The sequence below is a fragment of the Halichoeres trimaculatus genome, unplaced genomic scaffold, assembly GCF_033239565.1.
Source record: "Halichoeres trimaculatus isolate MK-OKI-2021-1 unplaced genomic scaffold, fHalTri1.1 fHalTri1_scaffold_11, whole genome shotgun sequence".
In the NCBI taxonomy this organism is placed as follows: Eukaryota; Metazoa; Chordata; class Actinopteri; order Labriformes; family Labridae; genus Halichoeres; species Halichoeres trimaculatus.
In genome coordinates, this window is record NW_027437189.1 from 15599589 (window position 1) to 15743470 (window position 143882).

At 39.7% G+C, this 143882-nt stretch overlaps 7 protein-coding genes across 9 annotated transcripts; 1 reads left to right on the forward strand and 6 right to left on the reverse strand.

The window, feature by feature from the left end:
- Positions 1 to 6149: 6149 nt before the first annotated feature.
- On the reverse strand, positions 6150 to 16797 carry LOC141798770 (deoxynucleoside triphosphate triphosphohydrolase SAMHD1-like). The gene is made up of 14 exons (XM_074680600.1): positions 16726 to 16797; positions 15383 to 15543; positions 14787 to 14902; positions 13567 to 13676; positions 13073 to 13216; positions 12885 to 12985; positions 12587 to 12701; positions 12397 to 12488; positions 12119 to 12234; positions 9550 to 9689; positions 7302 to 7367; positions 7096 to 7179; positions 6885 to 6986; positions 6150 to 6191 (listed from the first exon to the last, which is right to left on the reverse strand). Exons 1-14 carry the CDS (start codon positions 16795 to 16797, stop codon positions 6150 to 6152), a joined length of 1461 nt encoding a protein of 486 aa, XP_074536701.1.
- A 2414-nt stretch (positions 16798 to 19211) lies between these two features.
- LOC141799837 (interleukin-17 receptor D) lies at positions 19212 to 36540 on the reverse strand. Of its 2 annotated transcripts, none has more exons than XM_074682218.1 (12): positions 36134 to 36540; positions 29177 to 29261; positions 26737 to 26892; positions 26180 to 26298; positions 24535 to 24658; positions 24195 to 24233; positions 23914 to 24059; positions 23700 to 23774; positions 23085 to 23151; positions 22584 to 22730; positions 22325 to 22497; positions 19212 to 20203 (listed from the first exon to the last, which is right to left on the reverse strand). In XM_074682218.1, exons 1-12 carry the CDS (start codon positions 36254 to 36256, stop codon positions 19715 to 19717), a joined length of 1743 nt encoding a protein of 580 aa, XP_074538319.1. In that variant the 5' UTR covers positions 36257 to 36540; the 3' UTR covers positions 19212 to 19714. The 2 variants fall into 2 exon arrangements, with proteins under 2 accessions (XP_074538319.1, XP_074538318.1); XM_074682217.1 differs by having other exon boundaries at positions 19212 to 20311.
- A 263-nt stretch (positions 36541 to 36803) lies between these two features.
- fam50a (family with sequence similarity 50 member A) lies at positions 36804 to 49083 on the reverse strand. The gene is made up of 13 exons (XM_074682219.1): positions 48809 to 49083; positions 46362 to 46446; positions 45903 to 46002; positions 44551 to 44675; positions 44066 to 44142; positions 43001 to 43067; positions 42836 to 42897; positions 42023 to 42099; positions 40611 to 40665; positions 40181 to 40229; positions 39998 to 40068; positions 38528 to 38638; positions 36804 to 36961 (listed from the first exon to the last, which is right to left on the reverse strand). The coding sequence occupies exons 1-13, from the start codon at positions 48917 to 48919 to the stop codon at positions 36953 to 36955; spliced, it is 999 nt and encodes a 332-aa protein (XP_074538320.1). The 5' UTR covers positions 48920 to 49083; the 3' UTR covers positions 36804 to 36952.
- A 1563-nt stretch (positions 49084 to 50646) lies between these two features.
- On the reverse strand, positions 50647 to 52804 carry LOC141798863 (caveolin-2-like). Its single transcript, XM_074680753.1, has 3 exons — positions 52562 to 52804; positions 51017 to 51204; positions 50647 to 50830 (listed from the first exon to the last, which is right to left on the reverse strand). The coding sequence occupies exons 1-3, from the start codon at positions 52802 to 52804 to the stop codon at positions 50647 to 50649; spliced, it is 615 nt and encodes a 204-aa protein (XP_074536854.1).
- A 3329-nt stretch (positions 52805 to 56133) lies between these two features.
- On the reverse strand, positions 56134 to 100910 carry LOC141799003 (SLIT-ROBO Rho GTPase-activating protein 3-like). The gene is made up of 24 exons (XM_074681021.1): positions 100734 to 100910; positions 88356 to 88715; positions 80771 to 80942; positions 80500 to 80662; positions 75949 to 76011; positions 75667 to 75840; positions 75092 to 75220; positions 74617 to 74838; positions 72995 to 73096; positions 72625 to 72810; positions 72407 to 72491; positions 72005 to 72032; positions 71081 to 71108; positions 68890 to 68950; positions 68637 to 68714; positions 67055 to 67183; positions 66299 to 66404; positions 65940 to 66167; positions 63382 to 63437; positions 62911 to 63082; positions 59838 to 59927; positions 59435 to 59542; positions 58430 to 58532; positions 56134 to 57216 (listed from the first exon to the last, which is right to left on the reverse strand). Exons 2-24 carry the CDS (start codon positions 88423 to 88425, stop codon positions 57013 to 57015), a joined length of 2757 nt encoding a protein of 918 aa, XP_074537122.1. The 5' UTR covers positions 88426 to 88715; positions 100734 to 100910; the 3' UTR covers positions 56134 to 57012.
- Positions 100911 to 102210: 1300 nt separating this feature from the next.
- Positions 102211 to 105376, reverse strand: LOC141799350 (U8 snoRNA-decapping enzyme). The gene is given in 5 exon segments (XM_074681573.1): positions 102211 to 102914; positions 103049 to 103147; positions 103149 to 103296; positions 104663 to 104703; positions 105000 to 105376. Coding segments are annotated over 5 exon segments (666 nt in total). The 5' UTR covers positions 105132 to 105376; the 3' UTR covers positions 102211 to 102668.
- Positions 105377 to 106720: 1344 nt separating this feature from the next.
- Positions 106721 to 118383, forward strand: gss (glutathione synthetase). Of its 2 annotated transcripts, none has more exons than XM_074682395.1 (13): positions 106721 to 106846; positions 107610 to 107750; positions 108381 to 108526; positions 108733 to 108808; positions 111295 to 111434; positions 112291 to 112407; positions 112584 to 112664; positions 112820 to 112897; positions 113037 to 113106; positions 114516 to 114710; positions 114902 to 114983; positions 116322 to 116511; positions 116589 to 118383. In XM_074682395.1, exons 2-13 carry the CDS (start codon positions 107619 to 107621, stop codon positions 116710 to 116712), a joined length of 1431 nt encoding a protein of 476 aa, XP_074538496.1. In that variant the 5' UTR covers positions 106721 to 106846; positions 107610 to 107618; the 3' UTR covers positions 116713 to 118383. The 2 variants fall into 2 exon arrangements, with proteins under 2 accessions (XP_074538496.1, XP_074538497.1); XM_074682396.1 differs by having other exon boundaries at positions 106728 to 106832.
- Positions 118384 to 143882: the final 25499 nt, after the last annotated feature.

Genomic DNA, 143882 nt, shown 5'->3' on the forward strand with positions numbered 1-143882 from the left:
CATAAATACTTATGCCTTCTTGGATCCAGGCAGCTCAGGCACATTCTGCTCCAAACAGCTCATGCAGAAGTTGAATGTTACAGGAAAACGGACCAACTTCCTTCTGCGGACAATGGGACAAACAAAGGTTACTCCAGCCTACTCTTTATTTGACATTGAAATATCTGGTCTTGACAGCAACGATTTCCATCTTCTTCCAGAGATTATCACACAACAGGAGATGCCAGTCACTACTGATGACATGATTACATCTGAAGACCTGGCTAAGTGGCCATACTTATCCAAGGTGCATATCCCCAGCATAAAGGCAAATGTTGACCTGTTGATTGGTACCAACGCACCCAAACTTTTAGAACCATGGGAGGTCATCAATAGCCAAGGGAATGGCCCATATGCAGTGAGGACTGTGCTTGGATGGGTGGTTAATGGACCGCTGGATAGAGGTAACGATGTGAACCAGAAACTTCACTCAGCTACAGTGAACAGAGTATCTGTGTGTAAACTGGAAGAAATGCTGGCAAATCATTACAATCAAGAGTTCAATGAAAGGAATTTTGAGGAAAAGCAAATGTCCAGAGAAGACCTCAAGTTTCTTCATATTGTGGAAAGTTCAGCAGTTCTTAAAGAGGGAAAGTACTGTTTGAAATTGCCCTTTAGGAAAGAAGAGGTTTTCCTGCCTAACAACTTTGCAGTGGCCAATCAAAGAGTCAAAGGGTTGAAGAAGAGGTTCCGTCATGACAGTCACTTTCATCAGGAATATACAAGGTATATGAATGAGCTCATTAGGGAAGGTTATGCAGAGCAAGTTCCTCAGCAACAACTGTGTCGTGACAGTGGGAAAGTGTGGTATATTCCTCACCATGGTGTTCGTCATCCAAGAAAAGGATCTCTGCGTGTGGTGTTTGACTGTGGAGCCACATTTCAAGGTGCTTCATTGAACAACGAGCTCCTGCAGGGTCCCAACCTTACTAGCTCGCTGCTTGGTGTTCTTGTTCGCTTCAGGAAGGAGCCAGTAGCATTCATGGGGGATATTCGAGCCATGTTTCACCAGGTGAAGGTTCAGGAAGAGGACAGAGACTTTCTTCGTTTTCTTTGGTGGCAAAATGGAGATATCACAAAGGACATCATGGAGTTTCGAATGACTGTGCACCTATTTGGAGCCGTGTCATCTCCCAGTTGTGCAAGTTATGCACTGAGGAAGGTTGCAGAGGATAATCAGTCTGCTTTTTCAGCTGAAGTGCTTCAGGCACTGAAGCAAAACTTCTACGTGGACGACTGTCTGAGGAGTTCAGCCACGGAAACGGAAGCAATTCAGACAATAAAGGATCTCATCACTCTGTGTGGAAGAGGAGGTTTCATTCTTGAAAAATGGATCAGCAATAGTCGAGTTGTGCTACAAGCCATCACTGAGGATCAGAGAGCCAAGGACCTGAAAGACTTGGATTTGGATCGAGACAAACTTCTAATGGAACGAGCTCTGGGTTTACAGTGGTGTGTGGACACTGACTGTTTTGGGTTTAAAATGGAGATTAAACATCAACCCCTTACTCGACGTGGGATGTTGTCAGTCAACAGTTCCATCTATGATCCTCTGGGCTTCCTGGCACCAGTCACCTTGCATGCAAAAATCATGCAACAGGAACTCTGTAGAAGAGGTTGTGGTTGGGATGATGCATTACCACAGGACATCCTGCTCCGATGGAAAAGGTGGATTGAGGACCTGGATCTGCTGACTGCATTCACTGTGGATAGATGTGTCAAGCCAGCGAACTTTGGATTGATCAGGCAAGCCCAACTACACCACTTTGCAGATGCCAGCGAAGCTGGATATGGAGTAGCAAGCTATGTGAGGATGCTGAATCAAGAAAATCAAATCCATGTCACTTTTCTGCTTGGTAAGGCCAGAGTAACACCTCTGAAGGCTGTAACCATTCCCCGACTCGAGTTGACAGCAGCCGTCCTCGCTGTCAGAGTGGACTCGATGGTGAAGGCAGAGTTGGACATACTGCTGGACAATTCAGTATTTTGGACCGATAGCACTTCGGTGTTGAAGTATCTGAACAATGAGGACAGACGATTTCACACATTCGTGGCCAACAGAATCTCAACCATCAGGGAACTGTCTGAACCATCACAATGGAGACATGTCAGTACTAAAGACAATCCAGCTGACAGTGCGTCAAGAGGAATGAAGGTGTCTGACTTCTTGAAAAACAACAGGTGGCTGAGAGGTCCATCATTCCTTTGGAAGGATGAAGAGGATTGGCCTAAGACTGTGTTGGATGTCACACTGGATGCTACAGACAAGGAGGTCAGAAAGGAGGCAACAGCCAATATCATCAAGGGGTGTGACGTGTCGAGTCCCACGAACCAGCTCATTTCTTACTTTTCTGACTGGAGGAGACTGAAAAGAGCCGTTGCTTGGATCCTTAGATTAAAGTCTAAATTATTGGAACGCAGTCTTCTGAGGAAACAGTCCGAAGCTTCTGTGGTGGAGCATTCTAAGGTCTCCAGTCGGGACAATTTTGCAGGAGGAGAAAGAAAGCGGGTCACATCTCAGCCCCTGAGCAACATCCTGACACTGGACGAGCTGTTGAATGCAGAAGTTTCTATCATTCGCTTTTGCCAGCAACAGAGGTTCAGCGAAGAGATTGCCGCTCTATCATCTAAAAGAGCTACTGTGAATCGACAGAGTTCCATAAACAGATTGGATCCTGTACTGAAGGAGGGACTTCTGAGAGTTGGAGGAAGATTGAGCAGAAGTTCAATGCCGGAGGAAGCGAAACATCCCCTCATTCTTTCCAAAGAGCAGCATGTTTCCCAACTCATCCTCAAAGATGTACATCAGAAGCTGGGCCACGGAGGGCGAAGTCACACTCTGTCTACTGTGAGGAGAAGGTTTTGGATCACCAATGCCAATTCAGCTGTTAGGAAGATCATTTCTGAGTGCAGCTTTTGTAGACGTTACCATGGAAGAGCAGTCGAACAAAAAATGGCAGATCTTCCTGAAACAAGAATCCTTCCTGATCTACCACCATTTTCTAACACGGGAGTAGATTACTTTGGTCCAGTGGAAGTAAAGAGAGGAAGATCAACCTGCAAACGGTACGGTGTTTTATTTACCTGTATGGCGAGCAGGGCTGTTCATCTAGAGGTGGCACCTTCACTGGAAACGGATGCATGCATAAATGCTCTGCGGCGTTTTATCAGTAGAAGAGGACAAGTGGAACATCTGAGATCAGACAATGGCACCAACTTTATTGGTGCAGAAAGAGAACTGAAGGAGGCTCTTGCTAACTTGAACCAAGACAGAATCCAAGGAGTTCTGTCACAGGCTGGAATACGCTGGAGTTTTAACCCACCAGCAGGCTTGCACCATGGTGGTGTATGGGAGCGGATGATTCGCTTGGTGAGAAGGGTTCTCAGCTCAGTCCTGCGACAGCAAAGGTTGGACGATGATGGAATGCACACTTTGTTTTGTGAAGTGGAGGCCATCTTAAATGATCGACCAATTACCAAGCAATCAGAGGATCCTAATGATCTGGAACCACTAACGCCAAATCATCTTCTTCTTCTGAAAGGCAAACCATCCTTACCACCTGGAATATTTGGACCTGATGATCAGTACATGAGGAGACGATGGCGGCAAGTACAGTACCTTGCAGATCTGTTCTGGAAGAGATGGGTACGGGAGTACCTACCCTTGCTTCAAGAGAGGCAAAAATTGGAGCCAGAAGAAGAGGAGTTTGATCGCTGGAGATATTGTTGTGATAATGGATTCTTCAGCTCCTCGTGGTTCCTGGCTACTTGGCAGGGTTCTAGAGGTGTTTCCAGACAGACATGGTCTTGTTCGTTCTGTGAGGTTACAGACAAAGTCAAGCGTTGTTGAACGACCAGTGACAAAACTTTGTTTGGTGTATGGAGTATAAAAAAAAAAAGGGTTGTTGAAATGTGTTTACTGTGACATTTGCCTCCTTTGGTATATTTTGCATGAATTGTCATGTCTGGTGGCCATTACAATTAGGGGCCGGTGTGTAGGAGCCAAATAGGCATCAGGAGGTCTATGCAGTTCATTGTCTCTACACTTGGGGTCACTATATGCCTGAGGCACAGGTACAAATATAGGCAGGTCTTTGTGGAGGTAAAGGGTCACGAACCCCGGAGGGCAAGAAAGGTTTTGACAGCGGCACGCTGTATGCTGTGGGCTGATTCGATTGTAGGTACACTTGAATGGCAATGAATAAATGTGATTGTTTGCACCATAAAGCCTTTTGTGGATCCTTGGACATGCAGCTCAGTCAAGCAGGTGAAGCGCGTCAATAAAGCAACGCCGGGGAAGACGCCTCAGTAGTTAGCATTGGGCTAGCTCCTACAATGTTCTAATTTTAGACTTTCACCTTAATTGTTCTGAAATACAGTCTTTCTATGAACTAATAAAAAAATGTACATATTACATCAGGATAATGTGTCTTTATTAGTCAACCTTAGACATTCCTCCTCTTTGATGCCATTAAAATTTAAGCTGAGGAGATTGAAATGTTGCTGTTATGTCAATTTGTATTGCAGAAGACTCAATGATACAGAACATTGTGCATACTTAAATATTGGTAAACGAAAGGAGGCATAATTTGTCCTGGAAAGGATGAGTAAATTATTTTCCATGTGAATACCCACAGCTCTATCCTCCAGATAACCCCCAGCTCTGATGAAAACTTCAAGAGAAATCCCAGCTGATGGCTAACATTACCTGACGCAAATTATGTTTTAAGATTTCCAAGTTGACTTTTTAAGGTTAACAACATCATTTTATAAGAATCTCTAAGCTGCACTACACAAGATATATCTAATTAATTAATTATGGAAAAACAAAATGCTTTCAACTTCCTGACCCCCAAACATAAAAAATTAAAACATCTCATCTTGTCTGTACCCCCCCCACACACACACAGACACACAAAAAAAAAAGAAAAGGCACACACACACACACACACACACACACACACACACACACACACACACACACACACACACACACACACACACACACAAAATAAATAAATAAAATAAAAAATAAAGGAAAAGAAAAGAAGAAGAGCAAGTTCTTGTGGGGTACATTTATTGAGTTTTTTGAAGCAACAATAGCAACAATATAATGTGGTCTTAGGTCAATAGTGTTATGATGATGAACTTTGGCTGTAATAATGGAAAATGGCAGTTATTACTGAGACAGTTATGACACCTCTCATCTAAGAAGCTCCTTGAATGAAAGGTGAAATAGAATGATAACATCAAGGTAAAATAGTTCAGTTTATTTTCAGATTAATGTTCATGCAAAGATGAAAATTATGACTGTTTCCTGACACTCCCCAACACCATGATGACCATGACTAACATTAACATAGTTATTAATATGGAGTATATAACTTTGAAAACATAGGTTAACATAGTTTGATGTGATTTATAAACCTGCATCAAACATGACACTAGCTGTTTGCTAGTCATGGTGATGCCACTTCAGCTACATCTATTTTTCTACACAATCCATGGAAATATCAAACACGTTTATATTGCCCAACTCTAAACACCAAAAAGAAGATGTTATATACCTTTAATAGTCCCAACTTAAAGCTAATGCACACGGCAAGAGCTTGTACTTTAATAATGGATATTAGACAAATGAATATTCAGCATTTACCCTCTATGAAACACACAACTTCCTCTAGTGTTCACACTGAATATGGCAGAGGAAACCTTCACTCATGGTTAGAGTGAAGATACAAATGAAGTACTACACCAGCATCTTTTTGCACACAGTTTTTGGCTTTGTGTGGTTTCCCCTCTGTAGATGTTTTATCTTAACTTTTTCCCTACTTTTAAAGAAAGCCAGTTGATCAGTAATAAAATGATTACATCAGGGTAAAAATAGTTCAATTCTAATTTTAGATTAATGCTCATGCAAAGCGTTTCAGAGGAGCCAATCTTAAAACACAGAACTGATTAAGAAAAAACAAATGAGCCACAATAAATGCTGTAGATGAGGAAAGATAGATCAATATAGAAAATCCATACAAACACCAAATCAACCCAAGCTTTCTCTTTTTTAAATATGATCTTCATGTCTGAAAACTTCTGGCACATTATTTTGAGTTTCATTCCATACAGCTGGACTGCTGAGTTGATGTGTCTTCATCCTGTATGTACATAGAGACAGGTAAGACATTCAGTTTTAGAAAAAGCAGTGTAGAGAAAGGTTAAAGAGTGATTAACAGAAGCAAAAGTTACATTTTTGGAATGGGTTGAGTGGGATTTTGAGTTAAAGTAAGGGTGATCTCCTTATGCCACAGTTTTGGTTCATTGACTTTTGTGGGAAATAGAAAATATGTTTAATTTAAAAATCAGTTTCTGCTTGAGAGTTCAAAGTCAATCAGTCAATATGTAGTACTCCTAATCTTTAACTGCAATCCCAGAGTTTACCAACTGACTCATAATCTTAAAGCAAGAGAACAGCAATCTTAAGAGAATGGAAAGGAAGCGCTGTGATGTCAATCAGGGAGCAGACCAAGTTCTAGACATGCAATCACTTCATCTCTGCTCAATATGCCATCACCCCAGATTAGCCACAGCATCCCATGTTTTACAACAGAGGTTTAATTCTTACCAGAAATTCTGTAGAAAGCTTCAGCCTCCTCTTAGGGTTTGTAGTAAACCCTGATCAGTGTCTCAGAAAAGCATGTTGTGCGGATCCTGGTTGCCTGACAAGATTGACGGACACTTTAGTTTTATAGTTATACCATAGCAAGGCTTCCAAACAAACAATCAAACTCAAGGAAAATTATCCTGGACATGAAGAAATAATGAGGTTAAAGTTCTAATTTGGTTCCGACCTGTTCCAGACTCAGCTTCTTTGCCGTAGAACCAAACTTGCTGTAGAAATACATGTGTTCCACAGGGTCCTTGTCTTTCATGCCATAGTCCATCTTAGTGACCTAAAAAGAAAGGGGAGAGAGATGTAAATAATGCCTGACCTATATCTTCATTTAAAAAAAATAAAAGGATAATAGAAATTTGTGAAGTCAAACAAAAACTTCAGCTCACCAGAACCTTGAAGTTTTCCTCCAGAAACTCTTGTTCTGGAGGGTGTTGATAAGCCAGTTGTGCTGTTAAATCAGCGGGAGGTGTCTTAGAAAGGGAGCAGACAAGATGTGCATTGGAAGATGTATAAAGAAAAAAGCCTTAAGATTGTAAAAATGTTTTAATACTTTTATACAAAACGGTGAGGTCAAACAAAAACCCTAACTCACCAAAACTTCTAAGTCCCCTTGAGGACGGCTTTCAGCCAGTTGAGCTTCCAATGCAGACTTCAGTTCCTTCAGAATGGAGCAGACAAGATATTATCAGTGGGAGGGGAATGATTTAAGATTATATAACCTGGTCTGAAAAATATCTTTTCAGGTAACTAAATAAGTTGAAAGCAAAATACGTATTTCATATCTGACAAATAAAAATGATTATGAATAGATATGATGTATGAGTTCATGGAAGTATATAAATAAAAAGGAAAGTTCATAATGGGTTTGTGTGAAAACAAACTCTTGACTTACTGAAATCTCCATGCCAGGTAAGTATTGAACCAGTAGGTTTTCCAAATCAGGGCTCATTGTCTTTGGAAGGGAGCAGACAAGATGTTAACAGTAAGAAAAAGAGCCACAATATTGTTAAAAATAAAGTATATTTTTTACAAAATGGTGAGGTCAAATAAAACCCCTGCTCACCGAAACATCTAAGTCCGGCTGGTTTAAGGGTTGAGCCAGTAGTTCTGTCAACTCATCTCTGAGTTCCTTTAGAAGGGTGCAGACAATATGTGAACAGTACCCAGGAAAGACTTAACATTATAAGTAATTTTTTTTAAAGATGCTATGAGGAGGATCTGTTTTGATTGCACTAGCTTGCCACCTTGTGGCTCAGAGTCTCTGCACACTACTGTAAATTACTTTTGTGGAGGTGTCTGTTTGTTTTGGAAATAAATGGAGATTGGATCAAAACAAATTTTCTTTGTTCAAGACAACTTTTTGCTGGATACAATGCGGCTAGGTAAGGTATTTATCAGTACAGTTACGTAGCCCAACGGTTTCAAACGTGACATCAAGCAAACATTGTAGCAGCCGGCTATATTTTAGCCCGGTTATCTGTAGGCCAACGTGACAACAAACAGTGTCAGTTTGTAAGTAGCTTAGTAGCCGTCTATGTTTAGCGCAGTTGGCAGTCCGGTGCTCTAAGACATGTCCCTAATATGTAACTTATGTATATCCTGGTTAGCTATGTCCTGCCAGTCATCTACCAAGCAGAGCTAACGTAACCCCACTCTTCATTTTATTGAAAGACTCTCAAGTTTGAACCAACCACTGCAGAATAACTGCTGACTGTGAGTTGGAACATTATCACAAAGAGTTTTGACCCTGTGTCCCCATTTAGCTTCCTTCTGCTCCTCCTTTTTCTGACTGACAGTAAGGCCCCTGTGTCCGCAATCACTACAAAATTAGTCATTGAAATCATTTTTACCAGAGAAAAACACAGATCTCTGAGTTTTATCTCTTCTCACTACTAAACAACAGCTGGCGTGATGTTGTCATGGAGACCTAGACGTGCCGTAAATCAATCCAGTCCTGGTCGACCCAAACTGGAAGCTAAGAAGTAGCAATTTAGAATAACCTGTAACCAGCAATATTGGCGCTGATAATCTCAATTTAAAGTGTGCATTACAATCAGGTATATATGTAGAAATGAGCCTTTTTTAAGATCACTTTCAAAATCCTCACAGCTCCTTTAAATATTTCTTACAAAATGACAAGGTCAAACAAAAACCTTAACTCACCGAAGCATTGAAGGCCTCATTAGAGAGGTGTTGAAACACTAGTGTTCTCATAACAGAGCTCAGTGTCTTTGCATGGGAGCAGACATATTGTGAACCGGAGGAAGGAAAGAAATTAAAGATTATCATTATTATTTTTTTACTTTATACAAATGGCAATGTCAAACAAAAGCCTTAACTCACGGAAATGTTCCTGTTACAGAGGCGTTGAACCAGTAGTTTTTGCACAGCAGAGATCAGTGCCTGTAAAAGGGAGCAGACATTATGTGAGCAGCAGGAAGAAAAAAAGCCTAAAGATTATTTTTCCTTAAATACCTTTTAGGATATGGTGAGGTAAAAAACAAACAAACAAACCAAAAAAAAAAAAACTTAACTCACTGAAACTTCAAAGTCTCTTTGGGGTAAGTGTTGATCCAGTATTTGTTTCAGAGCAGATCTCAGTGTCTTTAGAAGGAAACAGACAAGATATAAACAGTTGGGAGGAAAAGATTTGAGAATAAAAATATTGTGACAAAGCTTATCCCTACATTACGCTGGTAAATTAAATAATACATTTTGTTTGTTTCTTGTTTTTGTTGGTTTATTCTATGAATGCTCATGCTGATGCCAAAACTGTATTCCATACATTCCAAAGGTTTGGTTGTGCACGCACAAAGCATACAGGCACACAAAAGTCATACCTCCCAGTCCCTGACGGTTTTCTCCACCCTTATCTCACCCAGAAACTTGGGTATTTTTCTGGAGTGGACTTTTTGGAGAATCCCTCTTGCCGTACTGAGTTCCTCCAAGGGCGAGTTGAGTATTTGTTCAAACACACTGTCTAAAAGCCAAAGAGAGCAATAAAGTTAAAAAGAAATGAGTTAGAATAAACCCCTGTTCTGCAAATCATGACACTAAAACTTGGTAAACTCACTTCAGACTTGTGTCATAAAGTGTTTCCCAAATATGGCATTTTTTTTAAATCCAAAAGTCATTCAACATGCACTATCTAAAATCGAGGCAGCTAAAGAACAGCGTTGTGCCAAAAACAGTATCACCTACCTGACAGACTCCAACATACTGTTTATTTCAAGTGCTGTATGTGCCTATGTGTGTGATAGCTAATTGTAAAAATGTACATTTCTTTTAAAAATGCTTTATGTTTCAACCCAGATTAAAACAAATACAAAATCTGCACAAGTATATTCCTAATACAGGCTAACTCAGATATGGAGATATAAAAAGTATGACAGAAAACCAGGTTGCACAGTAGCACAACAGTTGTACTGTCAAGAAACTCTGCTCTGTTTTAATAGCAATTAATCACTGCAGGTGAAGGTGCTTCTGGATTTTTTTTTATAAGTGGCATCTTCTTTGTAAGGTACAATTCATCAATTCATCGACAAACTGTGATCATAGACTGTCACCCTGGAAAGGATTCTGAGCCAATATTGGTTACTTCTACTTGAAGGACACATTTGTTTTTAATGCAGTGTAAGCTGAACAGTATTGGTTTTCAGCTTTTTCCTTTGTGTTTTGGATTTAATTTTTAATTGTTGAATTCTTTGCTCAAAGCTGGAAACAGGTGCATGCAGATTTATAGAGGAAAAAAATGATTTTGAGGTAAGAAAGTATACTTTCTAACTTAGACTATATTTTGTTGGTATTCATACTACTTCTGTTAGGTGGTTAAAAATAATCTCATTAATTACAGGATTTGTAATTAATTCATCTATTTAATCACATTTTAATCTCATATCTGCTTAAGGTCCCCAAATAAAGAATTTGAATTCTAGGACATTGCAAAATTGTAGTGCATGACTTATCACATGAATATACAAAGAAAAGAAGAATTGTAAATCCACATTTTTTTCAATTTGATTGCAACCATTTACTAGGTCTATAGAAGTAAATTGTGTTTTTCAGCAGGGAGGGAGGCGGGGTCTGGCAGAGCTTGTCACTAAAATCATGTTCGTTAACTACTGTGGGTGAGAGCAGTGCACTCTTTGGGTGAGAAATCAGCATGGATATGAGGAGAAGATTTGAGATGACAGAGGCATAGTGAGACACTGCAAGCAAGAAAAGTTCAGGCAGCTCACGCTCCAACTGAGGATGTGTTGCAGTCGTTCAGAGAGAAAGAGCAGCGCGATTATGAGAAAAGACAATGGAGATCATAGAGAGGATCAATAGTTGGAGCGCCCAAGATGGACACGACAAAAAATGTATGTTTTGTCTACTTTTTAGATTAAAACAGGAAGAGAGACATAAAAGAAGAGAGTCCACTCTTCTTAGGTAGTTTGGATGTTTTTTAAAACAGCATCTGATGAAGTCACAAAGAACAGCAAGTCAGTCACAAAGGCACATGGGATTTGCCATGTTACTACAAATCACTGCAGAAGCTAAGGATCCAGTGATACCCCAGTGTTGGTTACTGGAGCAGCAGCAATGTTTTCTTTGAGGTGCTGGAGGAAATGTTGCACCTCAAAAAAGAAAGGGAAAAAAGCCACCACTTCAGGGTTACAAACAACCATTTATGGCTTTCATTAAAAATACAAACACGTGCAGGCGCGCACACACACACACACACACACACACACACACACACACACACACACACACACACACACACACACACACACACACACACACAGGTTGTTTTTTGTTTGACCTGTTTTTTCTTTACACAGCTACATTGTAGTGTTTGAGCATACACTCACAGTAGAGGAGAACATGCAGCTCTTTTTGGCACACTGTTTCAATATAAAATCATAAAAAAATTCAGGTGGATGCATCTGCTTACTTGTAGCACTTTTTTAAACTTATAATTTTCTCACCTAAATTTCACACAAACCTTTTATGTTACAGCTGGCAGAAAAAAAGCAAAGGTTTAATTAAAACACACTTATCTGTTTGCATTCAGGAAGTTTTAAGAAAGTGTGTGCATATCATGTGAGTAAGGCTTTAGTGTCTCCCTGTGTCCTTATGCTTATAATGCCTGTGTGAATACCTTCTGAGGGTTCAATCATTCAAAATTCCAAACACTAGACATGCTAGATATTATCAAGACTGCAAGTAGTTTGGGATGTTAAAAATTCAATTGTTAAGACTCTTAACAGGTTATCAAATAATCTTGGCACAACACTGAATTACAAGACTCAAATTAATTTGTTAGTTACAGCCATATGAGTACAAACTGGCACAGTCCTCCTGTAGAGTGAGTCAACTTCATTGATTTCAGACATGACTTAACATCACACAGAATCTACACACCTGTGAGCTTTGTGTATGCCTTCATGTCAGTCATCGCTTCTGAGAGAGTAAACGTTCCCTCATTTGAGCCTTCAAACTGGATGTGGCCGTCTGCTTCTACAAAAGCCTCCGCAATCCTGGATGATGAAACCAAACATCACGTTATTCAAAAAAGTATCTTACAGCTTGTCAAATAGGACACATCAGAAGGACACTGTGAGTAACTGCATAGGGGGAACACACTTTTAGGCCCTGACTCGCCAGCTAAGACCCAAAGGGCTTAATTACTCTCAACTTACATATCTTCTATGATTTTGTTCACTTTGTGCTGGTAGGCTCTTCTGTGGAGACAGTGTCTTGTGTAGAACAAGTCATACATGTTGTCAACCTCCTGTTGAGGTAGCACACATGGTTTAGTTAAAACAAACGATTCATTCAGACTTCTGTTAAAAAAAATGTGATAAAAAGCAGGAGTTTCACTGTCAGCACCTTGTCTCTCATGCAAATGTACTTCCGCCCATCATTCTCACACACACGCACACTGGCAAACTTAATGTAGCGGTGGTGGTCAAAGTTGTTCTGGATTCCCAGATGGTAACTGTCCCTGTGGAGAAACGCGTAAAGGAAACAAAGGATCAAAGTTGAACGATATATTTTTTTCAGAGTGCTGCATATTCTTGAAATAATCAGGAGAACACTTCATTCTTTCAAGAGGGAACAAACAGGTCTTAGATGTTCTGAGCTAAGAATATATTTTCTTGACAGTAGATATTTATCAAAACCAAACCTGGCAAGGTAGTCAAACTTGTCCACATCAACACCATTTCTTTTGTTGGACACAATGTCGTAGAGGAAGGCCTTATTTTGCTCTCTGCCTGTGTATGGCCACTGAGGAGATGATAGACAGTAGTGACACTGGTGGCATTGTTGTGACAATAAAGATACCAACTGATTTTACATGTGAACTGAACTCACCTCCTGGTCACTGTCTGAAGGGTGTAAGATCATCTCCTTGATGAAGCCCAGGTCCTTCAGCTTTAGTCCACAATCTTTCATCAGTGGCAAGAGATTATTTTCTTTCACCAGATGGTCAAACATGTCACAGGAGCCCTGTTCATGCTGGTAGACACAAAGTGAAAGGAATGACACACTGTAAAAACAGACAAAATTTTTATAACTGTAACAGATAGAGAGGACACACAGATGGAGAATGCATGTCTTATCTCTAAGATTTTTAAACAGCAGGTTTCGGCACAGATACAGCATACTAACCAGACCGGTGACATTTGGTCAACAAGTGTCAAGGCTCACAATCTACAGTTAAAAGTGTAAACATTTATATGATTGAAGTCATAACTTTTCTTAGTGGGTAAATCTTTAAAAATCAAGATTCCTAACGTAAACAACAATTATTTACAGGTTAGTTGGTATTTTAAAAATCATGACTGACTGAAAGGATTACTTCTTACCTTCCAGCTCTTCAGTCTTTCTCCCTCAGCTGTATTTCCCTCCTGCATCCTTTTTTCTGCAATCTTGTTGAGGAAAGGTCCATCAAACAGGTGGGAGAATGGCCCATGACCTTGACATAGAGAAATAAATGAATGAAAGTAGTGAAGGTAAAGCCGCATTATTAGCGGATGGGGTCTGTAACAGCCCACTATATTGATAAAATGGTCCTTTAAAAGTTCTGCTTTCAATGCAAGGAATCCCAGTTGCTTGCTCAGGGAACCAGAGGAAAGGACAGCGTGACATTTGTTTTCTATATAAATTGCCATGCCACCATCTTTCCTTAGGTGATCACAACAATAGACATTGTATCCCTTAACAGCAACATCCTTATCAAGAACTGAATCAGTAAGCCAGGTCTCAGATAATACAAGGGGTCAGAGGATTTTACCCAGATTTTCACAAGATCCAGTGTAAGAAGTAGACTTCTATTATTTATATGAGCAATGCCAAGTCCAGATTTAGTTTTAAAGTCATTCAGAGTGTTTAAGCAGATAGGATCTGGACCAGGATTAGACTGGACATTCCCTGACAATAACAGTAATAGTACAATAAAATGCCTTTTCTCGCATGCATGTTGCTTATACCACAAGGTAGACTGCATAATAAGGTGCGAGGAGCACAACTAGTCACAAGTGTATAAAAGGCTTATAAAATGATGAAATGAAATGAGAAAGCATTTTAAAATCAACCACTAAATATAGAGCCCTGTCATGGACTCTGCTGGAGCTGTCTGCTCCTCCCAGCCCACTCCCTCCTGCTTGGACAATGCTGGAGCTGTCTCCAGTTTCCTTTGTTGTTTGTTGTTTGTGCACCTGCCTGCTTCGTTCTAGCTTTTGTTAAGTCTGTCAGGTGTGATCTCTGCCTGTTTTTCATTTTGGAATTTGCCTGCTTGTTTTGTGCTTTTGCCTGGATTGTTCTAGTTTCTTGGCTTTTGAACACTGCATGTGCTACGTTCTGGGTTTTGCTGGACTGTTTTTTGCCCCTTTTGCCTGTGTAATCAAAGAACAGTTTTTCCCCTCAAATTATGTCTGGTAGTTATCTGCTCTTGGGTCCTTTCTGAACTGTGACAAGCCCATTCTAGAGACCTCGGTGAAGAATAAAGACTCATGCATTCCTAGTGTGTACTTTTTGTACATTTTTGTCAATATATTGCAAAATGATTGACAGGGGCATTACTCACCCAGGTCATGACAGAGACCAGCAATCTGCACACAAAGGATGTCCTCTTTAGTAATCTTGAGCTCTGGCTGTCTTGTGCGAAGAGCCTCTGCAAGCTGTCCTGCTAAGTGTGCCACCCTGTCAACATCACAAACAACAATGAACCAAAAAACCAAAACAAAACAAAAACACAAAACAAACACTGGGCAGCTATTGTAAAGCTTGATGAAATTACAATGTAATTTTATTTTGTCAGTGTCAATGTCAACTTTATTTATAATGCCAGTTCATAACTTTAAAAGCTCAAAGCACTTCACAGGTAAAAAGTTTTAAAATTTTTAAAGTTTAAAACGTTTAAAAGTTAAACACAGCAATAAAAGAGAACATCAGGAATAAAATCAATCAACAGCAAAAAAACCCCAAAATACTAAGCTCTACTCAGTGCTGAAGGTCAGCGAAATAAGATGTGTCTTTATCAATGATTTAAAATGTTGAAGAGAATCAGCAGCCCTGACATGCAGCGGTAAATTGTTTTAACGCTTTAATAAGGTGTTTCACTGTAAACCACTCATAATCTTATTATGATAAATGTTTCTGTAAAGAAAAATGCTGACATACCCAATGGAGTGTTCAAACCGGTTGTGCGATGCTCCGGGGTAAACAAAGTAGGCACCTCCAAGCTGCTTTATGTTTCTTAGCCTCTGGAACTGAGGTGTGTCAATGATTGCAATGAGAAGTGGATGCAACTCAATGTGCCCATGGATGGGATCATTGAACACCTACCCATAAAGAAATTGAAATAGACATTTCAGATAGAAACAGAGAATACATCATAACTACACAAGGCAACTGAACAGGTAAAAACCATTTCAAAGTCAAGCAGAAATATGTATATGCAAGAAACAAAAGGGTATTAATTAGACCTCAGTAAAAAAGAATTTCATAGACCTGAAAAGAAGGTAAATACCACAAATCCAATTCCTGTTTACCAGAAATGATGTTGATGGTAAAAAAAAAAAAGTGCTATAAGAAGAAACAACACTTTTCTTCAACCAGCAACACTGGATATGTCATACTCAGAAAATGTGATGGTTTAATACTTTTTCACATTAAGTACTTAGGAAGATGGGGTGTTAGGAAGTTTGCATGTCCAAGGGAAAATGCTGAATGAAAGGTTATTGAACCAAGGGACATGATTTTTCCCCTGGGTTTGTAGATAACACCTGTTGTTGCAGTTGTCAAGTGGTACAATTAAAAGCCAAAACAAATATATGATCCAGAAAATAAAATTGTCTTTGTACAGACGACGTGATGGTATTTCTGTACAACCCAGTTGAATCCTTTTATTGAATCATTGCCCTTTTTTTGTAATACATGACTGCTTAGTAACCTGGAATTAGTGAAATCATTAAAAATGTACAAGGGTGGTTAATGTATGCTGCACAAAAGAGAAGGAGCATGTACTTGAAATGTCAACAGAGTTCTCAGACATTGTTGTTCAACAGTACTTGTTGAAAACAATCAGGTGATAGCTGATGATGTTTGGCAAAACCTGTCAAACAAGAATCAACAACCTTTATGGCATTTATAGAGCTTCATACAAGTATGCAACCACACCTCTGCGGGAGTGGCGTAAAACTGAAACTGAAACTATTCTCATGTAGCTTCATGCAGATAATTTTGGTATCCTGATTTTTTTGGAAATGCACATTTTAAACATACTGTTGTTATGCCCAGCTCGTTGCAGAGCATGACAAAGAAGGGAGGTCAACACATGATAGCTTTAAATAAAGAAATAAGTTGATTGAACAACTCAAGAAAACCTAACTGGTGGTTAAATTCGTATCAGGAGTGAGGTTAGGGTGTTTGGTGCTGTGAAAAGTTAGCAGATTACTAAAGACTATGTGTCAGAAACAAAGGCTAAACTCAGCATAACCAAACCAAACCAAACTAAACCAAACCAAAGGTGGGTGCCTGGCAGGCACCACCAGCCTTCCAGGAGGGAGAGAGAGTCCATGTTGGACTTGGGCCATGTCCACATGTAGGCGGGTATTTAGGAAAATGCAGATATTTTTCTATGTTTAAGCCTATATGTTTTGTGTGGTTAAATCGTCGTCCTTATCAGCCATGGTTTTGAGAAATAGGCAATTTCTGACCGCCTTAAATTTGTCAGACAACTCACAACATGCTACTGCCTGCTAGCAGCTAGTCGCAGCAGCTAGCTTTGCATTCAGAAGAAGTAGCAACTACCTCTTTCAGCCTGCAGCTACAATCAAAATGATTTGCATAATCTTGCTAATAAGTGCATGAGGAGTGCTGACTTCAAATTAACACATTAATTAAATGACTGTTTTGCTCGTATTTCATGTAGGCTATACTATGGTTAGTTACCAAGCACATTTCCTGGCCAGGATCTGCAAAGAACTTATCTTAAATATCGTTATGTGGGGGGCTTTAACTTTCGAGCGGACTGCTATGATAATCAAATGGAAACTATACCTTATAACATTTAATGGTGCAACTCTAATAATGTTGGACAGATGGATAATGCTGGACTTTTATTTTTCCCAAGGGACTGGTGAAGACACAGATTGCCTCATAAAATGGCGCTCCCAAAACGAGGAGCTGTATACGGGGCGCAGAAATGCAGCCCCAAAAGGTTTTGAGTAAGTAATAAACTCATGTCACACCTGTGTTTTCTTTTTTACTCTGTTGTAAAATAATTAACAGATCAGTTTGATAAGCCTTTTGGTAAACGTAAGGTTACAATTTTGGTTGACCTTTCTCATTAATAACTGAAGTTATTAGTTGTTATAAGTTATTAGTATTATTAGAGTTGTTGAAACAAAGTCCACTTTTTCTGTTTCAACCCATGTTTAAAATGTTCATCACGGACCAGGGTCTGGAGGGCAAACCCACCTAGTTAGTCTTTCAGTTTATCCACAGTATACAAACACGATTAACATGTGACCCCAATGATCATTAACAAATAACCTCTGTGGTGTTTGGTAGGAACTGAAGGCCCCCAGATGTCAATGCAGAGGGAGGAGAGAAAACTGCTGCCTCTTGGAATTGGTTTCAGGCAATGGATGAGGTGATGGGGCAAAGGCCCAGTATAGCCCCGCTGATTCTCATCACCTCAGCCATGGCAAAACCTGTGGCAGCAGCTGTCTCTCCTCCAGAAGAGGACAGAGGGAAAAAGAAGAGAGAGACTGAAATGATAGAGTTTTTGAGGGAGATGGAGGAGAGAAAGGCAGAATGAGAAAGGAGAGCAGGGGAGAGACAGAATCTTAGAAACCATATCAGCTGTTTTTTTAATGTTGGACAGAATATCTATCAATAGCTTCCACCTTAGCCTGCATGGGCCGGGCCGGACTTCTCCTTGGCCTACAACTTTGCCACGGTCACGGTTGCTTAAAGGGCAACTCCGTTTTTTTGACACCTGGACCTTATTTATAGGTGTGTGCATGCTCATATACTCACTCAAACAAACATCGTGCAGCTCGGAGTCCTTCAGAAGTTATTTAGATCCAACGGATTTTAGCCGCACTTAGCGGGGGCCACGGCAAGGGAGCTTCAGCGCGGGACATAATCTCTGCAAAATCGCTCATTTTGGCTATATTTTTTCATTCATCACTATCCATCGTTATCACAAACACACTCCTCTTCTGTTGCCATAGGTGAACACTGTCCACAATGGCACCACCAGTTTGCATTGAGTCGTGGACGTACTCCTGTTTGTTGTTCTTGAGCCAGCTCTTCGTCTCTCTCCCTCTGCATCCTTCTTTCATGGAGCTCCTCGTTCGTGTACTCAGGCTAGAACCGGTAAGGACAACCGTCAAACTCGAAGTCGTAGTCTGAAGATGGTAGACGAGCTGACTTTATGATAACACTGGCGATGGATGAAAAAATATAGCCGAAATGAGCGATTTTGCATAGATCATGTGTATATATATAAATATATATATATATATATATATATATATATATATATATATATATATATATATATATATATATATATATTGTAAATTTTGTGATCTCAATTTAAGATAAAATTACTCAGGCTACAGAAAGAAAGTTGAAACTACCGTATAGAACTAATATCCTTATCAGAATAACTGGACTCTTTGGGGGTTTTTGACTCTACATTATGTTTTTTTATTTTTTCAAAAACAAAAGAAAATAAAGGTTTCTTGGTTGCTCACCTTTTATTGGTCCATTAGTCGAGTCTCATGTAGAAAAAACTGTCACAACTTAGTTATATTTTAAGCCAGAGGACACTTTTTGTTTTTTAAATTAAGTTTTAATAAATGACAAGATGCATGGGTAAAAAAATATCTATATTATGAACATATAATATCAAAGAAATACAAGCTGTCATCATCAGCATGAAACAGCCTTAACATTTGAGTCCACCATTTTTATGAGAAACACACGTGCATGACTAAAATATGAACATGATTGTAAACATGCAGGCATAAAGGTTTATGATGTACTTCAATGCAAACATTCTCAAAAGATTACTTCAATAATGATGTAAATGAAATTAACATTATTTGTACAACACTGGGATTTGTCCTGTTTCAGGTTCCAATAGCTTCTGTCAACTCAGAGAAAAAAAAAAAAAATCAGAGACATTTTAAGACTAAGATAGCTTAATTGCGCATTACTCACATTGATGGACATTTTGTTTAGAAATCCTTCATGCTCACACACAAATGTAGCATGTTAACAAATTTCAGAGGTCAGAGTGCATGTGTGCTGCTCCTGAAGCACACGAAAGGCAGAGGTGGTTATCAGTTTTGTTTGCTTTATGAAACATGAGAAGCGTCATTGTATTGGCCATTCAAAAGCTGTGAGCTTATGACTTCACATGTTTGATGATAAGCAAGGCTGTTAAGTTTTGTGGCCCTGATAAATGTCTTTGTTAAGTTCATTTTTCTCTTTTTATATGGCAGATGTCTCAGCCAGTATGAGCTGCCTTTTTTGTGTTTCTTCCTCCACCTCTACAGGGTGACGCTTTTTTGACCTCATTTCCGCCCCCGCCTCATGGATAGCTTGTTGAAGAGCTGCTCCAGCTGGCAGCTTCTTAAATCCTTCCTCTGAGATGTTGCTGATCTTCAGGTAACCCCCTGGCCTGTGCAGAGCCACATTGTGAAGGTGAGAAAAGAGCAGCGGTAGATCTCGTGTCAGTGTGTAGTGAGAAACCAGCCTCAGCTCAGTGGGGATGTCCGTTTCGGTGGAGTGCTCAAAAATGACTGACATGTATTTAAAAAGGTCCTGACCCCTGGCTTTAGCTTGGCCCACCTCCTCTCCAACCAGCTGCACGGCTACATCAGAGCTGAAGTTGTTGGGCCTTAAGTCTAACCATGTGTCTGCCTCTGTATCATCCGTCTCGTCCTCCAGCTTTGGAGACTTAGATTTGATATTGAGGCCCTGAGAACAAACAACCAAGATGAAGTCACTCTGCTGGATCTGACGACAGTACCAGGCCATACTGCCCTCCCCAGCAACACCCAGAGAGTCCCAAAGATCCATGCACACCTAGGAGGGGAAAAGAGAACAACTTCATGAAAAATAGAAACAGAAAAAATAGACATGAAGCCTTGCTGAAACTCCTGCTCCTTTTCCACATTTCCCAGGAAAACTTCTTTTTTTTTCTTGTTATCAACTCGAACAAGGTTTTAAAAAATTATCTTGGCTGAATCAACATGAGTGACTGCAAATTTAACCTTGTACCGCCAATCACATGTGAAAAAATTCACAAGCGCACAAGATCATCATCAATCACTACTTCATAAGCCAACAGCTTTTTCAATAAAAACACATTTCTGTAATTGGAGTTTAGAAGTCCTGTCAAGGTACTAGTTTACTGAGGTTAATATTTGATAGTTTGATTTAACTTAAAGTAATGGACACATTTAAGTTAAACTAGTAAATGCTCATTAAAATGTTTATAATTTTTAGATGCTAGCTACTCAGTTAGCCATCCAGTTTTCTGTTAGCTTAGCCAGGTTGAACCAAAAACTGACAGGCGTAAAAGTGGTAAGCTTACATGAGTTCATAAGTTGTTTGTTATTATAGCTAGCTAACTTAACTTTGTGAAACCTGCAATGAAATATGTTGGCTCCACCAACTAAACTAACTAGCTAGCTAAAAAGAAAATGTTTAAGTCACTTCCTGATATGTTGCTTGCTGGCTTGGTTTATGAATACCAGCTAAAAAGAAAATGTTTAAGTCACTTCCTGATATGTTGCTTGCTGGCTTGGTTTATGAATACCAGCTCTAAAAATTGATAAATGTCATTTATAAATGTTTCATCAGGCACATTTGCATAAATATTTTTAATGACAAATATTTATGCCTTCCATTCATGACAGTTAAACTCAGGAAAAAAAATCCGCAAATCACTTGAAAATTCATTTATAATGTTGTTTAAAATATTACATTATATGTGTTTGCATGCATGTCTGCTTGTAACAAACCAAAATGTTTGATATTTATACATGTATATGAACACGTAAATGCAGTTAATATAAATTCCCAAAAAGTTCAATGGAAGTTCTTCAACTTTGAAAATTCTGGGAATTTTGCACCCCTAATATAGATATCTTGTTTTTGCTCTCAAGAGTCAATAAAAATGTACATCTGTGTGTACATCAGAGACAATACAGGCTGGGAGTCAGGTCCAACCTCAGTGATGATTTTATCTTTCATCGTTAGCCTTGGGCCAGGAAAAACACAAAGCTGCTTATAAGGTCTCAATTCTGCTTTTTGGAATAACATTCCTCACAGCATGATCCAAATTCAGAAATGGACTTTTAAAAATTGCCTCAATACTCATGCTAATACGTGGAGTATTCTGCAATGGGGGAAAGTAGCGGAATTATTTGGTGCTTTCTGTGTCTAAATTTAGAATTATCATCTGCTCTGCTTGTGAAAGACGCCTGGTGCTCCCAGCCCAACGCAGCTCCAAATCACTAGCCAGACTCTTCTCCTCTGTTGTGCCGAAATGGTAGAATGAATTACCTAACTCTTTACGATCCGCAGAGTCCCTTTCTACTTTTAAGAGATGTCTGGAAACTCATCTGCTCAGGGAACACTTACGCTGGCCCTTCTCCTCTTTGCCCTCAGAGGTAAAATGAGTCAGTAGGTCTAAGACTCAGCTCTTATGATTACTACTGAATTTTGTTGAAGATTTAGGTATACTGTTGCAGCAATTAATTGTAGTTTGTTGGCTTATTGATTACACCTTATTGAACCCCCCCCCAAAAAAAAACAAAAAAAAACAACTTGCACTTAAAGGCAGCACCTGCAGCCGAACAACTTGTAGCACTGTTGTCGTACTAACTAGGTTTTCCTCCTGTCTAAATTCTTGCTTGCGTTGTACGTCGCTTTGGACAAAATCGTCTGCTAAATGACACTGTAAACTGTAATTTACATAAAGACAAATTTTCATCAAAAATTACCATTCTGTCATCACATCATATACTTTTTAAAGTACATAATACTATTTATATTAACTTTCTATTAGTATTACTTTTCAGGATCCTTTACCTGAGTGGCCATGTGCTGTTGTATAAAGGCCCCCAACTGCATGACAGCCCTGATGTGAGCAGGGCCATCATTGCTGCTGTAGCACATTAGAAGACGTGGAGGGCTCGGCCTCTTCCCTGGCAAAGCCACCACTTCCCCCTGAGTCCCACTCTCCTCATCCTGAGTTATAACATCTGAACAAACCATAGGAAGAAAACCTGTCAGCGCTCATCAAAAGCAACTTGTTGTTCTACATGAAAAGCTTTATTTGTTTTTGCACCTGGCTTTATGTTTAGTTTCTTCATGTGCAGTTTGGGCTTCCTCCTAGTGAGAGCAGCCAGACAGACGATAAGCATGGCCACCACAGCCAGACACACTGGAATCAACAGAGCCAAGGAGGGAGTGACAGAGAGTGGGGAGGTTCCTCCTGAGAGTTAGATGACAAGTCAGAGAGAATTGTTGTGAAGACGTTATTAGACGTGAGGATGAAAAAAAATCAAGCCTTGCTCTCATCTACCTGAGCATATCAGTGCCTGTAACACCAGCAGAAAATAACAAGAAACAACTGACCTCATCTGATGGTTACCCCTAAATATAAACAGTACAAAACTCAGTAAAGATAACTGTAATCCTGATGTTTACTAATGTTAAAACTGAGATACTGAAGTAAAAGTGAAAGTAAAAGTTTTTTTTTTTTTTTTTTTTTTTTTAAATAAATGCTTTAAGTGTGACTTTAAAATACTTGACGCTTGAAAGAAATCTTAAAATAATCCTTTTTTACCTTTTTTAATGTGCAGGACCTGAACATTGAATGTTCTCCTCACTGCATCCACCTCATTCGCTGCAATCTGTGGCACAAGAAGATTGAACATAAAAATATCATAACCATACATTGTGACATAACTAAAACAACAGTTTGGCAAACCTGCCTCTATAAAACCTTTTTGGCCACTTGGAGGCAGTGTAACAAAGACAGCGGTCTTTGTGCACTTGCTTGTAGGTTTGTACCAAAAGACCTGTTTCTATCAACACTTCATAAAAACACAGGCTGGTGCTTTCCTGATGAAAACCTTTTTGACTTATCAACCATTACTACTTTCCATGTTGCTGAACAAAGAGACAGTTTTACTGAAAATGTTTGAAAGGTGAATATTTTATGTGTTTTAAATGCATAAGATCATCTGAGTAGTGAACAGCTCACTTTGTTCTGGCTGTCAGATACTTGATTTTAATATCTGTTCAAACGTTCAGCTAATGTAAATGACCAAAATGATCAAAACACTGAGGAAGGAGAAAACTGTGCAGTAATTGAGTTTTAAATCATTGGCATGGCCAAGTTCACACAGACAAGGACATAACATTTGTACAACTGTTAAAAAAATGAATTTTCATTTACCTCACAGGTGTAATTGGTTCCTTCTTGTAGGTCCTCCAGCTGGAAGCTGTGGTGAGTTTTATTTTTGGGTGAATTCTGCAGAAATTGAAGTTGTAGTTATTTAAATTATAAACTTTTTTTTAAACAAATGCAGTAAGTGACAGAGAAGAAATATTGATAAAATTAATAAAACCAAAAAGCAAAATCAACGTCTGCACAAGCTGAAGTCACTCACAGGTGTGATGTCTGTGTATTTTTTCATGCCATTAGCGTAGCACAGCGAGAAATAGCTTCTGATGCCCAGGTTTGGTGGAGCCAGGTTAAAGGTGACAGTGACAGCCGTCCCTTCCTGCTCCACTTTGATTTGTTTGGGGTACCAGTCTACAAAGAAATTAGAAGAGGTTGACAGATGATCTTACTCCCAATAGGATACATTAACTCAGGTTAGAGGATTATTCACCACAAGTCTTTATGTAGGTTTTATAAATTACAAAAGTGACAATCATATAAACTCACCTTTTTTGCACTGCTCCAGGCCGTTCTTTTCTGCACACGCTGCAAGATCACAATAAACTTATTACTATCAATTTGTTCTGCAAACTCTGACTGAAAGACATGACAAAAGTGACAAGTTTTGAGAGGATTTTATCACAATCACTGCCCTTTGTGCTTTAGCGGGTAGACTTGACAACTCATTTTTATTATTTACCCCGAGGCAACAAAATACTGTGTAAATGTCACTAAAACTTTCTGTGTTCTCCATTAGTTTGAGTGTTTGTGTACAGTGTGTGTGTGGTACTATCCAACCTAAAGTCTAAAAGGTTCTCACACATATCCTGTATAATGAAGGTCTTACATCGTGTGGAGAAGATCTTGCTGTGGTAGAAGCTCTTCCACTCCTCAGGTACTGGCAGTGCCATGACGGTAACAGCATACTGAGAGCCCAGAGAGAGGCCGGGGAACGGGTCCGACTTGTACACCTGCAGGATGCAAGAGGAACCATGTCCTTAGATTTCTCTACATACACTTCAGTGCCTTATAAGTAGTTCAGCAAAACAGTGCCCTCATGTAACATCTCACTTTGTCTTTTACTTTTTGTAATACAGGTATGACAAAGGGAATATCTTAAACACCACATGGGCCAAGCTTATTATGTGATTACGTGAATTAACTGTACCCTGAATGATGAGTGCTCATTTAACATGGGAAACTGTGTTTTAGACTTTGTTAAAAAAAAAAAAACTTTTTCTCACGATATACTGAACTTATCACAAAACAGAGTCACTGACAGAATAAGCTGTTTATCATTGGTAAAGAGGATTTGGCTAATTTTTATTGGTGCAACATACTCAGCTCTGCAGCTCATCCCACAAATGCGTGTGTCTTATAGATGTGACACTGTTTGAAATGGGAACAAAAAGGCTTTCCAGCTGTAAAAGAAGTATTGCCAAGAAGCATTGTTGCAACAAAGTAATCCATGTTCCTGACATGTTTTATATTCTTTTGTGTATTAATACATTTGTTGCCCAAACAGGGAACCTCATTTCATTTGGTATAAATACTTTACAAACAAAAATGTGTGGAAACTTGCTGTGCATCAAAAGAAATGGCCTGATGTGATGTTTAATGGTAAGTTATCATGAATTATTTCATAAATCTATTTTTTCTTTTTGGCAAGTAAGGGATTTACTGTTCAAAGTGGGTAACAATATGTTTCAGAGAAATGCATAAAAAAGGCCTGGGGTCTTGGCATAGTTTAAAAACGTGTTTTTTCATATTGTGCACTTCGATTTGTGACTCATTGGAGGGTAAACACCGACGACATGTTCTTTATGTTTTCAAGCTCCTCATATTTTTTGATGAGATTTTTTTTTCAAGGATGGAAATTTATTTGACCAACTGTTTACTCTGTTCATACAAGCTTAGTCAAACACTCATATATTCTTCATTATTACAAGCAAACTAGACACCTTGCACTGTTTTGTTCATTGGATTTCCTCTTTGGCATCATCTGGTTCATGAAATCTCCCTCTTGTTTATCAGTGAGTACAGAGCTTGAGTCAAGTCTGCTTTTTTAGTGTGGGATTTAACTCATTGATCGTAAATATACTGGTTTAGTCATGTGTGTAAGAGCCACACAGCTGTGAGCACAGTGTGATGGCGTAAATGAAGTGGAATGTAAAGTCCTCCAGGACATTCTCATCACAAGAAACTACAAATATTTCTCTTCTAAAATTTACAGCTTCTTTATCATCTGTAATGTAAAACGGCTGTTTTCTTAAACGTAGAACTGTGTCACTGTGATCTTATTCACAATACAGCAGAATTTTTTTTACCATTGGGTCAGTATGTCCAGAAACTAAAAGCTACTTGTGTGTTTTCTTGTTGAAAATTCTTTTCAAAGCCAAACTTTGTTCATCCAAACTCTAAATTAACCATAAGCAGTGCTGTCAGTTAGATCTCCTAAGAGGCATACTCCAAACAAGCTGGCTCCCTCCTACCTTGTGAGCATGTGACGCTGGGAGGGAGAGGTTACGGTGGAAGAGAAAGAGCTGACAGGCATTGGTGGACCCTCCCAAAGCCTGTAATGACACCTGAAAGCCTCTCAGGAAGGCGATCCCTGCAGCATAAACAAAAGAACAGAGTGAAATCAGTGTCACGGTATCAGTGTCAGTCCATCTTTGAAGCTTTATTTTTATTTTAGTGTCAAATACAAGAGGGATTATGGTGTCACAATGTTTCAGTGCACGGGCAATTTAAGTATAAGGATGATTGGCTGCCATCTGTCAGAATCTCAGTCAAACAAGGTTTCATTTGATGTGCTGTCGCTCGCACTTTTACTTAATTACATTCAACAACTATGTCTTGGTTTGCCACCCTGAAAGACATCTTGTTTCAGTCAAATCGTGACATAAAAATTGCTCTCATTGAGGTATGTTTGACATTTTAAATGAGTTTCAAACCGGTCAGGGACTTTGAACTGTACAAACCACTCTAACATCTCCCCCCAAGACTTACTGTGATGTGTGTATTTGAGCGTACACATGTATTGGCATACCGTAGTGACTGGGCTTCCAGGACACAACAATGGTGTCAGATTTGGGGTTTGCCTCTTGAACAAACTCAACCTTCACATCATTTGGTGCTTGGACGTAGTGCTGGCAGAGTTCAGGGTCTTCTCCTAACAGGTCAAAACACGGCCATGGAATACAACCTAGAGAGAGAGAACAATGTTTGTAACAGAGCATGAAAGTGTTGGAGAGAGGTTCAGCTAATTTCAAATAACTTTCTGCTTTTATTTCTGAGGTGTAAGAGAACAGGAAATCTCATTAAGACTAGTCTATGGTCAAAGATATGGTTAGCAGCCCATAAACGGTGGGGAAACACACCCCCAGCTACAATGCTGAATAGTGACTGTGTGTCCTTCTGCATGTAGATAAGCTAAAACTCTGAATTTAAAGTTTTTTCTGCTGAAGGAAGCACATAGTAGAGAAGGATAACAACTATGATAGTAACAGTGACCAATGGGAGTTCTGGTTTTAAAGGCATACTTACTGTGGCCAGAGGGGGTCAGCTGATTTGCAAAGGCAACAACACAAATGCAAAAACTACAACATGAATGCAAAAGTGCAGCCACAACTAAAGTTAAGAGGACAGTTATCCTAATATATATAATATATGTTGGGAACGTAAGTAAATGTTTTTTTTTTTTTAGTTTGTTTGTTTTTTTTACCTTCAGCCATGATAAATACAGCTTTATCACTAATGTTAGTGATTCATACAGTGAAATATAAGATGACATTTTTTTTTTTTTGGTAAATAAAAAAGTAGAAGTAAGGCTACTTGGCACCGCCTTGTTGGCTATCGCTGCCTTTTGCAGCAGCTCTCTCTTCTCTGTCCATTTCTTGTAATTTTTTACGTCTCTTTTTTGTAATCTTTGTATTTGGAGTGGATCATTACTTTGTATGGCTCATTTGTTGGTCATGGAAACCAAACTTTTTGTGGCTTCAGAGATTTTTTTCTACTTTTTCTCCTGTGTTTGTCTGGAGATCCTACATGTAACCATGGCTGCATTGTTTACATGTGAACTCAGCTGTTAGCAGCCTATAGCATGTCAATGCTAACTGGTGCAAGGCCTGATGTCTTCCCACAAGGTGAGGAGAAGGAGGTGAGGATGATGTGCTGGCTCTCAGGTGTGAGCTAAGATGTGACGACAAGGACCTGTCCTTCCATCCATCGTTATTGGGAATGTAAGATCTATCTCCAATAAGATGGACAAGCTAGCTGTGCTAACCCAGCTACACAGGGAATACCAGAGGGCAGAGTAGCATCATGTTATTCACAGACATTGCTAACGGAGCTAACATCAGACACCAACGCCACATTGGAAGAGCTTCACCTGCTGTGAGCAGACAGGATCTAGGAGACAGAGATGGAGCATGACTGAAGAAGCTCAGTCCTGAACCCTGTGGAGGTGGAGGCTGGCTGAACTGGACACTGATGGACAAGCTGCCATCATCTATTTTCTTATGGACCTTTTTGCATTTTCTATACACTTTCTTACTTTTGTTCTCTTGATTGCTGCTGTGACTTCAATTTTGTTGTACTTGTTACAATGACAATATAGTTCTATTCTATTCTATTCTATTCTATTCTATTCTATTCTATTCTAAGTACAGTGAAGGATATCACAAGATGAGACCCCTACAAAACTATATTTATCATAGATGAAGTGAAAAAAATTATCATTTACTTGCTTTTGCAACTGTTCTGTGTCTGTTGGGATAACTAACCTTTATAACTTCCGTTGTGTTGTGGCATTTGTGTTTGTGTTGTCGCTTTTTTGCATTTGTGTTTTTTCTCTTGCATGATTCGTCTGACACCTAGTGGCCACTGTACATACTGACCTAAAGCTGAAGCAACAGAAAAGGATGGATCATCTGAGTTAGATGGTAGTCCATGAAGTAGGTGCTTAAGTTTTTAATCAGTATTATTATTTAAAAAAAAAAAAAAAGATCTGCAGCGGATTGATGTTAAACTAGTAGGTCCAGATTTTTTTTTTTGATCTTTGCATTAAGACAATATTAGTTCAGTTGTAGTGGTGTCATTAGAGTAAAATTTCTACCTGTTGTCCGTAGCTACTGCTTTCTTTTCTTATAACATATAACATCTGAACACAATCAGTAGTTGTGTTTTTACTGCACAGTGGTAACTGATCTATCATTTCCTCCTCTATTTGTTTTAGAGGCTTAACAAATCTTCAGAAGAAGTGCAAACAACATGATAACGACTTATTACAATGCTCACACTGTGAAGTGTGGCTTTACGTTGAGGGCACACAGGATATAAAAACACACTGAGGGAACATGTCACTGCTGCAAGTGTGTGCTTGCCAACTGAACACAGTCAATGCTGTGACACACTTTCTCTGTTTATTTAGTAAACAAAATGTAAAATGTGGACATTTGTATGCTGGAGGTCTGTGAGAGCACACTTACTTCCAAACCTGTTAATGGGCTTAAAACCCAGAGCCCCTTTCACATCTGCTTGGGTGATCCTGCAGTATTCACATCCTGGTCCCCCCTGCAGAGCAGGAAATAAGTAAAACACAAGTCAGGGTTTCAGCCCTATAACTTTTATCTTCAAATTTGCATTGCATATTGAACATCTGTTTTACACATGGTAGGATCTGATGAATTCAGGTCGAGGAAACAGAGAGAACATTTAACTGGAACACAGAAGTTATGATAACACCAAAGAAAGCAAAAACATTGTGAGTTCAAACAATGGACTTGGTCCATCTTAAAAGAAACCCAGAACTGTGTACGTGCCATGAATAATGGTTATTTGAACAAGACCTTTCCCACAATCAGTGGGACAGAAAACAAAAATCTTGTCAAATGGCCCAAGATACAATTCAGTATGATTCAGGGCCAAATTAAATCAATTTTGGCTCACAAAGATTAGTGCTAAAACAAAGCCCTTATCAAAACTATATAATACCCTAAATACTTTATTTTCTCCATAAGATTTTCTACATTTTCCAGTCTCTGTTTTTGTTTATCAGATGAAACTGCAGACACTTTACTTTGCAGTCTCTCCTGAGCTATAGGCACAAAAGAGCTTAAACTGAAACGCTTCTTGGACCTCTTCTTGGACATTTTTGCACTTTCTATACTCTTTCTTACTTTTGTTTTCTTAAATGCTGCGGTGACTCCTGAATTTCCCCTCGGGGATAAATAAAGTATTTTCTATTCTATTCTATTCTATTCTATTCTATTCTATTCTATTCTATTCTATTCTATTCTATTCTTTGTTTTCAAAATAAACAACGAGGCTTCACAAGTTAATGTGGTTTAAGTTTAGCCATCTCAAAACAGCTGAGAAAAAGGCAGGAGTTACGATGGACACAAAAGCTTGAAACTTCAGAGAGATGTCTTGAAAGTTATGGGTTGCACAAGCACAAGTAGTGGTGTGCTGATAAATAGTTCACAAAGTGTCACAGACTGACAGGGATGAGGCAGATGAACTCAGTCAGGGACAGCACAGAGTCATGTGGTCCTGTTTTCCTTGTTTCACTTCACTATTAGTGGAAATGTTCAGTTTAATATGAAATAATCCTTTCCTGAAGTGACCCCTTGAGGAAAACAATCCACTTACTCTCCTTTAACCAATCCATCACCAACAGGTATTTGAGGTATGAATATTGCAGGGCTCACATGTTTCTTACTCTGAGTTTTCCCTTTTTAAAATTTTATCAGTGACATATTTCTGTCACGCTTTATGAGTAAAACCAAGTCAAAAACTCTGAATGCCTGAAGGGAAAGGCTGAAATGTGTTGTCCTCACATTAGACAAGCATCTTGTCTCTGTAATTGGTCCCTGTGTGGAATGTGGCAGTTTTGAGAAACGGTTCACTCTGTTGCCCCGAGATCTGACTCATCAGTATTCTTGCCTGGCCGAAACCAACATACAAAACTCAACAGTATTTTTCTTTCAGGGTTTGCAGGTTCTTACTTGTTTTCGACAAAAATACTGGACATAAAAAAAACATGTAATTGATGGTTTAACAACCCAATTTAAAATGAGAAACATGGTGCTGCTGCAGAATGTGATTTTAGCAGTTTTTTTTTTGCTGAAGGTTGTTGTGGTGTTGCACTCAGGAGATTTTAGAAGACATTTACATTCTCTGCTGTTGTGTAAGTCATTATAGTTTTCTGATTCATCAGCAAAAATGTCTAATTGTCATCAGTCTCATTTACCATGAAACAGTTACACATAATGCAAACTTTCTCCATATCACAAGCTGTTGAGACTCAGTATTTGGCACCAAGAACAACCAGCCTATGATAAGAATTAAACATTTTGCCACATTTCTTTTTTTGCCCAATTACAGAACAAGGGTCAGTAATTGAGGTAAGGTCACAATGCAATGCTGCTATTAGCTGATTGCAACAATTTGTGAAAAGTGAATAGTCACATGTGTAAAAGTAACCATACATACTATAACAGGAAATGTCCACATTTTCTTGATTTACAAGAACAATGAAATGGAAACTTTGACCTTAAAGATATGTTTTTTTGTTTTTGTTTTTTAGTACTTTAGAGGATTCAGCTGAAAAGAACTGATTGAAATATAATATGTACAAGTGTGTATAAATTGTTTTATAACTACTTTAATGGAAACTGTTAACTTATTATCAGACATGTACATCTACATCAACATAAGAAACAAAACCGCTTCCATGGACGCTCCTATCGTGCAACCTCATGTTTCTGTGGTAGCACAGGATGGCCACTAGTTGGAGCTGTTTATGATACTAATGACTGAAATGTAGTGGTCAGACGATGAAGATGAGAGGGGGTTGAGTAAAAAACAAAACAAAAAGCAGCAGTTATAAATCAACTTTTTGTATGTCAAAACATAACAAAAGGAGGATTATGTACGTAGTGTAATACAGAAGAATAAGCCAGACTTAAGCCATTCCATACTACTACTATTACTACTACTGCTAATGATGATGATGATGATATTGATAACATCAACAACAACAACAACAAAACAACAGTAATAATAATAACAATATTATTATTATTATCATTATTAATAATAATAAAAAATTTTTTTTTTTTTTTTTAAAAAGAGCTTGCATATAATCTAGAGTGATAAGAGCTAACTTTAGCTTCTCTTGGGGTAGTTGTTGTGTTGTTGGAGACTTTATCCTCTTTGTAAACAACCACCCAAAGCTTTTATTCAGACACTTTATTCACATAAAATGATAAGTTGTTACAACAACAACAACAACAACAACAACAACAACAGACTTTCTATCTTCAGGCTGCAAATTCTGCAAAGAAATTCTAGTTATAAGCTATTTACTTTGGAAAAAATAAATAAGCATTGTTACATCAGAAAGTTAAGGAATCAACATGTTTTCCCTCAGTTTTGGGTTGATCTTAAGATAACAATTTTTTTTGTTTGTTTTTGTTGTTTAACAGGTGATCACACCAGTCTTATCTTAGGTGGGATGCAGTGTGCCTGTGTTGACATTAAACACAAACAGAAACAGGTGCAGTGTAGTTCTTTGAAGAGATGCTGGTTCATGCAAGGATTTGGAGTGGTCTCTTTAATTTTCTCATGGCTCTATAGATTGTGACAACTTGCCCTGCGGGTTTGGAGACCCAAGCCTGAACAACAGGTGAAGAAAACAAGAGAGAAAGAAATACTGCGTCTGCCTTAGGCGAGAGACAAAGTGTGTGAGTGAGTGTGTGTGTGTGGTTCACAATAGTAGTTGAACTGTCAGGTTGGGTAATGGCCGTCACAAAGTCTTTTTAACCTAAATGGTTTCTCGCACGCAAACTGATGAGAGAACATAATGGACGTTCTTAACATAACCTGCACTACTGAGAAGCTGTTCACTGAAAAACACACACACACACACACACACACACACACACACACACACACACACACACACACACACACACACACACACACACACACTGCATGAAAACATACAAGAGCTTGGAATATGGTTCAGCCAGGGTAAATACAGTCACTCACTCACATTTACACTTTGATCTTCCAAATTTTGAATAAATAATGTTGACAAAAGTATCAGCCAGATCAACACCTGCAAATATTCTTTTATATAAAAACTCTGTGGTTACACACACAAGAGATGAAAGTAACTTGATGCAGAACCACAGATGCTGGCACATAATCAAAATTGTCGGAGGGTGTGATTCAAACTGCACGCTAACTTAAGAGCTCAGCAACATTCGGCGACCTCAAATCCTTCCTTTGTTATTTTATTGATTCTGTACGTAAACAACTCTGTGCAGGAGGCTAAAAACAGAGCACTGAGACTCAAGCATGCATCATTATCGCCTGGAGCTACCTATTCTAGTCTTTGTTTACAATATTTCTGACATTTAGCTCAGGAATACAGCTCAAAGTCAAACATGTGCAGGTGGAAAGACATTTTGTTCTATGACGCTATAGCTAGAAAACTAGACTTTAGTGATGTGATCATGGAAAATTTCTTGTCAACTACAGAGATAAATTTGGCAAACAGTAGGTAAAGTACTCTTTCAGACTTATTTCACGTCTAAAGCCAAAGTCTTGTGTTTAAAATGTTAAAGTTTCTTTGTCTGAAAATAAAGAATGTCAGGAATTTAAAAAGAAAAAAAAACACTACTGAAAAAGACTCTGTTTACATGATCAAAGTGAGTGATTTATCTCAAGGCGGAGCAGAGGAAACAGAGGAACTCTGTATGTGTTGAGTTTGGAGCCCCCTGTGCACAAAGTCATACCTCTCATGCTTTTGCTGATCTTGTCCAGTACTTTCACTTTTCCATTGTTTTCTGGAAAAAAAAACCTGTTTTCCTTTAACTGTTAATATTTGTGGTTTAAAATATATCAATATATTTATGTTTGCTGTTGAGCTGTAACAGGCATTAAGAGGTTTTATTTGGTCTTTTTTTTTTTCTTTTCATGCCCTGGCTAGTAAAGTTGACTGAATCTAAATCTCTACCCGAAGACAGGTCAATGGATAGAGCAGGATGAGGGTGAGGAGTGATATGGGGAAAGAGGCTGCAAGTTGGACTCAAATCCCTGGTCACCCCCTGAGGACTAAATGCCTCACTAGCTATACCAGCATCCTAGATTATTAGTTCTGAATTCTATCTTAGTCTCTCATATCAGTTGTTTATTATTTATCTTTATTTTAAACTTGCTTGATTTGCTTTTTCCTAGTTATGACGAGACTGAAATTCATACCGCTATATGACATACAGAAGCAAGGTAGACCATTAACAATTTTTTTCTAATTATTATGAATGTTTTGACCTTTGGGTTGAATGCTACATTTAAATGTTAAATAAAGCAAATTTCTGTTGAAAAAACTGATTTACCCATGAACAGAGAGACTGTGTCCATGTGTCACAGGAGCTTTAACAAAATATTTACAGTGGCTACAATTCTTGTGCTGTACCTTAAGTTGTTCTACTTACTGTTGATTCAAACACTTTTTTTAAAATTTATTAATGTTTTTTGACAGAGTCTTTTTTGTTTAGAGCCTCTCAACTTTGGAACGACCTGCCCAAGGTAATAAGGCTCACTGATTCAGTTTCTTTTTTTAAAATCCCTTCTTAAAACACACTTTTATTGCCTTGCTTTTATGTGATATAGGCTTTTTATCATTCTTTTGCATTCTTACTGCCATTTGCCTTTTACTTTAATTTCTACTTTTTAATATTGTTTTTATTTCTAACCTTTTTGTTGACTCTTGCACCTTAAAGGGCTAGCTCATCTTATTAATGAGCCTGTTTATTCATCATTTTTCATTTATTTACTTTCATTATCCTTATAAACTTAACATTATTGCTATTTTAACTTTTGACTTTCACTGCTAGTATTTTAACTTTCATCTCATTTTATCTATATAATTTATTACATATGGCTTTATCTTTACTATAAGATGGATTCTTGATCTGCCTGGGTTCTCTTCCCCTGTCGTTGTGTTTTTTTTTAAGTGTTTAGTGTACATTTGACCCCTGGTTAGTTTTTAATATTTCACTGTTTCTTTGCTGACTTTTGCTTTTGTTTTACTTTGTCTTATTGGGGCTTCCGCTGTAATAGCACTTTGTAAACCAATGTTTTTAAAGGTACTATTAAGTTATTATTATTATTATTATTATTATTATTATTATTATTATTATACTGGGAGTTGTTTGACCGAAAGCAATACCACAGAGCAAAGGGTTCATCAAGACAACTTGGAAAAGTTTAGCATATATATAGTCAAAAAGTGCCCCCCAAACCAAAAAAAAAAAAAATATGTACCAAAAAAAAAAAAAAAAAAAAAAAGGAGGAAACACTTAGCGCAAATCAGTGATCATAGAAAATAAAGCTGTCCACTTTACTGAGAACTGCTGCTGAATCTTGAGATCAAAGACTGTGTCAAATACTGGACAGAACAACATCTTTCCTAAAGTGAAACCAAAACTTTTACAGCTCCCACTTGAAAATGGCTGCAGTATGGGTCCTAAAGCCTTTATCCACCTCTGTAACAGATTAAACGTGGATCAAACCAGAAATTAGAATACAAGCTTATTAAAAAATGCTTTTTGTTAAAGAACTTAGCCCTGTCATTCCAGTTTATGAGCAGGTGTTGATTTTTCAGGGCAGTCGAGTTTTAATTTATTAGATGTTAAAACGACACTTGGTTGACAGCTCTGTTGGCAAATACAGGCTTCAGCTGCATTCTTTAACACACCAGCAGAATAGAGGAGTGAAAGAAAACGAAACAACATATTTAACTTTCAAGCCTATAATTGTCTGCTCCAGACCAACACAACAACCTGCTCCACAATTTGAGCCATATCAACTCTGCACGTGCTTTGACTCCACCAGCACATTGTGTTGGTTCTCATCCAAGACGTATTTTTGCGCCACATTTTTACAGCAGGAAGAGATGGAGGCACCATAACCACAATATTGTACAGTCAGTGTTTGGGGCTGAATCAGTAAAAATGATTATTTCTCCCTTTTTTCCCCAAGGGATTTAGGTACTTAAAAAAACTGACAGAGGGGAAAACTTGCACAACAGTTTTACACAAAGTTTTATTTATTCTTTAACTGTCCTAACAAGTTCTGTCTAAAGTAACACCAGTTTCAAAAGTTTTATGTTCTCTGAATTCAAACTGTAAACAAAGTCATGGTAAACTGTGCAGCAGCTCCCCCACAGCAAAACAATGTCAACATGCTGGTGGAGCAGAAGCACGTTTAAGTCCAGGTCAGCTGTCATTGCTAAGTGTTCTGAGCCCGACTACTTAAGACACACAACCTTGGTGAAAGGAGGAAATGAACATAGCTGCTCAAGAGGACAAGCCTGCTTGTGTCAACAAAGAAGAACTTGGTTTAATGTACACAAGAAGTAAAATCCAGCTCACCTGCCGTATACAGTCCATGCTGCAGTCCTGAGGAGTGATGGCAGCGTCTGTGACATCCTCCTGAGCCCAGAGCGGCCACCCAAGTGCCAAGAGATAGCAGAAAACTAGAGCTGCCTTCCACATGCTGCTACAACCAGCATCGCATTGTCCGACTGGGAGCTCCAAGACCTCAAACTCTTGTCTATAAACACTCACGTCGGACTGAACGGCTGTCAAAGCTGCAGGAAAGTTAAATCTTGTGACGGTGTCGTTGAAAGTGCGTGAGAGAGTGACAGGACCCTGAGAGGAGTAAGAGAGGAGGAGGAGGGGAGTGGTGTCTTTAGGCTACGGGTGGAGGCTCTCTGTACATGTTTTAACAGTGACGTTGCCAGGCTTGTTCATTCTGTGCTGTACGAGCAGAAGGCAAATGGCAGGTTTGGCTCACAGGAACAATTCATGGTTAGAAGCCTGAGCCAGGGAACAGTTTTCATTTCACACCCAAGACAAACACAGAAAAAAATCATCTTCATTTTTCAACAAGAGGGAAAAAGACTCAAGTTTTGGCGCCAAATGAATCAACGTTTTGTCTTCAGTCCAGTGAATAGTCAAAGCTGGCGTCTGATTTATTAACCACAGATGCTTAATACACATTTATGAGCTATATACACGAAGAAAACAAACATATTAATCTAAACTCATTTGGAACAACTAGCGTTTGAAATGACTACTCAAATCTTCTCCCAAAGCTTGATACAGTGTGGTACATGGATTAAAATAGGCTGCAAATATACATCAAAAAGTTTGCCCAGGGGATCCCAGAGAGTGGAGGAGACAGCAGTTTCACCGGATCTGTAAAATAAAACCAAAAAATTAAGAGATCAGTGTAGAAGGATTAAACACAGGTCAAAACAGAACATGAAAACTTGTGTTCCCACATCATGTCTCCTGGAAATGATTAGATCAGATTAACTGAAAACTCTGATTAGATTGCAGCTATTTTGTAATGATCACACTTCAGAGAACAGTTTGTATGTGCCAGGTGTCTGGATAAACTGCTGCTCTGTCATGGCGTGCCCGAGTAGAAGTTGGCAGCTTCACCATGCTGGGGAAGATTCTCTTCAGCGCTCAATGGCGCCGCTCACAAAGAGCTGTTCATCCAGTTTCACCGTGTGGATGATTAAAGATCATTCTTTTAATAGTTTCATGAAACATTTGTAAAGAAGTTAAACACAGGTTCAGAGCGCAGATCATTTTAGATTCACATGAGCTCGCCATGTGCCTTTGAAGATGCATCCTTAAATCCAACATGGGGACATTCAGGGTCACGCTTTAGAGAATAAAGAAAAATTAGCTCTGGATCTTTTGACCACATGCAGGAAATACTCTCACCAACACAATGTTGTGCCTCAAACAGATTATGTCTTGGAGGCAGAATTCAAACTAGGGAAAATAAAATCCAATGTGGTGCACAGATCAGAAGTTTTCCCGGAGATGTTCTCGAAAACTTAAGACCAGGGATTAGTTGGATATCCAGCATGGATCTTTTAAACTCAGGCCATGGGTGAGAAAAACACTCTTATGAACAATTTTCCTTTGGCACGCAGTGAGAAAAAAATTTATGAGGCGTCCAGACACCTGTCTGACAGGTAATTTACAGATAGACTGCCTCTCTCCACAGACCAATAAAACACCAGTCTGACCTGAAACCATGCCGTCACACTGTATTCTACTTCTCACTACTGTAATGTACTTAGAGTTCAGATCTGTAAAAGTACAATTACCAAACTTATTGTTAAATATTTACATCCGAACACCATTACAAATTTAATACTTATGTAACTTTAAAAACCCTTTAAATCCTTTTTCACAAATGCAACTCTTGGACCACAACATTAGGCTTTTGTTCACGTGTGTCAGTTATCATAAAGAAACCACCACATGAGTACACAGTGAATTATACAGTAAGTTATCTTCCAGTCTTGTGGTAAATGACAGCATGCCTCTCCGTTCTCCTCGCCACCTCTCATTTTGCTGCTCTTACTGGACTCAAAAACTGCCTTTACACTTCATCTGTGAACCCTCAGGCCTCTCACCCCAACGGAGAAACATGACAGTGAGATTTGAGAGAGGTCAGAGTCACTCAGAGAGGTTAAATTCCTCAAAATGTAAAAGAACTGAAGATGCCTGTTGGGTTGCAGCTGCAGACGATGTTGCAACTCCAGCTGCCTTTGAGTCGCCACTAAATATCTGCATGACATTATTAATCTTTGAAAGCTAATCATCAATTTGTCATGGAAATTAGATATTGATTTAACAGGAAATACATCCCAGTTGTTTCCCTTGTTTTAAGGAACAGATTGAACATTGGATGGAATTATCCAGGAGGGGAACTGAGCACATGCAAACAGCTCTCACCGTGTATTTGTCCCATTTCTTCTCTGGATCATACGGCTCCCAGCGGCTCGCAGGAAAGATGTGTTTGTTCTTCTCATACCAGCTCCTCAGCACCACTTTACCTGCGTGAGACTGAGATAATAAAGCACACCTGGGTTAATAGGGACAGGGCTTTCAAACAGCATCACAGTAGACGTTACAGGACATTTTACTACAGGTCACTGGTGTTTTTTAATTTTTTTTTTCAATTGTTCAACACCTTTGTGTTGATTTACTTGTATCTCTTGATTTGTTACCAGGATGTTGTTGTGCTGCACAGAAACTGAGGAAAGTGACTCTAAATATGACACAGTGAGGATGGAGGAGACATCTTTCAGCTGCCGTTGGCTCATTTTACAGTCTGCAATCTTTTTAAACCACATACTGACTGGGAAGGTTTATTTGAGGTAGAGAACGTGTTTTTAAATCTGCATATAAACAAGAGGCAACCTATCTCACATTCATGTGCATTAATTTCTAGCAATGAGCCGGGCCAAGGGGGAGGGAGGGAGGGGTTACCTGTGTATTTGTAGAATAAATGTAAGGGTATCTCTGCTTAAATGGTTCTGTACAAGCTTATATACACACCTGCCAAATTACGTACAAAAAGGTGGATTCTATATAATTTCTTGTCAGGTTTTCACACTGCCATGACTTCCTGATGGCGAAGGCAAAGCAAGCTTTCTGTCTTTGAAAGTGGTCAGATTGTTCAGCTGCATAAGTAAGGCCTCTCACAATCTGCCATCGCTGCTGAGATTGGACGCAATTAGACAGTAATTTTGAGTTTCTCAAAAGATCTCAAGGGTCAAAGGTGGAAGAAAAAAGTTAACTGGGAGACCCCAAAAATATTTCCTTTCAGAGGATCCAATTGGCTGTCCGTCAAGACAAAGGATGATCATGTGACCCTTAGGACACCTGTGTTATTGTCTGGTTCTGCTCGAGGATTCTGCCTGTTAAAGGGAAGTTTTTCTTTGCAATTGTAAACTTGCTGCATGCTGCAAAGTGCTCATGGTGGATTCAGATGAGATAAGACTTTTTACCCTGTCTTGATGTGAGGTCTCAGTTAATTTAAATTAACAGGTCTAGGCATGTTCATGTTTTTGGAAAATGCGATTTGCTTCCATATGAAGAAAGATGGACTGACTGATTATGCATACTTTTTTGCATGACCGGAAATATGGGTTTAAAGTGAATCAACCCATCTTATAACTCAGTCTCACTGCTGATGGTACAATTATAAGTCATGAAGAGGCATTACTGTTTCTTAAATTCAGTTTCACAACCACCATCTTCAGCATTTTTACCAAAAGCCACGGCTAAAAGCTGGAACAGAATTGTTTTAACTGTCCTCAAATGATGAGACACTATATTTTTTATTAGTTAGCATGCAGGCTAATGCTACATATGATCTCTCTAACAATCTCTTGCTGGTCTTGAAAATGTAATCCTAACCTCGTCTTTCTCCACAGTGGCATCATTCACCAGCCGAATGTCGTCATGGACGTCAAAGCTAAAAAGAGGGCCTGTAGAAAAGAGATGAACAAAGTTAATAAGGGAGGAACTGACTTTATATACTGCATCAAAAACAATGACTGAAAACAAATCAAAGTTATATTAACACCAATGTTCACCAACCAGATTTGCCTCTGGCCTTGGTCACAATGAAGTCGTAAAAACTGTGGTGCTGAAAGAGACAAACAGACCGAGAGTGAAGAAATACAGATATTGATAAAAAAAAACACATATGAAGTCACGTCAATCATTACAGAGGTAGTCTGTGAACCTAGTAAATCTTTTTGAATGTTCATGGACTCTTTAGACTCCCAAATTTATTTTTTTGATTACCGTAAGCAATGTTTCACCTCAACTGTTTTTGTCTTAAGGATACTTGTGCACCCAGCGTGAATATACAAAACAAACACATCAGTTGGAGGTGTTAAATCAGCCGCATCAGTTAAACGATAAGGTAAAGAGATGGCAAAACAAACACATTAATGAAACACAGTAAAGCTGAGTTAAGCTGTGAATACACAGGGAGTTACTTATGTACACACACAATACTTACATGTGGGATTATCAGATCCTCTTTGATGTACATCAGCTGCTCCACCCCAGCAGACCTGCACACACACACACACACACACACACATACATACACACAACCACGAACAAAGACACATGCACATTTCGCATTTAGGTCTGGATATTTTGTTACTCAAGATTTAACATGATTTCGCAGAAAAGACAGAGGCAGGCGCAACAAAAGTTGACCTAAAGTTTGACTGTGATATTTTCACATTTAACGGTATCAAAAAGCACACAAGCCTGAGAAAAGAGAGTGTCAGTCAAATTTTTAACTTGAAGCCGCTTTGAGGGATAAAGAGCAGTGGTGGTTGTTGGACATTGAGATGAAGTTATGAGTGAGTGCAATAGAAAAAAAAAAAAAACTAACTAATGAAAATAAATAAGAATTTATTTCTTCTGATTGTTTCTCAGGAAAATCCACAGCAAGAACACCATATTGCGAGCAGACCTCCACACAACATGTGGAAACATTCAAGTTTGTTTGTTCGCAGCTCCATTTGTGATTCTTCCTGCCTGGTGAGTGACTCTGCTCTTCCCTCTGTCACACACCGCTATCAGTTATAAGTCGACAGGGTATACAAGTTTTCAATTGAATGTTAATTTCTTTATACACTGAAGCTTTTTTTGTGCTGGTAAACATGCCAGTATTTGATATTTTTAATTAATATTAACATCTTTTTTTGCCTTTTACCCAAACATTACCATTCTTATCTCACAATGGGATTTTCATGTTCTTATTTAACACTGGTATAGGAATTGATTGATACCAAAAGCCCAGGTATCAGAACCAGAAAGTTGGACAAGTGCATCCCTACTTCAAATTTAAACCTAGCAAAATAAACCACCTTGGAGTTCTGTATTTTTTGCTGGGTGTCAAATCAGGCATATGTGAGGTGCAGATATGGCCTTGCAGTTCAGGTCGCACCCCATGACGTCAGCCCTTCAGTGGGGGGCTTGGGTTCAAATCCAGCCTCCCAACTCTCACCCTGTTTCCTGCTCTATCCACTGTCAGCAGAGAAAAACACAGATCTCTCTTCTCACTACTAAACTTTGTCAGCCAGCATGGTATTATCATAGAGACGTAGATGTGCTGTAAATCAATCCGATTCTGCTCGAACCAATCAGGAAGCTAAGAAATAGCATTCAGGAATAACCTATATTGGCGCTGACTTTAAAAAGTGTGGATAGTGAACAGGCGTAAATCTAGAAAGGAGACTTTTTCAAGATCACATGGAAAGTCATTACAGTCTCTTCGGATAAAATAACTTTGAAAGAGTAGCAGAAAGAGTAGCACATAAACACTCTGAAAGAGTGTGAAAAATCACATTTTTTATGAGAGATACTTCTCCATTCTTTAAAGAAGTTAAGCCTTCTTTTGCCTCAATGGCTCACCTGAGCTCACTGAAGTCTTTCCTAAGGACCTCCAGGGCTCTTTGCAGAAAGTTCTGGATGGTGTTTCCTTTCTTCATCTGCAAGGAAAACACATGCACACAAAGTGAAACAAGGCTTAAAGAGAGGAATACTGTGTTTCTGTAGGGGTTTCTACAGGGGTCTCAAACTCATGGCCTGTGGAACGATTTCATAAAGCCCACAACTTGTTATCAATTTAAAGTGAAACCCAACCCGACGCCTTCATGGCCAAGTCTGCTGGGGGAATGGTTATTTCTGTGGAGCACAGGGGGAATTACATCTATATCAACTGCAAACAGAAAGTTGCCTTCCTTAAGAAGTATAACCCCCTAAGGCATTTTTTAAATTAAGATGCGGAGCAGTATGTAAAGTACCAGGGAGATGAGTGGACACAACAAGCTGCACAGCTAAAGAAAGAGCTGAGGGCTTCATCTGCCACTGCCCTCGCAGCAAATGTGACCAAACTGCCTGAGAAGAAGTGCTTCCAGGTATCTGGCAGAAAGCATTTGGCAAGAAAAGCCAAACATGACTGTCAAATAATTTATTTTGAGAAGTACTGTTGCCCAAACAGTTGTACTTTTCTTCTCCTTTTTTTTTCCTTGTGAACATCTGAAGTGGGTGCTCAGAGGCCCGTGGGTAATTGGAGTTTGAGACCCCTGGAATCCAACATAACATGTTACATATACTAAAAAGACTCTTCTATCAGCTCTTTGAAGAGTTTCCATAGAGGAATTTTTCTTGCAGTCTTTCAGAAACCAAAACAGGAAACTAGCATTAAGCCTCCTCATGTTGTACCTTGACAGTCTTACGATGTCCAGAGCCATCCCAGTAGCTGAAAGTGATTTCAATCTCCTCACCTGAGGACAAAGATACATGCTCAATTTTAGGAGTTATTATAAGCGTAGATTTGTATGTTCATAAACACAGGTGGAAGGTGAAGCTGATTTGATTAACACTCACTCTTAATTTTCTCCTGTTTGAGCTCCCATTCCTGCCTGAGCTCCTCCCTGAGACGATTCTCCTCCTCCTAAACACAAGTATATGAAACAAACAGGGAAAATGCAGAGGAGAAAAGTTTTTTTGTTTGATAAGGGACAGGGTAAAATAAAAATAACACTATTACAGATCTGATAAGCAAGAGAAGGGAGCTTTTTAAAGATTCACAACCACTGTATCAACTACATGGACAGCCTTATTAAATGATGTGTAAAACCTCTAACCACAAGCGTAACATGGAAAAAAGTTTTTAATATATTTGTTGTGCAAGATTAATCACCACAGAGTCTATCTGTTTGGAAGAAATACACCTGAGAAGGAGGAATGAAAAAATACATCAGGTTACCCAGGTTTTCACAAGTTTTTTCTTGCCCTCATCATGAGTGGTTAGTGCGTTTCTTTGCTGCTTGCCAGATAAAGGAGGCGCCACATTAGTACGTCATTACCTGTCTTATAAAATCACACTTGACTAATCCCTCTGGGGCATTTTCATGTTTTTCCTCACTGATGTAAACAGATGAAATATGTGGACCTAGAGATATGCATCAGTGAATTTTGAGATGCAGAATGAGGACTCAGCACTGATGGCAGCTCAGCAGTGTCCAGGAGATGAAATAGGGCCTTGAACTCAAAAGGTCAACTCTGGAAACTGATTGGCTTGTGTTGGACTTGACCTGGCCATACTTTGTGTTGTGGATATAAAGTGACAAAGCTGCGGAAAGATAAGGATCTCCCAACTTGTTCATGACACGTTGGAGGGGCAGGCGTCAATCACCAAGGTCTGCCCATATCGATCAGATAGAAGGGGGTTCGTTTATCAGAGAGCCTTAAAGGGACAGCAGCCAAAACAAAAGTATTTCAGACAGAAGCTAAAGTAAGAGTTTCTGAAATACAAGTGTAGGAAGAAGAGGAATTTATTATTATTCATTTTTAGCTGTAAATCATGTAAAGCTAAAATGGGGAGCCACAGAGGCCTTAAAAAAGCCCAATCCACCTTTCTGTAACATAAATGATTTACATCCAACTCACCTCTCTGTCTCGGTCAGGCAGGAAACTTGTGTCCACGTCTGGGTTTTTCCCCAGTTTCTTTTTCTTGACAGTAGCGTCTATAAGACAAAGAAAACCTTGATAATAAGCCTTTCAAACACTGTTTTTTATATCAGCACAGAACAAAAAGTTTACAATCAACCCTCCAGGCATTTTCTAGGGTATTGTCACTGGATACGAAAACAAGACTTCAGGTGATGTAAGGCGCTTGGTAACCTCCCTTTGGGTACTATCTGGGCCAAACTTTTGTGTTTTTGCTTTAGCAATACCAGATTCTACAGCAAAGAATCAGTTTGAGTTTATTAGAGTTTATTTTTTTCAGTTTGATAAAAAGTATGTAGAGAGTTCACAATTCAGCTTGCAGTACCTCCACCAACCCCCTATGGGCTGCCGGCCCCCTGTTGAAGATCTGTGCTCTGAGGTAAAAGAAGAAATGGTGCTCACAACCTTATTTCTTTTATACTCACAATCCAGCTCCTCCTCTTCATTTTCCTCTTCCTCTTCACCTTCGTCTTCAGGATTAAAGGATAAACTGGCTATCTTCCTTTTCTGTTCTTCCTTTCTCTTCTTCTCCTTCTGCTTCTCCAGCTTCCTGCAAACAGGAAAACAAAATATCACCAACTTGAGTCAGAAAAAGGTGAGAGTAAAGTACTGATAACGATGGCCATGACTGTCACAAAACTATTATTCGAACATGTTTAATGTATTTTTTTTGTCCACAGCCTTCTTTCTCTGCAGCCTTAAACATAAGACACAGTTTAGTAAGCCAAGAAGTCAAGAACAAGGGGTGAGGGTTTCTCCAGGCTCCTAGAGAGGGGCTGTCTTTTATCTTGGTTCTGCTGTGCGTGTTGTGACCTCAGGCTGAGCTAAGTTCACTGTTTTGTTTTCTAGGACTGCCTGGTTATGACAGTTTTCTTTGGCAAAGGAAAACTACAAGAATGTTTCTCCATCCTGTTCCAACTAAAGTGGATTATTTACTACAACAGCTGGGAGAGCAGCATTGGTGCATGTAAGGACAACGTACTGGAATTTGAGAAGTGCTTGTTTTAAATGAGAGGGAAACATGGAAACAGTTAGAAGCAGGTGGACAAAAAGTCCTCAGAGTCCCCTCAATCTTAGGTTTAGCAGAGCCCTTTATATACAAGACATGATGGTCCATAAATTATCAAAAAAGGACCACACAGAATATGGAGCTGTGTCGGAGTTTTTAATCCTCCTATAAAAATGATCTCTCCCTCTGCCTGCACACCTTTTAAATGAGAAACATATGAAAGTCAACAGTTTTGAACAACACTATACGTTTTTTGTAATTGTTCTTCCTGATTAACCTTAGTCGGTTTCCATACCAGCTAATAAGTAAACACAGAATGATTAAGCATACAGACCCCCCAATGAAGAAAAACGAATCTTTCCTATGTATCGAGGAAGCTTCCAAGAGCCTTAGGGGGGAATTCATTCAATTCATTCAATGAACAACTTTATATCATTTTTAATCATCATTTCTATCCAAATCTGGATAAATTAAAGTGCTGTTTGCTGATCAGACACACGTTAATGCCAGATGTGCAACAACAAACTGACGTGTCCATCGACCAGGAAACATTGAAACAGAGCCTGGAGATTATCTGCAGTACAGATGATTTCTTTCTGTTTGGTTTTGTTTTGATGACGTCTGTTAACTGGACCATCAATAGATGATTAGTCTGTGTATTCAGTTGTTAAGACCTCTGATCAATCAGTTTAATAAAGAGCCCCATGCTCTTAGTCACCACCTCAACCTAACTTGAGGTGATGCTGAGGGTCAGTGGAAATAACTCACAGCTGGAGTTCCTTTGACTGCTCCTTCTTAGCCAGCTGTTTTTCTCTCTCCTTCACCAGCGCCTCCTGCTTTGCCTTCATGTCATTTAGAGTGACCAGACCTGATTGAGGCACAAAAGTCAAACAAGAATGAAGTCACAATGTTCTCATAGATGTGTTATTACATATAGCATGTCAAAATCACAAGTTCCTGCAGTGATTCAAAATTATGCTGACTTTTAGGTTTCAATAACAACACTTTAACTGTAGACTTCAGGGCTTTATAAAAGCAGGATGAATTTGTTTCGTGAACGCCAATGGACATCTGTCAACTACAGCTACAAAATCTATCAGAAAAAAATATTTTTTTGCAACCAGAAAATAACTTTTAATGGCAAACTTTGTCTGCTGTTGTAAAAATGTGAGCAAGTAGTAGTATTTCTTAAAAGCAGGGTATATGAACAACAAGATATACACTTACCAACAGTGCTGGATTTGAGTTCTGCCTCAACAGCGTCATAATGAGCCGAAAATTTCTTATCAATGTTGGACTTCACCATGTTGTCCTGAAAACACAAACACACGACAGCGTTATTAAAACATGCTTAACACATTTTAAGACATTACAGGACAGCAAGATGACGATCCTTCTATGACACATAATTAACTCACCATATTATAAAATAACAACCACATCTTAGCTAAAACATTAGGCCTGTGATTCTTTTACACAGTACTGGGGGGCAGAGTCTCATAATCCTGTATCAAGAGTAATACAGCTCATTTTACCGAAAGATATAAAAAAACTAAATTACTAAATGAAATGAAGTGACGAGTGGCTAAAATCTTATAAAACTCAGAGGATGTTTTGCTATTTCTTCCCAAATAAAGATTCAAAACTTTGAAGTTTTACATCAAACAGCGACATCTAGTGGCTCCTTAAAACAAATAGCAGCCCTCTGAAAGATGCTCTGTACACTTTACACAGGGGATCTGCTCTTAATGCAAGGAACATTTTATGCAATATGCTGTGAAAAGGTACCTTTCTGTGTCATGAAAGGTAATATGTCTTGGATTTTTTTGGCACCATACATATTTATTTATTTATTTATTTATTCTTTGGCATCATACTTGATATGATACTGATTTTTGATATATATAATGTGATGCAGTAAAGTGTGTGTAGTAACTACTGGTGTGCTTCAGGGGTCAATGCTGGGACCACTTCTTATTAATAATATAAATCACAATGTTTTAAATACAAATTCTATTTTATGCTCTAATGTGTTGTGGCACTTTTGGTCGAAACCAACCTCTTTCCTGGTCATGATTTAATTTCTGAACTGTTAAACAAAGTATATCTATGACCTTAAACTAGTATTAAAAAGCGTACAAAAAGAAATCAAAGTTCTTTTCAAAACATCAAATCAAATTGACTGACCATCTCTGTGTTTAACCCTTTAATTCCAGATTTTAGCCCTGACACATTTGTACAAACACACTTCGAATGACAGTTAATACTAAAAAGTTTGCACAATTGGAAAAATTCCAAGCTTGAAATTGAAAGCTTGGATGCTGCTCTTTCAGCCAATGTGTGGTAGCCTGTGAATACATAAAAGGAGCCGAGTTTGTCAAAAAAAGAAAAACAAACAAACAAATAAAAAAACAAAAAGAAGCTTCATCCAAAAAGGAAACGTTAGATTGGGTTGGCTCTCTTTATCAAATTTGTTGTTTCAACACTTGATTGTATGTATAGATTGAAATCTGTTGTGTGTGGTGACTTTTTCAGAACGGTGTACCAAGTCTTATTTGTACAATATGTGCATAGTTCAACTTACATAGAGGGTGGTTTTTTAGGACAGAGTACCATGCTATGTTTGTACTTCCTATGTGTTAGCGTTGCACACCACATAATATGGCACATTATTATTGTGTTATTTCAGAATACTGAACCAAATCTGTGTGTGCATGTATTTTTTAAAGTTCATTTAGTGCGCTAACCTTTGAAGAACAATGTGCCATGCTTTGTTTGTGCTAGACAGCAAGCGTGACCAGCTGAATATTTTTCTCCACTATTTTAAGTTTGTCTCATGACGAGGAGAAGTCATCCTCAAGTGGCTTGTGTGGGGATGCTGGAGGTTTTGGTGATGCGGTCAGATACATTTTTTTTATTTTTTATTTTTTTACAAAATAGGAGACAGAGACTCATAATCATTAGTGTAGATATGTGTTTTTTATTATTCAAATTTGAAGTTAATACTGTAGTTTGATAGTTCTATTTGCTTCAATAAAACCTCTATAATATCATTTTTGTGTGTTTTTCTTAATTTTAGACTGTTATAAACTCAAACAACATGCAGTTACTTCTAAATAGTCCTGACATATGGGCCAAAGCACTTACTCACAGAACACTTTTCTGACCTTTATATGGTCAGAAAAGCCAAACAGTCCAGGCAGACATTTTCAAGCTCAGGTGTAAATTAACTCAGGGAAATTATTATTATTATTTTTTTGATGGTTTAAAGGTGATGAAAAGTGACAGCAGACATGTCTGGGTGCAGATTAGATGTGATGTTTTAATAATACTATGAACACATTATAACTTGATCTTGGGTGGAGATAGTGCATCACTGTATAAATACGTGCTTCACAATTGTGTAGCTGCAGGGGTCGGAGGCTGGGGTTTCAAGACCACTGTTTTGAGATCACACATTTGTGACGCTGTCTAGTAACATTTTCGGTTAAGGTAATGTTTAATTTGCGACTAGATTACAGTATTAAAGGTGGTCTGTTACAAACGGAACATGAAGTATTTGGTGATCCGTGAGTTCTCGATCCGCAGACTCCGGCACTTGGGAAAATCCAAGAAAAAAATGGTTTTATAGCTTTTGTATTTTCTGTCCACCCCAAGAATAAAAAGTTACAAACCTCAGCGATCTTCTGCTTCAGCTGTTCGAGGTGCTCTCTTTCTTTCTCTCGTTTCTTCATCAGCTGCATGGCTCTGCCGGCCTCGCTAGCTGCTCCTTTGTACTGCGCCATGTTCTCGTCTTTATGTCGATGTTTGCTGACTCAAAGTTTAAAGACCCAAACACCTGAAAGTTTGATTGTTTTTCAAAGGAAAACACAAATTTATCCACAAGTGTGGAGGTAGGGGTCCAAACACGACAGCCACAACAAGAAAAATGGCTGCGTCGAAGTGCATTCTGGGTATTACTTGTGATGCCTTCACGTTTTCAAAAAACCTCGGAATTACAAAAACCCATGGACTCACAGAAATAACGTGATTTTTTTAACACTAACATTTTTAATTATTTGATTTCCTAAGTGTTAAACACCAATGTGACTTACATCGAGGAAGCACGCTTAAAAAAGATTATAAGAAAGAACCCAAACAGAGAGAAAAAGGGAAAATATGCCAAAATGGAACGAAAATGACTTACAAACACAACAAAGATTATTTTTCCCCCTGTTAAATCATACCCTTAAACAAAATCCAATATCCTTTTCTGATACTTCCCACTTCCAATAATATTTTTTAAAGAAGGTTGATTTCAGATACAATTCCCCCCCCCTCAAAATTTCTACACACAGCACCCCATAACAACAAGGTGACACAACAAGGTGACCCCCCCCCCCCCCCCCCCCCCCCCCCCGGTTTTTGCAAATTTATTGAATATAATATATAGACATCACATGTAAATAAGCACTCCAATGATAACTTCAGTTGATTGTTCATGATTTAGAAAAGGCACAGACTTGCTTATATAAGGTCCTACAGGTGACAGTCCATGTCAGAGCAAAACCAAGATTTAAGTCAAAGGGTTTGTTAGTAGACCTCGAAGTCAGGTTTGTCTTGAGGCACAAATCTGGGGAAGGGTACAGAAACATTTCTGCTGCTTTAAAGGTCCCAATGAATACGGTGGGCTCCATCATCTGTAAATAGAAGAGGTTCAAAACCACCAGGGCTCTTCCTACAGCTGGCTGCCCATTAAAGTGAGCGGTTCGAGGGAAGGACCTTGGTCAGGGGTCAACCTGATGGTCACCTGTCAGGGTTCCAGCGGTTCTCTGTGGAGAGAAAAGAACCCTCCAGAAAAACAACCACCTCTGCAGAAATCTGAATGGAAGCCACTCTTTGGTATAAGGCACATAGCAGCCCACTTAAAGTTTGCCAAAAGCCACCTGAAGGGCTCTCAGAACCTGTTGATACAGATGCAGATCATTGGCCAAGCTGCAGTACCAAATACACTGTAAACTGTGTACTGTACACATGAACTTTTACAAAATTATAACTCTTCTCCACTTTAATAAAATACATAAATATAGCCACTTTGAAAAAAAAATCTTGTATGATCCAGCTTAGCAATTTCTTAAGTATGTTTTCTCTCTTTTTATATTCCTGCATTCAGTAAAATGGCTTTCAAAAGTATATCTCATTGGTACAAAAATGTTGAATCCTGACCTTAAGACAAGGGCACAAAAGCAACATGACACATGACAGATTTGTCAGTAATTATATCAAAACATTCATACATTTCATTTAGAACTACATTTATTTGTAGGTCTATTGAGACTATTTCTAGACATAAAGACAATGATAATAATATGTGGCTCACGTGTAAAAAAAAAAAAAAATACATAGCATTAGCTTTACAGAACTGCAGAATAAAAAACATTAAAAAATGCAAAATAAAACACATCAAGTCTCACCTCCCTCATTCACTCAGCCATTCATTCTTTCACACAACACTCCATCCATCTCACAATTATCAAACCGCTTCTTTCTCTTTGACAGGACGCCATTCTTTCTTTGACAGTAAAATGTTGATTTGACTGCAGCAGAGGGCGAGAGATGTACAGAAAGGAGAGATGACAACATTCACTGCACAGTAACACAAAGAGCGCACACATGGAAGGAAGGTGGAACTCAGGTGTATGCACGGTACCAAAAACCTGCAGAGATACACACAAAGAGAGACATGAAGGAAGTTAATAAGACTTCTGCTCTCTGCCAGAACAGACACAGGAGGGGAGATAATCTCCTAATTTACCATATTTTACGAGCCACTGAGAATATTTCTGTTTCAGAAACTGATGTGTATATTTGCATGAAGGAGCTTTTTTATAGTGTGAGCGTACCAGACATGTAGACAGGCAAGAACAGCCAGGACAATACCACAGAGGAGAGCAAAGGGCACAGCAAACACCAAGGTGAGGCAGCGGTATGTACAAACACGAGTCCTCTCAAAGCCAGCGGTGCTGTAACGCCACACCAGGTCTTTACTGTGAGGTGAGTAAGGATCCACCAGCACCTTATCGACCTCCACCTGTAAAACATGAGCAAGACAGAAGGTGGTGAGAACCTAAGTTACTTAACTTGAGTGCTTTAGAACAAGTGAGACAAGGACAAGTGACTGTCTACCACACTGGGAAAGATGGGTGTGTAGTCTTGACATAATTGTGTGATAAGACTGAAAGGAGAGCAGTAGTTTCTTGACACCTGATCAAAACAGAAGACCAGTAAAGACCAGTTGAAAAATGACATGAATTTACACTTTGCACTGTTGGATCTTAAAAGAGTTATAATTAGAATTTAAAAATGCTGAAAAGAAAAAAATAATGAAACAGAAAAAGAGAGCACATAATTAATTGACAACAACAATTAAATGGAAATGGCTGTTCATCAGCAGATCAAAATAAGACCATAGCTTAAAAAAAGAATAAAGGAGAAAAAAGAGCAAGGGATAAAAAAGATGACTCAGTAATGGGTAGCTCCATTGCTGTGGTTGATCATTTTGGTGTTGAAGGCAAGGCCTTTGAATTAGTTTTTTGTTCTTAAAGTTGGCTGATGGTTATTGGGCTGCAGCCGGCACCAGTAACAGCCTTGAAGGATTGTCTCGTGTCTTGATGGGCAGCCAACCAGATCCTCCGGCTCAGAGTAGCTGACATGTTTTTGGGTCTACCACTTAACTCTTTTATTTCATAAACCTCAGGATCTTTTTTGAAATAAAATGACTGTCTTACTGCATCCGACCTATCAGATGCAGCGATGGCACGTTGCAAGAGGAAGAAAGAAAGCTTTTTTGCCTTTGCTACCAGGAGGTCATGACAATTTGAATGCCTGTCAGATGATGACACTGGATCCACATTTTCGTACAGGTGTATTCTTTTAAAGGCTGCAGTTCTAAACTTTTGATCAGCTGATGAGCTGGCAATTTCAATTTAATTGTTGTTTCAAGAGATTCCTAACTCTGTTTTTTTTTATTTGCCTCACAACCATTTTTTCTTAATGCATTTTGAAGCTGTACTTAAAAACTTTTTAAGATCCAACAGTGAAAAATGTAAATTTGTGCAATCTTACAACTGGTCTTGAAATTTTGATCAGGTCAGTTGATGTAGACGATGTATTGGGGGTACTGCTACCACTTTTTAAAGTTTTTTGGGGGGCTTTTCATGCCTTTAATTGGAGAGGATAGGACAGAGGATAGAGATGGAAACAGGACGAGTGTGGGGAATGACATGGCCACAGACCGGACCCAAACCCAGGGGGCGAACCTCATGGGGTGCGACCTAGACTGCTGCACCCCCTGCTACCACTTCTGACAAAATTTCTGTGTTTTTACAGCCACAGTGCCACGCTGCAGTGACACTGTGGATTTAGAGAGATAAATAAGTAGGTGGAACCTTCAGATGCTGGTTGATGCCATAAGGGTCTCTGTTGACAGGCTGAGTGGGTGGAGTTGGAGGTGGAGGTGGAGGTGTGGGTGTGGGTGTGGCAGGAGTTGTGGGAGGAGTTGGAGGTTTGGATGCTGGAGTTGGGGCTTTGGATGCAAACTCTGGGGGAGGTGGAGGAATCTTTAACTCATCTTCTTCACTGTCGTCACTGATCTTACACTCCACCAGACAGTCATCGCTCACCATCATCATCCTCACTGAGGGGAAAGGCACACACACACATTAACAATACACAACAATACCTGCATGTTTTCTCTTCTTTGCTCATGTTGGAATACACTCATTCTGATATCAAACAGCGTGCATACACACGCACACACACACACACACACACACACACACACACACACACACACACACACACACACACACACACACACACACACACACACACACACACACACACACACACACAGAAACACTTCAGCAGCAGATTACAGGCACGTTAAGTGTGTGACATCAAGCTGGGTGCTGGTGCTACCACCTGTTCTTCAGCCCCCAAAAAGAAGCCGGACTAAAATCTGTAAATAGCTGGTGGTAATTCAAAATAGCCGCCAGTAATTTTAAAGTGCTTTTCGTAAATGAGATCACTACATTTTAACCATTATGTCAGTTTTACTGTGAAACTTTATTTTTTAATCAAAGAATTGTAATACTCTGTGTAGCTCAAATGACTTTTCACAGATTTCAAATGACTTATATGTGCATGATATGGCATAATGCAGTAATGAAGTGATGCAACATTACAACTATGGGTTTAATCCATTCTCAGTGGGAAATTATTGTTGTCCATATATGGCAAAGACAAAGACAGTAGTGATTGTTAATATAAGGTGTGACCTACCTTATATAAAGAGTAATTTAATCTTGTAATGGTAAAAGAGAGGAGCAGGGTGAATCCTGCAGAAAGGGCTCATCCAAAATGTGAATGAGATCAGTTCAGCCGCCAATAATCACAATTATCCTCAGGGCTTATGAGAGCTCACACAGGCACCTTCAGAGCGTTTGACTCTGACTTACAGCCACAGACGTGCTAATGTGGTACAGTGCACTGTGTGTGTGTGTGTGTGTGTGTGTGTGTGTGTGTGTGTGCATTGAGTGTCTGTGGGAAGGGGTTATTTTAGGAGGAAGAAGGGATGGGTCTAAAAGATCACGTTACAGTGCATGGGGGCAGTTGTGACACAGAAACTGAAACAATGAGTTACACATAAATACACACCGACACGTGATGAATGCTTTGCACAAAATGATGAGTCAGAAAAAAGAAAAGACAGATCACGGATTTTTATAAAGGTCACTGCATGGGAAAGGTGAGTGGTGAGGATTCCCACTTTAAAATGCAGAATATACTACAGGAATAAAAAACAAATAAACAAATAAAAACACTTAACTTACAAAGATATTCCTTTCCTCTTGTGGTAGGCTTCTGGACTGGGGTTTATGAATCAGTGAGAAAAGACACCATGAGATCATGTAAGGGCTCAGTTCCACTTCAGGGACTTTCCCCTGGGATTGAAAACCTTTGGATGAACTCAGCAAGTCCCAATGAAGGGATACGGGTATGAATTAAGTTCTGGGGACATTATTTATTCTTGAAAGAGTTCCTGTTTGGAGGGCAGTTTTTTCTAAAAAATATAAGACAAAAATATCAAAGTAATGAGAAGGGCAATTTCTGAAGAAATTGCATTGTGAATGCAGAAGGCTGAAGCAGCTTGTACTGAACTGCTGAATGCAGAATGCAGAATGCTGAATAAGCCTGTCATGAAATATGGATAAAAGAAATTAATGAATGAATCTTTTGAAAGTCTGAATGTAATAAAGACATGTTATCTTTTTATGAAATTCCAGAGATGGCTGAATGTTTTGAAGGCTGAATGAAGTATCTGAGTTGAATGCATGAATAAATGAGAAGGGTTTGAATAAGGCTGAAAAATGTCCAGAAATGTGAAAATTACGCAATTGTTTGAATGGGACCTAATTTGTGAACAACAGTGAAATATGTTTGAAAGTAGTTGGGAAATTTTGAAATTTCAGTGGTTTGAATCAGTTGAGGTTTTGGACAAAAAATAAGATTTTGTAGAAGAACGTGTTGTGGATGCCTTCTGCTTTCACAACAATGACAATGTCATTAAAAAAAATACTAATTTATCAAAAATAATAATAATAAAAAAATAAAACATCACATGGACATAAGTATTCAGTGCTTTGTTGCCATCCCTCTTGTGTACTTTGCCTCAGGTTCACCATATACCACGTCCAGTGCATTTTTTATTCATTAAGAAGTACCTGACTTCAAGCTAAGCTCGATTTAGGGGGAAACAGAGCTTCTGTTGCCTTTTTACAGTTTCTTTCCTCCAGATCAAAACAACAAACATCAACTTAGGATTTGAAGTGTGCTACTTTGCCTCTGGTCTGGAGCTTTTTCCAGTTATATTTTTTAGCTTGACATTGAGCAAGATTGGAGAGTGATATGCTGGAAAGAGGGTCACAGGTTGAATTAAAACCTCTTGAGGTTTAACTTTGTAATACTGCTAAACCATACTGATACTCCAGATAGTTCTGAGATTTTATCAGTAGTCTTTACCTGAAAAAAAGTGAGTATATGATCAATGATAATGCAAAAAATCTGGTAGTTAAGGCAGCTGTACACTGCAGAGCCATCTCTGGGATACAGTCATTACATAGTTCAAACACTCTGACAACCTTTTAATCATTCATCACTTCTTTATTGAATTCATATTTTACCACATATACAGTTGGACACAATAAATTTAGTGACATCGTCAAAACAGTGATCCAGAATAACAGGATGTTAAATCATAAGGCAGAATTAAAGAAAAGATAAAAAAGGATTCAACTCCCACGAAGCCAGTACCAAAACACAGCCAATGAAAGATGCTCTATGTAAAAACATTTCAAATGCTTTTGAAGTCAAAGTAATTTTACATCTAACTGCAAACATTCTGTAACACACATCCGAATGATAACTGTGCATAATGCTATCACAGGGGGAAATGTATCATTGAAAGAGACAAGAGATTCAATCCTGGCTCCAAAATATCATTGTTGCATTCACAGTTTAAACCAGATGAGGTCAGCGGATCCTCTCTGACACAGGGGCCATTTTGGCTCTTGAGGCTAGGGCACAGTTTCCAGTTGAAGAGTCAGTAAAACCAAAGCCCTGAGTGAAAATCTCTTACTTATACCAACGAACCAAACCTGAGCTAGCCTGTCTCTAACTCTGCAAAAGCCCTGAGATTTGGCCTTTTATTGGGCCATGTGTCACATATGGAGGGGAATGTGTTTTACATATTTTTTGTGTGTATGTGTGTGTGTATATATGTGTGTGTTTGCTAATACTGCATGCTGCTATTAAGTCTCAACCACACTGCTTACATTTTCCATATCATGTGTGACCCAAAATGTTCAATATTTTAGAAAATCTATCTCTAATATCCATAAACACATGAATTAAAAAAAGAAATATTTTTTAAAGAATCTGAGATAATGTTGATTGAATCTTGTTTTTTTTTTTTTATTATTTCTTTAACTGATAAAAATTGGTGATTTAACATTTTTTATGTCACTGCATTACGCTTTCTTGCCCTCTTACCTTTGATATGATATAAAATAAAAAGTAAAATGGTAAAATAATGGACATTAAATAAATGTTCTAATGGGAAAATGTTCAGCATGGAATACAGATGATAAGATAAAAAAAAACATCCATGATAAAATAAAACCTACACTTAGTAGAAATTTAATAAATAATGAAATGACACTTATGATTATCAAGATTTCAGCAGATTTTGACATTTCACATGACTCTTTGGTCACAAATTTACAGTTTAATATTGAACACTTTGGGATTTCTTAAAAAGATGACATGTCTTTATTTCATCACAATTCAGTTTTATCTTATCAAGTTATTCAAGTGATTTTTTTTGTGAAAAATAAAAGATGTAAAGGCACTCAGGCCCCAGATGCGTTCTCTATTTGTAGAAACAAACAAACAAACAAAAAAATCATCACTGTTATGTTGAGCTAATCTCAGATCTGCCACTAAGGGGCAGTATAAGTCTTTGTAATGTTGTATGGCAACTTTAAAAGTCAGTCTGGTGGTATCACTGTTGATGTCACATCCCTGATTCTCCCAAAATTGCAAAAAGCTTTGAGAACAAAACCAGACCAAAACATAAAACGACCAAAAACCAGCTGGAAAACAGACACACTGGACATACAGTAACACGGCACCGAGACTAGTGGCACTATGAGATGGCAGAGACGCAAATATTATACAACTTTCAAAAATAATTCAAGATCTTCCCCAAATGTATTTCTGGCATCAGCATAATTATTAATTTTAAAGAATAATAACTCCAGTCATCTTCTCCCCTCTCTTAGTCCACTGGTCTGAAAAGCGCCCGTCCTCTGAGGCCGAATCCTACTTTTTTGGCACTGGGACCGGCTTGAGGAAGAGAGGAAGCAGAGGAGGCAGAAGATGGAGCAGGGACGGCAGGGGTGGCGAGGGCGGACTGCTGCACAGGAGGCTGGCGAGACAGGAGCTCCTTGAACACAGAGTTCATCTGACGGCTGATGATCTCCTGAGAATTGAACCATGCTACAGCTCATCAGAAAGTAAATGTGGAGGCTGTAATACAGTATTATGGGCAGATTGATATTTGACCAGACATCATATTAAAAGTGTTCAGAAAATGGAGAACTCAATATTCCCACAAGTTTCAGTTCTTTGAACTACTATATGCATACAAATCAGTGTTATAAAGAAAGTAACACCAGACTTCAATATTACCATGCTCAACCATAGAATAATGTATTAATATCTAAATCAACTAAAAAAATATATGTGGAAAGTTATAAGCTTGTGACGTTTCACACAAAATGTAATCACATTGACTACTTGTGACCTTAATTTTCATTGTCCCTAAAAAAGTCTCCACGGTTACTCCTAACTCTCAAAACAACACAAATTGGTTGTCACAAAGGCCATTTTCCTTATGCATAGTTTCAAGAGGTCTCCATTGGTGAGGGTCAGGTGCAGCTTACACCCCCATAAAATCTGATTGGCCACTCCAGGTGACATTGCAGAATTCTAAACTGTGATTGCCTATTTATCTTTTTAGAGGAGGGATTGGTGTTCAAATCCAGTGCCAGGGTTTCGCATTTCAAGGTCTCACATTTTCTTTTGATTTAAACTAAATAGAAGCTTTGGACAAAAAGAATTTAAGCTGGGGAGATTTTCCAAAATACTGGGTCATTTTTTTTAAGTTATTGATGGACTCAAAACAATATAAATTCTGTATGATAATTCAATTTTAGTAGATACAGTAGATATTTTTTAGTGTTTTTAGTTACATTGGACAATCATTCATGTGTGGGGGTACACATACTTTATACCTGCGATCATAAATCCATGCATCAGTTGGGCCAAACAAGTCAATTATGTGTTATTATTATTATTATTATTATTATTATTATTATTATTATTATTATTATTATTATTATTATAATTATTATTATTACATATTTATTTATATATATATATATATTTTTTATTTTATAATTTCTATGTATTTTTTCACACGCTTTAATTTCAAAAATTAAACTAGCTACCAGAAGTCAAACCAACACTTTGAGAGATTCCAGAAGAGAGACAGAAAAAAGTACTATTGTAGCCAGTGGTATTGAATGGGAAAAAAGTCACAAAATTTGATGGGGCTGACTTTATTTCAAGTACCAAGGTCTGAAGCAACTACTTAACTATCAGCTGTTTGAGAGTTAAGATGAATCACTAACCTTGTCAACAGTTGTTCTCTCTGCCTGGCCAAACGGAGGTCTGTCCGTGGGTCTAAAGCCGGTCTGTCTCACAGTGTCCAAAGTGTGTCTTCGCTCTTGAGACCTTGAAGATAAAAGCAAAAGAGAGAATGTGAAAAGAGGGCTGAACGATAAAACTGTTTCTCATTTCTGAACGCCAAATCTGATGTGAACCATGTTCAGTGACTTTTTTGTAACTATTATTTCTCTATTCCAGCTAAAATGTTGATGGAAAAACTACTGCAAATACCATCACTGTGATGTTGAAGTTTGTTTTACCATCTCACTTTGCACAAGGCTCTAAGGTACGTTTCATTAGCTGGTGTGTACAACCTACAGAAGACGCGGTAATGCTGACCTCCCATTTCCATTCATTCAATTGTATAATTGTATAATTATATAATTATATTGTATAATTTCCAGCCTGCTTTGACTGTAGCGTCAGTTTGGTGAAGCGGAAACAAACTATCTCAAAATGACACCAGCTGAACTTGATTGCAAACTGTTGGCTTTGTTACATCTTGCAGAGAAATTGCACATCAACAATTTTAGGACAGATTTCTGTATTGGTGTAATAGTACAGCTAAACTCATGAGTGAAATATTAGCTCTCATATCCAGTTGTGTTTTTATTTGTTTGATGGTGATAGTGACCAACATTTGCTTCCTGGAGCTTTCACACAGAAAATCCCGCCAGTGGGAAAAAAGGGACCAAACAGTAGAGGTGTTAGCTGTGAAATCAAACAGAAGCTCGGCAGAGCTAAAGGAGTCAGGTAATATTTGTTTTTTTTGAGTTAAGAGAGTTATGAGAAATGTGATTGCAAGAGCTTAAAAACATGATTTAAATCTATGAGTTTTTCAGCGTGAATAACATGTATGACCCACAAGGTATCCTGAATAATATCTTAGTGATAGGTCAAGCAAGGTCTTCTTTTATGAAATGTTTAGGTAAAACATGTCTCCTGTCCGAGGTGTGTGTCAGTCTTACACTGGCAGGTGTCGTGTGGCAGGGGAAGTTGGTGGCTTTCGACTGGGACTCCCCTCACTTCCTCTCTGTCTCCCAGGCAACGAAGCACTGTCACTGTTCACCCGCATCCTGTCAAAACGTACACGCGAGCATTGTAACATTGAATTTTGTGCGCTCATGTGCGATAGTTTGTTGCAGTCTGTGTGTGCTGTGTGCAACAATGTGAAAGCGAGTACTTCTGTCTGTGTGTATTCTGCTGTCTACATCCATTGCTACATGTGTTTGGTGGTGTGGATGCACTTATACATCCTGGTGTGCATTCAAGTGTGTGTTTGCATGACTGTTTGCCTTTGTGTTTGAATATGTGTGTGTGTGTGTGTGTGTGTGTGTGTGTGTGTGTGTGTGTGTGTGTGTGAGTGTGTACCGAGTTGTGTTCTCCATCTGTGGATCTTCTACTGTCAGGTTTCCAGTGCTGCCTCCTCCTCCACCTTCTTCTCTTTTCCCTCGCTCTGACCTGAGGGAGAAGAAGCAGAGATTTATATAAAGCTTATATTTCACTACAGAAAGTACAACCAGTGCTTGTTTATATTTAGGATCAACACTGAGTGACAAGTTACTGTAGGTGGAAGCAGAAGAAGAGGAAAATTAAGAGGGAACATAACATCAAAATAATGATTAACTGGGTGATCAAAATAAAACGAACAGCTCTACAAACATACAACCTTTGTAAAAACTGTGATTCATAAACATTACTAATTCAGAAACTGTAGTGAAAACATTAAATATCATGTAATCAATAAATCGCAAGTGTTAATGGGTTTTAATTGTGCTAAAATTTCAGATAATTTTAAGTTTTTGTGAATTTATCTGCAGATACAGTAACGTCTATGACCAGATTAGTGTGTGCAATGTGTACAAAGGAAACATGAATAAGATATGCAGTTTAAACACCCACACAGACGACATCTAAATTTAAAACCAGAACACTTTGTCTGAGGATGTCGACAACACTTGTACAAGGTTTTTTTTCCAAACTACAGCACCTGTTCAGTGTGATAGTGTTTCACACATACACGCACACACACATTTTGAGGAAGCTCACTTTGGGTTTTTCTCAGACCCTGCTTAAAGCTGAGATGCAGTGGTTCTTTAAATCATTTTTTTCCAGCACTTGTCCTGGTAATTTCTATTTTCATTTCTTCAGTGAAAGCAAGGCCATGTACAACTGAAATTGTGACATATAAGCCAGCATAGTAGAAATACTGAACAGTTAAAGAGCTGGTTGAAATAATTACTAACATTTTGACTCGTTTGACATGAAGTCAAATATGCAAAACATAGTAGTTAAACATCCTAGAAATAGTGCTACTTTCTTTTGTTTAAGCCCTCTTGGGGCTTTTTGCCTTGAATTTGTCAGGACAGCTTGACAGAGAGGAAGGGGAATGTACCACACCATGTCTGGAACGAGGCTTGATCCATCGACCAGTGTAATGAGGACAGTAGCCTTCATACAGAGGGCACCTGCTCTGCTAAGTGAGCTGTGCCAACACTACTGAGATTTGTGTTGAGAGTAACTTGGAGGATCAATATTAAGGATATATCTGTGATAGCAATACTGCAGCGGAGCCAGAAAACTGCTTGATTAGCTTAAAGGGACAGTTCTCTTGAGGTACTTGAGGCACTTGTCAATATTAACTGTATCACCCACAGGAAATGCCAGTCAGCTAAGCCCTTTTATTTAGACACAATTTTGTGTTTGCAGTAACAGGATGTCATCTTCCCCATCAAAATCTCTTCATGTTTTATTTTGGTTGTACCTGTACCTGAATTGCTGAACAGATTGCTGCAGGCGGAGGAATGTGCATGTGCTAAATCAAAGTGGCTTTCAGACGGTAAAATGAACTGCTGAAGAATTTCTAGAGTGTACACTGAGTTAGAGTTATCTCTGGCAATCGATAATCAAGTTTCTGTGCCAGTTTCTCCACAAAGGGCTTGAGCTGGCAGGGGTCTCTTGTATGCATTACACCTCATATTGACAAATCAATCACAAAACCTCACTTTGAAAACTTTGGAAAATTGGAAAAAAAATCGACCAACAACCAGCTGTGCGCAATGTTAGAAAATAAATCAATCTAACTACAGAGATTAAGCTTGCTTAACACTAAGGAATTGATATTCTGATCAGCCATAACATTACAACTTCCTGTCAAATACTGTTAAGCCTTGAACTATTCAGCCATACACATCAAACTGTGACACACTGTGTATTCTAAGCTACAGTAGATGAGGCCATGATAGCCCATGATCCAGACACCCCACAAGAGCTGCAGTTTTACTAGACTCAGTCATCTATCCATCAGAGTTTGGCCCTAGTCCAAATTTACATCCTAACACCCATTCTCCAACCTTCTCTATACGTTAGGTTAAAAGGTAAAGTCTGCAGGATTTTCTGAAAAAATTAAATATCAAGTTTTACAGAAATAATCCTGCTCAAACGTCTCCCACATGCCTCTATACATGTGTATCAGTGTCTATGTCTGCATCAACCACTCTCCTCTGCCTGTATGTTGACGTTTTGGTTGTATTGGGAAGTTTCTGGGCAGAGAGTAAGTGTGGTGACTCTGTGTGTTGAGTAGCCAGTGGAGGAAGCTATCCCGAGCAGTTACGATAGTGGACGTAGCACAGATTAAAAAAAAAAAACAAAGAGTGACCCAAATTGGCTTTCTACCCAGCAGGCATGTGTCAAATACACCAGTGAGTAGCTTGTGCTAACACGCCAAGTGAGGTGCACAGTACTCGAGTCTCTCCCACGTAAAAACGCTATGCTGCAGGTGGTTGCTAGGCTAGTGAAAGTGTTCATGGTAGCGGTCAGAGGCAGTGGGTGTGTGCTGTCACATACATTAAGTCAAGGAGGAGGAGACCACTTTGAATTTGTGTTTACTAACAAGTAACAAAAATTCCTGCAGACCTTACCTTTAAGGATAACATGTTCACTTGCTGCCCAACATAACTGATACACTGACAGATGGCATTATCATAATGGGACAATCAATGTCATGCACCTATACCTGTCAACAGTCATAATGTTTTTGCTGATTGGTGCATCTTGCTTACTTCAATAAGCAAAGATTAAGCACAGTAATGGAGCAGAGCAGCAGTGGCATTGAGGAGCAGAGGAAGTGACTGGAAAACTTGCAGCTTTAAAAACTGCAGACTGGGAAGGTACTTCTGCCAGGTGATTTTGAGAACCACACATATCAAATGTGAAATCAGTGCAGCTTGCAGGCGTTGCTCCACTAGTGAAACTGTTCTGATTAACAACATAAAATCTCTCCCTCTTGAAAAACAACAACAAAAAAACAGTAATAATCAAAGTGAGAAATAGGAGTCAAAATTCACTTAAAGCTCCACTTCAGAAATAAGCATTTTTATAAACAGTATTGGTACTGATAGTGCTGCAGTGATTGCCTTGACTCAAGGGAAGAAACGTCTCTCACCCATCCAGCACACTGATGTATTTGTGAGGGATGAGTCCCTTAACTCCTCCAACTTCTCCTCTCCACCAATCACAGGAGGCCTTGCTGTGAAGGATGATAAGTTCTCCCAGCTTAAAGGACAGCTCTGCAGGAGATCTCGCCACGTAGTCGAACATGGCCACTGCCTCCCACTCTGTGCTCACATTCAAACAAACAACACCATGAAAGTCAAATGAAGCATTTGTTTTTCATTCATCTTTGTTTGTATGTACGCCTCTATTGTGAGATCATGCTCACAGGAGTTATTTGAAAATAGAAAATGTTCTCGAGGTTTGTTTTTGTGTGAGTGTGTGGTATAGTTGGTGATGCATAGCCCATGTCTGAAAGAGGCTGCCTGTGAAATGTGTGTGTGTGTGTGTGTGTGTGTGTGTGTGTGTGTGTGTGTGTGTGTGTGTCTGTGTGTGTGTGTGTGTGTATACTAAATGTACTCACCGTCCTCACTGGGCAGATGCTCAGTCTCTCCATCTCCCTCCTCTGTGATTGGCTCACTGCAGACAGGCAGAAAAATCAGAGTCAGTGGTCATGCACAGTTTCCCTTCTGTTTGACTCTCTGACAAACCATCATCCCAAAGGGCATGTTTAGATATCTGTTCACATTTTTGTAATTGCACACAAGGCCTAATGCCACTGTGTGCTCTCTTTTATGACCCTAAAACCTCTATGTTCAACAAAAAACAAACACACAGAGCTTGTTCATGAAAAGATTTTTCATGTAACTGAATTCCCCCAGAGATGTTTTGGGGTGTTAGAGATTTTCATGGACACTGTTGATTGGCTGGAGGCTCGTGTTCAATGGAAGAGAGCAATCAGCTTAATAGTACTAAGCCACTTTTACACAAAGCATTGCAGTCTGTGCAGACATGCCTTTGGCGTGGTGTAGCATTATGGTAAAAGAAGATGAGCCGTGAAAAGGGAGCGAAGGGGGAAAGCTGCTCTGTGTTCTTGGAATCATTTTAGACTTGAGTCTTAAACATGACCAACAAATCTCAGGAGCAGCACAAGGCTGCTGCCAAGAGCTGAATTTATTACACGTCATCCAAGGACACAAATCTATTCATTTTATATATAGAGATATAAAGGTAATAGTTCCTTTTTTTCGTGGTAGTTCCCAAGACACAACATTCTGTCATTTTCCTAAATAAGGTTTAGCTGTAAGAAATATATGAAAAAGCTAGTGTTTTGCTGGTATAAAGACTCCATTTCCCATGAGCACTTACACCCACTGTCATGAGGACGTGACTCTTATCAAGGTATGGGCTTTTTTAAATTAAAGGAGATCAGATCTTCTTTTTCACACTTCTGTTCTTTGTGCAAGACAACTTTTACTGGACAACATGATAAGGTAATATGTAGGTATATAGCCCTGTTGTTTGAAATATGACAACAAGCAAACTTTGTAAAGTAAGTTTGTGGTATAGTTTAGCAGCCGGCTAAATTAAGCGCAGCTCACAGCCTGGTGCTCCTGGACGTGTCTGTAACCTTTACTGTTAGTGAATCCTGGTTATGCCCTAGCAGTGCTCATCTACCAACTACAACCTCACCAAGCAGAGCTAAATTAACCTCCCATTTTATTTTATTAATAGACTCTCAAGTTTGAACAGACCACTGCACAATAACTGCTGCATTTGGGTTGGAATGAACATTATCATGAACAGCTCATGTTCTGTCACTCTCCAATTTAGCTTTCTCCTGCTCTGACATACTTTTTCTTTTTGACAGTCCAGCTTCAGTGTCCACTATTACTACCAAATTAGTCCAAGAAATCCTTTTCAGCAGAAAAAAACACTTCTCACAACACAACTCTTCTCACTGCTAAACCTTGTTGGCCAGCATTGTGTTGTCATGGGGACCTCCTTGAAGTAAATCTATCCTATCAGACCTGATCAGGCAGGTGAGAAATAACCTTCTTTGGCGCTGATAATCTCATTTTAAGTTGTTGGCATATATCAAGGGGTGAGACTTTACCAGGATAACTTAAAAGTCCTCAAAGCCCTATTTATGGAAACAAAGTAAGAGAGATTTTTCTCCATCAGATGATTTTCACCCTCCAAAATGGTTACTCGGGGAAACATTTCAGATTTAGTCTTAGTTTTAGTCTTTTGCTGAAAATACTTGATAGTTTTAGTCACATTTTTTTTTTTTTATCTTTATAATTTTAGTCTTTCGTAGTGATCCAGGAACTAAAATAAGCAAAGGTTGTTACACTCAGGTAAAAGTGGTATTATAGAATAATGATCCTACTCCGAATCAAACAAAAAGGTCAAAAAAACTCTGTGGCTCCATTTGTTATCTCTGGCTTAAATCTGCAATATTAGTCTTTTTGTTGTTTATGGTGTTTCCTCAGTAAGTATATTTCACATACAGCCCATTTTTGCCACCCAAAGTTAGAATCCTGGTTGATATGCTACTCAAAGACTTACATATGTTGTTTGTTAACTAAACTTCACATGCTACAAGCTTGTTACTTAAAATTTGCTAAAGCCCATTTCTCTTTTTCAACTCCTGCCTCAGGAAAAAAAACAAAACACAACAAAACAAAAAAACATTAAACTAAAAAATGCTTAAGGCTTTAAATGACATGTTTGGCTTGGTATCTGCTGGTTTTATCAAGTCTTGCCATGCCCCCCCGTCAAAACTCCTGGCGCCCTTTGTGATGACGACCCCCCAGTTTGGAACAAGTAATTTTTGTAATTTTACTGTTGTTTCAGAAGTATTAAGTGTATCCTTGAAAACAGAACAAAAAGAAAACTGTGATGCTAATCAGCTAAAAACCTACTCTTTGATGTCATCCTCAACTCTATTCTAATGTCACAAGTTACAACTGCTTTGACTGTGAGGCTGACATACACACGTCTTTTATGATCAAGTTGAAAACATAGCCCCAAAATATGTATAACTGCTCCAAGAGGCTCTAACACTGTCAGATCAAAGCTGAGTGTTTTTCTGAGTTAGCATTCTGAACTATAAACACACGATTACTTTCCACTCACCAGTACTCCTGCTCCAGAGTCATGTGCTTCTCATAGACAGGGCCCGGCAGTTCTGATTGGCTGGGGAAGATGACGTCATGTTGGAGGATCATGGTTTTGACTAACTCATTAACCTGTGGTTGCCTAGCAACAGCATCATCAGAATCCAACCCCCTCAGCAGACTTGGACCGAAGCAAACAGCCAAGTTGTAGGGCTGCATCATGTTCTCATCACTGTACTGAGACACACTGTGAAAACACACAAACACAGAAACACACAGAGAAAATGTTGTCATCTTTTTTCAAGGGTGTCAAGTGTAACAACATAGCAGGTATAAGAAGTAGCTGAGAGTCCCACACTGAGTTATCTTGTTGCTTACTGATTGAGGAAAGCAAAGAGGTAACGCATCACGATGAGGAGCGGCCGTGGGAACGTGGAAACAATCGCTTTAATCTGCGCCGCTTTCTCAGTCACCCCCTCAATTTCTGAGCATGACAGAGAGAAAAAAAAAGATCAAAATAACAAGAAGGGTAAATGCACAAATAAAGCTGCTTGAACAAGTTCTGTTTGTTGTGGTTACATTTTCTCCTACGCTAGTAGCATTTTAAATCAAACCGTGTCAAATGTACAAATCACCTAAGATTCTGACTGAAAGAAATATCGTGACAAGGATTTAAACTACTGAGATTAGGTTCCTGGGCTGATTTATTAGGCTGCTGAAGTATTAACAAGATTTATACAACTTGCAGGCAGGTTCACAACCTTGATAAGCCGTGCAAATTGAAGCTCAGAGTTTCTGTTTTTGGAAAATAAAATCATTTGCATGCCTACAGGAAGAGCAAGGAGATAACGAGAGAGGTGGAAACAGAGTTAAACAGGCCTTATGAGTATTTTGAGACTTGGAGGTGACGGAGATGTTGGTATAGTGGCAGTCACCCTTTAATGCTATTACTTCAGCAGCACAAAGCTCATTTAAAACTAGCGCGTTTATATTTCTAGGTTTACCCACAACCTTCTTCACATGAAAGATAAATCAGGTAGGAAAGAAAAAAAAGGTTATAGAAACCAAAAGATCCACAAATAACTGACTTTAACAGCATGGAACAGACATGAAGGTTACATAAGGGGGTCTTACGGACACACTCCAGCAGCTGAGAGTAGCTGTCATAAGGGAAGAGAGGAGGCTCCAGGCCCCTGAAGTAGAGCTTCAACACGCCAGCCACAGAGTCCAGGTCACACTCACTGTCAGACAGAGGGTCGTCTCCTACAGGGAGGGGAAAACAGGAATGTGAGACGAAATATATCCATGAGGAAACCCAGGAATAGGAAACCATTTAAAGCACAAAACACAAATTTGAAAGTTTGAAGTTGGAGCTGGCAAAAGAGGATGGGACATTTCTTTATGAAGGCAAATTGTAACTTTTTAGTTAATTTTCATGTTATAAACTCTTGTCTTGTATGTTTTCTGTATAGTTCTTTCTTCTTATTTGTTTTCATCAAGAGGACTTTACCGAACCAGACACCTCTGTCTGCAAGGCATGAAGCTAATGCTGAGATGCTAAAAACTGCAGTTCCTTAAGTGTCCACATGAGGTGGGCTGCAGATATACCATGAATGGCTTACTCATCAAAAAGCCTTTTTTAAAGAAAAAAAAAAGGTTGTTTACACTGTGTTACAAAAAAATTACTGTAGTGTGAATATCTCATTCACACTAAACATGGAACAGGGCGTCGATTTTTCTTTAGACTTTTTCAGTTAATTACTTGTGAAAGTCAACATTTGTGCTAATGAAGCTTTAGAAAGCTATCACCAGCTGCACAGTTTCCCTCAGCACCACAGAGCTCTTTCATTGTCTTTGAGCTCATTGTTTTGGCTCATCCTCTGCTTTCTAGAGATTGCTTTCAGCTGAGGTAGGCAGATATTTTCAGTGATAAACCTCTCAAATCACAATGTCCGCTTTATGTCCAGCACCAAACAGCAGGCGGAATAAAAAATGACAACCAAAGCGGGATTTGGCTCAAACAAAGTTAGTATAGAGCCAAACAGAGAAGAGCAAAGACAACTGGATATGTACAACCAGAGTTCTCCTTTGTTCCTTTACATATCGTCATACATCTGTAAAATGGATAAAGGTTTTAACAACTCTTTAAAGACTCTAAAATGCAAATAACAACATGTGACAATGCTTTAAATTTGCGCGCCAAAGTTCTTGATTGATTCAACAGACATGCTTTATTTAAACTGCTTCTGGCCTCATTTTAAGAGTCTAACAGACTGAATTTCAACTATTCAGCAGAAGTCAGTATAGTAGCGACATGGTCATTATCCTTCACTTGCTTCTCAGCCCCTGGTCATGCTCACTGGAGCATACAACCATGTTCAAAGTGTTACTCCTACAGGAGTACTCTTGATTTTTGGCACTTTCACCACCTGGGTGCTCAATATGTTCTGAGAATTGGAGACAGTTTTAGAGCTAGAGTAATAGAATTATGAGTGTGAGATTTCACTTGCTTGTTCGGCAGAGCTTTCTCTTACACGTTGAAAAATTGTAAGCTAATCCTTTTATAGACATTAATCCATTCAAGTGGATAGAGAGGCTCAAAAAAGTAAGTGCCTAAAGATGCGAGTGTTTGGTCTAAAACTCTGCATCATTTTTGCATGAGACAAGATTTATTTATTCATTTCTGTAAAAATATCAATCTCAGAAGCTTGTTTACCTCTTTCAAATGCATCTCTGATGAGGTTAACTTCTCTTTGTGACCCAGGAACTCTGAATATACCCTCATGGTGCAGACCTGTGAACACACACACACACACATACTGACATCAAATACAGTCATAGGCAGCTGATGCTACAAACACAGCATGGCACACACATAAACAGAAGCGTCCATACACTCATTGTTCATGCCCAAAGCTCTCTCGCTCTCTCAGCACGGCTCATTGCTAATGTTGTAAAAACTGACTCACCGTGAAGGTTTATGAAACGGATGCAGCTTTCAACCACCACAGGAATCTGCTGCCCAGAGCTCTGCACGAGGAAAGGTGAACAGAAGGGGAGATGAAAAACTAACCCACAGAGAGTGCAGATGGATGCAAAGACAGGAGGGGGACAAAAACAGCCATAACAGGAAGAAAAATGTGCAAAAGTAGGATTCAGTGCAAAAAAGGTTTAATAAGAGGGAAAATGAGAAGAGCCAGAGAGCCAGGTTGTATGACTTGTAATTTGGTCTATATTGAGGAATTCTTTGATGAAAATTCACCTAAAAACAGCGACTGCCCAACCTAGATTTTTACTCTATTTAAAACAAGATAATCTCTTAACTCCCTCTTTAAAGACTCAAATCGATCTAGAAACATTTTGCAGGTTTCAAGAAATAATTCCACGTTTGAGAAATCAAAAATGTGAGGGATGTTCAATTCATGTTTTTCATGGTCTTCACTGATATTTTCTGCCTTTGTTATTTTTGTTTTTATGTATTGATAACACTTTGAAAGGAGCTGAACTTGTGGGGTGCTCAAGTACAGGAGAAATTACTCTGAGTGAATGAGCAAGTGTGCTGTACTGTATCGTATTATATCATATAGTGTTATATCATTTTGCTTCAAATTTTATTGTTTCACATCATACTGTATCTGTCTAAATTATCGTTGTCAATGGAGGTTACCCTTTGTTTTTCCTGCAACCCAAGAGGTCTTTTTGATCCATTCTCTTGGTCCTTCACTAAAAGAAGAGGTGGTTCTTGGCCTCTTGTAGGCAGAGTGTGACCTACAATCTCTGGGATAACTATTTTGACACAGTTGGTGCGGTTAACTAGATATTTCAGGAGGTAAACTATTTGTTATTTTGCTGAAGTTTCTCTTCTTTTCGGAGCAGGGCTCATAGTCCACATACTGTTGTGGTGCACTGTGACCCTGGAAACAGTATGTATCTACATAATTGATTTTCATGTATTTTTATTTGCATCATTTCTGTAAGATAAATGTAACCCAATCATGTCATGTTAAGTGTATGCATTTTCAGTTATGCAATTTGGTTGTAGGTGTTAATCTCACCATCAAACAGGAGAGATCTGTGGTGGAAAATGTTTTTCTAACTCTGCAGTTTAGAAGATATTAAGATTGCAAATTCACCAATCAGAGGCAGAGATCAGCTGACTGACAGTCACCTGTCGCTGTTAGTTTGGAAAGTCTGCCTCATTTCCAATGTGGCTACTGTGGACGATTTGCTTCAAAACTCTATTTCAGAAACAGATAGGTGACTTCACCATCCACTAAATAAACAGTCTATTGGTATTCACATGAAGATAGGACCAGATGTCCGTTAACTTTGGTTTGTAATCTATAAAAAGCTACAGGTATAAAAAAGGCGTTTGTATATTTAACTGAGTTCCTGGCTGATATAAACATTATCTATTAATGCTTGAACTTAAACTTTCATTAACCTTAAAATCTGCCATCTGCAAAAAAAACAATATTTTCAAGCTTCTCAATGACAAAGTTTAAATCATAATAACCCTTAAATTTAAGAATCTTAATAATGATTTTTTTTCTGCAGCCCTTATAGTGAAGAAAATGATATTAAAAAAAACATGTTATAAAAAGTTTGAAAAACTACAAGGAAAAATATTCAATTAAGTGAAACGTGATGATTTTCAAAACGTATCAAAAACAACCACAAACTTTCTACATTTGGTTGCTTTGCAATAAAAAATATTCTACCAAAGTTTTTGTGTTTCCTGAGAGGTTGAGAGAAAAGCATAGAACATTTAATTGTTAACCTTTGTGAATAATTGAAATGGGGCTGTGTTGTAAAAATAAAGAAAAAGAAAAAAATGTATTTTTTTCAACATAACTTTTTGAAAAAATTATTAACTCATTTATTTTTTTATATGAGAAATGTAAAATATCAGATTTAGTTCTTTGTTTCTATGTGTTTGTATTTTTAATCAAAACGTTTTGTGCAAACTACTGTTCTTCATTTTTTGTCTTCAATATTTTGATGTACTGTTCTGTTTTCTGTTTGCACCAAAACTGGGTCGAAAAAATTGCAGAGAAAAATCCAAAGACAGATTCTCTGACTCTTATTGTGGCTATGCTTCTGGTAAATACAAGGACCAGCCAACTGCCAGTGTGAGGTATCTAAGATTGTGCTTGGTACCTGTGTCCGAGACATTCTCCTTCTCCTTCTGCATCAAGCCGAGCACAGCAGAGATGAGATGGAGAAAAAGCACAGATTAGAAAAGACGGGGTAAGAAATAAGTAGAATAAAGATTAAGAAGCATCGGGAAGAGGCGAACATAAGCACGCACACACTGAATAGAGGAGTTGAGAGAGGAGGCAGCAAAGAGGCCAGTGGATTTTAATCCTTTTCACCAGAGAGGAGGAGATAAAGGGGGTTGAAAGGAGAGAAAGCCAGCAATAAGCTATAGCATGACCGTACACACACACATGAAGGCAGCAAGAAGTACACGGGGGGATGGACTGTCAGTGTGTGTGTGTGTGTGTGTGTGTGTGTGTGTGTGTGTGTGTGCTCTGAGAATCCCCCTCCAATTCTTCTCCTCAGTGTAACAGGATTTTCTAAATAATTTCCTCTGGAGGTTTGAGCAGCAGTGCAGTGCGGTGCAGCAGGCATATGAAAGGAGGTAAAAACAAGGTGTGCTTCAGGTTTGATTCAAGTTGTACGTAAGTGTGTTTGACTGTTACCTGTATGTAGGAGATTATGTCTGTGGTGAAGAGTGTGTGGCAGAATTGGGAAACAGGTCTGGACTTCCGAACGCGCACTGACCGAGAACATTGCATTCTGGGAAATATAATAAATGCATAAAATGCTTAATGCCAATTGACACTGGGACGTCACCACTCAACAAACAGTTGTTCTTTACTTTTATCAGTTACACTTTCATGATCTGCCCCACACAAAACATAAGCCTCTCTTCCCACGTTGAAAAGAGCCAGAAACAGCATTTAATTCAATTTTACTCTTGGATTTCCTCTCCTCCCTGTCCTCTCTGCTCTCTCCATGTCTCTAAGCCTCTCTCAGTCACACTCTCTTTAGTCTGGGTTGAGTTAATACTTCTCTTACCTTGAAGGGTCACTGTCCACAGCTTCAGCTGTGAGAAAAATAAAGAAAAACAAGTGAGACAGAAGTGTTTGGTTGGGGCTCCTGGTGACAACAATGCACAGTGTAATAAAAGAGGATGTCACCAATTCTTCACACCAAAGTCTGTCTCGGGGTATTTGGAGTACTAACACAAACATGGCTGCAGCTGTGTAAAATCTATGTCTAAAGAATTTTAAAAATCAGAGTATGTTTCATAATAAAGTTTCACCTTTGGTAAATCTGACTCAATCTGCAATCAAAGTTTTTTGCGACTCGACAGCATCATTGGTTAAACCATAACCATCAGCACAGATCCTCTGTTCGTATGAAGTCCAGCCACACTGAATTAATTAACAAAGCTGTATCACTTCAGTGTGAGAGTACCTTTCTGTATGGCATCTTGTAGAAGATCATGTTTGGCTTGAAGTTTGAAGGTCAGAGAACTGCTGGTGAGGAACTCCTTCACTTTCTGTGAGACAATACCAAACAAGAGGATGAAATGTTTCAGGTTTCCTTCAACAGTTTCAGCATAGTTTCTGTAAAGTGTTAAGTTTATCTGCCAAATCAAAAGATGCATCTTTATGCACAAGAAGGTGACTCACAGTAAAATAGTAGGTCTCTGTCTCCTGCTGATTGGCTCGACGCTTGGCGAGGGTGAGTTTTTGGGTGGTGTTTCCTCCTGGGGGCTCATGTGATAGGCTGCTGGGCACATCAGGCGAGGGGTTACTGTCGCTCTCACACATGGTGTCCAGGAGGGCGCTGAGAGTGGCTTTAAGTGTTTTACTGACCTAAAAAATGCAAAAAAAAAAAAAAAACTTGTGAATTCATTTCATTGAGTTGGATATTTTTCCTGAGCCTTTTCTCATCATTTTGAAAGATTTTGAATCGTTGCAATCTGACAAATATATTGGATGAGACAGACAGACAGATTAACACAGTTATATGGAAAAGGTAGTAGGGTAATTAGCTGACCTCCTCTGTTTCCAAGGTAACGGCAGCGAGTCGGGACTGAAGCTGTTGGAATCTGGTCTCCAGCTCGTACCTCACCTGGCTCTCTGCACTCACCTCACACACCTGAAACACACAAAAAATTCAAAAGTAGACGAGTGACAGGTCATCAGGTTCAAAGCAACTAGATTTCAATGAGACAGAAAGACAGAGAGACAGAAATACTGAGACAGAGACAAAATATATAAACAATTTAATACCAGTATTCATCTAAATATGTTTCTAAAATTAGTGAACCCTTAAAATTCAAGGTCCTGACCATGTCTTTTATCAGTATCAGCAAACAGTGACAAATGCTAAGCTACAGGTTTAAAATTTTTAAAGGACAGATGAATTGAAGGACTAAACATCATATAAGATAACTCAAAGGCAGAAAGTGATTAGTACAGTGTCAGCTAGAAATGGATAAACACCCATAACAACTTATTTTAAACCACCTTCAGTAGATTTTATTTTTGTTCATGGTTTCTGCCTTTGCACTTTTCAGTGGCCCTACTTTTTCTTTAACAGCACTTGATACATTTGTTTTGAATTGTGCTGTAATGATAAAGTTTATTACAGCACATACTTTTTAGTTTTTGTTGGACTTAAGAAAATAACTCTCAGTTTAACGGAATTTTGTCGTAGAGTTTTACAACCTTCATCAATAGCTAGAGACAAGTAAGAAAGAGAATTACTGACTACAAAAAAAACAGAAAAGCTCCTTCAGAAAATGATGCTACTCAGACAAACAAGTACATGTCCATATGGTCAGATAAATCAGTGACACTGACTTAGATTCTTTACACTGCATTTAATGTGCTGTATTTAAAATTTCTTCATACAAAATAAAACCTGTTGACAATAAGTCTTGTGCAGAGGAGGTTTTAAGTACAGCCTGAAAATTACCACCAACACTATCAGTATAACCATTTCCATCCTCCAGTCAGACCCATAATAAACAATGGATCAAAATGATTTAAAACTGTGTTTTCTAGCACTTTGATGTCTTAGCTGGTTGAAATACTGTTAAAAGTAGGTCTTGGATGCCCTGGTCTGATCGGTTTTGAACCAAATTCATGCTCCCTGGGTTTACAGTCAGTCCAACATGTTTGTTGTGTTCATTAAAATGTAACATCCTGCTTCATCCAATTTTCTGAACCCATCAGCAATCATCTGACTAGAAAAGGGCCTCTGGGAGTAATGGCTAACTTTTCAGGGCTTGTGTTGAAGCCAGCAGTCTGTGATAGGACTCAAAGCCAAGGCTTGAGTTTTTTAGAGTGCCGCATTGTTTACTGTCCAACCAGTGACACAACGAACTGCGTTTGAGAGCAGATCTTAGCACTTGCATTCAGAAATCTGTCAAAAGAGATAAACAAAATCTTCCAATGTTAAAATACCAGTGATACACTCCTCTTTTCTCTTTGTGGTTCACACTGCATACATCAAACATGCTGTAACATCGGTACAACTCTGACTACAGATGGAGACCAGAATGCTTCTGAAGCTTAAAACATGTCATCCACCCACACTCCATAAAAATAGATAATGCTTTATTTGAAATCCATGGAAATCATACACCTGTATGAGAGGCACGTAGATCTCACCTGGTCTCCTTCATGTGGATGGTAGTTGAATCTAAATGGAAGGCAGAAGGCGGAGTCATGCTGCTGGAGCAAGGCATCTCTGTCCCCACCCTGGTCCAGGGACGTTACTGCTGCTTCCAGCTGCCTGAGCCCTGTTTCCTCTGTCTTCTGGATACGCAACCTACTGGCCAGGTAGCACCTCATCACCCTCTCTACTGACAGGTGGAACCCGAGGTCACAGCACTAGGGGAGTAATATGGATGAAAAGAGAAACAGAGATTCATGTTCAAGCAGAGGAGGAAAAAAGAGAGCATACAGGAAAATATAATGGAATATATATTTGAGGGAAAATGTTTTTTTTCAATTTTTCCTCCAACAATTTGTCGATAATACCTCATATTTTCTCAGAAAAACAACAGTAGTGAGAGAAACAAAAGGCATCATAAAAATCCACCAGGAGGTTTGAAAGTCTGAACTCAGATTGCATGTTTCTTACGTCGATGAGAGTGCTGACATCCTGCAGGTAGTACTTGTTCATGGCTGCATTGGCTGCTGCTAGATTCAGCAGGTAGTCATTACGAGCCTTGGTACACTTCAGCTGGGTTTCCTGCACTCTGCCATGCCTCTGTAAAATAGCACATATACACACATGCACACAAATTACACAACCACACAACCAAGATCTGTAAACGGTTTCACAAAGTCATGGTGATTTCAGTGATATTCCCTTTTTCACAGAACTTTGCATTTTTTTGCTCTTAAACAGGAACAGGAAAATGTTTGAAACCTTCTTCAAAACTTCCTGCCACCCCCTCTCTCTTCAACTGTTCCTCAGTCTCACACACCCCCACACACAATTTTGTGTTGCATCACTTCAAAGGACTTTACATTAAATAACGTTCACTTCCTGTTGACTGACTCTTTATTGTAACCATAACCACAACCAGCGGTGCCTAACCCCCGACCTGGGTTTCACCTTTAGTTTAGAAGGGTTAACACTTTGGAGTGCCATTAGTGACAGACTGTTTCAAAAAAATCTGTGTCTCAAAAACACCAGCAGGACATTCTCACTTTCTCCATCAATCGCTCCATCTTCTTCACTGAACTCCGCCTCTGTCCTCCTGATTGGCCGAGGCCGAGCTCAGCCGACTTGCCCGTGTGCCTCTCTTCCAACCGCTCGGCTTCCTTCAGCTTCCCCTCGGCTATCAGACAGTCTGTGTGGTACTGGTTGTACGTCTTAAGAGCCTTCACGACACAAAACAGAAACTCCACATCAGCACTGTCAGCATATAAACAGTATCATCACATTACATCGAGATATGAAGCTCAAGCAGAATCATTTGAAATGCTCACCATCTGCAGCTCTGTTGTGACCTTTAATAGCTCGTCTTGCATCTGAATGCCAACTTCTTTGCTCTGGAATTTTAAAAAGCAGAAATTTAGATGAGATTGAAAAATGGACCTAATGTGACTTCAGTATGCAGAATTCTTCAGGTCTCATCTCAACTTTTTTTTCTCTGTCATGATAATGATCAGTTTAAGAATAAATAATTTAGATCAGATTTTCTGTGTTTTACATATCTTTCGAGAAACATTGACCAAGTTTTGCCACCCTTGGAAAAGGAAAACATTCTTGAGCTATGCTACAGAGTTAGGGCCTGAGTCCTTTCACACCATTTTCTTTTTACACTGGCAGAGCTTATTTCCTGTGAACTCAAACTAATGCAGTTCAGTGTTATCAGAGCCTATCATCGTCAGTGCAAAAACACCCTCAGAGTCAGCACTTATTTTTTTTGTCCCTGTGTTCTCAGTTGGAAACAGTTTTTTTCCTTCTTAACCAATTAAAATCAAGAGGGGGCAGAGTTTGAGATAGTAACTCGTGGAGCCATAAAGGTTCCATCTATATGGGTTTGTTTAGTTTGTAAAATACTATAAGAATAAAGTAATAGAAAATGTCAAGTATACAGAGCAAATGGAAACAGGTGTAACTGGCACTCCAGAGGAAAGCAGTACTGTTGTGTGTGACAACTTTGTAACAGCTCTCAAGCTTGGATCATGATTTGATGGTATTGGTGCACACATTCCCTTGTTACAATTAAGAAAAAAGACCTGAAAAGAGCTGTTGGAGGTAAAAAGCAAACTTTTTTTTAATATGGTTGTTAAAGAAGAAGAAACATTTTTTAAAGGATGAATTCCTTTATTTCTTTTTAATCTTGTTTTTCAACTTGTTTATTACTTGTATTGTTAAAACAATATTACATTTAAGCTGCAGTATCACATAAAAAAAAACAAAAACAAAAACAAAAACATACAGGCTAATTTTACATTTGTGCCCCACCCTTTCTATCCATCTGTTTGTGTCTGAATCAACAACAAGATCTCCAGTTTCGAGAGGTTTCATTCTGTCTTAACAAAGTAACACAACATCTCCATCCAAAACTAAACAATACAGACTGGCCAGCTTGAACCAGATGCACATAACTTCAGAGCAGCTATGTCATAGGGTTTGTATTCAACATGAGCTATCACACCTCAGCCACAGGAAGGGCGTAGCGTGGGACCTCTCAGTCTGTGATTACCTGCAGCAGAGCATGTGTCAGTGGTCACACACTTCTTGCGAAAGGGTACAAGATCAGGGGAGATAATCATCGATCACAGATGGCAGACTAACATAGAAAGGCGTATCTCTCTTTCGACCTTAATAGGTTTTAAATTCACTTACCTCTAAGGCTAAAACACATGACTTGATAAAAGCTAAAAAGGCGTTACTTTACAATTTTGTTAGCCTACTTTTTAAAAAATATATACTACCTGCTTATTAAATTACATTTTCATTATTCAAATGCAGCCGTTGTCTCTTGTAGGCTACTTGTAGTCTTAATTGGAACACATTCATGGAGTGACTTTGATGGTAGCACAGCAGACTCAATATAGTGTGGAGAGTGATTTTGGTAATGCTCTGCTTGGCATAACGCCTAACAACACCTCTTAGCTGCTCTGAAGTGACTGTTATGGCTTAATTAAAATTCTGCTCACTTGTCAACTATGAGAAGGTACAGAGAGCGTGTCTGACAAGCTGTAATTTTAGCAGGATGAGTATGTTCACGTTTTTAAAATGAATGAGACTGCAGATGCCACTGCGGTACAAAGACAGATAACAGGAGAAAAACATGGAGGAGGTTCAGGAGAAGATTTTCCTTCAGAGTCTGTTCAGTTTAGGTGGCAAGTTACAAGTGGAGTTCTTTCAGTGTTGTGCTGTATTACAAAATTAATCCGGCAGCACTGAAAAAAGTCCATGTTTATGAATTTATGCATAGAGTCTTAGGCTTTTCCAACAGGACGTAGAGCTGACAGTGTTTAGCATTTTGGTTGTTTAGTACTGTGACTCCATGTTAGTGTAATAATCTGCTTATTCCGACAGTCTTCAAGAAATACCTAAACGTAAGTGAAATCATTTCTGCAATATTCAAATGAAAGCACAACTCCAATGTGAAATCCTTTAACATTCCAACATTTTAAACTGTCTTTTTAAACTGGCTCAGTGTTATATGTTCAATGCTTTTTTCCAGTTAATTCTCTTTCCTAAAAGCAGGAAGTGTGTTAGTTTCAGTTGCGCTGTGCATAGCCACATAAAGGTCAAAGCTGAACATTGGGTCAGGACTGCAAAGTGTCCTTGACATTTATATTGGACATTTTTTTAAACTACATTCAGCTCAATTTCTCCTCTCAGACTCATAAAACACACAGCAGAGTCTAAAGTGATGAATCCGGCCCTGAAGTAGAAGATTCAAACCATGAGTTTAACCCCCCTCAAGCAAAACAAACTGCAGTCTCACCCACTGAAACTCTGCAGCCTTTGCTCATAGCCTTTAAAGATGCTATGAGGAGGTTTTGTTTTAACTGGGCTGCCTCACCCGGAGTGTCACGCACACTGTCGTGAAGACATGTCTTTTAGCAACACGTGTGTTCGTTCTGGAATCAAACGGAGGTCAGACTGAAACAATTTTTTTTTTCCCCAAGACAACTTTTGCCAGATACAACGCGCTGAGGTTAAGTATTTATCAGTACAGTTACTTGCCGCTATGGTTCAAAACGTGACATCAAGCAAACTTTGTCAGTTTCGTACATAGCTTGGTAGCCCACTATATTTAGCATTATTTTCAGTCCAGCGTTCTAAGACGTAATGTGTAATGTTAGTGAAGCCTTGAAATGTCCTGCCAGTCATCTACCAAGCACAGCTAACTTAACCTCACTCTCCATTTTATCGATAGACTCTCAAGTTGAACAGACCACTGCAGAATAACTGCTGCATGTGGGTTGGAATGAACATTATCACAAACAGTTTAGCCCTTTTAGCCTTGAGCTTGTGCACTATCACTCTCCTGTTAATCCTTCTTTTGCTCCTCTGTCCTTTTTCTGTCTGACAGTTAGGCTCCTGTGTCCACCATCATGAAAAAATGAATCCAAGAAATTGTTTTCAGCAGAGAAAACCACAGATCTCTCTTCTCATTACTAAACTTTGTCAGCTGGCGTGGTGCTGTTATACTAAGACGTGCTGTAAATCAATCCAGTCCTGCCTACCCTGATCAGGGAAGCTAAGTCGGCTAAGTAGCATTTCAAAATAAACAATATTGGTGATGATAATCTCATTCTAAAGTGTGGGTTACAATTAGGCATATATCTGGAAGTGAGACTTTTTCAAGATCACTTAGAAACTCACAGCTCTTTTGAGAAGGTAGACAACATGGCAGCTTCTCAAAAGTGAAGCAAAAAACCCCTTGAAACTCCCTCCTACTGACTTTTCAGCTGTGAGTGAAGACCTCCCTCCTCCATATAAACAAAAGGGACATGATTTAGACTTTTATATGGAAATACATGCCAATCTGAATTTTCTCAACCATGTTTTTGATTGCAGTTAGTTATTGTTTTGATTTATGCAAAAGTTTGTTTTTTGAGAAATCTAACCCATCCATCCAGGCAAGATTCGGAGTACACCCTGGGCTGGGCACCAGCCAATCACAGGGCTAACACACACATACAGACAACCTTTTACATGCACACTCACAGCTACGATAACAGTTTAGAATAACCTGTTATCTCGATGAGCATGTTTTTGGACTGTGGGAGGGAGCTGGGGTACCAAGAGAGAACCCATACATGCTCAGGGAGAACATGCAAAATTTGCACAGAAAGCCCCACACTTCTCCGAACCAGGGGTCAAACTTGTGAGCTTCTTGCTTTGAGGCAACAGACCTAACTACTGCACCACCATGCAGCCCAGAAAATTAATCTAAATAAGTTTACTGGTATAAAAAAAGCACAACACCATTAGCAACAGAGACACTAACACTAAAACACTAACACCAGAAAAACTGAAGAAGCTGAAGAGGCAGGACTTGACTACTACAGCACAAAATAACATGTCAGTAAGTATTTTAGCGTCACTTTTGCACAGCAGTAGAAAGTGAGTTCATGTCATTCATCTTTACACAGATCAACCCAGAGCAACTGCACAGCACGTTGAAGCACCCTAAAATGAGCCTCAGTTTAACCCTTAAAACAATAAATGAAGTTTGTATTCAATACCAAGACAAAAAAGTGCTCAAATAAAAGCATTACAGTCTTAAACAGCAAATAATTTGATCTGACTGACAAAGTTCTGAGTCATCCAGGAATGAATCAGAACAATTTTGCAACAACTGAGAGAAATAATGAGAGGATTACAACCAAGGGAAGGACTGATGACCTTCAAAATAAAACTCAGCTTGTGATGGTTTGTTTATACGCTCTGAGGGGGACTAGTTTTATAATTTCCATTTTCTCTCTAGCTATCACTGAATGTTTGCATCTTTTCAGTGTTTCTGTTTCTGCATGCGTGTGACCTTATACCAAACATCCACTCACCCGTTTGTGCAGGCGGTGTGTGTCCTCTGTACTGTGTGCCAATCGCTGTGTGAGTGTGTTGCAGCAGGTGTCACCCAGTGCTGCGTGTTCCCGGCTCTCCAGACGAGTCTGAGTCAGCAGGACAGACCAGACCTGACACACAGACTGACCCCACTGCTCCTTCCTGGAGAAAAACAGACATCCTCACTGAGATATGAATAAAAACCTTTCAGAATCTCTCGAGAAGTAGATGAAAGTTCACACACTTCACACACTTCATACACACACATACTTTTTAGTCTTGTGGGTAAATCTCTCTGTGAGTTTGTCGAGGGCTCGTGCATATTCAGCCTCGATGTCTCCTCGACGGCGCAGAAACTCAGAGAGGTCTGAGAGCTGCTGCTGTTTCACCTCCACCTGAGAGTCTAGAATCTTGATCTGGTCCGTCAGCTGGGCCCGCAGGTCTGACACAAACACAGACAGACAGATAGAGAGAGATATAAACACATGAAGGGGAGAAGGAGGAAGACTTTAAGCGAAGACATGTTTATGAGCCTGGAGCCAGAAAAACTTCTGATCTTATCTGATCTTATCTTCAGTCTGAAGTGGAGATAGGAAGAGTCTGAGATAAGATTTTTACAAATTTTGTATCACTGAGGAAAATCCTTGCTAACTTCAGGAATCCTATCTTATCTGCCTTCATCCTGTTTTATCACAGTTTTAGAAATCAGTAATACTCAGCACTGCTATTTATCAACTCTTTGGCCTGTCACCTGCTTTAACTACCTCACCACGATTTAACAATAAAAGTCTTTTAACTACAACAAACATTTATTTTCAAGACATTTCTTCGGCTGGAATAAAACCAGGGCTAAACAGACTGATGAATAATTTATGTAACCCGATGTGATTAAAAGTGAAGTTGAGGCAGCTGCAATCAACAAGCCACCCGACCCAGCATACATTAAGATTAAGATTCAATATTAACACAAACCATGTATTCAACCATGACTCATGACATATAGGTTTAAGTATACAAGTCCCTCCAGCTGTTCAATCCCCTTAACTATAAAGTCTTAAGCTATAAGATGCCACACACTTTCCTGCATTAGCCCAAGGGCAACATCTGGTTTTTAAAAAATGAAGTCTATGCAGAAGTACCAATAGTTGCCGTTGATCTGCATAAGACTTGCCTCAGAAAGACTATAAACCACATACATTCCAAGCCAAAACCCCCCAGACTTTTACAGCATTGAAAAAACAGTTCCTCTAGTCACTTCCTTATCCCCTGTGGAAAGGCAAAAAAGACTTATGACGAACAGGGTTCAGCCACAGAACAGTGAGAGCGTTTAAAAACAACAACAACCTAGTTTAATTAATATTTATCTTTTTATGAAATGCATTTATGGACTGTACATTCATGCATATATCAGAGTGTTGTTGCCAAAAACTGTATAAAACAATGGACGGGACAATAGTTGTTTTCAGTGAAGCCAAAAATTGTATATCGCACTGATGACTGGCTGCAGTATGGGTCTTTAATCATGCTGGTTTATGGGAAAGTCTGTTAATTGTTTGTTTGATACTAAAAGAAAATTGGCCAAAAGTCAATTCCCAACCCAGCCCTATTGGCTAACATAGCTGCATATAATTGGACGTATCTGACTTAAACTTATCCTACTTAACTTTTACTTTTTATGCTTTGCTATGACCCTGATGGAAGCCAGAAGCTGAAAAAAGTTAATCTTGAAGTGTTAACTTTACTACAAGTGTTGCTGGAGTTTTGTTTGTTTGTTTTGCCAAATGAGGCTCCTACATGGTTCTTTACTGGATTAGCTGAGAAGAGGTGGATCAGCAAGAAAAAATATAACTTACACAAGCCACATTTAACTTTTTAAACTCTGAGAATCTGTTTGACTAGAGGTAGGTGGGTAATTTATCACTTTCACAAATTCCTTGGCTCCATCAGTATGAGACTGTATTTTGACCGCACTTCTCACAGTGGGAGGAGATGGAGACGCACAGTCCATACTAACATACAGTCCATGGTTGGTGCATTTTTGCGGTATGTAGACTGAACAAGTATACTGTATGTACATGTGTAAGTATTTTTATGCACACACCTTCAAGAAGATTTAGCCAATAATGTGTGCATATTATCCGTGACAATATTTAATAAATAGTTCATGCACACCACACCTACTCCCATGTGCAGATTAACACCTGCATTTATCAGCATACAGTGTGAAACTAATATTGTCTGCATAAATAAAACAAATGACAGCACTCACTCCCTACTCTTTCTACTGGAGTTATAAACATGAGATGGACATGTTAAAAAACAGGTTTAGTGGAGGAATACTTCATTCACATAATAAGCTAATTATTCAGAACTTATATCATTAAAAGAGATATGACAATAATAAAAGTCCCTATGATTTTCCAATCTACACGGTCCCTCCAGGGGAGAAAATAAAAACTGCTGTCATTTCTAGGAGGGATATCCTAAGTTGAACTGAGATATTTGACAAAAAGATAAAGATTATTACACACAGCTCACAAATGATAACCCTACATAACCTCATTTTATACACATGAGCTTGTAGGCAAACACAGCACAGCCAGCAGTGACATGGTCCAGCTCTGCACTTTGGTTTGAAAAGGCTAATACAAACATCATGCTCTCAAATAACTTCCCTGTCTCTTTACTCTTTACCCTCTTTCTCTCTCCCTTCACTTCTTTTTACCTGCTCACCCCTCTCTTTCTCCTTCCTCTTCCCTTGTCTTCCACCCCCTGGTCCGCCTGCTCCTTCTTTCCCCTCTTTTTACTCCTTTTCTCTGTCTCTGTGTGAGTACACAGCCTGAGGCTGACTGGATGTGAGGAGACAGCATCACTAATACTGGCTATAAATATATTCTTGTAGTACAGTACAGAGTGCTACCCAGCCACGACATGCATCATCAAAGATACAACATAAAGACACGTACACACTGCAGCTGTCATGAGAAAATTTTGTAGCAGCAGTGTTGGTGGTTATCATGTTTTCTTTGATTGAAAGCATTTTATGCACTTATCAGAAATGTAGTTATTTATCAACCAATTAATTAAAAATATCATTCCCTTTAGTTTTTTTCTGTTGACTATTTCACAAACCAAAAACTTTTGTTTTGTTTTGTAGCAAATTAAAAGTGCAGATTTGGATGATTGTCTGGCCCCTACCCTGTGACAGAATTTACAAGCACTGAAACTCACCATGTAGAAATGTCCAGTCTCGTTGCTTATGGTCTCGTTTGCCCTAATAGAGCTTCAGTAGCCAACGATGATAATTTATGTTGGTCAAGTTAAGACCAACCAACAACTCCTCACAGAAGCTTTAAAGAGAAAATATTGTGCTTTACTTAGTCTTTATACTGTCCCTCTTTTACCCCTGTAGCTCAACATGATTTATAGTGTTTTGGCCAGTCTCATGAACATCTCTCGATGTTTCTTCAAACTGACAGCATATTTCAACAACGTATGAGTTTGAAGCAATTTGAAAATTGACACAGGTTTTTTATGGATACCCAGGAGTGTTACTTCACATCAATGTTTAAAATATGAAAATGCATAGTACCTCCTCTTTAAGTTCAACTGTGACAACAGAATGCATTTTATCCCCCTCTTTAAAGTGTCATACACCACATGTCATAATGGAAAATCTGGGATCACATTATCATAAAAATATGTTTTTTTTTTCCCAGGATTTTTACATCCATCCATCCATCCATCTTCTTCCGCTTATCCGGGGTCGGGTCGCGGGGGCAGCAGCCTAAGCAGGGAAGCCCAGACTTCCCTCTCCCTAGCCACTTCGGCCAGCTCTTCCGGGGGGATCCCAAGACGTTCCCAGGCCAGCCGAGAGATGTAGTCTCTCCAGCGTGTCCTGGGTCTGCCCCGGGGTCTCCTCCCGGTGGGACGTGCCCTGAACACCTCACCAGGGAGGCGTCCGGGAGGCATCCTCATCAGATGCCCGAGCCACCTCATCTGGCTCCTCTCAACGCGGAGGAGTAGCGGCTCTACTCCGAGCTCCTCCCGGATAGCCGAGCTTCTCACCCTATCTCTAAGGGAGAGCCCGGCCACCCTACGGAGGAAGCTCATTTCGGCCGCTTGTACCCGCGATCTTGTTCTTTCGGTCACTACCCAAAGCTCATGACCATAGGTGAGGGTGGGAACGAAGATCGACCGGTAAACAGAGAGCTTCGCCTTCCGGCTCAGCTCCCTCTTCGCCACAACAGACCTGTGCAGAGTCCGCATTACTGCGGACGCCGCACCGATCCGCCTGCCGATCTCTCGCTCCATCCTTCCCTCACTCGTGAACAAGACCCCGAGATACTTAAACTCCTCCACTTGGGGCAGGATCTCATCCCCGACCCGGAGAGGGCAGTCCACCCTTTTCCGGCTGAGGACCATGGACTCAGATTTGGAGGTGCTGATTCTCATCCCAGCCGCTTCACACTGGGCTGCGAACCGCTCCAGAGAGAGTTGAAGGTCACAGCTTGATGAAGCCAACAGGACCACATCATCTGCAAAAAGCAGTGATCCAATCCTGAGGTCACCGAACTGGACCCCCTCGACACCCTGGCTGCGCCTAGAAATTCTGTCCATAAAAGTTATGAACAGAATCGGTGACAAAGGGCAGCCCTGGCGGAGTCCAACCCTCACTGGAAACGAGTCCGACTTACTGCCAGCAATGCGGACCAAGCTCTGGCACCGGTCGTACAGGGAACGGACGGCTCGTAACAAGCAGCCCGACACCCCATACTCCCGGAGAACCCCCCACAGGACTCCCCGAGGGACACGGTCGAATGCCTTCTCCAAGTCCACAAAACACATGTGGACAGGTTGGGCAAACTCCCATGCACCCTCAAGAACCCTGCTGAGGGTATAGAGCTGGTCCACAGTTCCACGGCCAGGACGAAAACCACATTGCTCCTCCTGAATCCGAGGTTCGACGATCTTACGGACCCTCCTCTCCAGTACCCCCGAATAGACCTTACCAGGGAGGCTGAGGAGTGTGATCCCCCTGTAGTTGGAACACACCCTCCGGTCCCCCTTCTTAAAAAGGGGGACCACCACCCCAGTCTGCCAATCCAGAGGCACTACCCCCGATGTCCACGCGATGTTGCAAAGTCGTGTCAGCCACGACAGACCCACAACATCCAGGGCCTTAAGGAACTCTGGGCGGATCTCATCCACCCCCGGGGCCCTGCCACCGAGGAGCTTTTTAACCACCTCGGCGACTTCGACCCCAGAGATGGACGAGCCCACCCCATCATTCCCAGACCCTGCTTCCTCCAAGGAAGACGTGCCGGTGGGATTGAGGAGGTCTTCGAAGTATTCCTTCCACCGATCCACAACATCCCGAGTCGAGGTCAGCAGCGCACCGTCTCCACTGAGCACAGTGTTTACAGTGCACTGCTTCCCCCTCCTGAGATGCCGGATGGTGGTCCAGAACCTCTTCGAAGCTGTCCGGAAGTCGTTCTCCATGGCCTCACCGAACTCCTCCCATGTCCGGGTTTTTGCCTCAGTGACCGCCGAAGCTGCATTCCGCTTGGCCTGTCGATACCTGTCTGCTGCCTCAGGAGTCCCACACGCCAAAAAGGCGCGATAGGACTCCTTCTTCAGCTGGACGGCATCCCTCACCACTGGTGTCCACCAGCGGGTTCGGGTGTTGCCGCCCCGACAGGCACCAACCACCTTACGGCCACAGCTCCGATCGGCCGCCTCAACAATGGATGCACGGAACAAAGTCCATTCAGACTCAATGTCCCCTACATCCCCCGGAACACAGTTGAAGCTCTCCCGGAGGTGGGAGTTAAAGCTCTCTCTGACGGGAGATTCTGCCAGACGTTCCCAGCAGACCCTCACGATACGTTTGGGTCTACCAGGTCTGACCGGCATCTTCCCCCACCATCGGAGCCAACTCACCACCAGGTGGTGATCGGTTGACAGCTCCGCCCCTCTCTTTACCCGAGTGTCCAAGACATGCGGCCACACGTCCGATGACACGACTACAAAGTCGATCATCGAACTGCGACCTAGGGTGTCCTGGTGCCAGGTGCACATATGGACACCCTTATGCTTGAACATGGTGTTCGTTATGGACAACCTGTGACGAGCACAGAAATCCAACAACAAAACACCACTCGGGTTCAGATCGGGGGGGCCGTTCCTTCCAATCACGCCCCTCCAGGTCTCACTGTCATTGCCGACGTGAGCGTTGAAGTCCCCCAGCAGCACGATGGAATCCCCAGACGGAGCACTCTCAAGCACTCCCTCCAAGGACTCCAGAAAGGGTGGATACTCTGAACTGCTATTTGGACCATAGCCACAAACAACAGTCAGGATCCGTCCCCCCACCCGAAGGCGGAGGGAGGCTACCCTCTCGTCCACCGGGGTGAACTCCAACGTACAGGCACCGAGCCTGGGGGCAACGAGTATCGCCACCCCAGCCCGCCGCCTCTCACCATCGGCAACTCCAGAGTAGAAGAGAGTCCAACCCCTCTCGAGAAGGCTGGATCCAGAGCCCTTGCTGTGCGTTGAGGTGAGGCCGACTATGTCTAGCCGGAACTTCTCAACCTCGCGCACCAGCTCAGGCTCCTTCCCCGCCAGAGAGGTGACGTTCCACGTCCCTAGAGCTAGCTTCTGCAGCCGAGGATCAGACCGCCAAGGTCCCTGCCTTCGGCTGTCGCCCAACTCACACTGCACCCGACCCCTATGGCCCCTCCTGCGGGTGGTGAGTCCACGGGAAGGGGGTCCCACGTTGCCTCTTCGGGCTGTGCCCGGCCGGGCCCCATGGGAACAGGCCCGGCCACCAGGCGCTCGCCATCGAGCCCCACCCCCAGGCCTGGCTCCAGGAGGGGGCCCCGGTGACCCACGTCCGGGCAAGGGAAACGCTGAACCATTGTTTGTACTCATCATAAGGGGTCTGTGTGAGCTACACTTTGTCTGGCCCCTCCCCTAGGACCTGTTTGCCATGGGAGACCCTACCAGGGGCATAAAGCCCCCGACAACTTAGCTCCTAGGATCATTGGAGGATTTTTACAGCAGGTGTTAATCATTCTAAATGAAGAGCTCCTCACAGAGACACTTCCCTGACTCACCTCTCTAGCCTGAGGCCCTGGAGAAGTCCACTAACCTCCTGCAATTCGGCCCCTCTTTAACACTCCCCCACAGGTGCCACTAATTGCCCACACACTCTAACTTGAAAGACACATGGGTAAACACTTCCCCACTAACAGACAGGTCCCCGTTCTCACATTCTTCCACACAATTTCAAGCCCCCCTTTACATACCATAACTTAAAGAACTAGTAAATTGATAGGCCAATCCAAAACAAAGTAACTGCGGTTTTTCCAAATTCCACAACTTCATTGCCTCACTCATAGATCTTCATAAGACTCAAAAAGATTACACTAAAGAATCTCATCTACCAGTTATGTTTTTCAGTGTGTGTGTGTGTGTGTGTGTGTGTGTGTGTGTGTGTGTGTGTGTGTGTGTGTGTGTGTGTGTGTGTGTGTGTGTGTGTGTGTGTTAAATTAGTGCTTTAAATAAAACCAACTTCAGCAAGGGGAACCCTGGTGAAATATTAAATTTGTTTAGAGCAACAAAACACTTAACTGTGTGACACTGAACTGCACAAATGTGCTGCAGTCATTCGGCTCCCGTCTGTGTCTGGATGACTGCAGAGCGGCCGCACGCAGTCATGCATGAATGCACACGTTCTGCCTTATATGCATTCATGCATGCAGGTAAGCGCAAATGCACAAACAGAAGTGCAATGAGGAAAGCAGACAAGCACAGATCCACATGTGATATGAACACATGCAAAGCGTTTTACCTTTCATCTGCGATTCGTACTCGGCCAGGCTCCCCTTCTCCTTCCTCAGTTTTCCGTGTGATGTCATCATCCTGACCCCTTGACTCTTGTTTGTCACTGAGACCTTCCTTCCTGAGCCCTGATTCTTCTCGTATCTTCTGTCTTCCCCTCCAAAGAAAACCCTTTAACCTCAGCGTCCACTTCGGCTCTGTAGTCTGTGACCTTTCACCCCGACCCCTTGGCCTCGATGCTCTACAGCTGCGTGCAGCGCATTGGCATCAGTGTTGATCTGCTGCTCTCTGTGGGGATGTCAGTCAGGTCGATATGTTCAAGGAATCCCCTGGGCTGCTGATATGAATGCTGATCCATAGGGGAGCTGGCCTGAGGAGAAAACACAAGAAGGAGAAGAAAACGGTAAGAGAAGACGATGATATGAATTACAAGGGGACAACAGGGGGCATGAGAGGGAGATTTAGTGAAGCCAGGATGAGAAAATGAGCCAGAGGAATGGGACGAATGAGGCCAGGGTGACAAGACAGAAAGAGACAGTGACACCAGAGAAGGGAGATTTAATAGGATGGACAGCAGGGATGGGGGGCAGAGCGCAGAATGGACAGTAAGAGGGCAGAGTGACGGGGATGTGAGGGGAGGAAGGGTGTAGCATGGGGGAAGGGAAGATTAGAGGTGATGAGTAATAGTCGTCATGAAGGACTTTTATTGCCTTAGGGACAGAGGTGGAGGATGTGAGTGAAGGTAATGGTCAAATACAAAAAACAAATACCTCCAATGATTATTGTTTGCATCCTGAACTTCAAATTATTTGAAAAAGTATCAATGTTGTCTTTTTAAAATGTTTTCAATTATCTTTAAAGACCTATAAAAATCTTCTCCCCATTAGCTTTGAATTACAGATACTTTCAAGTTACCATCAATGTTTGCTCTTATAAATAAGCTCTAGCATCAAGTAGGGTGGACAGAGCATTAATCTACCTTCCAGACTTGGAAAAAGAACATTTAATATACTTTGGTAAGTTTGAAGATTAAACAGTTACAAAGTGTGAGGGTTTCTCTGTACTCTTTAAACCTAATACACATTTTACCTCCTGAAGTGTAGTGTTACGGCCACTATGCCATATATTTGTCATGCATGATAGATGCATTGCTGCACTACAGCTTACATAAATCACAGGGTCTTTCAGTGAGAGCTTTAACCCAAATGTTTGTTGACTTGTTTTAATTTTTTAGTTTAACCTATACGTTGAGAATATATTACAGCATTCTGAGACTTGTTATCAGATTAAGGTTTGAAATTCAAGGGCTTGGGTTACTTGGGGTCACGAGGCTGTTAGCTGTTATGTAACACACACCAAGTCAGAGCGAACAATGCTGAAGTTCTTTACTCCTTTGCTGTCTGGTTAACAGTAAATGTCTGAAGTTAGCAAAATATAGCTCTGAATACACAGCAAAGTGGTCAACTTCATATGATTAACTCTAACTCTCTGATAGGGATTGAGACTCGCCCTGTTGAGAGACATCTGTCCAGTCTTTTTATTGCTGGTGAATTACAGTTAACAGATGATTCAGAAAAAGTCATCTGATGGAAAACTGCTTTGATTTTATGGATGAAAAAAATCAAAGAATAATCTGCAGTGTGGGATCTCTGAGAGAGATCAGCTGAATGTTTTTAAGAATTGCTCTAGGGACAAGAAAATGTCAGTAAACTAAACCATTTCCTAAACTCCCATTTAAAAAATACTTTCCCACTAAATAAAAACAAACATTTAGAATAAGTAATAATAAAATGGGTTAGAGGTTAGGCAACTGATTTAACTGTAATAATTGTATCAGGCCTGATTTGCTCATTAGCTCTCGATCTGTTACGCTTACAATGGGAACAAACCATATGATTTAATTATAGCACACTTACTCAATTAGATTACGTTACATAAGCTGTGATTTCATGCATCCTTTTCATTCTGATTGGAGATCCAGTGTGCATACATAAAACCTGCATTGGTCTGTAAGCACCGGCTCACTAACAGATGCACTTGTTGTTTGATGAGCTCTCAGAGGATGGAAATCTTTTTGTGATTATTACTGTAATTGTCATTATTATGGTGCTTTGAATCTGTTATTGTGTTGCTTTAATTGAGCAGATCCATCAAGATAAAATCATGACCAGAGCTTTAGGAAGATGGTGGGAATGTACACTAATTACAAACTTAGGAAATAACCATGATACATGATTCACCTGGTGGACTTTTTTTTAACTGCTAAATGTGTTATGATTGCAACACATGTAATGGACTTTTACCGGTGCCATCTGTTCCTATTTTACAACTGTATACAATTTATCAATAGTAAACATCTCCAATAAACAAGGGAAAGCTAGCTAGTTTGGAGAAAAGTATCGAACAAAACATAACAAATGAAAAGGCGTGTAGAAGCAGACATGTCCAGATGCTTTGACAGAAGAGCTCAGAGTTATACAAGAATTGGTTCATGTGTGTGCATACACACATGAATGGATTGCATCCTTTTTATCTCCATCAATCGTATGTTCTTTACTGAAGATATACTGAAATGTCAAATATCAAATAGATAAAATATAAGAAGGTTCGAAACGTACAATGTGTAGCTGTGAAATAGAACAAATAGAGGAGCAACGTGTAAACATTAACAGATTGAGGATTAGTGCCACGTTACAGAAAAAAATGGAAATTTGGGAGGATAAAGTCATACCTTTACTAATGGACTAAAAGAATAAGTTTATTCTCATAAATCTATGAGATTAATTGGTTTATTTCACTTTTTCTTTCCTTTAACATGGCTCTCATCCTCTGTCGTAATATTCAAAGCTTAATTCTTTAAGGCCTCAAAAAGGGATGTTCAAATTACCTTTTGTAAATTGCAAGCTTTGGTACCAAAAATGTACAAACAAAGAAAATTTGCCAAATATCAACGCATTACAGCATCAATCAGTCCATTACCACACAGACCATTACCTGAATACAATATTGGCCTGGGCAAAACAATCTCTTTTTGAGATTAGTTTTTAGAAAAGTCCAAGGCACTCACTTGAGGAAAGCAATTGCTCTGTTTTTTTCTGCATTAACAGTACAATTATCTTGAAATTACAAGACAAGTATTTAAGAAAGAACAAAAACTCCAAAAAAAACAACTGCTGTTTTTGTAAAAAACAAACAAACAAGAAACAGCTAAGCAGCACTCCAAGTAGCCATCCAGTATTTTAATCATTTGCCAAATCACCTCTTCAATGTTCATGTAGCCAGTCTGAATACTTTTTAGATGCATCATTCTATCTGCTCAGCTGACCCTGGAGAAACACTACAACATCCTGCAGATCAGAGTGAGCTTTAGTTCTCAGAAACTGCAGAGAAACGATTGATAAACTCATACTAATACCAAATGTTGCAAACAATACCATGTCAATAAAAGAACAAGGCATCAAACTCAGCCACATGTGTGTAGATAATGCCTTGTCTTTCACTGCCCTGGCTCTGTCATGGTAACAGCTGGTCTTAGCCATGAGGGTGCACTAGTTTTACAGACAACTCACATCTACTTATGCAGCAAATGCTACGGTCAACAAATAAGTTTGTGGTGGCACATGGAGTCGAGATTTCCAATAGAGGCCTCAGGTGAAGATGCTAAACCCCACCAGAAAAAAATTAAAAGACTTAAAGATCGGGATATTTCAGTCTCTGCTGCGTTCATTAAGGACATTCTAATAAGTCTTTTGCAAGTCTTCAAGTTATCTGGCTAATATAATTATATAGTATAAATTAAGTGCGAAATCACTGGAGGCTTTGGAGGAAATTAGGTCTTGTTTTGAATCACAAAAACTTTGATGCTGTTAAATTATTACAAAAAACTATTTTACAAAATGAAGATTAAGTCCCAAACAGCTCTTTTGTGCTCATGCCTACACAAAGTCACTTGCATGGGTGTTTATCTGACAGCGTATGCTGCACAAAAAAGAGAAAGGTTCATACACAGTTTACTTTGCTTTTTACTCTTACACAGGAAAACAAAGAAAACACACACACACACACACACACACACACACACACACACACACACACACACACACACACACACACACACACACACACACACACACACACATTCATACACAAAAACAACTTCACTACCCACATCCTGTGGCAATTTCTCAACAGGTTTCAGCTCTCTGTAATGCCTGCCAACGGGTGCTTCTTCACAGCAAACATTGTTCCTCAATCTGCCACGTGCTATAATTTAGTTAAAACCATAAACTGACCGAAGTGGCTGTTAATTTAGTGAGGCCTCATTCAATGAGCCTATCTGTGACTCAAAGAGGAGATATTAAAATGTTGATGCAGGTTTAAAAATATAAGGCAGTTAAAAAAAAAACCCCTGATATATTGCACATCGGTTTCACTTTGAACTAAAGAAGTGCTGCTAGGTCTGCAGTCTCGTTTCCTTTCCAAAAAACTGTGTGTTGGAAGTGATCCAGACACACTTCAGAGACAGAAATAGCAAGCAAATTGAGAAGGGCAGAGAACAAATGCAGAGAGATATCTGCAAATGAGACTGTGAGGGCCCCGAGACCTCCGAGGCTCCGGGGGCCTTCATCAACGTGCGACCTTAATCTGCATAGAACAAAGCCAATAAAATGATCTGAGGGGGGAGAGAGACAAAGAGGGAGAGAAGGGTGGGAAGGGACTCAGCTGAAGACTGGGGAAAGACTGCAATTGACTGTGAAGGGGGAGGAATAAAAAGGGCAATGAGGGCAGAGGGATGGAGGTTGTTGGGTAACAGTGCTTCATACTTAAAGCCAAGGTCATTGAAAAAAGAGGACATTCCGCACACAGCGTGAATATAAAACACATTAAAGATTAGAGCAGATACATGGTGCAGTGAGCGACGATCCTTGTTGCTTCTGAGGGGATTTTCTGCTAATTTCACTGAGAAAAAAATACAGAAGTACTAAACAGAAGTCATACAAGTGGGAAATTGTGTTTGAGATTATAGCTGATACTATACGGGGATTTCCTGACACCACTGGGAGATAACCATACTGTGCTAAATCAGCTCTGTTACAGTAAAAAGAGTTCTCTAGTTGTTTTCAACATCTGCCTCTTGATCCCCAAAAACTTTGTATGGAACAAAAACTGTCCAAGAGCAGAGCAAGAGGTCAGAGTCAAAAATGCATGGGTGTTAGCGGGACCCTCGGCCAAATGATCTCATTTCCTGGTTACATGACTGCAGGGAAATATGAGGTTTGAGAAGCAGAGAATAACGTCTTTATCAGTGCAGTCTGATCACAGATAAAACTGAAACGTTGAAAGGATGCGATCTTATGCTAATCTTTGCTGTCAGACATGCAGCAGCTGTGCTATCAGTGCTCTCAACACAAGTCAGGTAGAGTCAGGTGTGACACTTATTTGTGTGACAGACTGATTGAAGAGGCTCTCATGGACACAAACACAAAGGAGTGGGTGCAGCAGACAGAAGCAGGGAGGTGAACAGGCGGAACAATAAAAGGGAAATCTCTTTCTTGTTCATAAAACAGTTTTAAAATAAAAGAACTGCACACAAAAAGCAACAAAGAACTATGTGTACTGTGTATGAACTGTGTAGGATGTACTTTAGTTGTACTGACATGAAACGTAACAGAATTAGCCGGAATAATCACTGACAGGCAGAACCCGTGCTGTCAAAGTTACAGGTTGCAGACCTCATCCTGACCTGAAATTGTTCAGCAGCAGATTAAAGTATGCTTTAGTTCACAGAAGGGCAACAGCTTCTTGGATCAGTCAAATTAAATTACATTTGTTATTTCCATAGGCAGGTAGTGATGGTGCAGGTGCCTCCAGTGAAAGATTGCTAATTCAAAGGAACACTGAATCTATTTTACACATCAAAGTCAGTTCATGCAACTCAGCAGGTTCCACTCAACCTGTGAAAATACCTGCATAATGTCTGCAGGGAAAGCTCCAAAGTCTGACTAAGTTAATCTGATAAATTATCTTGGTTTATAAACAGGACAGAATATCAACTGTTGTCATGTATTGAGGATTTGTATTTTTAACAACTATCCATCATGACAAAAAGCTGCACAGAGGAAGGAAGTTGCAAAACAAATAGAGACAGATGGAAGATAAATTGAAGTCAAATCTGAAAAAAGGCCATTTAAGTTAGAGTTTTCTTTAAAGAAATGCTGTCAAACACTATAGTATGACCAGCCTGTGTTACTTTTCCTCACCACTCATTCAAACCCTAGCGATTGGCTGCATCTCAGCGCTGTTCACACCACTTCAAACACCATCTTTAGTTTTAAAGCATCACCAACATCAGCCAGAATAACTTACTAACCCTGATGTCCTATTTAAATATCAAAGAAACCAGCAATGAGGTCAGAGAGACTTTCTTTAGACGAACGCTAACGTAAGGATTAATACAGAACAAAATGTCCAGATGCTGCTGATGGAAACCAGTAAAACTCAACCCTCTGAATGTCACTTACAGGTTTCAGACTAGTCGTAACAGGAAAAAACAAACATTGAAAAAGTTGTGAAATACTAAGTGAATGCATGTCAGTTTGCAACAAGTTTGTACCATGACTGAGTCTTAAAAAGGGACTCCAAAGAGGCTGAGTGTCTCAGAAGTAAGGATGCATAAAAGTTCACCATTCTGTATGAAAATAATTCAGTGGTTTCAGAACCTTAATCTCAAATTACAAAATAGGTTTTTATGATCAATATGTGATCAACACAAGAGAAAAGGCCAAAATCTAATACTTACATGGCTCCTATCTTCTGTCAAACTGAATGACATATGAAGAAAAGGAAGAGCCTGAACTACTACTGGTCACCAACAATCCTCGTATGGTGAGGATAGGGCAACATTTCACTTCATGTTTTGGTCCCCCAACACTTATGAATGTTTTTTAAAAGAGTGATGTTTTAACACAGTTGTGAATTTGTTCCTGTCCTATCTTTTTTAATGTTGCTTGCATTGACACTTAAGTTTGCATACAATACATTTTTTTAGTTTCTTTGCACTATTTCTTGTAAAAGCTAAGCTCTATCAGAGTTTTGTAAGTTTTCCTTTTTTAAAAAGCTGTCTCTTGTTTTTACATGAGGACTATCAGGAAAAGCTAGCGTTTGTCCAAGGTAAAGACTCCGTTTCCCAGGAGTACTTGCACCTATTGGCATAAGGATGTGACATGTTTGTTTTGAAGCAAATGAATGGGGATTAGATCTTTTTATCACTACCTTTATTTTGTTTTAGACAACTTTTTGCAGGATACAAAATGACAAGATAATGTATCTATTAACAGTAACGTAGCGCTATTGTTTGAAACGTGACAACAAGCAACTCACAGTCTGGTGCTCTGAGATGTGTCCTGAACTTGTAACATTAGAGAATCTTGGTTATGTCCTAAAGTGTTCATCTACCAACTCCAACCTCACCAAGCAGAGCAAACATAATCACGCTCCTTATTTCATTAATAGACTCTCAAGTTTAAACAGACCACTGCAGAATAACTGCTGCATGTGGGTTGGAATGAACATTATCACAAATAGCTCAGCCCATGTTTTAGCTTGGGCTCTATCACTCTCTATTTTAGCTTTCTCCTGCTCTTCTGACCTTTTTCTTTTTGCCAGTCCAGCTTTAATGTCCAGCTAAGATTACTCAGAAAGTCCTCACAGCCCTTTAACTTCTGCTTAAGCTAAAAATGAATGCTAACACACAGGGTAAAAATATGTCAAGTGTGAAAAACAGAATTATCTTTGTTATGTCTGCTTACACTGACCACATCAAGCTGTCAGACAAGCTCATCTAAATCTGCATCAGAAAAAGCCCTCATTGTGATGAACCAAGTAAGAGTTCAATTAAATGCTGACAAATTCAACTTTCATTTTAGGGGGGAAGAAAGTATAACTTCTCTTTTAATGAGTCACATTGGCTCACTTTCAGATGAAATGTACACGACAAATTAAATTCAAAGCTTGTGTTTTCCCGAAGGCATGCTACTGCAAAACACTGCAGCTGATCTGCTTTGAAGCCCTGTAAGCTAATTCACTGCCAGCTCGCTCATTGGCTGCTGGAATGCAAAGCAGATCTGAATGCAGCTCACACAGCCGACCTGATTGCACTACAACAGGTAGAGCACCCTGATACCGGCGGTGGCCCTGGGTTTCATTTGGAATGTGTTGTGAGATTTAGGACGATGCAAGATTAGCTATGCAAAGCAGTAAAATCCAGATTCATCGTGTCACTCGCAAACTTTGTGTCTTGTCAGTCTCTCCGCGTTCTCCTGTAGGTTTCTCATCTGCTACTTTTGCTGCTGCCACAACAAACAGGAAGTGGTATCATAGTATGCTTTACAGAGGTCTTTACTCTTGCACCATCTGTACAGAATTACTCTGTACCTGCAAATCCCTCCAAAAGTTTTTAGCAGCAGCTTAATCCTGGTTCTCAGCTCTGCCAAAACAAACACCAGAGGGATGAGTAGTTTCAAGGTGGTGGTGAGAAACTACACAAAATGAACCACGTCAGAGAAAGTGAAGCTGCTAATAATTTAAGTACTGCACACAAATTCAAAGAGGGTGAATTTATAAAGTAAGATTGGACATAAATTGTGTTTGGCATTGTGGCTTAATAGCTAAGTTTTACTATAAGTAAAAGGTGCCTTTCAGATTCTGGCATGCTACCTAATTGCAGCAGCTCTGAGGACAACTTGGCATCAGGCTGGGTTGCAAAATTAAAGCCAAAGGACACAGAAAAAAAAGAATCCACTGCAGTCAACATTTCTGTGGTTAACTTATGTAGAGGGTCCTTTTCAGGTAATGTTTTTGCATGCATACCTGCAAGTCCTTGCAGAGGGGAAAAACAGGAGAAAAAGTCAAATAAAAACATTTATGGACAGTTGGGCACTGTGAGCCTGAGGAGGCAGGGAGCCAACAGGCAGGCCGCATCTGCATCTCCTCGGGCTCAGTGGAAAACAACTATTCCTCTCCATCAGCCCCTCCACAGAACTTTCTTTGGGAAGACTCAAAGAGGTCATTTTGGATGGGGTTTAACCGCCATTTTGATTCCCGATTATAATAAAGTAGAAGTCACATGAGTGGATTTTAGCATTTGAATGAAGTTGGGAAAAATAACCATTATATATGCTCCAAACTATACTTGCAGGGTTTTTATATGTTAACATTTAAACAACTTTTTGTTTTTACTAGTTTTAAAGCAAACTACTGAGTGCTTTACTTGAAAACACTGGATAAAAATGCACCACTCCACCATAATTTACATGAGGGATGGGAATGACACAGTCACTAACAATACAATTCAAGCAAGCACAGTACTAGATAACGTGATTTGAGGATACAATGTGAAAGGATACAACATTGTATACATTGTAACGCTATATAACATGATATGGTAAGGATTCTACAATATTAAACGATGATATAATTTCCTTCAATACAGAACAATACAACAAGATATGACAGAGTATGATTCAGCTCATTACAACACAGTGCAATACAACTTACTATGATCCGACACAACGTAACACGTCACAATATGATACACTATGGTTTGAAATGATAGTGTACAACAGCACAGGATATAAAACAATACAATGATACAATACAATGATACAGTGCGATAAAATAAAGTATGATAAAGCTATGTGATACCTTACAGTTTGATATGAAAAAAATGGCAATACAACTCTGATCCTCTGATATTGTCTGAATTCCTTGATTGCATGCCTCCCTCACCCAGCCACATACCATCCAAACCTTTGTAACATTTCAGCTCTTCAGCTGTGTATGGGCTGAGAGTAAAAGTAAGGGTAGTTAACAATATCTGGATAGGAAATGTTGGGTAGAACTACTGGTTCATTGTGTTTCCATGAAGTTGATGCTAACTTGTTTGAGGCTCTCCTGCCTATTAGCCATGATTTCTCACAACATCTCTTTTTTTTCTGTCTGGCCAAGTCCTTATTGATATGCTTAAGTGGTTTGACATCTAAAAATCATATTTGACCATGCTCTTCTATATCCATCCATTCAATGTTTACATTCATGTATCTCCAATATGGCCACACATTCCTGTAACTGTCCGAAGTGTGACATCAGTGCAAACATCCTATATGATACGTTATGATACAGCAAGATACAATAGGATATGTTATGTTACGATACATTACGTTATATTATGATACAATACGTTACAATACGATATGATACGTTATGATACATTACGATATGTTACAGTTCAATTACATAAGTTACGATATCTTATGATACGGTGTAATCGGATGCAGTATGATTAAATACAGTATGATTTGATACAATATGGCTTGATATAATACAAAATGATACGGTAAGATTTAAAAAAATATGACTTGACACAATAAGATAACATACAATAGTGAAACTATAAAATACAAAGTAAAATAATCTGGCAAGAAATAACAAAATTCACACAACCTATGATAAAATTATCATAAAACATTAATTCTGCAACATCTGACTAACTGCAAAACAATTGTATAGCTAAAATTAATAGTTTATTCATAGAAAAAATAAAAAATGTACCTCAAGGGTATTCTATTCTATTCTATTCTATTCTATTCTATTCTATTCTAAGTACAAGATTACAGAGTGACCCCGTGAGGAGTCATGAATCAGTTACTTAAAACTGCATGACTACATCAATATTTTGTCCCACGTTAGCATGCATCATTCTAAAAAAGCATGAGTAGATACAAGCATAGGTAGATTCTAGTTGTATATATTTTGATGGTTGGTTCTGGGGGAAGACATTGTGCTTATTGTTGATACATTTTGTTTATAAGTGCTTAACAAGTGAGCATATGAGCATACGAGCTGACAAAATTAGCTTTTAGGTTCTGGGTTTGCAAACTGTTGCTGCAGAGCTAACATGCAGAAAGTACGAGATGACGACAAGGAGCTATCTCAACAACAGCAATGCTTTAATGTTACTATAGTTAACATCGCTGCAACTACATCTTAACACGCTAGAAAAGTAAGCTGAGTGTCCGTGTGCAAGAACTGTGTGACTTGCTCTGAGCCACTTTGTTTCTGGCCCACTTACAGAGCCAGGACTGCGTAGGCTTGGAGACATGACTTTTTTTTGCAGCACACAGAGAATGGACAATAAGCGGGCCATGATGCAGATACTCCCTGAATCTGTAAGAGTGTTCTGGATTTATATTGCATACTACACCTTTAACAGATTTTTCTTCACCTGAATGAAAGACTGGCAGCGCTTTCACCCCCCCTTTGCTAAATAAGTCAATAAAAAGAAATGATAAAGTGTTTGAAAGAATTGCATCAAATTTTGAGGAGAATTTAGATTCTTTTTTTCTATTGCAGTCTGATATTTGTGATTTCATGATGCCTTGAAGGAGGAAAGGCTCAACTATTATTTAGGAGCAGACTAGACTTGTTTTTTCTGTACGGCTTTTTTTTTAAAGAGCAGTCTGTGAGCTGCGTTGTTGTGATTAATATCAATGCTGACAGTAAGCTACAAATCAACAGATGGTGATTCTCTCGGCAAAAACCATACTGTGTGTTTAAGAAACTGAACCTGACACTAACCCCACTTTCACCCTCTGGGGCTCAGGTAGAGAGGCTGAACTTCAACTCACCAAACAAAAAAAAAAAAAAAGGAAAGCTCCTATAAGAGCTATGAGGCTGCTCTTTTACATTACCATCAGCTTCTTTGTTGTTGCACTGTAAAGCAATAGCACAAAGGAAAGGGTACTTTAGATGTGAGGCTGTTTAAGCATTTGCTCATTTTATAACAACAAAGTATGCACTAGCAATCAGTCAAGTATTTGATACAGAGATGGGTCCAGGGAATATAGATAGAGGTGGTGTGTGTGTGTGTATGTGTGTGTGTGTGTGTGTGTGTGTGTGTGTGTGTGTGTGCACAGGGAAGCCCAGGAGTATTGAGTTATATTTACATTGGCCGTAAATCACCCCATATGGTCAGAGCACTGTAGCTCTGCTCCACACAATGGCCACATAAACACCTCAGCATCATTACAAAAGGATGTAAACACACACTCACACATGCACGCTCACACACACACTGAGCATCAACACTGAAAATGGTGCACACATATTACATAATTGATATCACAGACTGTCAGTGGCCACATCCATTTGTCCACTTAGAAAACCCCAAGTGAATACAGTGTCCCCTTTGAAAACATTAAACTATATATAAACACGGACATATTTACTTAAGTCACGCATGTACACAGGCATGCATGCAGCTTTACACACACACATATATAAACACACAGGTTGTTCGTGGATTCATGAGCAGCATGACAGCCGTACGTACCTTACTTTGTTGTCCTCTTCTGTCTCTTTCTGTTCGTCAGTTCTCTCCTCTCTTGTTCCCTCTATCACACACACACACAGAGCAGTGTTTGAATCTGACAGATTTCTCTCAGCTCAGTACACCCCCCCTCTCCCTGCCTCTCTCTCTCATTTCACACACACTCAAAAACAGCCCTCCCTCCTTCCTTTCTTTCTTCCCTCTCCTGCCGAATATGCCAAATAGCCTTCCCTCTCTCGCCTCTCTCCTCCCCTTCTCTCCCGCTCTGCCTTGTGAAGCACTGCTGAAGCCACAACCCAAGCCACGCCCACCACTCCCCCCTCTCCGTTTGGCGGCTATAAATACCGCTGCTGCTATGAATATACTGTCTTCCTCCCTCAGCATCCCTCCATCGCTCCAGCCTGCCTCTCCACTCCCCATCCATCCATCCTTACTCTCCAGCACTGCCCTCCCTCCCTTCGTGCACTCGCTCCATCCCTTTCTCTCTCACAGTGTTTTTCTGATGACCTTGTATTACTCGCCCTTACAACACAATCGCATGACAGCATCCCTTCTCCTCGCGTAGTCCAGTGCAAGATGCAAACGTTTGCACACACACACAGGAGCTTCATGGAGTCATGTCCTCAAGCAGCTGCATGAACGGACACACACAAAAAGAAGCCACACAGTAGCAGAATCACATGCACAGACAGCAACGTTATCGTTCAAACCGTCTCCTGTGTTTCCTGTCTGTTAATCCGGATGTGGTGCTTTTTTTTCCTGTTGTCATCTGAGAAAAACTCTCTGATTGAGGCACAACTCATCACGTTGCACTAAAACCACATGTTCACAAAGTGATTCTACCTTAATTACAATTTCTGCTGACAGCTGCTTGACCTGAATGGACGCAACTGTCCTTGTAAATGCAATGAGTGTGAAGTACATCCATAGTATTGTGGTGCTGCATTAGACATAAATGAATTCAGATATTTTCTCAAGCATCCTTACATTCTGCAACCCATCTATTTCTAATGTAAGCAATCTGTACCCCCATAAAATTGAAGCCACAACACTATACAGTTTAAATCACCTGCAAAATAAAACAAATAGGGAAAATATTCATATTGTACACTTACAGTAGGTATCATGAACATTAGGACAGCATCATGTCTCTGCTTTTGCTTTCTGCCAGCAATATTGTCAGCGAATGAGGTTACTAACATCTGGTGCAGGAGCGTTATGCGCACCGAGGGTACACTTAAACGGAATCAAATCTTCGCCCGTAGGCTGTATAGTATGTCACGGACGTAATTAATCCTTGGATTGCACCAGCGCCGCCGCACTTAGACTTCACAAATAGAGCCAGTAAAAATGTGAGCTGAAGAAAGACAGAGGGACTTTGAAAAAGCAGTGCTTTTCTGTCAATTGTGCAGTTTTTTTTGTATGAAAGAGGGTGCATGTGCTACCAAATAAGGTCACACAACCCCTGTTTGATGTCAAAATTATTTTTTAATGTCAGGTGTAACACTCTGGGCATTAATGCAAGCTTGCAAGATACAAATGTGTCACTTTTGACATATACTGTAAAATTGTAAAGGCTATAATGCAGTATCATTAATATCAGTAACAAGAGCATTCACATAATGAACCCAGGTTTTGTGTTTTATTAAAAAAAAGACAGAAAATACAAAACTAAAGGAGTGTCTATGATTTCATTTCTATTAATTCTGGAGCAGTTGATATTTTCCCAAAACTGTTTGATGCAAAGAAGGCAATTATGAGTCACCATCTGAGCATCAGTGACAGTGGATGGTGTGTGCATGCGCATGTGCGTGTGCACGCATGTGTGTATTTAGGTTTAACTCTGCAAAAAAGGATTGAGTCAAACACTGCTGATGGTCCAACTGAATCGATGAGCTCCTTCGTGAAGATGTTGCTGGAGCATGTGCAGGTGTGCTTTCAAAACGGTTTCCTGTTTGCCTCAGTCAGCGTGAGGGCCGCTTTAAGGTCGTCTGCAGAGTGTGTGTGTGTCTTCAAAGACTCCGTGAGAGCTTTGTGCAGGTCCTTGGGGGCCACCAGGTTTAGACGGAGGAGAGAGTTGACCAGCTGGGAGCGAGCATTGCCAATAAAAGAGTGTGAGAGGAACATTGCAAGGCCTCCTCCTCTTTTCCAAGAGTAGAGTGGGACTCTGACCAAGCCTAGTGCCTGAACAGAAAGAGAAGGAAGGAGAAAGAGAGAGGACAAGTGATGAGGAACAGAGCATGAGATTGGGCAAATGGCTCCAATCAGTCACTGCACAAGGAGAAGGACATAAACACACAAACACACACACACACTACCTCCAGTCCATGATCTGTTGCAGTAGATGCAGCTGCTCTCTCCACCTCTCTAATCTGCTCCTCATCTATCTTCTTCACGTAAAAGTGAGTGATAAGGCGGGAAAGGCAGGGGGGGGGAGGGGGAGGAAGCGGGGGCAAAGCAGGCATCCACATGATCTTCCAACGATATAGGAAGTGCCACACCCACCTCCTCTAACAGTTCCCTGCTAAGACCCTCCTCCAGGCTTTCCTCCTGTGGGTTAACGAGCCTGAGGTGTGGGAGGAAGGAGGAAGGGTCAAAGGTCAGTGTCAGCAGTATTTCCCTCAAGAGACTCCTCATGTGCAGAAGTGAATAAATCAAGCAGAATGAAAAGCTCATTTCAGTCCAGTTTGCTGCTGGTCCCGCCTCAGGATTGAGCAAGCTTGCAAGTCATTGGATTATTCATTCATTCATTCATTCATTTTCTGAACCACTTATCCTGTTCAGGGTGGCGGGTGGCTGGAGCTTATCCCAGCTGTCATTGGGCAAGAGGCGGGGTACACCCTGGACTGGTCACCAGTCAATGGGAGACAATCCACGCATGCACGGGGAGAACATGCAAACTCCACACAGAAAGGCCCACTGGGAAGGTGGGAATGGGGCTGGTGACCTTCTTGCTGTGAGTCTGCAGCGCTAACCGTTGCATCGTGCAGCCCGTCATTGGATTATGACAGATTAAAAACACTCACATTGTAGAACAAAGCCTAACTTAACATTCAAACTGGGTTCATTTAAGAGAGCAAAACATTGAAGAAAAGACATCTGTGAAAACACATTTTTTAGAAGGAAAAGTTGTTTTCATACTCTTCAGAAAACTGCAAAGAATCTCACAGGAGTGAGCTTGATTTTTAAATCATACATAAAAAGGCATCACATTAATAAAATGCCCTTTTCAACTTACGGTGCAGGAAGAGTTCACAGAGGAGTGCAGCCATGAGTGCAGAGCATCTTTTTCATATATCAAACAGTGTTTTCTGCCCTTGTATGACCAGCTCTCCAGCGCTATCTAGTGGAGGGCTGAGCTTATGCACAATGAGGGTAAAGAAAGAGGGCTAGAGGTGAGCTGGCAGGTAGGCAAGTCTGGATAAATTATAAATCCTGCTGCAGACAGACAGGTGCTTCTTTTTCAGAGCATAGAACTTCCTATTCCCTCCTGGCATGTAAACACACTTTTATCAAACCGTTAAAATATCAACATTAAGTAGTAATAGGTTAGCATATATGCTAATGTATGGAGGCACTGATCCAGCTTTTTAAGTCCTGATCCCAAAAAACCAACCTGGGCTTTGGTATTGGCTGAAACCAATGTGGATTTGATTCAAGTATTAGTTTGACATTCTCTATTACTTAGTAGGAGAATGACACTGCAAATTATGTTTTAGTGACTTAAAGTTATTGTTTCTTCAAAGTTTTCCTGCTGAATCAAATCTTCTCTGTCTGTAAATCATGTAAGTGTTAGCAAACCAATAATTTATTGTGGATACTTATTCTGCACTAAAGGTGCACATCATCTCTAAAGAATAAACACAAGCCTCGGCTAAATGTACCTTTTTACATTGGAGGATAAAACAAAAGCTGCACCAGGAATGACTCACCCGCCAGGGAAACCCAGCAGACCGTCAAAGCGCATCTGCATCTGTGGGAAGTGACAAAGTAAGACTCACACACTGCTGTTTTCACACACACACTGACACACACACACACACACACACACACACACACACACACACACACACACACACACACACACACACACACACACACACACACACACACACAGAAGCAGAGTTGCTGGGGAAGAAACAGGATGCTTTTAAACACAAACAGGAACATTGAAAGCTAAGTGTACATGCAAGTGTCCAGTGTCCAGACATTTTCATCCATACACTACTCATTTAAACACGTGAATGTGTTCGTACACACAAGCCTCACCAATATGATATGTCTTATAGGAATTTTCCCAAACAGCTTAGTTTCCGTGTCAGAGTACAGCATTACATGGCATGCATGCCTGCAGTTTGAGCATGCCAGAGCCTCCTCCCTCGACAGCTGTCCACTCGTCATCTACAAGGAAACACAAATGAAGCAAATTACTCACAATCACAGGTCAGTGCAAACCAAGCACTCTTCATGTCTGCCTGTTTAACATTGGCAGCAAATGTAACACAATCAAAATACATGTGATCTCTTTGTTGTTCTTCTCTCTCCAAAGTGCTGAAAACAGAGCCAACTAAACTACTGGTTACAATCTTAGAGCTTGTGGGAAGACAGCTTGTAGCATGCAGTATTAATGGACCAGGAAGCTTTCAGGAAGCCTACATGATTTGGAAATGTTTTGGCTCCCTCTGCTGGTTTGGAGAAACAACCAGGAGTCTCCCCAAAGACTTTTTTTCCCTGTTAACTTTCATTTTTTTAAAAGCACTTTTGAAGTTGCAGCTCCAACTCTCTGGAACTCTATCCTATAAAACATCTGCGACTCTTTCTCATTTCACTCACTCAAAACTAGATGAAAAACGTTTTTGTCCAAGCCTATAACACGTGAATTTAAGTCCCTCCTTTGGCTTTCTTGAACTTGATGTCAAGCACCTTAAGGCACTATCATAATAAAAATAAAATATAATATTACTTCTAATCAGTGTATCTAAAAAACATCTGCAAATTACATGAATTAATACTGATATCTGGTAATTGTTAATGGGGCAGTTGTAATCCTGTAAACTTCATGATAGAACATTCTTATCTCTAATTTTTATTCTTACTGCCAAAAATGTATTCTTTTGCAGCTTTAAAAATTTTGGTAGCAAAATTTTATGGAATTTGAGTGTTAGAACTTCAGTTATTTGGGAAAATCTAGCATCCTACCATGTAACTTACTAGAATTCATTAGATCTCACAAGATTCATCATTTAAAAGAAACCCAACTTAAATATTACAAACCATGGTGCTTTATTGTTTCTATGAGATTTTGTTTCTCAATATTATATTGTTTTTTCTATATTTTACACCAGGCTCTGATATGACATAAATTCACAATTTTGGCATAGTTTTAATAATTACTCTGTAAGTAAATATTTAGCTCAGAGGCAGTCTTGCCATTAGGGAAATGTTGGCAATTGCCTTGGGTCCCAAGCTATCAGGAGTTAGTTTAGGGGCCTAGAGTACTTTGGAGGTAATCTTCAGCAGGGAGTTTAAACAAAAGAAAAGAGGGTTCATATTTGTTTGATTGGGGCATATGGACAAATATAAATAATTTCTCAAAATTAGAGGAAAAGAAAATGAGAACTGTCAGAGCACAGAGTTTTCTGTTTTGATCTGAGAAAAGGAGTTCCCTGGGTCTCCCGTCATGATGCATGCGGTGTGCATGCTCAACATCTTGACAGGTAGGTAAACCAGAATAACGTCAGTAGCCCAGTACAGCGCTTTATTATAAATATTAATGGTCTGTAGAGCAAGCTGAGAAAGACTCAGAATTTTTGAGGGGAATTTTGCTCAGCTGAAATACAAATTATCCCTCATATTTTACTGAAATGCTGTCTCATACTCCTGTCAGCAGTTTAAGCTCAGTAAGTTCCGCCTAACCCTGGTTTTCCGGACTTTAATTCGACGACGCAATATGTTATGATTGGCTGAACAATAGCGGAAGCGTTTCTGTCTAACCAATCACAGCTCCCGACAGACCAACGTGTAAGGGGCTCGTGAAGAGGAACCGTAGATGTGGACTTTGATACATTTCAGGCGGCTGTGTTGATTTCTCAAAGGCTGGAAGTGAGTCTTTCAAGGTAATATCATTCATTTTCAAAGACTTGAATCATGTCCTGGAGAAACTTTCAGGCTGGACACAGAACTGACAGTAGTGTAGCTCACTAGCTATCCTAACAACCTGCCTGCTCTTAACATTGGGTCTACGTAGGACAACGTTGAACATTGCTTCGAGCTAGCCACCTGGTAAAAACTGAGTTGACGAAGGATTGAAAAGAGTTTTGATTCACTGTACACAGTCATACAACAGAATTGTTACAAAGGAGGCGGTAGATTTACTCTTTAAATCACACAGCTTTGTTATACACGTGATGTGAAATATATGAAATATCTTAAATAAGGTTGACAGTTTTTTTTAATTCAACCCCTGTTTCGTCAGTTAACTCAATAATTACATTCTGTATATCTGGTACTGAAAATGACAACCCTTTGTTTATAAGAACCTGATCTATAACATTTCAGCAGTTTGGTACACTTTCCATTGTGTTGTTATACGTCCCACTGCACACTTTGGCATGCTCATCTTTCTTCCAAAACATTATATTTGCTTGAAGTCGGTCACTAAGATTTTGGTACCTGTCTTATTCCCCATTATACTCACAAGATAAGTGTACGATTACAATAAAAGAGAGCTTATCAGAAATGTCATGCTTTCTCTTTCAGTATTTCATCAGTAGTGGGCGTGGCATTAACTTCAGGAGGTCTTTTTCTTTATAATGTAATCAGGACAGTTGGCTTTCCTTATGCTGTGCTTTACAGTATTTTTCTCTGTTCATATTTCAGTAAGTCAGAATGGCTCAGGTTGTACCTGACAAGATGTTGACGGATACAGCATTAATCAAAGAATTGGCTGATGTTGCAAAAGATGCAGCACTTCTTCATGGTGTTCTCATGAGGATCAAAGAGGCACCAAACTCCTCAGAGGTAATAACCGCTTTTACAGAAAATATTTTGTGAGAAGTTTTTTTTGACATTTTGTAAGGGACCTTACCTGCTTTGTTGACTGGGTCTTGAGAGCAATGTAAAAAAAACTCTCCCACCTTTCCCAAGGGAAAATAAGCTTGTTCAACCTGTCAAATTATGAGACCAGCACTCTCACTAACAAAGAGACCAAACTACAAAGAATGTGAATGGAAAAAATCTGAGATTTCATAATCTTATTTACTTGTGGGAACAAATAGACTCTTTATGATTAAAAAAGTCCCCTTATATCACAGCACTTTTGAGAAGTGTGAGAAACACCTGCGTCCATATTGAGGGAGAGCTCATGGAACAAACAGGTCCCGCTTGTTCTTTGTGATTGAACACTAGCGAGCCAAAACCAAAAAACGAGGACCTGATTCCTGTTAAGCCGCTCTACAAAAACAGGCATGTTCAATGCAGTCATGTTTGGAATTCAACTCGCCTCAGGGCACCGTTTGAAACGTTTTTTTTCTCAACGCTTTTGTTGACAATAGTAGTTCTGGTAAATTATTTATTTAATTTCCCTACATGCAATGTCCAATGGTTTTTATTTCAGCGCTCTTACTTTCATTTTCATAATGTGTTTTTCAGCTGGTGACCTATGCTCCATTTACGCTTTTCCCTACACCTGTGCCAAAAGCTGTGTTCCTCCAGGCTCTGGCAGTGCAAACTCACTACAACACTCTGGTGGACAAGATCAGCCAGGATTCAGACTTTCTCCAGGAGGCTCTTGCAAGGTATCATAGGAGCCCAAAACAGTGATTGCAAGTGCAGCAGTGTGGAAATGTGCTTTACTGTGCACTTAAAAACAAAATGTCATAAAAACTGATATCTCAGATCACATAATAGTCACATTCACCGAGCAAATCTGTGGCTTCTTACTTGAAACAACGTCTTAGAAGGCATTTAGACTACTCTTAACAGTGACATTATCTATTTCTAGCACTGTTGCAGTTGATGATTTCACAGCAAGGTTGTTCAAGATCCATCAACAAATTCTAAAAGAAGGACGTTCTCAGGTAGGTCTTTATTTCTAGAAATTAGTTTAGTAGATTTTCAATTAAAGTTGAAAAAACGATTGTGAAAACGCTAGGAAAGCATTTGCCATGATTTAAACTGTAACATGTCGAATTTTGTTCTGTGTCACAGCTTGTTGAAATACATAGAAGCTGGCACTTTTTCATGTGAAAAAAAACACAATTTATTTATCAGACTTAAAGTCAGAGAGCCAGACTTTGACAGGGTTGTCTTGTCCCCTCTAAAAGGATCCTAACTTGCATAACCACCTGTTTCCTGTTTGTTGTCTTTTGTTTACATGGCTACTTACTAAAATGCAGATGAGTTGACACAAAATATTGACATAAAGATACTTTTACAGATTTAAACAGTATTTATTCATACAGCTAAAAAAGTATTGAGGACTACTTTTTATTAAGTAGGTCTTGCCGCCATTATTTTTAACAGCCAATTTCACACTAAACTGAATGTTTGGGTTCACAGTCAGAGACGACTGAGCAGGATTATTCCTGTAAAAGTTGAAAATATTGGGGTTTTTTTTCGAAATGCTGCAGACCCTACCCTTAAGAATGACAATTCACTATTTTAGGTTAACTTACAAACATTGTGCATCTGAAAATAATTCACAGCGCTTCAATTTTTCCATGGTTTGATATGTTACAGCCTCATTCCAAAATGGTATAAATTTATGTTTTCTCAAAATTCTACACTCAACACCTCATAATGACAACATGATCTTTTTCTGTTTGAAATGTTTACAAATGTATTAAAAATAAAAAAAAAACTAAGACTTAACACTTACACAAGTATTCACAACCTTTGCTCAATACTTTTTTGATGCACCTTTGGCAGCAATTACAGCCGCAAGTAATTTTGAATATGATGCCACAAGCTTGGCACATCTATCTTTGGGCAGTTTGGCCCATTGCTCTTTGCAGCACCTCACAAACTTCATCAGGTTGAATGGGGAGCATCGGTGCAAAGCCATTTTCAGATCTATCTACAGATGTTCAATGGGATTCACTCAAGGACACTCACAGTTGTCCTGAAGCCACTCCTTTGATATCTTGACTGTGTGCTCAGGGTCGTTGAACTGTCGTCCCAGTGAGGTCAAAAGCTCCCTGGAGCAGGTTTTTATTCAGGTTGTCTCTGTACATTGCTGCATTCATCTTTCCCTCAATCCTGGCTAGTCTCCCAGTTCCTGCTGCTGAAAAACATCCCCACAGCGTGATGCTGCCACCACCATGCTTTACAGTAGAGATGATAGTGGCTAGGTGATGAGCGGTGCCTGGTTTCCCCCAAACATGACACCTAGCATTTACTCCAAAGAGTCCAGTTTTTGTCTCAGACCAGAGTATTTTCTTTCTCATGGTGTGAGGCTTTCTCTAGTTGTCCTTCTGGAAGGTTCTCCTCTCTCTACAGAGGACCACTGGAGCTCTCACAGAGTGACCAATCAGTTCTTGGTGACCTCACTGACCAAGGCTCTTCTCTCATGATCACTAGGTGTAGACTGATGGCCAACTCTGTGTAGAGTCCTGGTGGTTCTGAAATTTTTCCATTTAAAGATAATGGAATTATTATTAACTATTATTAAATAAGTGTATACAACTTGAGCAAGGAGTACCCTTGCAAAATATTAAATTTGTGTAGAGCAAAAAAACAAACACCATACTGCACAAATGTGCTGCAGTCATTTAGCTCCCGTCTGTGTCTAGATGACTCCAAAGCAGCTACACGCAGTCATGCATGAATGCACACTTTCTGCCTGATATGCATTCAACAAGGGATTTCTTTGACTTCATACTTGGTTTGTGCTCTTACCTGCAAGGTCATATGTGGACAGGTATTTGCCTTTCCAAATGATGTCCAATCAACTGAATTTTCCACAGGTAGTCTCAAATTAAGCTGAAGGAACATCTAAAGGATGATCAGTGCAAACAGGATTGACCTGAGCTCAATTTCCAGCTCTGTGGCAAAGGCTGTAATTACTTATTTACATGTGATGTTTTAGGTCTTTTTTTTTTTAATTAATTTGCAAAAATGACCCCCCCCCCCCCCCCCCAAAAAAAAAAAAAAAAAAAAAACTTTTTAACATTTACATTACAGGGCATTGTGTGTAAAATTCTGGGGAAAAAGGGAATACTCCATTTTGGAATGACACTGTAAAACATTACATGCAGATCAAGACTACCTAAAATACCTAAAAGTGAAACTTACACACATGAGAATTGGCCTCAGCCTGAGTCAGAGGCTGTGGGTTAAATACTGTAGTGCAGAATCTGCATGCTTCCAGACCAACTGATGTAAAGGACTACTTAGTAGTTGTGTTCTTTTTTTAATCAACCAGTTTCTAAGTTTCTAAGTTCTAAGATTGAAAAGTTATCCAACCTGCAAGTAGTCCCAAACCCTTGAAATTATAAATACTGTTTAAAGAAGAGAGAAAGATCTCAAAGTGATTTAACTGGCTCTGTCTTGTCCTCTGTTGAAGTCAATTGTTTTGGGTCTCAATCGATCTGACTACATGCTGGACCAGAGCGAGGATGGCTCATCATCTTTAAAGCAGATAGAAATCAACACCTTTGCTGCCAGTTTTGGGGGTCTCTCCTCAAGCATGCCAGATGTACACAGGTGAGTCTGTCATTGGAGTATCTCTTAAAGGCTTCATGTATTTCTTAAGGAAATTGAATTAATGATGGAGATCAGTCGTGTGATCAACTTGTAACTGTACTGTGCCAATAAAGCCCCATTTCCACCAAGTTGTTCAGTTTGACATGTCTCGGCACGGCAAGCATTTTATGCCATTTCTACTGTCTAATCCCCAAATAACCGAGACAAGCTGTCACACTTTTTGGCACCCTTCCGTAGGGGTGCCAGACTTGACTAGATCTGATCTCGGAAGGTGGTGCTACAACACTGCTGATTGGTCAAAAGACCAATCTTACCTTATCATTTCTCCTGGCGGCACACAGCTGTCTCTGAAACAAAACTTGATTGCATTTTGTGTCAAAGGGCCACATGCCAATCACAAAGAGAACAAAATGCTGGATGTCTTCCATTGCTGCTCTTTGTTTACTGTGTTGTGTTTTTCTTCGCTGAATTTATTAGCGGGGTACACTGGGTTGCGCTGCTGTGGCGTCACGCTATTATGTTATTGATGTGGCTGTCGGCATCTAGCTTACACACTGCCTACCACAAGGGGGATGGTTGGTTATGGAAACACAAACAGGACCAAGCTTAACCGAACCAACCTGTACCAAACCGTACTGATCTAAACCAGACTGTTTGGTGGAAACAGGGCTTTAGTTGCAAATTCCAGCTCACTACACCCAAAAAAGAGCAACCAAAATATATTATAGCATTTATAATACAGGGGATTAGAAAAATGTGTCACCCTTGGTAGATTCCAATTAACAAAGATATCAGACATGATGTATCGTTTGCTGAGCTTACCATTACCTTGGATTTTATTCATGTTGCTTGACAGGCACATTCTGACGGTGGCTGGAAGACTGGAGGAGAGCCGGCGCATCCTGGACAACAACCCTGCAGCTGGTCTGGCTAGAGCTGTCGCCAAAGCCTGGGAGCTGTATGGATCTGAGAAGTAGGAACTAATTACTTCCAGTGTATACAGCCCTACTGAACTTCATGTCCTGTCTTTTCATGACTCTCAACTTCACTGTAATTTGCATAAAATCAAGTGCTGGCTACAGCCTGTTGAGACCAAATGAATGGCATTAACAAAGACCATAATCAGCAGTGATTTATTTTATTTTGCAGGGCTTTAGTCATGTTTTTGGTGGAAGACAGCCAAAGGAACATCTTTGATCAGCGATACATCGAGAGGGAACTGTGGAAGAGGTGAGCATGAGTACAGAGAAATGTACCTCAGAAGGACTCAGGCATCTCTTTGATTTTCTCAGAGCATGAGGAATTTTTAAGTCAAATGTGAAGCAGCTGATCTGTACTGTGAATCGGTCTTTTGTTCAACAGCTGATTCTGCAAATGTTTTTCAGAAATATTCCCACAAAGAGAAAGCGGTTTGATGATGTTTTTAAAACAGGCTCCATTGATCAGGACAAGAGGCTCTTTGTGTAAGTCTGTTAGTTTTTGTTAAATGTAATAAGTGAATGTGCGTTGACATAAATTCAGAAATTGAAAGAGATGTTATGCAAACCAAAAACATGTGTATATATTAGTTGTTCTTCATTTTGCTTTGATGTTCCTTTTTAGTGATGGTGAAGAGGTTGCTGTGGTGTACTTCAGGAACGGCTACATGCCTCAGAACTACGCATCTGAACAGGTCCTCACTTTTATCTGTAGTTCAGGTGAACGATAAACAGAATACAAACAAGACAGAAAGTTACTGTTTTTTTGCAGACCTCACATCTTAAAACTATTCAGTACAATATGGACACCAGCTGCTGTGTAAAACACTCATATTGTTTCCCCTTTGCTGCCATATTGGATACAATTTAACAGAATAAAAACTCTATTTTTTCTAAATTTAAAAATTTTGCACACATTTTTAGTGCCCTGTATTCTTACACATCTAAACACAAGTTATTTATATTCTGAATTTTACACTTAACTGCTACCAAGAAAGCCAGGTTCTCCCTTAGCAGGTCTGAAATTCTATGGTGCAAACTCCCCCTGATAGTATGACTGTCCAGCACACTGTTGTAAACACAAGGTCACATGTTCTCTGCCCACCAGCGAAGGAAAAGCAAACTTCTTTCTGCTCTGCTGCCCCTCTGTTTGGTTAGGGATGTTGTCAAAGCGAGAGCAGGAATCTAATGCATGAAGAAGGCATTCAGTCAGAAAACCACTGAAGTCCAGATTGAGCTTCTATAAGCTTGCAGCCTCACTGGATGGGGAAGTACAGGAGTGTACATTAAAAGATTTCACCGCTCTGTAGAGTTATCACAGCGGCAGTCTTTGTATTTTACTTCCCTTCAATTCAAAGATAAACAGTGGACAGACAGCTTTTGTTTTTTGGCCCCTGTGGGTGTAACATGTCTTCTTCTTCTGAAGTAAATAGTGTTTTGAAACGGAGTCCCTCCAAATTCCTGGATTGCCTTGAAAACTAAAGCATTTGTTGCTTCTTATATATCTTTGTGAACAGCCATGCAAACTGAGAATGTCATTAGATATACCTTATATTGATTTTGTTTTAGATCAAAATGTTAAAACAAAGCAGGCATGTCAAAGAAATATTGGAAAATTCAAACTCATTCTAGCTCTTTTGATGGAGCCACTTTACAGTCAAGTGTAATCCAAATTCAGGAGTGAGGTGCTGGAAATGGGACAAAGTCCTCCACTAAGAGAGTGCATCTGCCCACCACACTATCATGCTTCAGCTTTGACCTTTTTCTGACCCTGTGATTTTTGTCAGAGGCATTTTTGTTACCATAGCTTCTGGTCAAAGTGTGGCCTGGCTCTCAAAAAGGAAGTAGGATGATTTTTCATGCACTGCTGCTGTTTTAACCTCTATGTTAGTATGTCCTACCAGTGTGGAGTACCAGTTTGTAGTTTGCTGTGGATTCCTAACTGTTTAAGTATTTTCTGTCATCTGAGGGAACAGATTTCTGTGTTTAAGCAGAATCTATTTTTTTTAAACAGATTTGAAGTGTATTTTGATCTGTTAAATGTCTTGGTCAGATCAAAACTGTCCAGAAAAAGATGTCACTTTTTGTGATTTTTGACTCACAGAGCTGGGATGCTCGACTCCTGATGGAGCGTTCCCGGGCTGTGAAATGTCCCGACATTAGCACTCACCTAGCCGGAACCAAGAAAGTCCAGCAGGTTCTTGCGAGACCTGGAGTTCTGGAGAAGTTCTTCCCCGACCAACCACAAGTGGTGGAGCAGATTAGAGCAACATTTGCTGGTCTCTACACACTAGACATGGTGAGAAAACAACACAAACATTTATATCCCTTCTTTAATTTTTATTGTCTATTAACCGAAACAGAATATATCACATTTCAGATTACCATGCGTGTTGAAAAATTCTAATGCTTGTTTTTCAGTTTCCATTGGCATGGGCTTGTTGCTTTCATGCTTACTTTGCCTGTTTTTATGTTTGTTTCTGTCTTTAGGGGCCAGAGGGTGACAAGACAGTAGCAATGGCTTTTGCAGCTCCAGACCGATTTGTCCTGAAGCCTCAGCGAGAGGGAGGAGGTACGATGATAAAACATATTTGGGAAGTCACTGTGCAGAGAAATCCCTCACTTTACAATTACACACCTGAACAAAATTTTAAGACCAGCTGAAACATTTCAAGAATTTATACTTTGCACAGATTGACCTCAAAATGTTCCTGTGTAGAGTTTCAAAATACATAAAGAAGAAGAAATAGGAGTCAGCAAAAAAAAGAGTAGGCAATTAATTGAAAACAACAGTTAAACTCAAATAGACTGTTCATCAGAAACCCTGAAAACCAGGGCTGTACCGATATGGTTTTTCAGGGCTGATACCAATACTGATTATTAGTTGTCAAGGAGGCCGATTGAAGCCAATATTTGTTTGCAGTAAAAGTGAAAATATTGGTGTCAAAGTTTTAAATAATAGAAAGCCCAAACCTCAACTTTGTTTACATGCCTTTAGACATGTGTTTATTAAACAGTTCTCAGGATCAGCAACATGTCTTATCAATTTCAATCTTATAAAACTTAAAAAAAAAGAAAAAAGAACTGGGAATGGGATGTTAAAAAACACTGTGGTAGAGTCTGCTGCTTAAACTTGCTTCTGAATCATATATCTCCACCTGGCAAAGCTTTTCTCCTCTGCTCAGTGTGTGAGCCTTGTGCATGCATAGCTCTCACTGCTGATTGGCTGTTACCTTAGCACTGGCTATGTGTGTAACCAATCAGATCTGGTACTGTGGGTGGGACAGAGCTGGAGACATAGTAGTGAGTGCAGACAGAGAGGCACCGCTGCATCAGAGCCAAAATAATCTAGTTTTAAATTGATTTTTTTATCCACCATTGGATTTTTAAAAATGCCAATGCTGATACCCCTCAAAATGTCAAATATTTGCACTGGTAATTTTCGGTTAATCCCTTGAAATGATGCAGAGTCATCTTTTGAAACCTGTCAGAAGACCATTTTCTGCATTTGTCCCAGTTCGGCTGATGTCTTTTTTTTTTTTTTAACCAGTTGTTCATTGCATCAAAGTGCTAATTGAATATCACAAAGGAACACCTTCTTTGTGTGTATCTACTACGGAGAGTTGACTTGACTCTACAGGAACAAGTTTGACATCTTAGCTCTGTAAAACTGGTCTGATCTGAAAACATGCTAGTCCTGTATGTTAAACAAACAATGAATTGGATGCTGATTTGTGACCCTTGGGGAAGTCAGTAGGTGACACCTTTCAATGAGCTGTACTCACAGGTTTGTCTTCATGTGAGGCCAAGTTAGCCATGGTCTGGCTGCCAATTGTATCTGTATTAGTTTACAAACATGAGCTCTGAAGTCTTTAAGGTTTGCTTCATGAACGACTCCTTGTTTTCCCAGGTAACAACATCTATGGATCAGAGATCTGCCAGGTCCTGGAGGGGGTGAAGGAGGGTTCAGAGAGGACGGCTTATATTCTCATGGATAAAATCAACCCTGCACCGTCACAGAACTACCTGCTTAGACGAGACACACCTTTAAAAATCAGCAACTGTCTCAGTGAGCTGGGGGCCTTTGGAACTTACGTCAGGTATGCTAGTGGGAGAAAGGTAATATTTGAATGAAATATGATTATTTAATAGCCTTACACCATATGTTTCCTCACAGACAAGGTAATGACATGGTCATGAACGAGTGTGTGGGTCATCTGCTGAGGACCAAGAGTTCAGAACACTCAGATGGAGGCGTAGCAGCAGGCGTGGCAGTGCTGGACAATCCCCTGCTCGTTTAACCCTTTCCTTCTGTGAGCCGAAGTTTGGAGAAGAAAGTCTGCCAATGGACAAAAGTCTGATCAAGGTGGCAGTTTAAAGGCACACACCTACTCAGGCTACTACAGCATGAAACACACACCGGCAGTTCAGAGGCCAGTTCGAATCACGCTCAAAATCCTGTTGGTATCATTCTTAAAGAATTCCTCCTTTCATCAGAGGTGGTAAAACATAAAAAATGTCTAATATTTCTAGTGCAGCTGCCTTTATTTTACAATTTCAGAGCTCCAGGGGGGTTTGTTAGGACTGTGTCACAGGTTTTGACACAATGATGTTTCAAGTTAAATTTCGGTGCTTCTTTAAATACATGCCCATGAGATTAAACAGAATGAGTTCATTAATTTATTTTTTAATCTCTACTTGGCTACATGTTTGAGTACTCCATAAATAATTGAGGCTTCATTTGCCCCAAATTCAAAGATCAACTATTTTTATTAGATATTTAATTTAGCGTATCAGTGGCACTAAAAAAAAACACAATACAAGACGTTAAAGCCACTTTCTTTTATCTTTTAACCAAATAGGATTAAATATTTTACCATCTGAATGAAGTCTTGTTGCATCAGTAGTAAAAAAAGGGGTAGCTCACTGTCCTGAAGTGGGGTTGAGTCTCCCTCTAGTGGCTCTGTACTGTTACTACAACATGTTAGGTTGGTTTCCAAAACCTAAGTCGGCTCAAGTTACCTCTACTAACACCAACTGAACACTCCTCCAGTACCTAAAGCGTTTTATGCAACATGTGATAGAAAATCTGGTCAAAGTGTGATGAAAGTATGAGTGTGTTTTACATACATGTATACGGTTCAATAGTTGCTTCAGTTTAACCATGAGATACTTGGCAATCAGTTTTCCTGCAAATGTAAAGTAAACTCTTGTCAGTCACCAATCAGTGTGATGGAGTGAGCTCTGAAGACGAAGTCAAGGTGAAGCAAGAATAACAAACAACAACAAAACACTATAAAACTTCTTGTTCTGAAAAAGAAAGCAAAGAAAAAGAATAAAGTGTCCTTAGAAAGCTATTTTAGCTTCTCTTGTTTTAATGGTTTTAGTATTTGAATCATCCTGAGAGCTACTTGTTGCATTAATGAAACTTAGAGCAACTTCGAGCACTCATGTGAAACGGTATATTTTAAAAGTTTAGTCATTTTGAACGGTCTGTCATTTTCTGAAATGTCTTTCATGTATGAATTTCATTTTTCTTATTTTGAAACTGGAAAAGCATCTATTTAGACGTACACACAGATATGACAACTCCATCATGGTTTCTTTACACCAGCTGACATATTTTCTTATCTTTTTGAAAGTACTTTTTCACTTCAAACAAGAAATTATAAATTAAAATCAGAAATTATGACAGTGATAAACATGTTTTGTTATAGTATGTATCATGAGATAAATTTAGTTTTAAGTTCTTACTCAATAAAATAACTTAGCAGCTAATTACTATTTCCATTATGGTTTTACTAAAGCTAAAAGAGAATAGTTTTATTACAGCAAAAGATGCATTTTAGGATTTATGATGTAAATGTGTCATAGAGTGAAAGATATATTGATGATCTTAATGTGTGAGAAAAACATTTATTGTACCAAATGTCACTGGACCAAAGTGTATGACTCAACATGTTGAATTAAAGGATTCTGTCAGTACATCTGTTCTTTTACTGCGACATATTCAACAACCATTACCGTGAACAGATTAAACACAGTAAGACTATACTATTCATTGACTGCAGTGAAGGTAAATTCAGATACATCTTAACTAAGTATATCTTTATCACTTCAGTATCATTCATCACTTATTTGAAAAGAGAAATTTCATACATATTGGACTCACTGCATGTGGAGTTCACTCATTATTCAAACAGAATAAATACCCTCTCTCAGCTTGGTTCAGTAAATGTAACCTCAGTTATACTTAAGAAGATGAACATCAACACACCCCACAAAGAGGGGGAGGCCACAAAAGGTCACTGCTGAAAGGCTGGCTGTTCTGAGTGATGCATCGAAGTATGTTAATGAGAACTGACTGGAAAGGTGAGATGTGGCAGAGAGAGATACATGAGCAACACAGATATCAGCACCCTTCGGATGATGGTCAAGAAGAGTTGATAGAAGAATTTTTTGAAGAGCTTCTCAAGGAAAACACAAAGGATGGAGTCCTTGCACCAAGAGCCACTATGCACAGTCATCTTTAAATCACTTTCATATTCTGTGTATGAAGCATGAACCAAAGACAACACCAGAAGTGTCTTACCTGGGCTAAGGGGAAAAAGCATGAGACTAAAGAGAAATCCAAAGTCCTGAAAATTAGGTTTAATTTAGAAATTGAGGACCCAGAGTTTGAAGGAAAACAGGACAGGTACAGAATCCAAGATGTTTGAAGTGTAAAGTTTCCATGGTCAGTGATGGTTTTGAGTCCAGTACCATCTGCCGAAAAAAAAAATGGGTAAGTGATCAGATTGACAAAATATGAGCAATGCATTCCAAAATTAAACTACATAAAGAGAAAAAGTACTTGATAGAAACAATGTTTATTTGTTGTCCTTCCCAAGAAATGAATATTTCAAAAGTCACTGACATGTTTTTAAATAGATTCCTGAACAACAGGGGGCAGTACAACCAAAGAAATGTTCACTATCCAGAATAATCGTCACAAAATATCTGCAGAGTTCATTCCAGGCCAACAATGCAGCAGGGTTCATATGAGTCATGTGCATCCTGCGCGCTATAAATGTCAACAGTGTGTGGATGGTTTTTATTCAACAGTGCATTTCCCAAATGCATCCCTACACAGGAAATAATGCATACCAAGTTTTAAACTGCCCTGAGAGATTTTTTCTCTATTATAACTGAGGTGTAAGGACTTCTTTGCACATATAATGTAAAACTCTGACTTGTTATGAAACAAAGAACAATGGTGGAGGTAGCGTTTGGGTCCTTTACCGGGGATAAAAAAAGTGCTGCCAAGCTTTGTGAAAGCTCCTGTGAGGAATTCACAGCTGGTTCTGAACGCAGCTGAAACTAACACTGACACCTTTACAAGATCAGAAAAAAGAAAGAGACCAACAGTGACTGTCAAAAAGAATTATTTCCATGTAATAAGTTTTCAGGCAAGTGAGTTGCAGCTTTTTCATACTTCCTATTGGGAAGATTCACAATGAGTGAAACATTTAACCTTCCTCTATCATCTTTAAGGAAAGTTTACAACCCACAAGAAGAAGGAAAATTTGATGCTAACCATCGAACTGATCAGAGGACTTGTAATTAGGGTCCGAGGCCTGAGCTGAGGGCACCTTCTAGTTTGCTTTGTATTGTCTGGTGAGTCCTGGTGTTGTAACCTGGTATGATTTCTGGGATAAGGCAGTTACACAGAGGTAAGAGCTGAACAGAACAGCTTCTTGCCTTATTTATGTACTGACTGTAATGTGGTGCAAAAACCAGGTAAGATAACAAACCAGAGCCCACTCTTCCAAGGATATAGCAGTTGCCTCGTCACAAACTTAACGATTATTAAAAAACAAAACAAAAAAAAGACTTGGAGGGAATTGTTTGGCAGATAATTGGCGGATGAAGGTTGAATGAGAAGCAGGGTTTGATTAAAGGTGGATGGTTAAAAGTCTGGTGATGTTCTAAGAAGGAAATCCATCAAGATCACATGGCACTTAGCTATATTATCTATCAGCACAAAAACATCTACATCTAAAATTAGACTAGGTAAAACCCAAAACTGAACACAGGCATTCAGACTTCTCACGGCTAAAGTACACTGAATGGACGTCATCTTGATCGGCTGGAAGTGATTTCGCCACAAAAACTGCCCCTCTTGGTGGCTGGCTGCTGTATAGGTCAAAAAAATCTGGCTCTCCAGTCATTCCATATGGGCTGTGGTCGAGCTTTGAAAAAATTAATACACCTCGTAGAAATGTTTCTCTGATTGTTGTAGTGATTTGAAGATATTATTTGGTGTACAATGGTAAATGGCAGAGCCACACTGTCCACTCTATGTGCAGTCTATGAGCGTGACAGGAAGTCGTGACTGGAAACTATCTAAAAACACCGGGTGACTTTCATAACAGACCGATTAAAAACCAGTTCGTATTTAGCTTGACTACAATGAGAAATGGACGTAATGAGCAGAGCCTGACCAGGATTTAACAGCCCAACATTAATGAAGAGAGACTTAGTGCAGGAACTCCTCGGTCTCGTGACTCCAGCTGTCTGTAATGCTGCATGTCAGACTGAACACGTAGCCAGTGTAAGTTAACAAACACAGTCAACATGCAGCACAACGGAGTCGCACCGCAGATGTATCTTGTATATCTTAGGTGTTAGGGGGGTCAACCCAGACTATAAGACATGAGATGACAGAGAAAGACAAAAAAAAAAAAACAGCTTTAAAAAATCAAGTATTACCTGAAAATTAGACTCTTTTGTTTTCAATGCTGATGATTTAATACAGGTTGAAATCCTCAGCACCTCCTCTGTGTGTTTCTTCTGCGTCATTCATTTAATCCTTGAATTACACAATACCTGCTTCTATTGCTAACGGTAAATCCAAATAAACCCTCTTTCAAACAGCAACACTCACATCCAACCTGCTTTTCTGTCATGTCTGTTTTTCTTCAATGGTAAGAAATCTTTGGTTTCTGCAAGTGTGACACATTCCAGGACTGGGCCGGGGTCAACAAACAGAGACAGAGGTCATTGTCAGTGAGAGCTGTCAGCACCGGCGTATCTCCCACAGGAAACTGTGCCAGGCTTTCAGAGAAATACCTCTGTGTTTTGTTCTCTGAAGCTGCTGTCGTCCTGGGGAGAGGGTGAATGCAAGGTTACAGATCTGAATTTTGGCAATTAGCCTGGTTTAGATTAGTGAAATTTAGACAGGCTTAATCCTCAGCGTCATGTGACTGTTACGAGAAGTGAAGCCAGTATGGACTTGGAAGTCTTGCGTCGTGTTTTATTTGTATTTTCAGGACAGGCGTCTGTTTACAGTATGAAACAAGAGCCGGCACATGTAAATTACCAGAGTCAAATGAGGACAGCGGTCATCGTCCTGCTAATGGATTGCATTATGCTCCTCCTGATTTCCACTGAATTACATTTGTATGGTGTGCACAGGGAAAGTGTTCAGCAGAAATTGAAATCAATACAACATTTCCTCCTGAGACTCCAGCACACAGCTCTTAGCGCTCACAATCCAGCTCCAGACTAAACATTCACAGTGCAGTAATCCAGTTACACAAGCGTTTGGCCAACTTAACCAGTGACCTCTGTCTGTTAAGTGTAAGCAGAGTGTGTGGATTAGAGCGTACATTTGGTGCACAGGCGCAGGGCAGCGGAAGAGAGTCACGATGTGGGTCATGGCAGGATGGAAGTGGGTCAGAGTCACCCCGCTCTGCAGAGAGGAAGGCTGGGTAGCAGGACGACGTCAGCAGGATTTGAATGTTTGCATGTGTGTGTGTGAGACTGCAAATGAAAACACCTTGTAAAATGCATTCCTCTGTATCCTCTGGCTCTGTAAAGATTCAGAGAAAACTGGAAGCACATGATCTCTATATGCCCACCACACAGCTCTCACTACCTCCTTCCTGACACTTCTACATCCTATTTACAAGAACAGCTCGTAGTCAAATCGCTATTGTTAGTGTTTGGAAAATGCGCCCCATGACTGTCATTGCACCTTTCCTATTTACATCCTTCACAAAGCGTCAACTCCCCACTTCCTCCTGCTATTTCAGGATCTGTTTTCCTCTCTGTGAGCTCAAAATGCTTTTTTGAATGAAGCAAACAGCTGATGTCAGTTTTCCTCCCATCCAGGAACATGCAGCATTACTGGCAGCACACTTTCAGCAGAGCTAAAATAAACCTGTTCCTTCAAAAACATTCATTGATGTGACTGTATGCTAAAAGTGAACAGTAACACGGAAATCCTCAGCAGTAAATATAATTGTTTTTAGCGTGCCTGCAGCGTGGTTTCATGACTCATTTCTGAGGATGTGGATATAACAGTCCGTTTATTAGTCCGCCACACTAAAAACAAAAGCCGTGCACATTAAGGCCACGAGGCTTCCATGACTGTTTGACAGAATCCACTGAAAAGTAAATGTGTTGCAGACATTCCTGGTCCCCAGATGATGAACCCACCTGATTTGTATGATCTCCTGACCTTTCCTCTAGCAGCACCATGAGGTCAGCTTTCATGGTTTGAAGTAAATGAGACACAAACTTTTGAATGGATTATTCCAATATTTGGTCCAGATTTATATTCCCTTCAGGATGGAGTGTAATGAGTTTCTGGTCCCAGGGAGAGGGTGAACGGAAGGTTACACATGTGAAATTTAGCAATTAGCCTAGTTTAGATTTGTCACTTTGGACATCTTTAATAATCTCTGTTCATCGTTTGATGTCATTTGATCAATTTTCAAAGATAAAGTGACCTGGGCTGTCTGTTACCTTTATTCAGTCTTTTTCTCTTTTCTTTTGTATATGGCCTTAATATTTTACATTCACAAGCTGCTGTGTTCAGTGACAGCGGTGTTCGCTTTGACAGCTGATTTAGATTTACTGTTTTAACTAAATTATCTTTAGCTGCCTTGCTCTCCCTGCTAATCTAAAGGTCATTACATGCAGATAAAACTGGAGTTATACAAGAATGATCCTTATTCCAAGAGAAGTAAAGAGAGAACACTCTTTCTGTTGACACTGTGACTCTATTTTTAATCTCCATCTTTACACAAACGTGTTATTGACACAATAAAATGACTGTATTGCACATTTACAACAGTCCTTAAATGCACCTACATTAATAGTCAAAAGATTGCCAAACACCTATTGTAGGAATACATTGCTTGGACTGCGACAGATTAGACACAAAGGGGAGGAAAATATCTTGGATTTTGGATACACGAACGTCTACCACAAACATTTTGGTTTTTGTTATTGTCTCATTAAGAAAAACAGAAGCTGTTCTCATCAGTAAATTGTACAAGCTTGTCATCCTCAAATCTTCATCTTGGAAAAATGGGGCTTTGACAAACATTTTTTTCACAATTTTCATCAATGAAATTAGGGATGTTCAATATCACTTTTTATGCAGACCAATACCAGTACAAGTACTCCCTCTTGAGTACTCACCGATACTGATACTACTGGTACTTTTGATACTTCAAATCTCAATTAACAGTGACAGATCATTTTGATCAAAGACAGCACAGTCACTCTGCTATTAAGTACAAATAAAACACAAACAACTCTCTCCGAGTTAAGATTTTTTTTATATAAATATTAAAAAATAAATAAATAAAAGTGCACAATAAAACGAGCAACAGTCAGAGTTTGAGTATTTTTTAAAGTAAACTAAAGCGCAAAATGAAACAGTTTAACAATTAACTCTCCCTGGTTCATTCATGCTGTCTGAACAGGACCTGGCGCACATTTGCTGTGGTGTCAAACTGCAGCAATTAGCAGCAACTAGTGGCCTGGAGGACTTGCTCAATGCAAGATTTTCTTGCCTAAAGTATCGGCTGCTGGTATCTGCAGCTTTCATGAGTACATGACCTTGAAAAAAGGCAGGTATTGGTACTCCCCCGTCCCTAAATGAAATTAACACTTAGAAAGGGTTCCTGCCGAGATGCTTAAAGAGGTGTCAAGAATTGTTTGTTATCGTTAGAATTGTTAGATATGATATCTGAAGCAAATGCAAGCAAGAGCAGAAAAACATGTCTGCTAAGTAGATGAACCGTCACTGAGGAGACAGGGACAAGCTCACACCTTAACACACATGCTCAGGAACTGATAATTGAACTTTAAATACATAACGGTTAGCGAGCTAATGGTAATGTTCACAACTGGAGAACTCAATTAGATGTTTGGTTGCATACATTTTTATCACAAAAGACAAAAATAGTCTGGAATATTAGGGTTGTTAAATCGTGTGTACTGTGAAGTGTTAGCACTCAGTCAGTGAATTCATGCTGCAGTGATCAGAACTTTAGTGCAGATGAAGAACGGTGGTTGTGTTTAGTGTCTCAGGTCTTCACTCCTCGCAGATTAACCATCATGCACAAATGAAGGAGTTATGACAAAATATCTTTCCCACTTTAAGAGTTGGACCCTGTGGGTAGATGCTGGAAGGTGTAGGGGCTGCAAGATTGAGCACAGAACTGCTGCATGGCAGCAGAGGCAGGGGCTGGAAAGATTTCAGCTAAAATACACAAATACACTTCATACTTTGTCAGGAGTTAAGGTGATGAGTTGCACAGACAGAGATTTCACCAAAGATCCAGATTATAATATGAGAGTAGTTCCCCTCAAGACTCTAACAGCAAGAGTTTGTATAACCCCTCTCTTAGAGGAAGTGCAGAGAAGTGATGCCAAAGTTCTTATATAACTTTCTGAACTGGTCACACCACAAATATAAAATAAATAATATAAAATAAAACAAAAAAATATATTAAAAATAAATCTACATGCACACATGCTTTTATTATTCTTAGCTACCTGAACTTTACCCTCCACATTTGAGGCCACATCTGCAGTGGCTGCAAACCAAAACAAGACATGTGATTGCTTCATGCATCAATTTGTGGTTTAAGGGAACACAAAACTTTAAAAATCCAGCAAAACATCAGGCAGATTTTTTTTTCTTAGTCAGCACAACGTGTCACAAGTATTATCAAACTCTTATGCAACTTTTGGATTCACATTCATGCTCTGTTTGCGTTGCCAGATTAGTGTGTTGTGTTCATGTGCAAAGTGATTTGACACCACAGAGTGCTGATCAGCTCAGCTTCCTATCAGCACAAAGGTCTATTTTTAGGGGCATTGTCTCTTTCGTCTGTCTCATTATCGCTGTCAACATGTTCGCTGTGGCTCGTGTCTGGCAGGATAGTACATTTGTGTGTTCATTTCTTCATATTTTCACTGACATCTTCACTTATTTGCATGGTTTGAAGGTAATTATCACCCTCAGCTCTGTCACCACTGTGTGTGATAATATCCTGTCTACTGTTGTGAATGGAGCCACTAACAGTCAGGACTGTGACAGACAATTTCAACACATAGGGACTCCCAGGACACTCGTGTACATTCCAGCAACAGCACACACACACAAAGCTCTGCCCACCTGAGCTGGCTCGGAGGAAACACACTCACACACACACATATCCAGCAGGAAGTGTCAAGGTCAGTTCCTGTTTTTGTACCTTCCAGAGTTCTTCATTACTATAAACTGCAGGCCGCACAATCCCCTGTTTCCTCTTCTATTAGTGGCTGATTAACAAACAGCCTGATGGAAAGTTCAGCGAGTGCAGTCAGGGGAGCTTTATGTAAGTGATGGTCAGCAGTGGTACTGACAGACTCTTACCTCCTCAGCAGTTACCGTCAGCCTGAGTGCAGTCTGAAATACTGCACTCTGACTGTGTGAGAGCGGGAAATTCATTACATTATTTTAATCACTGCTGGAAAATGAGTCATTACAGGAGCCGGACGAAAGGTGTTCTAAATGTGCAGGCTCATGCAGCTGGATGACTGTGAAAGCTTTTATACAGTAAACCACAACAAAGCACACTATCACCACTCTCTGGGTAAATACTTAACCCTGATTGGCAATAACCAGCTGAGTTAAATGCTTGATTCCAATTGGTCAAACCCCAACTGCAGTTAATTCTGAATAAAAACAACCAGATCATGCATGTCAAGTTGCTATAAGGAGTCCAGCACATTTATAAATTTAATATTTTACCTCTTCCTGTTGACCGTGTGGCAAAACAGCATTTTCCAGTAAACAGCATAGAGGGTTTTTTTTTTGTCGTTGTTTTTAGTGCCATTTTATTTGGAGGGCTCCAAACTTTAGGTTCAAGATTATAGCAGATAGAAAACAAAAACAGGAGTCCATGAAGAATCACAAAGGATTTTAAATTATACAGGGAGCTAGGGCTAGGGCAATATGCTATTCTCGTGATTCGTTTCTGTTATACGTTTTGGGGTGCCGATTTGATCTAAATTGCGATTCTTTGATATTTACATTTTTGTGGTTTTTAGTCAGCTTTTTTTTAACACCAGACCATGGGAAAAAAAGTTAAATGATGTGGATAATATCTACAGATTATATCAGGAGCCATATTTTCCCATAAAATGCACATCACAGGAGTCAGACAAACATTTCAACCACTGCTTGAGGAAAGTAGTAACTTCTTTCCAATCCAGTTTATAAAAAATGACCGAAATGAAGAATTTGAATTTGGAAAAAAAGAAAATATTTCTGATAGAAAAAAAAAATCACAATTTTGATATTGTTTTCTACAAGGATCTGGGGGTTTAGAGTCAACCAAACTGAAGATATCAGACACAAAGCAACAGCAAACTCCACCAGTATGGGTTCTGACCGTGTTATACATTAGTTTAGAGAGAAGAAAATGTAAACAGAAGAGGTACTGGGTGACCTTATACAAGCGCTGCTGGGTTATTTTCTGTATCTGTGAAGATAAGATAGCACATAGCCATGGTAAAACAGCATAACTAAGTATTTTTAATGATCTACTGGCGCTAGCTCAGGAAACCCTGCCATGCTAGTGCTCCTTGACTTAACAGCTGCATTTGACACTGTAGATCATGGGACTCTTGGCATGGTGTCCACTGGAGCAAGAGGAGGGCATTACAGGCTCTGCTCTCTCATAGTTCAAGTTCTATCTTTCTGAATCTAAGTTTCTCTGTGCAGCTAATGTGCAGAAATGTTTGATCTAGTTTTCCACATTTCTTTTGTGCTGCAAGACCCCAAAGTGCCTAAGCCAGGAAAACAAAAGGTATTAGTGGTAATAGATTAATTTAGGAAACACGATAATATGTGCACAGTCTTACTTTCCAAAAAATAGCTTACTGAAGTATCTTAGGTCATTATTTTCTACTCTTTTTCTCTGTCTTTGGATTGGCTTATAGTGTATTCCCCTAGTAGGGGGTCACCAGACTTTGGGGCTGCTGCTATGGGAATTGAAAGCTGAAAAGTTTGGCAACACCTCCTCAAGTCTATGCAAACTTATTCAATGTGCTTTCTGGGATGTGGCTAAAGAAGGAGATGCTGCAAAGTCAAAAGGATCATTGTGATGATAGTGATCATAGAGCAAGTTGGATAATAACCCTCAAGGTTTTCAATATCAGGAATTTTTGTTGGTCCTATGACCCTGGCCTTCATACATTGCTGATAATGGAGCACTTATCAGGTATTATTCTTGATATAGCCATGAATAAATGACAGATAAAGAGGTATTTATGACTGCCCAGGGAGTTATAACCTCTCCTGGTTTGAGAGGTAACAAAAAAATTAAACTTTGCCCCAGTTTTTCTGCCTCACTGTACAAACCTTTACTAATCCCAAAGTCTGCTTGCTTCTGAAGGCCTATTGTCATTTCATACAGACACACAAGGTAGCATCTGTAACAGCTCGAGGCTGCGCTTCAGCAGCTGATTCAGAGTGACACGTTTGAAGAAAATAAACAATCATGGTGGAAAATGCATCAAAAACTTCTTGGTGAATTTTATCTAGACGTAGGATTTCAGGTTCTCTGGATTAAAGTTAAAGTTTTGCAGGAACCGGTTTGTTGCCCTGCATTTCCACCCCAAGCCTGTGGCTGTGACTCTGTTTGTCATGTGACTCTGCACTGGTGACAACAGGAGGAGACTTGTAAGTTACTGTGCATTGCTACTTGTTAGAGAGAATTGCGACATGGAAAGGCCATAAGAAGATTTACGGGATGTGGAGTTTGTATAGTCAGTAACCATTGCTGATCATATCAGTGTTTACATTCTTCTACTAAAATGTGTCTCACTCTGGTTCAAAAGAGACTCATGGGTATCAGAGCAGCTACCCATTTCTTATTAGCTGAACCTTTTCCTTACAGTTTCCTCAAGTTTTTTTAAACTATTTATTTATTTACTGATTTATTTATTATTATTATTACATTTCAGGTTTGTGTCCATTTTTGCCCTTAATTTTTGTGTATTGTCACCAATCCTTCCCTCAGAAAAAACGCAACACTGCTACCGTCTTTTATGACACACCGAGTGAGTTGTATCTCAAAGAATCTGCTCACTTTTAGTCATAAAATATCACAAAGTCTTTCACCTGTGAGTGACATCCACAACAAAACAGTTGAGAAATGCAGGTCATCAACATCCCCTCTTTTATTTTTATGTGCCAACACACACTCTCACTCACAGTCAAGCCCATAAAGCTAGCACCAGCAAGCAGAAGCTCGAGCGTTGCCACATCAGTGTTCTTTATTGGTTTTTCAGGAATGAGGAAGTGTGTGAGGCAGCATCTTTACGGGAAGGCGGCGAGTGTGTAAGGGAGGGGCTAATGGGAATGCATGTGGGCAGGGAGGTTATGACAAATATTTGTTAAGACAGACAGGAAGCAAGGGAACAGAAGGAAGGCAAAGTGCAAAGGTGGAGAACTTTAATTACATTTGAAGCTGGGTAATCTCATTTCTCGTCTTCCTCACACAGCCGGTGGGTCACCAGTCTTGCTGTGTTACTACTCGCAGCCTCTTGGCAAACCTGCTGGTTATTATGAAAGTAGATTTCATTTCAGAGTCTTATTTGGCAAACTGGAGGATTGTTCAAAAAGGGAATTACTGTAGCTTTGGGCAATAAGACACTGTGTTCTCTTCTTTCCACTATGTCAGAGTCACTTGGTAAAACATGTTCCAGATGAAAGAAATATTACACAGGCAAACAACGCAAGAGTTCAAAAACAGACAAAAAACAGGATGACTCATGGGTCAGTGACACACACGTGCTAACAACACACTATTGATCAGAGCATGAGGGCAGTGTGTGTGTGTGTGTGTGTGTGTGTGTGTGTGTTTCTTTAACTACCGGAAGACTCCTCAGCTGACTCCCTGCATTTCATTGCAATGACTGAGATTATGTTTATCATAACAAACCTTATCTCATGTTTCTGTATCTGTTCTCTTTCCGACAACTGACCTTTTCTTTCAACTGTCGCAGCAACTGGCACAATGTGAGCCGGTGACTCAGCCAATGGGAATGCAGAACTCCCTCTGTGTTCTCTGAAAAACTCACTCAGGTTCTCACCAGACACCAGGAGTAAAAATGGGGAATCCTGGGCTTCATAGCCCTCAGACTGATGATGTTAATGTGTAATTTTTCCTTCTGACTCCTTTCACATCCTACTTCAGACATTGTTATAGTCAGACCTCTAAATGATTTATATGTTCCAGTAATTCTCCTCTTTATTATACTAAAAACATGCAAAACATTCAGTGTTGTGTAACACTGAAACTTCACTCACACAATAGACATGAATAACAACAAAGAAGAAATAATAAATCAGAGATGAAAAAGTAAAAAAGGAGGCTAAAGGTTAAATACTAAGCAAAAACAAAACCAACAAAGTCCTCCTTATATGGACTACAAATCCCCTGAGGCAAATGTTAAAAGCAAAGACGCTGTTCTCTCCCCTCTGAACACACAGTCTGTTTCCTGTTGGTTTATTCCTCACGTGGCTCTTGACCTTTAGCATAACAACTGTTGAGCTGAAACTCATCATTCACTTCTCAGCAAAAATTTCCCAAAGTAATCTGAACCTGGTTCACTGGTCCACCTGGTCACAAACCTGCTTTTTGAGCCCCTGGGCTAACACCACTCCCTCTTCCTCAGGTCTAATCTCACTCTGCAGGTTAGGAACTGAATACTAACCGCAACGTTTTACTCCTCCAGAGAGGAATGATGTTGCAGTTTGAATGAGGAGTTTCTATAGTTTTTTTTTGGTGTTAGTGTTGCCAGTATAAAAGTCTACAGCTCTCTCATTTATGCTTACTACAAGTAAAGCTAACGCTAATAAGTTAGCTTGACTGCAGACACTTTCCTTGCACTAAAGTATTGCCAGTTTATTATATACAGAACAACAAAGAGAACGAGTCGAGGTTTTAAAGATGGCTGCATGCTGTATTTATTTCTGGGTCTTTTTCTTTTTTTCACGAAGTTCAGGAAGATTCATTCAGCCTTTGATGAGAACCTCAGACTACACAAAGATGAACTGTGTGACAACTCCCGAAAAGGAGTAAAACCAAAACACATGGAGTTCACCTTGCTGACCATCAGAACAGGTTATAACGCCCACCTCCTCCATCTTAACAGAAGCCATTGTCTGATTTTAAAATCAAAATACTACTGAAACAGTTATTATTTGTTATTTGATGCTACAAAAAGGGGCATCACTTTGTGATTGACAGCTCTGAGAACAAATGCAGCTCCAATACTGTGTGCCATGTTTGTAAATGAAGGCAGACCAGAGGAAAGAGTCATAGCAGAAACAAATACAAGAGCCATTGAACTCTACGTAATCATTTCAAACCTAAAAATGAGCTGCTAAGATGTGGTACAGTTCCCTCGGCTCTGTTCAGACACAAACCTGAGGGGTCTTAAGCATTATGTGGTTGGTAAATCAGCAGAACAGGTGGATATCAATACAACAGATTCATGAACAAATCCCAGCTGCGTGAACTCTGGCTCCAAAAATGTCACCAGGGCAAGATGTCAGCACCTGTCACTAGGCAGAGTTTTTTGGCACCACTTTGTCCCACAGAGGAGTTACAAACACATCATCCATCTTTGCATCCACCTTTGAGTGAAGCTTAGCTATTTGCTGAACTGCCCAAATATTCCATTTATAACACAAACACAGTAGCGACATCCTGTTATTATGCCCTTAAGGGGTTGGGTGTTATAAACCCTTTTTTCAGCAACAACAGTGTCTACTAACTGGACCTTTTACAGGGAAGAGGATGATTTAATCTGCGATATCATCAGGAATGCAGAGCCGGACCCTTTCTGATGAATTTGGACACATTCATTCTTTCAGGCTTCGTCAGCCTCCCCTTCCCATAACCTTTCAGTTACAAGAATCTGCTGCCACCCCCTCCCACAGCCTATCAGCTGCTCCGGGAATCAGCCAAAGAGAAAGTCAGGGTCACCCCTGGCTCAGACTTGTTACTCCCACTACCCTGGAAACCCAGCAGGCATCCTGGAGACAAACACAGACCCACAGAGCCTCTCCTGGACTCCCACACTCCTGGGCCAGGCCTGGGAAAAATACTCAGTGAAGATGTTTTAAGGTTTTCACTGAGGCAAAGAAAAGAGTAGAGACTGTTGAAGTGGACCCTGTGAGCGGCTTCAACCGGCCTGTCTCCTGTGTCACTCCTAAATTTCCCACATAAATGTCCTCAGTGGTGTTTCCTACCAGCTTGTCACTGGTTAATTATTTGTTCCACTTGTTCAGTTTGTGATTTATTTTCCTCACTCATTTCTAATCAATAAGTCAAAGCTGCTCAGATCAATACATTTGCATTACTGACGGTTCATTTGACAGTGTGTGCTATTTTCACTGATGCAATTCATACAATTCATAATTCAGACCGCTCAGTTCACTTTGCTATCTCATGTTGCTGTTGTAGTTTCACACCCTCAACAAACTGCTCTTATTAATCCCCATTTATCAGCTCTGTAATGGGTGGTCTTCAGTCCCTTCTCTACCCCATGAGCCTAGCAAGAAACACTGTTAGCAATGTGATAGTGCCAGTAGTTTCTCTTGTCAGGTGGTGGGAACCAAAAAAGAGTTTGAAGATTACATTATGGACTTTCATTTGTAATGTAGCAACAGTTGGACAGTGAGATGACCTGAAGCAATTAATGTGGGTAAAAAACAGAGAAGCCAGTTTTACACTGAGATCTCCCATAATGAAGCCTTCCTGTCTCTATAACTTTGTATTAGCCCTTTGAACCCCAGATGAATCACATTGGTGTCTCTAAATGCACGATTTTCCACATAAGAGATGCACGCAAAAACTAGGAGATTCAGTCCAAGAAGTAACCTTTTTTGCTGAGTAATGAAGCCTATGCCTTTGTACAAAAAGAATCACTGGCTTGGTCCAAAATGCAGTTTTAGGAATGCAAATTATTTTTGGTTATTCATAAACTATTTGGGTAGCAGTTTTTAAAGATAAAAGGCATGTGGGCATGTTGTTGCTGTTTGCCAGGAGTCTAAAGGTTCACCTCAGCGTCAACTCATCATCTTTGTCTATGCTGATCAAAGGTTAGGTTGACTCAGTATTACAACAGTGCCCTCAGTCATCATTAGGCTTTAGATCATCTCTCCTGAATCAGTGGGTGACACCAAATAGCCTGTCTGATCTCAGAGGTCAAAAAATATGTTGATGCAAGTCAGAAGTTCATTCAAAATTCTGCATTAAGTCAGAACTCCAACTCGGAACCCTAAGCTCAAAGTCCAACATGGATGCTGAGTATCAACAATAAGCTGTACAATCAGTTTCACGAATCATCCACCTGAGGGGCATCAATGCTTAAAAACCATCAGTATCAAGCAGGTTTTGACAGAGATTTTTACACATGTGGCCTACAACGCTTGTACCAACTTTCACCTGACCCCAACTGTCAACTGGCAGTCTCAGAATTCACAAACATCCCCATGTACAGAGTGCAAATGTTTAGAGTCATAAATCACATCCTCACTGATGAGCCCAACAGAATGACTGTGTCCACACTGTACAGTTTTTTATGTTACATCTTACAGTCTGATTGATTTCACTGCCTGGCTTAAATCATCTGCCATGTTCACGTGATCGTTATACCATCTCCCATGTCACAGGTTTAGCTGCCAAAGAAAATGAAATGTTCAATGTTTTTTTTAATTTGCATTAAAGACAACCGTTCTACAAAATGCAATAGGGCCAACTGTTAACTCAAAAAGACTTGGGCCTGTTGATTGTTCTTTTCATGGTTAAGGAAAGAGAGAAATAAAACATCCACCCTTTTTTTTTTCTTAATGATTGCACCCTGATTATCAGCAACTTAGTCCAAATTAGATTCTAGCTTGCTGACAGTACTGCAGAGGCGCTATCTGTGAGGATGTTGTCCCGTTGCTTTCGTGCACAAGTTATCACGCAGTGTGTTTTTTAATGTCTATAATTTATTTATTTATTTACAAGAATGCTAACAACAACAGGAGCTACTGGCTGGACAACTTCTTTTCAACTTGTACCTGGATCAAGCTGGGTCAGAAATCAGCTAACCCACCTTAAACATGTAATGTTTTTTAAAGTCTTGCTGAGCTCTCATCTTGTTAACTCTTGTTTCCTACCAGGGCTGAACGATTTTGGAAAATAATCTTCTTGCGATATTTTTGTACCAATATTGCAATTGCAATTTAGCATGTGATTTGGGGGGGACATTGCTCCTCTGAATCTTTACTGCACTTTTTGATTAAAAAAGAAAAAGGAACACTGGAATTTTACAAACCTCTAGTTGTCAGTCAGAATTACAAACCATACACAATAAAGAAACAGGAGTATGGCTCTGCCAGCTACAATCATTTCACTGTATGGATCTCTGTAGCTAACAGGGTTTTTGTCAGAGAACCCAGCAGATTGAGTTTTGCTGGTTCAAAGGGAGAACAAGTACAAGTTACAGTATTCCCTCGAGGTCTGTGTCTATGAAACTTTTTTTTTTAAGTACAGCCTTTTCAAAAAATTTGAAAAATTGCATTCTATTGCCTTGCAATGCCAGTTTGAAATTGATTAATTGTTCAGCCCTATTTCTTACCCCCTTTTTATTTTGTTCTGTTTTTTTTGTGTGCAATGTAATAATACTTTAGGACCTTGATGTAAGTTTAGTTACTTTTATGCAACTACTAAAATGATAAATGGCAATAGGAAAAAATAATTAATAAAGATTGGTCATCCTGAACTACATACTTCCTTTAGGTCATAAACACTGTTTTTTTTTTCAGTTAAACAGAGGAGATTGTCTAACCAAAAGTATTAATTTTTTAAAAGTAAAATATTTTAAAATCTACCTGTCAGATAATAGTTAAGTCACCTGTTTTGCATATTCAATTACAGACACCATTTTCTCATAAATGTCAGTGTGAAAATGGATCCACTATGGTTCCCATAATCTCTTATCAGCTTCTCTGGTATTTTTCTCATGAACCTTAACAGACAAACTGGTGGGAAAACAGTTGCAACAGGAGTGCTTGCACAACATAGTGGTACCTGTGTGTCTACAAAGCACCTCATACCGCCCGCCAAGACCTCCTCGCTCCCTCCGTGTCCGGGCTTGTTTGTCACTGAGGTGTAACCTGGTTGAGGATGGCCACAATCCTGTAGGGTTCTGCAAAGCTGTTGAGAGAGTGCTGAGGTGGGGCTGGGAGCTGAGGATCTGTCCGCCCTCTCTCTTGTGATGAAGTCTGAGTCATTCATAAAAACGTGTAAACAGAGTCAACAGCTCCGCAGCCTTCATGTGACTACACGTTGAGAGAGAGGATGAGTTCCTGCTGTCTTCTCATGCAGATTAAACTGCAGGAGGAGTTTACGCAGAGTACAGACAAGAGCATTCTTACTTAATGAGGCAGTAAATAACTCCACCATGGGAACATCACTTGATAAACAAATGCAATGCTGTTGTGCTTCCTTTAATTAATTTCACACTCTGCTGTTTCCTATTTGTAGTGAATCTGCAGATGGAAGTCTTTCAGAGGAAAACAAGCAGCATTATTATTGCTCTGGGAATATTTGACTGCTCTGTGTTAAATCCATGAGACTTAGGAGTGAAGTCTACTTTTGCAATAGCTGTCATAAAGTGGATATTCTGGAAATTATTTTTACAACAAGCATTGCATGGTGGCAACATCTTTCTGCTCCTTCGTCAGTGCTGCAGCTGATCCCTCCTTAGATTCCTGTCTCATTTTTACTAAATGACTTAAGTTCATAATTTTTGAGTGTTTGTTTTATTCTGTTTCAAGTAGCAGATGGGTGGGGCTAGCTGACAACACATAGTATCATGCTGCATCACTGAGGTGTTCTCATAAAAGGCGAGGCTTTTCTTTGACTACCGTTTGGACTTCAGAAGAGTTATGAACCAGCTGAACAAGACCTGCAGCAGGGAGGGAACACTCTCCTTAAAAGAAATAAACTATCAGATATTGCCTTTGCCTGGGATATCCCATCCACATGGCATATCAAATTGTTTTCTTTTTAGAGGTTTGACGCAATGACAGTCAGCTAGCAAAACGTTGAAAGCAGCCCAGGGAGCTAATAGCCAAAACCTTCTCTGACAGGGAAAAATGGGAAACACCCTGCCTTGCATTCCAGACAACACTGCACTTTTAACAGCATCTCCAATCTCAAAACCCAAAAGAAGTAACCTAAACTCTAAATGGTAGTGACAACAACAGCAATGTGAAAAGGTAGGACATCTGTCTCATTCATGTTCAAAGGTTTGGTAACTACAAGGCTCAGAGAAGGAGGAGGAACGCTGACCACTGAAGGAAATGTTGACAAAAGCATTCCTGTAAAGTCCTGCTCACTTTGAACAGTGGTTGCAAGATTTGCATTCGTCCATTTGGTTTCTATTTCCAGCAACTTTGGGGGTGCTCATTTTTAGCATAATAACCCTCTCAAATTCAAGACAGACAAAGAATGTGACGCCAACATCCCATGCACGCGCGCACACAAACGTATTCACGCACATTGACACTCGTGTCGCACACAAACGAGTGGACGAACACTTTGGGACGCTGCAAATTTTAGCTGAAGCTGAGCGCACATGCCTGTGCAGCAACACTTTCAAAACACAACTTACGCTGCTGAACCATGAAGCCAGTTAGGACGCCTGCACACAGGAAGCAAGCTAAATATCTCTAGTTGGCTCAGACGGCAATGATGTGAACATACCGTACGAATGCGTTGAATGATGTGCTCAGACCAACGGCAGTGTTTAATTTATGACCACAACGCGCACTTACCACGTGATGTCTTCAAACCGTCTGCTGTTTCAGTTGACCGCACAGGGCCTGAGCATTTTTGGAGACCCTTACCGAGATGGCCGTTGATGTTTCCAGCAATTCCTTATCATTAAGCGCAGAAATGTGTTTTTCTTTGCCCCAGTCCTCTTTCTTGGTCCAGTTGACACTTCCAAATCCTCAACAGCCCAAAAAACAACACCTGGATAAGCTCCACTTGGATCACTTCGTCACCCTTCTCCAAGCGGGCGTTCATGAAATGCAACAAGATTTCATATGAAGTGTACGTCAGGTCAAAGGTTCAATGCGTGCTCCGCCATTGGCAGAAATTAATTACCTGATTTGAGTTTTTATTTTTTGTTTTCTGAAAAAAATGCAATTGATGTCCCGAGAAACTCATGGGGCCTGATAATAGTAATAATAATAATAATAATTATAATAATAATAATAATAATAATAATAATAATAATAATAATACGCATTTTTCTAATGCAAGTCTGAATTTAGTGTCTACATCCCTAACAAATATTGTGTAAGCCTGAATGGTAAACTACTCCTCTAGACAAACTTTGACTTGTGGGAAGGGGTAGATGTGACCTTGGGTTGCCCCACTCACACAAATCAAATCTAACCCTGTATGCAGACCAAAGATGTTGAAAGTAAGCCGAAATTACAAATATTTATCAAACTAGCCGGGGAAAAATAGAATAATACTGGAGTTAATCTTTGTTGGAGCCAGGTTTTTTGTAGTACAGTGATAACTGGGTGACAGACAGGTGCACCGCTGCAGATGATTGGCAGGTGAGTGGAGAAAGACAACAAGCAAAGAGGGTGGGTAATTGATGTGACGGCCTTTGCCTATTTCTCCTGTATAGTGCCATCTAACCCATCCTCATCTTGTTTTGTTCAAAGATGTTGATCTGAACCACCTGGGCTCTGCGATTTTTTTGATAAAAGCCCAAACCCAGTGATGCACAGGTGCTCTCTCATTCCCCCAGGACTCACCCCACACCTGTACAATAAACTCTTATTAGTTATTTTTATAACTTCAGTGTTGCTGTTGCCTATTTGTCATGACCCTTGAGCCAGGTTGTGACAGTTAGCAGAGAGAAAATGTATCCAGTCACACTGACAAGATTAAGACTGTGGCATTACAGAAGTTTTGCCATCCTGAAACTATTAATATGATATCAGTTGTTAATCTCTGTGGTCTGTGATAAGCAGCTGGTAGCCTAACCCACCTTCATCCACTACATCACTCTGTGACTCATCCAACTTTTTTAGGAGGGGAACTCCTCAGCCCTGGAAAGTCTTTATTTTTTCAATCTGGCATTCAGTAAAGCAGCCAACATGACCCGACAGTCTGGTGCCGAAATCCCCCCCTACATACACACACAGAAACGCTCACACACAGACACAGTGTCTATCAGCTATTAGACAAACATTAAAGAAGAGCAAACACAGTTATAGCCAAACGGTGACATCTGGAACATGGTGTTGCTCACAAAGAGGCAGCTCGTCCTGACCTGTGCCAGATCATCGTACCCTCAGGTCTGCAGGAAAGAGTGACACAATACTGACTGGCCAGGATCCATTACTCACATTATGTCTCTGTGTGAGAGTGTGCGTGCCCTCTTTTTATGAGGTTACAACAACCTCAGAAGGATTTAGGAAATTCTGAAGATGTAGGATGTTTTGCAGCTCCCCACTTTACAGAGTGTTAGTTCGGAGCAGGGATTTGTGTAGAAGTTAAGAGAAGAGTAACATAAGTTCTATACAAGAAGTTCATTGGAAGGGTGAGGGAGATTTAGTTAGGCTGTAAAATCACAGCTCTCATCCTCAGAGTGGATGACCCAGGTTCAAATTTGATTCCTATGCCTGCTTTACATTGCAAAAGCTTAAAACAAAGCAAGTATTTGTTGCACATTCGAAGTAGAAAATATATTTTTTTAATTACTGACTCAAAACAGTCTTTTATTTACTTCAAAGATCAATAGATATTTTGTATTCAAGTATTAAAAGAAAAATTTTAGAAAAAAAAACAGTGTTTTTTTTCCTTCCCAACCTGCAGATTTACTTATTCATTACATTCAGTGTAGGTCACACGATCTACTCAAAGTTCTTTAAATCAAGACTTTTTTGCATTAATGTAATCCACGCAAAGTTAAGAAGATTCTTTATAAGGCAAAAAAAAAGTCAGTCACAAAAGACAGGCATTAAAACAAATAAATAAATATAAATAAATACATAATAATAAATAAATACAAAATAAAAAGCAAACATTTAAAAGTAGTTGCCTAGTTTCCCTGTGGTGAAAGTATTATGTTCTTAAGATTTACCCTCTTTAAATGCATTTTCTCAGGGATGATGTATTGGTAACTGTTGGTTCTGGACAGGGTGTGACCTGACCCCAAATTGAAAAGACTTCTGCAGCTGTTACAGATTTTCTGTGGAACTTCTTTCCAGGTAAAATCAAGCAGCAACCTCCAGTCCAAGAATATGAGACAATGCGGAAGTGCTAAAATCTGCTGTTTCTCCAGTGTCCGCTTGAGGCTGGCTCCGGCAGTGCCAGAAGTCACATACTCACCAAGCAAAAAAAAAAGCCATTTTCAAAACAGAAATTAACCTATTTACAGCCTGGTTCAAAAAAACTTCTCCAGTCTGAGTCGCTAATTCTACTATCAGCACACACTGTATGGGGGGTGAATTTTTTTCGAACTCGGCCATTCAGAGGCTATTAAGATCGAGAGCTTGCCAAATCAGAGGCACAGATCCGTGTCATGTGACCAACGGGTAGGCATGTCCCGATATTAAATTTTCACTACCGATACGATACCGATACTGCAGCATTGAGTATTGGCCGATACCGATATTAATCAGATACGATATCAGCATTAAACATGCTTACTTTTATTACTTATTTTGTAGTATGTCTGTCATGTTAGAAAAGGCTTGATTGAGTTATATTATTCAAACAAAGAACAGTAGTCAGCAACAGTAGCCAATGAGTAACAGAAAATGCTTTTATCGGAGTGCTTATATCGGAGATTTTAGATGCATTACGATACGATACAGATACTTGTTTTTTTGCTGATATCAGACCGATATCCGATATCAATATCGGACTGGGACACCTCTACCAACGGATGCCCTATGGCTGTACGCGACGCCTTTGCCACTACCAATATGGCTGTGATAGCTGATGTGCTTCATTTTCCATTTCAGAAACAGACAGGTAACATCAGGGAGACTACATCCATGTTTTATACAATCTATGGGTAAAATTAGCTTATCTGTAGATTCTAACAATACAGATAACAAGCTCACCGCCTTTACCTTTTCTCCCTCAAGTAGACTTAAAAAGTTTTGTTTTAAAACTAAAACACGTGTTTGGCTCAGAGTATTAAAGCTCTTGCAATGACCTGTTTGCTTTTGATTTTTTTCAGGCCCCCTGTAGACAAAGTTTTAGGCCTTATCTCTTGGCCGATCTTGTCCTCAAACATTTGTAAGATTTACTTTCTAATGATAAATCTCACTCTGTTGTCATTTAACAAACCAAATATGACACTTAGTGTGTTGAATATTTCCATCTTCTTGATGGTGTTTTTTTTTGCTTTTATGGGTCATGAAGAGACAAGCAATGTGTTTCATTAAGATCTAAAACTTCCTCACTTGAGCCTTAAATTATTTACTTATCATCAGTTCAGCAGCCCCTCAGGCCGACATGTGTTTGTGTATGTACTGTGTTACAGTTTATCTTTGAAAAACAGAGAAAGAAGTTATTCAAAAGGGCAGAGCTGCAAATCCATAACTCAGATACAGTCATATCTATTTAACCTCAAAAGGTCAGTGTTTCTGCAGAGCCCCTTCGTCGGGATGATCACCTGACAGTCACCTGATACGTGACATTTTTAGTAACTGGGACAAATGTTGCCATCTAAAGCTGTCTGGTCACTCATCTTGAAAGGCGTAGGAATAAAAACTCATAAAGAGGTTCTTTCATTGACTGAAAGACTAAAGGAATCCTTTCTTACAACGTGGGTAGGATAATCTGTCTTGATTTGTCATATTTCTTTTCTGTCACATCGTCTTTAATGCATCACCAAACACAACCTATTTCCCAAATAAAGCACAAGTATGTGGCATGTGTTTAGACTGGTTTCTCAACATCATAATTTACAGATGGACTACAAATGATTCCTCATCCCTCTGATTGTTTGCTAACCTTACCTTTGTGTGCACAGGAATGTACGAGTGTGTGTTCCTGTGTGTTTATCATGTCGTCAGATAATAGGAGGATAAAGACAAGCAGGGGAAGAAAAACAGAGACAAAGAGGGAGACAGATAGATGGAGATTCAGGACGGTGAAGGAAGTTCCTCAGAAGTTGCCCAACATGTCTCTGTCTCTGCTTCTCACAGTTAGAGAACAGAGGACGCTGACGCAACACAGCAGCTGGGCTTTCCAAAGAAGAAGGTGCAGCACATGAGTTACGAGAAAGAGAGAGAAATGAGCCAATCAGATATGATTAGGCTGTCTTATGTGAAAAAACGCCTGCTGAGGGTGACAGACAGCAGAGTAAGTAGAGAACATATTGCATTTCAGCGTCTGTAATGTGATCAAAACAAATGACGTGCTCAACGAGTCATAATTACACATCAGACCTCTCCAAGGAGACACATGAGTTATCAATATGTCTCATTTTCTGGAGCTAAACATAGACAGTGTTGTTGTTGAAAAAGGTCTCTGGTAGATACCTCACTGTGTCCTTGTTCTGTGGTGACTCAGTGTTGAATCAAGACAGTCAAATGAGCCTTCAGGGGGGGAGAAAGAGTGACTCACCAGCAGTCCATGCAAATCCCCAGCTCTGTATTTGACTCTGTAGACAGTTTGCATGATCAGTCCTTCCACATGTACGGGGAAAACTCTGCTCAACAAAGGTAGAATGAACAATAGGAAAGAACAGCTCAGTGTGGTGTCTCACAAAAACTCCTTACATTGTTTTTGATGAAGTGTTTAAGGGAAAAGTGATGACATTTTGGGAAATAGGCTAGGTCATAGCGAGTAGTCAGAGGGGAGAGCCAAACACACAAACAGTGTTCCGGTTCAGGGGCTGCATCCTTCAAGGGCTGTCCCATTTCCAAGGCTCCTCCAAATGCAGCTGACGAATGAGTCCCATATCTGGCAATTTCTATATGTAAGATAAAGACGATAAAACTAAAAGCTTTTTCACTTCGAATGAGCTCAAAGCTAGTAGTTGAAGTTTCATACAGGGTAAAAACAGAGTGAAACACTTACTGATCCCTTTGTTTGAGCAGCAACATCAAACCAGACAATCAACATCAAGACTGAATGTTTCTACGTGGATTTCTTTTTTCTTGTGTCTGGAATAGCTGGCGTGGAGGTACCAGTCAGATGAAGAGGGCAACAGCAAACTACTAAAACTACCTTATTTTGATGTTTAACAGTAAGATGTGTAAGCTTCCCAATGTTTTGAAATTCTAAAGATAAACTAAAGAGGGGCAGTGGTATATCTAAGGCCATGTCCACATGTAGCATGGTATATGGACAACCCCATATATTTGTCTTCAGCAATGTGCTCATTCCATGCAGATGTATAACTCTTCTAGCACCATTTGGCTCTCCCTGGTTGTATTTAATCGATGAGTCTTTGTTCAAAACAGGTTTATTTACCTCTTTAACTGCATTGTTTTAACTCTCTTTTAAGTTATTTTTTTCTGGCTTTTTTATGTTTATGCTCATAGAGGATGGAATAATTAATACAGCAGTAACAAGGATGGAAGTGGGGAGCAACATGCGGTAAAGGTGCTGCGGGTTCGATTCATACCAGGCTGCCCGCTCAAGGGCTAACCTCATTGTGTGCTCAACCTAGACTGCAGGGCTTTATCAGCACCCTTTTCTGAACCCTCTGAGGGGGAAGGGTATATAAAGGTCATACCACAAGACAGAATTTCAAAGTAAACTACCTACTTTACCATTTTGTTGATGCAGTGTTTGCCATCTAAGTAGGCATACAGTTGATAAAGGGTTTGAAATGTAGAAAGAAAATGGTTGCATAAAAAAACTCATCTATTGATTAATCATCATTATTTGTTCACCGTCATTTAAGAAGATATCAGTCATTGCATATTTAGCTCAGAGGAATGACAACCATTATTTAAGCTGAGACAAAGGTTTTCAAACAGTGTTGACCTCTTTGTGGGTGACAATTCTGAAAATTTTCACCTTCTGCTTTTTTCGGACGCTCATGAGAACAAGCCCTGACATGCGCAGTGTGATGTGGCCTGTGGTTCTCAGAATGAGAAGGGAAATGAATGGCCGGGTTATTCGCAGAAACTACCTGTGGTCTCGACACACTGTAATCTGTTCAGGGAAATTGTATGTTGTCTGAGTACCTGCAGAAGAAAGGAAAAACCAGATCAAAAGGATTACTGAAGACTGACACCACACTTAGAATTCATGCTGGAGATGACATTTTATTTTTAGGGCTGGTTTGCTTTGATGACATCAGTCTATAATTATCTGATACAAAAATACCCACTGTGAGTTTTATGGAGGCACAGCTTGACTTTATTGTTGTAACATGTGATTTGAAATGAGATGCCTGAGAGTCTGTGACTGACAGACTGACAGAAGGCGTGCAAAAGCTGATTGAGGAATGGATTCACCTAGGATTAGGTTCTGATGGGGTGGTTTGTTACAGGAGTGTGAGCACAAATGATTTGAGTCACTAAAAATCTGAGTTCGTCGTTGCTTATATCCTTTGTTACAGATGAGAAAAGCTGTTGGTAAGAATTGTCCTGGCATGCTGTCTGACCTGAATCCCTACCACGAATTTATACATTATAACAAAAAATCCTACAATAACTTCAAGACAAGCTGATATTGTACCAACTAATAATCAATAGGCTGAAATGAGGAATAAAAGTGACAGAAAAAGGGGACTAAAAAAGTTGAGAAAACCAAGAATCTCCTCTCTTATTGTCACCTCTGGTAAAAGGTTGTTGTTGGCTTGACTTGAGGAAACATCGGGGAAGGGATGTGCCGACTTGGCAGCCCCCATAATGGACTGTCTCTCGCTGTCCATCAATCTTCTTGTCTGGGTTGTGGGAGGCATTAAAAGGGCATGTGGTCAGTTATGTAACTTACCAATAAGGATAAATATTGGAATGAGTGTGTAATGGGGTTGGACTGAATGAGACAGGGTACGTTTTCTTTTTCATTAGTATACAAGTACCTCCTGTGTATTCCACACCCCTATTATACCGATAGGTACA

What these genes read in the sequence shown, in the direction of transcription:
- LOC141798863 (XM_074680753.1), bottom strand. Translation starts at nt 52,804, where the DNA reads ATGATGATGGTGAGCGATGACTGTCTGGTGGAGTGTAAGATCAGTGAC. An exon ending in GCATCAACCAGCATCTGAAG is followed by an intron (nt 51,205 to 52,561) that starts GTTCCACCTACT and finishes CATGTTTTACAG; the next exon opens with GTGGAGGTCGATAAGGTGCT. An exon ending in CTTGCCTGTCTACATGTCTG is followed by an intron (nt 50,831 to 51,016) that starts GTACGCTCACAC and finishes GTATCTCTGCAG; the next exon opens with GTTTTTGGTACCGTGCATAC.
- LOC141799003 (XM_074681021.1), bottom strand. Translation starts at nt 88,425, where the DNA reads ATGATGACATCACACGGAAAACTGAGGAAGGAGAAGGGGAGCCTGGCC. An exon ending in TGGAGCGATTGATGGAGAAA is followed by an intron (nt 75,221 to 75,666) that starts GTGAGAATGTCC and finishes GCTATTTTACAG; the next exon opens with AGGCATGGCAGAGTGCAGGA. An exon ending in GGAGAATGTCTCGGACACAG is followed by an intron (nt 68,951 to 71,080) that starts GTACCAAGCACA and finishes TTCCTCGTGCAG; the next exon opens with AGCTCTGGGCAGCAGATTCC.
- LOC141798770 (XM_074680600.1), bottom strand. Translation starts at nt 16,797, where the DNA reads ATGGCCCAAGTCCAACATGGACTCTCTCTCCCTCCTGGAAGGCTGGTG. An exon ending in TGGTCTCTGTCATGACCTGG is followed by an intron (nt 13,677 to 14,786) that starts GTGAGTAATGCC and finishes CTCTATGTCAAG; the next exon opens with GTCATGGGCCATTCTCCCAC. An exon ending in AGAAGCTGAGTCTGGAACAG is followed by an intron (nt 6,192 to 6,884) that starts GTCGGAACCAAA and finishes ATGTACATACAG; the next exon opens with GATGAAGACACATCAACTCA.
- gss (XM_074682395.1), top strand. Translation starts at nt 107,619, where the DNA reads ATGGCTCAGGTTGTACCTGACAAGATGTTGACGGATACAGCATTAATC. An exon ending in CAGGACAAGAGGCTCTTTGT is followed by an intron (nt 112,898 to 113,036) that starts GTAAGTCTGTTA and finishes GTTCCTTTTTAG; the next exon opens with TGATGGTGAAGAGGTTGCTG. An exon ending in AGAACTACGCATCTGAACAG is followed by an intron (nt 113,107 to 114,515) that starts GTCCTCACTTTT and finishes TTTGACTCACAG; the next exon opens with AGCTGGGATGCTCGACTCCT.
- LOC141799837 (XM_074682217.1), bottom strand. Translation starts at nt 36,256, where the DNA reads ATGTGGAAGGCAGCTCTAGTTTTCTGCTATCTCTTGGCACTTGGGTGG. An exon ending in GCATGGACTGTATACGGCAG is followed by an intron (nt 29,262 to 36,133) that starts GTGAGCTGGATT and finishes CCTGCTCTGCAG; the next exon opens with GGGGGACCAGGATGTGAATA. An exon ending in CAGCGTCACATGCTCACAAG is followed by an intron (nt 24,659 to 26,179) that starts GTAGGAGGGAGC and finishes TGCATCCTGCAG; the next exon opens with GTGTACAAGTCGGACCCGTT.
- fam50a (XM_074682219.1), bottom strand. Translation starts at nt 48,919, where the DNA reads ATGGCGCAGTACAAAGGAGCAGCTAGCGAGGCCGGCAGAGCCATGCAG. An exon ending in CAAACAGGAGAAAATTAAGA is followed by an intron (nt 42,898 to 43,000) that starts GTGAGTGTTAAT and finishes CTTTGTCCTCAG; the next exon opens with GTGAGGAGATTGAAATCACT. An exon ending in AGGATCTGATAATCCCACAT is followed by an intron (nt 40,230 to 40,610) that starts GTAAGTATTGTG and finishes TGTCTCTTTCAG; the next exon opens with CACCACAGTTTTTACGACTT.